General features: G+C 38.1%; 4 protein-coding genes across 4 annotated transcripts; 3 read left to right on the top strand and 1 right to left on the bottom strand.

Annotated features, from left to right (window-relative positions):
• Positions 1–1,090: 1,090 nt before the first annotated feature.
• LOC594544 (sodium-dependent alanine transporter 1) lies at positions 1,091–29,845 on the top strand. The gene is made up of 13 exons (XM_793980.5): positions 1,091–1,290; positions 7,343–7,499; positions 9,677–9,808; positions 16,825–17,024; positions 18,549–18,706; positions 19,910–20,042; positions 20,403–20,537; positions 21,451–21,554; positions 22,122–22,246; positions 24,152–24,396; positions 25,067–25,282; positions 25,925–26,089; positions 27,386–29,845. Exons 1-13 carry the CDS (start codon positions 1,270–1,272, stop codon positions 27,572–27,574), a joined length of 1,980 nt encoding a protein of 659 aa, XP_799073.3. The 5' UTR covers positions 1,091–1,269; the 3' UTR covers positions 27,575–29,845.
• Positions 29,846–30,494: 649 nt separating this feature from the next.
• LOC115929231 lies at positions 30,495–50,913 on the bottom strand. The gene is made up of 12 exons (XM_030997814.1): positions 50,752–50,913; positions 42,200–42,302; positions 40,901–41,050; positions 40,048–40,179; positions 39,518–39,589; positions 37,721–37,838; positions 36,813–37,095; positions 35,448–35,550; positions 34,502–34,767; positions 33,836–33,982; positions 32,999–33,112; positions 30,495–32,618 (listed from the first exon to the last, which is right to left on the bottom strand). Exons 1-12 carry the CDS (start codon positions 50,830–50,832, stop codon positions 31,413–31,415), a joined length of 2,775 nt encoding a protein of 924 aa, XP_030853674.1. The 5' UTR covers positions 50,833–50,913; the 3' UTR covers positions 30,495–31,412.
• Positions 50,914–56,559: 5,646 nt separating this feature from the next.
• On the top strand, positions 56,560–120,743 carry LOC591276 (multidrug resistance-associated protein 4). Its single transcript, XM_030998242.1, has 34 exons — positions 56,560–56,928; positions 62,883–63,257; positions 67,674–67,787; positions 69,997–70,117; positions 71,578–71,805; positions 72,757–72,846; positions 74,781–74,950; positions 75,974–76,099; positions 76,679–76,928; positions 78,021–78,131; positions 79,585–79,674; positions 80,710–80,901; positions 82,134–82,315; positions 83,273–83,372; positions 84,257–84,460; positions 88,611–88,769; positions 89,299–89,367; positions 89,971–90,190; positions 90,434–90,513; positions 91,628–91,778; positions 92,371–92,601; positions 93,051–93,157; positions 102,404–102,598; positions 103,661–103,816; positions 104,445–104,534; positions 106,015–106,187; positions 106,828–106,933; positions 108,140–108,288; positions 109,283–109,316; positions 110,330–110,482; positions 112,451–112,654; positions 114,003–114,078; positions 119,152–119,329; positions 120,644–120,743. Exons 2-34 carry the CDS (start codon positions 63,175–63,177, stop codon positions 120,648–120,650), a joined length of 4,599 nt encoding a protein of 1,532 aa, XP_030854102.1. The 5' UTR covers positions 56,560–56,928; positions 62,883–63,174; the 3' UTR covers positions 120,651–120,743.
• On the top strand, positions 94,263–100,207 carry LOC115929368. Its single transcript, XM_030998241.1, has 2 exons — positions 94,263–94,748; positions 95,486–100,207. The coding sequence occupies exon 2, from the start codon at positions 95,499–95,501 to the stop codon at positions 99,945–99,947; it is 4,449 nt and encodes a 1,482-aa protein (XP_030854101.1). The 5' UTR covers positions 94,263–94,748; positions 95,486–95,498; the 3' UTR covers positions 99,948–100,207.
• Positions 120,744–128,163: the final 7,420 nt, after the last annotated feature.

The raw sequence follows: 128,163 nt of genomic DNA on the forward strand, positions 1-128,163 counted from the left end.
TGGTGGCATCGAAGATAGTACAAAGGGAATGAGCTAGATATGACTCCAGCTCTTAAAACTCCTAGATAGAACAAATATTAAGGCTTGTCCTACCTAAAACCATGAAATGCAATTTGTATGTTGAGTATTGAGATCAATTATTCGTAACAGGTGAATGAAATATTTAAAAACAAGGCAATTGACAAAGACATGTGCATTCAATTTTGTTACATTACGAAAATGGTCTATACAATAGACCGTTTTACAAACATATACAATTGTTATGCATACTTTTTAAACAAAGTTTGTTCTTGACAACCTGAAAGTTTGCCCAAGGCTTGCCCACATAGCAACAATTAATGTTAGCAGACTGGATTCCAAGTATTGTACTTCATTAATTGGTAAGAGGTTTATTGAATAACTTGTCACTAGGTCCCCAGGAAAGAAACATCCATATATTTGAATATGTTTAAGTAAACCGGTATATTACAGGTGAAAAAGTGAAAAGTGTTAATACACAACCGAGGTTAAACAATTATAATCTAGATGAAAACAATTGCAGGACCATCTAACACAATTACATTCAGTCGAGGAAAGTAAAATATGTCTACATATTACTGTGCCTATACAAGCATGAGAAGAATTATTTGATTTTTGGAACAGCATCATTAAAATAAACTTTTTGATAGAAACAGACAGGTAACATAATACTAATTACACCATTACTCATCTAAATCAGCATCATATTGATGAATAAGATCTTTTTGTTAACCTGCCAATTCGCAAACAACGAATATTCCTCCCCCTAAAGTCTTTCGCGAATAACAGACAATTTTGCCCGACGTTCAAGTTGAGTAGTCATAATTGGGAGAAAATTTGCATATTTTCTGACACGCCAATACAATTCTTAACAATACACCTGCTTGTTAAAGCATGGTATATCAATCGTCGAAGAATATCTTGGCGTTAACGACCATGAAAAGCTCGCGGACAATGCAAATACCAAACGCATTAATAGTCCGCCATATATCGCTGTGTGTGGCGTAAGGGTGTGTTGCGCTGTATAACCGTGTGTGAGTGTGTGTGTGTAGACGGCCGCGCCCAATCCCAAAAGAAAGAAGAAGAAACAAAACTTCCACGAACTTATTCGTCGTGGTGTGTATGTGTGTGTGCGGATAGTGGTAGAGCGCACAGTTGCAGTTGGTATTTTAAGTCGACTGCTTGTATTGTTTTTGAAGAAACTTCTTCCATCTTTTATCTGAAATTCTGCTGGTGGAACATTGACTGAATATGGGGAAAGCAATCGAAGATGTAAGTTGATATTTCTTTTTTCAAATATTGAAGTGATATTTTGTTGTGTTGTGGAATTCGGATGGAATTCGGATACACCAAAAATGGTCAGGTCGCATCGACCATCGTTGTACGTTTACTTTAAACCGTCCGTCTATACTTCAGGGGAAGTTAGGCACATGAAATTAATCGCTTACAACCCTACGAATAGGATTTCGGAAAAGTCATCTCATGTGCCAAAAATGCAATTCTTGCGAAAGCAACGGGTGAACTTTACGATAAAAGGGCAACATTTTACTTGTGTCTGTCGCAAAGGGTTTGTTACTTTCAATTTCGAGAACGGTTTAAAGCATTTGTGAAATGAATGAAATGTTAGCCATCTAAATGTTCGGCTTCTGAACTTTCAGTTCCATATTTGGAAAGTAAATGTGTAGAAATTAGGGGTCCTGTATTCATGTTACTTGCACTTTTTGTATAATTTTACAACACGGCGTTCACCGAGTATCAACAATTAATGCGAAAAAGAGGCTGGGAGGTGTGTTTCGTTGGTAATTACAATGTTGTACCATGATGATTATTTTCAATAAACCGTTTTGTTCACTTGTATTTGTAATGTATTATTGAACATGATTTAAAGTTTTTTGTTTTATGAAATCATTTTGGATGGCAAACAATCCACCTTTAAGTCGTAAAGGTAGACTCTAGTGAAAAAAGGGGGATCCGTGTAAAGAATATAGCAGTCGGCAATGTATGTGACCAGCCTTTCATAAATCAAATTCGTGTATGTTTTGTCATTTAAAATTTGTTAATACTTTGAAAGAGTAGGAGATTAACGGAGTAATTATATTCAACTTTATCGTGCTCTCCATTACAAAATGTCCACAACAAATTATATCTCTAGTTGGCCTCATTCATAGGAACTCTTTTTTGTGCTTTAAATCGAAGAAACATTGTGCCCTCTTCGAGTTTGCGACCCACATTACACCTTTCATTGTCAAATATTTCTTCTCAGAGTTTTTTTTTTTGGTGTTGCGCCCCTCCCCTTTCACAAAATTTTGGGTCCGGCCCTACTTAACAATGATTTTAGTGAATCACAAGGATGGGTATTGTTGAATTCCGATATAAATCGCAGACTAGCAGGTACCGGTTTCTTTTCTTTAAATATTCTTTTCATAGAATGAAAAGAAGCGGAATGGGTCAATTTAAAAGCACAATAACCAAAGAACAAGCTGCACTTCTCCACTTATACAGGTCGTGGAAGCTTATTTGAAATAATCATTCGCCACGCTGCTGTAACTTCATATTTCTACACCAGACTAAACGATATGTTTCGACGTTTCACAGTGGTTTTATGATATTGCGCTTTATAGGTTTATGTCTATATTCTTAACACGGTCACGTGACTCCTAAACAAAATTGACGAATAGTTCATGGATGAGGACAATAGTGTTGACGAATGCATTCTGGCAGCTTTCCAATGAAGACATTCGGTTCTTTTTTCTCGTTTTCTGTTTTTGCATCTATAAAATGTTTTTAGCAGACCGTAGGCGAGAACAAAAGACAGCTATATTCAATTGCATTTCATGTCACTTGGACCATGAAACGGATATCGAATGAGCAGTATGATTGATCAGTATGATTGATCTTTCGTGATCTGAAGTTTTTCAACTATCAAAATGTGCATCAATGCACTGCATTTAGTGAACATATAAATTACAATGTACAGTTTTAGGGATAATGTTTATCAACAATAATGCATAGCTTATGAAGAAAGAATTCGAAGTAAATATTGCTGAAGTTCAAACTTCAAGGACCTAAACGTCAAGGAACTGCAAACCATATTTGTCTTAGAATGGAGTCATCGAAATCCGGCAAAGTATGTATTTTAGAGAAGAAGAAAAAGAAAACCCATGCCCAATTCATTAACCCCTTGTCTTGTTTAAGATATCCATTTCCGTTTCATGAAGTATTCGAAGAACCTCATAATTTATTCAGTTTATTATCGCCCTGACTGCGGGTATCTACCGCACTTATTTATCCCAATGTGTTAAGATCCAATATCTTTTATGTTTTGGTTCTTTATCTTTGTGTATATATTTGCAGTGCAAATAATACTTCCGTGTTGGCCAATATTTGCACCTTACACAGTCCGGGGGTGGCGAAATAAAATCTCTTTTCAATAAACTTTCTTGGTATTTTTCCATACAGTGTAAATCCATAGATCGCGTTTCGTGGTAACCGCATCAACATTACTACTCTGAAAATGTCGGAAGCCATCAACCAACAACAAGGCGACACTTGTGTTGTATAATCTTTCTTATCTGTCTAGCACAATCTTTCTTATCTGTCTAGCACAATCGAATACTTGACATAAGTATCGCAAAACAATGACCCTAAATTACATAGACATAGCGGTTTGTATCTAGTATGTACAGAGCTACGACACCTTATTAATCATTGCTTTCGGAGAAACGTTAGAATAACCCTTACAACAGTTAAATCCACACATCTTGAATTCGTGGGACAACGTACGTGGCTGATATTTCATCATCACTTCTATCACTTCAACACTTTCATTTATATTTGCTTTCGTTGAAAACAGTTCTACTGAATAGTACTAGTGAATAACATAACATTTTGTATTAGTTTCATTGAAAATCTTCTTTAAAAATTTCGCGCCAGATTAGAGGAATTCTATTAAATTGGTGGACGGTAAGCGTCAAAAGTCTATTAAAGTCGTTTAATAGTCACACGCACAAAAAAGATCAAATTCTAGAAAACTGCTTTATAGAGCAAAGTATTGTTGCTCTCCCCACCCCTCTTTTTAGGGGGGGGGAGGTTGAGTAAGGGGTTGAACTATTCAACGGAAATTCTTTATACTAGTTCATCATCCTAATAAAAGCGCTACGTAACCATTAAACAAGAAGCAAACAAGATGGACTTTATGAGAGGTAATAAAAGAGGGTATGTCTATAAACAAAATGAAGATCAGGACTTGAAAAGAAGAAAACGACAAAACAGGTTGCTATATATTTCAAAGGCATTCATCGCCCTCTCTACCAGAACAAACAATTATTTTTTTGCGATCTCACGACATTATTTACCGAGCTCCTTTTAACTTAAATGAGTTAGATTTCTTAGAGTATAGTAAGGTAAAGAGATCTATTGTGGAAATTATCAACTTTTTGGTCCGAATTCAGTTAAACCCGACACTGGTTCTAAAACCACTTTAACCTCCAGACTTACTTTACCATTTTTGGACAATAATCATATTAAACCAAGTGTTGAAATTGTAGTAGAATACGGCCATTGGGGTTAACATTTTAGAAGAATTCCTGCTCGATTGGATCTGGGTCTCCTAACTCAGCATGAGAAGCAAGTTTTCAAGACTTTCGCCAAAGAGACGTCCCCTTTGTGTCATTATGGAGATTGTATTTGCCCAAGGCTATGCCATTATGTACTCTATCCTAGCCGTTACGCAATCGTCTTTGTGTCTCCCCCTTTGTTCTGTCAAAATCCCATGGATGTTAATAAGAGCATGACAGAGGGGTAATATAAGGGGAACTAGGGCGAATCATAAAGACGTAGCATCTGAAAGGATTCTCGTAGAATAGCATGACCTAGCAAACAATTCCCAAGTCTTGTTTTGTTTCCACGATGGAACAAATGGGCACCTATTAAATAGCAAATATAGTGTGCATAATAATCAGACTTCCCGGTCTTTTCCCCTAGTTTATCCCAATCCCACTTGGGAATCTCGAGTGGAATTCGGAACATTGGTCCCGGGGGTGTGGGGGAAGCGATGACTGTCCCTCTTTCTTCGACCTCGCCTAGTTTCTTTTGTCATGCAGGCTGGATAATCCATTTGCACTCCGTGGTCATATTGTATTGTATTATTGTATATAACCTTCGTAAAGTTCTTTGAAATTATAATAACTTAACATGGGGATCGCTTGAAGGCGAGAGGGGAAGGGGTCATCCGTGTGGGGGTAACAACATCCGTAGAGATTATTGCATAATAATCATAGGCGGAAAATAGTCACTGTGTTTAAATTAAGTCACGGCAATCCCCCTCCCCATACTGCATCTCTTCTGTCGGCTAATATAATCTTTTGCAGGCAAATTAAATAAAGAAGGAACACGTTATTAGAATATTTTCTTCTCGCTTATTGGTTAAAATTCGCCACGCTAGTCCACAAATTGGGTCGGACAACCCCCAACCCTTGACATAGATCACATGTCCTAAGCACGTCCGTTAACATCAGCTGAAGATAAGAAATTTATATAAAATAGAAAATACAACAAATAAAAAATGAAACAAAACAAAATGGAATCCCATTTCGAAATTACGGATGCAGTTTATTAAATAATTTCTCACATTGGTGGGATAAAAAGCCAAGCCAACTGCCAAGTCACTTCCAGGATGTATTTAAAGCGTATAATCACTTAAAGTGATCAACATGTACTCGACACACATCTTGTGACTCGCCAGTGTTATAAAAAAGACACTTTTCTTACTCGCAAATATTTACCCACAAAATGTGCGATTTTATTTTGGACAAAGTGTAATTTTGTATAAATTTACATTAAATTTATGTGTATGGAACAAAGAGGAATGGCCTATAGTATGTTTGCACGAATTACACCCACATAACATTTAAGAATGTGGTCGGATATGATATGTAAAACCAGAATGAATGTAGAGCCACTGTGCTGTCTTTGTCTAATCTAATCTATGGAAGAAAAAAAAATCCACCCAAAATAAGGAATATCTTAATCGCCACATGAAATTCACAATCGACCAACCATAGTTGAAGCTTGATGCATACAACCAGATAGGTGAGACATCCCTGATACATTCGTGCTAGTTCTTGCTGTACAATTTCCAAGCCTTTTTTCTTCCTCTATGAACGAGAATAACTAATGCTTAGGAGCAAATAACAATACTCCCTTGTAATCATCCTAGAGTTGTTACTCATCCCGTCTAAGGGTCTTTAAAAGCCGCTTAAGTTTCCCATTTGTAGGTGATTGTTCGGAACAGTGGGTAGTATTGTCGGGAGAAAAGGAAACTTTAGAACTCCCCCAATCCTCACCATCCTATAAGCTACAATGCAAGTTTGGAAGCCTTATGAAACCCAGGTCATCACAATATGGTTTAGATGTTCATGATTTTAATTTGCTGTCCTTACAAGCTAAGATATCTCAGCGAGCTAATTAACATAAGATTTATCGACGTGTAGTTGACATACAAGAAATAGGTATACCATAATAGCAAAGGCTTTTGAAAAATCAACTAAGGCAATTTCAGTAGCCTTATGAGCCCATCGAAATGTGTGAACATCACAATGACGTGTTACATTATCTGGGCACAATTTAAACGGGATATACTGTTCTAACGTATAGGCGCAAATTAGAGCCCAAACTTTAAGTCAAACAGTGAACAAAAAAGACAAAAATTCAATGATTACGGCTGGCACAAGGTATTTTTGTCACATGCTCGAATGTTCATTAAGCTCAATTTTGGTTTTATTCACGATAGAAAACATGGTAAATATCCAAATACTTTTGTCACATTTAAACAAAAAAGCGATATAGGCCTATGTAATAATGAGTAAACGAGCATTTATTTATAAGCATACAGTAATTCAATAATAAATACATTTTAAAAATACGGATCGTTGATCAAATTGGTTGGTATAGCAACGTATTCGATTAAGCATGGAATTGCATAATCTAAAGATTTATTGAATTTGATGAAGTACTGTGGATTTTTTTAAATCTGATACAATGAAACCTGTCTACAAAGACCACTCAATGGAGAAAAGAAAAGTGGTCTTTATAGGCAGGTGGTGTTTAAGTACAGGTGCATTTAGGACATGTTTCAATGTGAAACCATTTTCAAGGGAAACAACAAATTTGGTCTTTGTAGACAGGTGGTCACTAAAGCAGGTTTCACTGTACATGTAAATGCAAACTTGACGCTCATGCAGTGCAATCGAGGAATGAATCCTGCCAGGTATATTGAAAACGGCGTATTTTTATTAACCATGCCTCTCATTTTGTAATGTTTTAGGGAGCTGTTGAGGTGTTGGAGGAGAATGAAGGAGATGAGAATGTTGAGAGGGGTAACTGGGGTAGCAAGTTGGACTTCATCCTCTCCTGCGTGGGGTACGCTGTAGGTCTCGGGAATGTCTGGAGGTTCCCCTACCTGGCCTACGAGAACGGAGGAGGTGAGTTTATATCCGGGTTTCTTCCACCCCCTTCTCTCTTTCTCTCTCCCTCTGTCTCTCTGTCTCTCCCCTCTCTGTCTATCTCTGTCTGTATCTGTCTGTATCTGTTTCCCTATCCCCCTCTGTCTCTCTCTCTCTCTCTGTGTGTCTGTCTCTCTGTCTATTTATGTCTTTGTTTAGATGTCTATCTCTTTGTGTCTATCTCGCTATCTGCATCTATATCTGTCTCTCTCTGTCCGTCCGTCTCTCTCTCTCTCTCTCTCCGTCCGTCTCTCTCTCTCCGTCCGTCTCTCTCTGTCTCTCTGTCTCTCTCTCTCTCTCTCTTTCTGTATGTCCGTCTATCTATGTCCCTTTCACCATTTCAGATCGTGATGTTTAAGTCATATATACATTTATATAAATATTCTGTTATACATTGACAAAGGAATCAACCTTGAAATTGCAATAATTGCACATTTTCTATCGTTAAAGATACACAGAAACTTTTCCAAACCATTTATCCTGACACAAGCTCATGCTTTTATATATAGATATATATATATCATATCATATATTTAAATTTGTCGATCAAGGGTGAGGTTCTACTTGTGTCGACCTTAATATAATTATGTAGACTAAATACACTACAGAACTCTGTTTACCAACGGCCTTTGAACAGATTTCATATATATATATATATATAAAATGCCCATATCACTCAATCGTAAAGCTCGTAAATGTTTTGTATTTAGGAGTATGAAGGACAGAATTAGAAGATGTAAAACACGAAATAATACAAACGTTTAATCTCTGCTAGATAGCACAAAAGCAAAGTCATAAAAATGTTCTGTTATCTTTGTAAATAAATTTTTGGAATGACATACATGCCTAATCATGTTTTTATGATTATTAGTTTGATAGACCATTTCGTTTGGAGGACGACTCTGAATAAGAAAACAATTTGCGTAATATATGTCATAGTCTATTTGTTAACATGAGACATTAAAAGGATTTTGACCTAATTTTATGTATGATATTTATTTGGGGGTGGGCAAACTGTGTTTGTATTGTCAACTTTCTACTTCACTGTAGTCATTTTCATATAGACATTGTAAGGTGGGTGTAATATGCCTGCCTCCCAAAACCTATTAGTTATCAGACTATGACAGAAATATATCTAGAAGGCAACCATAAAGCTGGTATTTGAAACAGTGTGGATTTAAGTGCCAATAAAATGAGAGAGACAGGGAGAGATAGAAACAGAGAATGAGAGACAGAGACAGAAAAAGAGAAAGGGGAAAGGGGGGGGGGTTGGCAATTATAAATACACATGTTTTTTAAAGTTTAAAGTTGGTTTATCATCAGAAAAACACTCCAGTAACCTCTCGATAACTCGTGTGTAAAACTTAATTGCTTTCATTCACTTTTTTGTATTCACTTTTGTTTAAATTCAATATGAATAACATGAGTGAAATTACAGAAAATGTCTTAATACTTTAATCCGTCATAATTAAGTAAGCATCAGATATACAATATTACAAAGTACAATACTGTAGGGAATCGAAATTAAAGACGATATATCATTTCTCAACACAGTGTGAATAGAACAAACGGGGATTCGTCACATCTAAGAATAGACCTATTACGAATACATGATCTAAGAAAGGGAAATGGCGGTATCTTTCTTTTCATTAAAAACAAATTCTAGAAGAAATATGGATATGGATAAAATGAGCAAAAGAAAAACCGCTTTTGCACCCCTGTTGATTTTCATCATCTCGTACCTGTTCGGTTCGGTAAAATTATGATTGTTCTTTTTAATGTTAGTATGTTCTTTCTTATACTCATGTTGTTATTTTGTTTATAAGGTAGATGTGATTTGATTTTTGCATAAGTGGGCATTTGATTTCAAGTTGATTTGGCGCCTTACAAATCACATATATTATTATTAGTAATAGCATTATAATTACTATTATTGTTATCATTATCATTATCATTGTTAGTATTATCATTATTATTCTTATCATTATTGTTCTTGTTCTTCGTCATATCAATCGTATTATTATTATCATTATTGTTATTATTATCATTAATGTTCTTGTTCTTCGTCATACTATTATCATTATTATCATTATTGTTCTTGTTCTTCGTCATACTATTATTTGTAATATAATTATCGCCATTTTTTTATGTTCAAGGTGCTTTCCTGGTCCCGTACATCGTGATGTTGGTGTTTGCTGGATTACCCCTCTTCTTCATGGAGGTGTCGTTCGGACAGTACTGCAGTCAGGGACCCATCACGTGCTGGAGGGCCATCCCCATGTTCAGAGGTAAGATATGCTAATAAGAAGAAGGTATTGGGCCGAGAAGGGGAAGGGGCGAGTTCTGGAAAAGATTAAAAAAAATAGTGGACTTTTCCATTCTTGGTATATGCCAGTTTGAAAGTGTCCGTACAATGCCTTACTGAACTAGGGCAGTTTAAACGCACCAACTTTTAATCGATCCTCTATTCATTTTCTATGTCATTACAAAAATACAACATCGCTCTATCACCCGAGTCATGTAACGCCATTTCAGAGACATTCATGCAGCATAATCTACAGATGTAATACATAACCACATTCTCAATAAAACCATTATCAATTCAATTAGATTCAATTCAATTCAGCAAACGAACGCTGTGGTTAAGGACAAAAATAGTTTAATGATAGATATAAACTCGAAAGTAAAAGTAAACTGAGCACGGTAACAATAAAAATAGATATGATGGTCTCATTTCAAATTAATACCAGCACCATCTTTCATAAAAGCTAGACATTGGTTTAATTGTTTCGTGAGGTCTATATGCAGTTAAACACACTAACAGATAGTCATACAGATGGGCTGGCAAAATTAATAAACATTTCGTGCAGTACCTTTTTATTTAATTACTTGACCCTCCGCCCTAAAAAACAACAACTTTGGGGTAGGTAAAAGAAGAGGAGGGTAAACGGTTCACAGCACATTTTGTAAGGCGCCAAAGATGCTGTACAATAAGACAAAAATGTCATAACCACATCTCTTTTTGAATAAATCCATAGATCATATTGAAAAAGAGCCACAAACTTAATCAAAAGAGCGACAAACGTGATAAAAAAGAATCCTATTATGTGGTAGAACCGTAGAAGATTGGTCTGCAAATGGTGTTTACTCATTTCTTTTCTATTGTGACGCGCTCGGTTGGAGGTCACAGCGCTTTGTTCAGCCATGGACCTATAGCTAGTAGGTCCGTGGTTCAGCTATTATATTCACGTACTTTGCATCTGTAGAACTCTCTGTATTGTCTCCAAACAATGCGTGGATTGCATCGCATGACTGGCTTTCACTGCTTCTGTACCTTCCTGTACCTCCAAACGAAAAAAACAAAAACGGAAGGACGAATACATTGAGGACAAGCAAATCCGAAACCATCCTGCTGCTAAAAAGCAAAGATAGGAAAAAACCCATGAGATATCCTTGGAAAAAAACACACCCAACGCCAACGTATGACTTATGATTACATACAGTCATGTACAATCATCATTGCCCTTTGAGATGTAAATGTAAAACTATTGAAGAAAGGAATGAGAGAGAGGGGGCAAGCGAGAATGAAGTTGAGCATTTGTAACAAGGGGAAAATAGGGGATGGCTTTTACAAAGCACAAATGGGCTTTATTAATCATAAAGTTCTTTTAAAATAACTCATTATTGCCCTCATATTCCTCTTGAGTTTAATAAGGAGCGAGTGGGAGGGGCAAAGCGTGACTTAAAAGTCAAAGCCGTGTATTGGTAGAATGGAGGGGGAAAAAGGAAACGTACAATACACTAATCAAAGTATTGTTACAATAGATTCACAATAGGTACAACAGTTCAAGCATCAGTCAAAATAGTTGACAATAAAAAGTTCACTTGTCGCACACTGTCGTTTTCATAATTTCTTGACATCAGCTGATGTTGGAATACTGTGCATACCTAAACTCACAAATGAAACATGTCCCCCGTGAAGTTATCAGTCCCAGGATTGATGGACCTTCATGATTAACGAAGGAACGCATTTGCATATTAACAGTACGATTATTCAAGGAGTTGGTGACGTGACCGCGTTTTGTGTGAACTACTTGGCGGGCTATTACGTGATCAAAATTGGTTTCTAAAGATATTGATCCCACAAAGGCCACAACACAAATCGTCCATTGTACACATTCGCATATTGGCAGACAGTGCGACGCCTGTCAAAACATAGGATAGTTTCTTCAAGATTGTTGTATATACTGCAGTACGCTATCACTTAACATGGGCTTTCAAATAGTTTGTGGTATAGTTTTCAAACCATGTTTGTTGATGACATCTCACGCATTAGTGAGTCGTTTAGGACTACGCCTACTTAATAATATCCCGAGAGTACAATACACTTCATACATGTGTTATCGCATATTTTGTATCATTTAAATCGGGAATTTATTTTGGAACGTATAGCGTCAGAGCACTGCATGATAAACAGAGAGAGGGAAAGAGGGGTTGGTTCCTTAGCTAATTTTTTGTTACCAGACAAGTAAATCAATGTAGAATGAGCTCAACAAACAATTTGCATTCGTACTGTAAAGACAGAATGACATATTTTTAACTGTCAAATTTAATTGAATCATGATATAATTATGATTTAATGAATAGTTCATGAGCCCTTTGTGGGAAGATATTTAGTGCAGCGTATGGATGGGATCAATCATGCTTTCTTTGTAGTTTATCGGACTTGCCTCTAGCAAACTTCCGGTTGCCATCACAACGTTTTTTGCAGGGATGATGCATACACTTTGATTTATTAGTAAACTCTTATTAGAAAAAAAAACATCGTTCAACCGCGTTCATTAGATGGTGCTGTGTCGGGTTCGCCTCTGGAAACTTTCAATTTGCAACAACAAATTTTGTCCCTAGAGTTATGTACAACATTTGAATAGATTAGTAATTAACGAGGATTCAACAATTCATCAAGGACCCCCCCCCCCCCCCCCGTGTTTGTTGTTACGCAGGGTCGCATTCTGTTCGACTTTTATTTCATTTTTTCTGAGAGCTTTTGTGCGGTTTTGGGCGTGTATGCAGACCCTATTCATTCTCTATAGTGAGTTATCTTTTGTCATACATAGCTGCTAACAAGTAATGCGATCAATGCAGTATTCGTTGTTTCGATACCGAGTGGGTGGATGTAGATGCAACAGTCATGGGTTCGAGCCCTGACACCGAACTTTTGCAACAAGGCACGACATTAACAATTAATTTGACATGTTCTCTTGACCCTCGTGTATGAAAATGGATATAAACCGTAGAACCTGATTGAACATTATAAACTATCGAACTGACTCCTAGATCCTCATCATTTAGGAACAGAGTTGAAAATACGTATTGTTAACATTAATTTCGATGAATGACGGAGTCTTTTCATATTTTCACATTGGTTTAAAGGAGAGCACGATCTGCATTATTCATGCTGAAAAGGTTTTTTTTTGTTAAAAACACTTTCAACTAGGTTCCTATCCTCCCCAATCATACGATGTTGGTATAACTATAATGCGATATTGATCAACTTCGCACATCATTATAAACAAGACATTTTATAAACTGAATTATACCAACTTGTTGGAACAGTACTAAATAATATATCCACATCCCTGTGGATTTTGGTGATGCTAACATACAAGAAAGTTATCATTTCGTAATTTAGATATGACCTTATCTTCATCTATGGCAAATATCTTATAATAACACTAACAGGGATTGCAAGCACTTTGATTCACCTCTATTTTCATATTCAACTAGATTTCAACACACTATGTGTTATCTCACGTCATCAATGAAATATTATTCTGTATGTACAGTGTTTTTCCAGTGTCTTAATGAACGTACAGAAGACAACTTTTAACTACATTCGCTTTACGTTGGTTTCATATTCATTTTATGTTCTTGTACATGGATTATGATGTTCCAAAGTCCAAATCGATCCAAGAATTTACAACCAGAGGTCGTAATAGTAGACCCTATATTTTTTACGGAAGAATAGCAGAAATTTGAATAACCTAATATAGTAGGCGTCCTTTCTTCTCGCATTTGGTATTCATGACTTACCATGATACTTTAACAAATATAGATCAAGTTAATCTTATACAACAAACAAAACATGGCCTGTTTAACTCTTATCGTGCCACAGTTTTGTAGTATATAACAGACTTAATAACGAGCGTAGTAAAAAAAAGTTTAGCAAACTATTTGAAAATTCATTACATCAATAGCTCTTGGCTAGTTTTTTTAATGTACATGTAGAGTGGATTGTATAGTGCTCTACTAAACATATTTAAACGTATTGGTGCAATAGTCCATGTAACCTATTTTAATGTTCTTTTATACTGTTGAATCAGATAAATCTATCCGTCTGTTTCTACACCATGAAATTTAAGCCCCGATCCCAATTACCAATTAGCTTCAACTCTACTTGTAATTAAACTCACTGCTCGTGTTTTAGGCTTTTTAAGACATACCCATCCAAAATGTTTTCGGAAGAGGTTGACCAATGAAAAAGAAAATGTCGGGTCGTATTATTAATCAAGATGTCACTTATGGGTAATTTTCCAATTTTCTGCAGGTGTGTTACAAAACGCACTACTTGTGCTCAGAAAAAGAAACTAGGAAGTTTTCCATTTTTAGGCAGTTTCGCATTTAAGGCAGTAAGCAACAGTCACTTGTGATAAATCCTTGCAGGATGTCTATTTAAGATGTTTAAAAACACCACATACCGATTATACCGCAGAACAAATATAGTGTAGTAGGGCATATCCTTCATTAAAAAAATAATCCACAGTTTCTTTTTTTGTAGAATCGTGGGACCGTTTTTTTCGTTATAGCCATCCCGATATTAACCGATTGCCTCCTACGCATGAAGAGGCTTATTCACTTGATTTCATATTCACTTGATATCATATTCACTTGATTTCATATTTGTTTGCAACAAAACAAACATAGTCAGTCAAAGGAACGTCAATTCTATGGATGAAAATATAATAAGTATTTATTTGCAGAGGAACGGCCCACTTTTAGGAACGGGGGCAATGGGAATAGAATTGGCACAAAGTTAAGCGCATTTCGTAAACATTCATCTACTCCTCTCAACATCTTCTGTCAGATAAGACAACTGCATATATATACATTCTCTTTGCTACGAGCGCCGTTTCCCAGCTTGTATGAGAACAATTACGACAAGGCTTCTATTCCCCAAGTAAAACAAAGTACAAAATAATTACCAGTATAAGTCATGAAATGATCATTGGTTCGAACCATTCACTCCACATTGGCGTTCAACCTAACTCGTTCTAATTTATTTGTCTCTAACAAAAAACTTTGTTGAGAAATACTCACTTCATCATATAAAAACATTTGGCTTTTATAGCATTCTGCCAGTTACTAATCGGTGATTGGAGCTTGTACATTGCTTGTGTACATCGCCAGTTTAATACAGGATTATGCATCCATTTTTTTTTTACATACACATTCCACGCCAGTAATCTTTTGTCAAAGGTTTGATGTTTTTGTGAAAAATGCACCGGAACGGTATTGTAAACTTATTTTTTTCGGGTGATTGGTAGACTGTGACTTGAAAAGGAAGGGAGACATGACGGAAAAAGAGTAAAAGAGAGCTAAGAGAGCTAAGAGAGTCAGAAGAAAGAGAGAAAGCCGGAGAGAGAGAGAGAGAGAGAGAGATGGTAAATTTTGAGAGAAAAAAGCGAGAGAGAAAAAAGGGAAAGAATGAGGATGGGAAAGAAAGAGAGAGAGAGAGAGAGAGAGAGAGAGAGTGTGTGTAAAAGAGAGCTAAGAGAGACAGAAGAAAGAGAGAAAGCCGGAGAGAGAGAGAGAGAGATGGTAAATTTTGAGAAAAAAGCGAGAGAGAAAAGAAGGAAAGAATGAGGATGGGAAAGAAAGAGAGAGAGAGAGAGAGAGAGAGAGAGAGAGAGAGTGTGTGTGTGTGTGTAAAAGAGAGATATGAGAGACAGAAGAAAGAGAAGAAGTCGGAGAGTGAGAGAGAGAGGGAGAGATGGTAAATTTTGAGAAAAAAAGCGAGAGAGAAAAAAAGGAAAGAATGAGGATGGGAAAGAAAGAGAGAGAGAGAGTAAAAGAGAGATAAGAGAGACAGAAGAAAGAGAAGAAGTCGGAGAGTGAGAGAGAGAGAGAGATGGTAAATTTTGAGAAAAAGAGCGAGAGAGAGAGAGAGAGAGTAAAAGAGAGATAAGAGAGACAAAAGAAAGAGGGGAAATCGGAGAGAGAGAGAGAGAGAGAGAGATGGTAAATTTTGAGAAAAAGAGCGAGAGAGGAAGGAAGGAAGGACAGAACGATGAAGGGAAAGAAAAGATAGAGAAAGAGAGATATATACTGGCTAAACCATACAGTTCTAACGCGTCTCTACATGTATCGTACATGACTAGTGTGAACTTTAGTGGCGATAACTCTCTGACGAGTTATGAATATAATTTTCCATACAAAATCGAGACACTGAACCTATCCAGAAGTTTGTTACAAGGAAAGTATTTATAACACATACATGCACCTCCCAATAATTTTACCTCCAATCTTTGCATCCATTTTAACCTGTATCTACGTATACGCTGCACAGAAAACAATTTCACACGGTTTTCTCACAAAGCTGCGTTTTTATAATGCTTTCATGGCTATCTTGACAATCAATTTCGTTGCGAAGCGGTCAGCTGCAACGACTTATACAGAAATTGAATAAAAACTAATCTGGTAAACCACCATCTGATGAATAGTTCAGAACCAGAGTACATTTCTTTCAAAATCGACCAACCAAATCTTTGTACCCGTGCAGGTTATGCACAAATATTGTACCTGTGAATAGGCAAAGTTCAGAACATGGAATAATATCTTCGCCCTGTCACGCCCACTTATTCAATAATGATACATTCCAAAGTATTGTGATGACATAATGGGATAATGCAACGTTTTTGTATTCGGCGCTATTAATGAGAAAGACATATTTTACATAACATTTTTGCTTGTGAGAATTGAATTCTATTATCAACTTCAGATGTAAAAGAATCGTGGATATTAGTGCAAAATAGCTTGCCTTTTCTAAAACAAAATTGGTAATGCTCAACTTTTTCTAATTATAACCTCTCTCTCTCTCTCTCTCTCTTTCTCTCTCTCTTTCTCTCACTCTCCCTCTCTCTCTCTCTCTCTCTCTCTCTCTCTCTCTCTCTCTATATATATATATATATATATATATATCTCCCTCTCTCTCTCTCTCTCTTCCTCGCTTTGGTCTTTACTACAGGTGTTGGATATGGCATGGTGATCGCCTCCGCCTACGTGGGTATCTACTACAATGTTATCATCATGTACACTATCTACTACTTGTTCGCCTCCTTCACGAGCGATCTCCCTTGGACCCACTGTGACAGGTCGTGGAATACGATCTACTGTAGTAGCCTTTACGAGGCCTGTGTCGGAGAAAATACTACATTATCTGACATGGTTAGTTATGGTCAATTCTATGCGTTACGAAATGAAATTTCATAGGATTAATTTTCAAAAAGGGCATATTGATGAAAGTGTACCCATTTTGGTAGCTCCTAATTAAGAATTCATAATGAGTATGACTTTAAAATCTATTTCATAATGAAGAGTAACTTATTTCCTGTCCAATGATATCATATTCAATATTTTTCTCACAGGTGACCGAGCACCAGGGTCCTTGAAAAGTGTTGTCGAAATAGCTTTGTACCAAGTTTGGGCTGATTAACGAATGTGGGTCAGGCCATATGCATCCAAGGCATGTGCTTCTGTGGTCTAAAATCCTTTTAAAAGTTAATTTTCGCTTCGTGCTTCAATGCTTTATTGTTTAAAATGATGCAATGTATCTAGGGTTTCACAGAACCGTGTTTCAATCAGAAGGATAACTTTTAATTATTTCGAAAAGCCTCCGTTCTTCTTGACTCATGATATCTCTCCGCTCATTGTCCACTGCACCAGTTAACTCGTGTATTGAGCATAATTTAATTATCTCGAATAGCGAGTTTATCTCGTAAATGCAAGAAAGAACACATATGGGTATTTTTTAAAGTGACAGTAGACTTTCATTATAAAAACATAACATCCCAAATACACTTAATCCATTTTGTATCACTCAAAATGAAGGGTTACCCTAAACAAGGGATTCGAATAAAGTCAAGATTGTAATCATAACAGAGAGAGAAAGAAAAGGAAAAATTGCTTGCGATAAAAATTTCCTCGAGTTTGAGTGATATTAACACCTTTTCTTTTCGACTGCCTAATATTAAACGTGAACAATCATTTTTGGAATGAGATACCACAAATATAATGGCGTGTAACCCACATTCATTGCTCAAGCCCAAACTTGGTATACAAGAGGATTTTGTCAATACTTTTGAAAAGCATGCTGCTCAGTCATCCATGGCAGCACAATGATGGATACGATATTATTAGACAGGCTATTAGATACCATTTACCATGATATATAATTCAAGGTCACATAGGTTATAATATTTTAATTAGAAGCTACCAAAGCTGGGTACACTTTCTTTCAATACGCACTGTATAAACTGATAAGTTATGAGGTATTTTCTTGACAGTTGTAAAAGTTTAACAAGTCAAGTCAACCATTCATCAAATTTATGAAATATTTAGCTTTGCTCCAAATTGACCAAAAATTTACCTTTCCGTAACATACCTACAGCTGTCCCAGAGAATAATTACCTGTAAAATACTCACCCAACCCTCTCCCAGAGGGGTTAGTATTAACTTTAATTTCTAATTTTGCTGAAGAGTGATTGTCTGGGTCAATCTTGGGAAACTTGGAGTGACTGTGCAGTATATTTTTTTTGTTTCAGGAGGTCAAATTTGTGTTGGGGTATATAGAGTTAGGCTGGGTCGTCTTGGAGATACGGTATTTTAACATTTTTCTACCATGAAGTTCCATGGAAACATAAAATGATTAAAAACATGTAAATATATTTCTCTTCTCACCTTTACCTTCAGATCATCATCAGCAACGGCTCATGCGCCAATATCAGCGATCTGTCTTCTAGTGAGAAAACGGATTACGGTATCTCAGGATCTGGTCCCATGTATGATATCTCTGGATACACCGATCCTCTCTTGGCAGATCGAACCCGACCCAGTGAAGAGTATTGGGAGTAAGTAGCACAATCTGTGATGCCCGGCCGTTGCACAGGAGGCGTCATTCGCCTGACGTAAGATTGCGTCAATAGCTTGATGTAATACTGCGTCATTCGCCTGACGTAACACTGCGTCATTCGTCTGACGTAAGACTACGTCAAAGACTGACGCCGCTTTTCACCTCACTGCGTGGTCAGAGTGAAAGGACAATGAACAGTGCAACCAATGTTTTGAAACAACGGAATATGTACTAAGTACTGCTTTCACAGGCTTGTTAAATGTATGTAATGACGCAATCGGAATGACGTATCATGTATGCATCGGGCCGACAATCATTAGTTAATTGGTTGGAGGAGAGACAAATAATTGGGCATTAATCAAATATATAGTTGTAATCAAATGTAACATTCGGAGGTAGCGTCGACCTTTGCAAAGGGCTTCTCGTTTCAAATACCCCCTTCAAAATAATGGTTTGTTATCTCGATTAATCAGTAATCTTTTCTGTATTTCCAGGAACCCGTCTTACAAAGAGTTGATATCAATCGTAACTTATTTGCGACGCAATTAATCGCAACTATATGCATACGTGATAGGAGACTGCAAACTTGCAATTGATTGGAGGATTTGCGATTGATTTAGATCAATCATAACTCTTTGTAAGACAGGGCCATGTCCTAAATAACCAATTTGCATGTATGTATTGTACTTGGATCATGCATGATCCCAGACAGGCAAGTTACCTTACTTTGCAAGGGGGGGGGGGGGATCACCTTGTAACCACTCATTGGTCCAAACCTATGGTGGACTGCATGTGTCGGAACACTTACTGCTCAACTAGTGTAAAAGAAACACCAATCAACGTAATCAGGATTTAATTTACATCTGCTAGATAACCTGATCCAGGCACTCTTTCTACTACACTCTGCAATAAATTTTTAGTTTCCAAGATGAAAATTAAGAATTTAAGCTACGGTCACAAAGGTTCGTACGAACGATGTGTTCTGGTTCGTACGAATCTCCCAGTTTTTCCATGGTCTTCCGGAATTTCCATGGTCTGAAAATCGTTCGTACTGCGTTCGTAGCAGTTCGTAATGGCATTTGTGACCGAGGGTTTAGATAACTGTACCCCTACCCACGTTTATTGTTACCCTTACCCACGTTTATTGTTTGTTCATTGTACACAATAATAAGGATTTCTCTTCTTTTGATGTGACTTTTAGGGAGAATGTGCTTCGTCAATCTCAGTCCATGAATGACACTGGAACAGTGAGCTGGCAGCTTGCTCTCTGTCTCCTCCTCGCCTGGATCATCGTCTATTTCTGCCTCGTCAAGGGAATTAAGTCATCTGGAAAGGTATGATCAATGTTCGAACCACCTCCTCTGGAGAGTGAACATGTAGTAAAAATAGAGTGAACATTCACTCTTTCCTTCTTAGAGAGCACTCGAAAATCAATCGATATTCACTCCTAACAAGTGATCCCTGACGTCACTCCCAAGATAGTGAAAATAGAGTGAAAATTCCCTTTTTTTTTTAGAGAGAGAGAGATCCTAAAGAGTTGATCAGGCTTGGAGAAGAGACAATAGAGAAACGAAACGTCCAAGTTTACAGCGTAGGAAAAACGGACCGAAACGATGCTTGATGATAAGACGACGATGATGATGTATTCCATTAACGAATTATCAACAGAAGTTTATTCGCTCCTTTTTTTTCAGGTGGTGTACTTCACAGCTACCTTCCCTTACGTTGTCCTGGTCATCCTGTTGGTTCGTGGAGTTACTTTACCGGGGTCCTATGATGGTATTTTGTTCTTCATCGTTCCTGACTTTACTACACTCAGCAACCCTCAGGTATGCCCCATCCCCCTTTATCTTAAAAATAGTATCAATTAATCTTTGTTTCCTATGCTGATTATAACTCATAAGCATACGAATGGCATTACGGTAATATTTTAAAAGTTCATAGAAGACACAGATCACGGTCTACATTATTTTGTACTTAATTCGTCTTCCTGTCGGCAAGCCAGGTCGCGTGTTTAAGAAATGCATCTTGACTTCTACGAAATTAGAATATAAATCAAATCAGAAGCTTAGTGGTACAGCAGTGGTCTCTAACCCGGAAGGTTCCGGGTTCGAAACAAGTCATCCTGCTTGTGCCCTTATGTAAGGCATTAATACTCGTTCCCAAGTCTCTTGGGGAGTACCTAAAACCGTGGGTCCCCTGGTCGCTTACTTACAAACATACACATGCTTTCTCTGTAGTCGGGTAAAAAAAAAAATCAAAAAAAAAATCATCAAACCATATTAAATTCGTGACTCAGCTCACGTTGCTCACACAAAATGGCATTCGATCACACCCTCCTTTGCCAGAAGACGCTATATATATTGACACATGGGTTCACATTATACTTATTCAGTTGCAACACGCCCTGGGCGTAAGATCACGTTTAAGAAAGTAAAGCTTAGACGACGGACTTATATGTACTTCCTTTGTTAAACCCACATTTGAAAAGAAGCAAGTTCAAGTTCAAGTTTTATTTATCTTTCTTTCATAACACACATTACAAATATGACATAAATATAATAAGGCTTGTGGAATTAAAGTTCATCATGAGTAGCTTACGAGTATGTCCTAAATGAACAAACTCGTCAGATAAGAACACTGCATACATTAAACTGAAGTTTAGGTCTGCTTAGAAGAATACGAGCCATAATTGTGATCATTATCTAATAATGCTTTGTCTATTGGCATTTGTTCCTGTAGGTATGGCTTGATGCCGCTGTGCAGATCTTCTTCTCCCTCAGTGCCGCCTGGGGAGGTCTCATCACCCTCTCATCCTACAACAAGTTCCACAACAACTGCTACTTGTAAGTACCCCCTCAAAGGTACCCCAACATTTGTTCCGTCATATTATGACGCGTTTCGATGCGTTTCAGACCAAGGTTCAGACAAACCTTGGTCTGAAACGCGTCAAAACGCGTCATGTGACGCACATACACCTATGTTTGTCGACAAACCTCCTTTGTGAATTCGGGCCATAATGTCAGGTTTAGAGTTACCGTTTGGTCTTAGTTTAGGATAATAGTTAGGTTATTGCTTGATGGAGGGTTGAAGTAGAAGTAGAATCCGGCTAGTGTACAAAATTGTCTACGGAGTAATCGTCACCGGAACATGTATTCTACGAACCCCTCAAAACCTTTCTCCGTTCCCCTTAAAAATGATGTATTTCTCTTTGGACGATACATGAATTCACATCGAGCTTAATACTTTTTCCAACTTTAAAGATTTCACCCCAGAACCTCTGATGACAAAAAAAAAATTCACATAGAGAACATTATTGAAGCTGATGAGGCTTCCCTGGACCGTAATCAACATTATCATCATTAAAATCATCATCATTAAATGAAATGTGTTTGTATGTATCTATCTTTCAGTGATGCTGTGCTTGTAGCAACCCTGAACTGCTTGACTAGTGTCTTCGCTGGTTTTGTGATCTTCTCTATCGTGGGTTTTATGGCCCAAGCTCAGGGCAAAGAAGTCGCTGACGTCATCGACTCAGGTAATTAATAACCCCGGGGCATGTTTCACGAGACCGTCAGAAGTACACGTTCGCCAACAACCCATAAATGAGTGCATAAAACCGTATACATGTTTCAATGGGATGTCGGGTAACTTGTATTTATGACCGTTTTGTGAAACCATGCCCTGAGATCCTGAGATGAATTTCGGTAGGAAATATGGATTTGCATGTTCATTTAGTGGCTCTACTGAACTTTCATAAGTGATCTTTTAGTATCCCAGATTCTTGTTCAACATATTGTGAAGTGCTTTGCAACTTTAAGGAATAGGTGCCATTCAAATTGAAAGCTCGCTATATGGTCATCATAAAACCATTGTTTTTACTCGCCACATTAAAGCCCCTCTGTACTACTTATAGCTACTTGCGCCCTCTATATAGCAATTAATGCCTAATCGGTGACCATTGGTCCCCCATGGTCCTCTTTTTCTTATGTTAATTGAGAACTGATTTGATGAGATAAGTCAGATAACCACCTGTCAGTGACCAGTGCAGGGAGGTTTAATCCCTCATGGCCAAACTAGTGCAGAGGGGCTTTAAAAGATGGGAGGAAAATCCAAAATCTGATCATCACACCATAAATATTGAAATTAAAATTCTCAGATACAGTCAAATATAACTTTGAAATTGATTTGAGAACTTGGCCAATTCATTGCACCCTTCGCAGCTCTTTTTAAGGCGGGGCTCATCTTTATACACTTTAGCATTATTGAATCTGATTTTGATAATTGCTTCTCGGCACTTTTTAATGGTAGAGGAACTCGAGGAAGGAACAAAGACCCCGTTTTTCAAAATATTACTATGTCCATTATGCCTACCCATCTTGGACCTCAACTACCGCGTAAAAGTCACTCCATTGTGACAAGGGTAGCACAACTCTGCTCAAGAATTGACTATTTCGTGTATCCACTGACCTTAGAAACAGAGTACCCTGCCTCCAAAACTAAATGCTCTGTGAGGCATTTATCATAAACAAATCCCTCCAATATATGGGACTTAAAGGCCATCTGTACTAGTGTATAGGAGGGATTAGACCACCCTACAAGATCACTGGACACTCATCAACTCAGCTCTCAATTAACATAAGAAAAAGAGGATCATGGGGGACCAATGGTCACCGATTAGGCATTGTTTTCTATATAGAGGGAGGAAGTAGCTACAAGTAGTACAATGGGCCTTTAAGAGGAGCAGTTTTTTTTTAATTTTTTGCCTACATAAAGACATTCATGTATTGTTTTATAACAAATCGATAATACTACCATTAGTTTGGTTAGTTCCGAAACGATTAAGTATTCTGTAGGCCAGATTAATTTGTAGAAGCATTGAATCATTTTAAGTATAGAAATGCATGCGGATTAAAGGGGGATAGAGGGTCGCACAACCGGTCTGTGTCCTTATTTCAAATCCAATCTGGTCTACAAAAAATAGGCTCTTTTCCCAAGTTGTTATCGTTGGTTGTTGTATTTTTGGCGTTGAGTCAAATTTGACTATTTGCGCCTACTCTAGTTCTTGCGTCGACGTAGTCGAGTCGTAATGATTCCTAGCTTGGAAACTGTGTTCGCCTGTGCGTCACTAGTCCACTGCTGGGTATGTATTTTTAGTTGTGCTCTCATGCCCCTATTTTAAATTGTACATCCCCAAAACCATCTGAAAAATGTGGAAAAAGGGGGGTTATTGCACGCAGTACATCGTTACTACTTGCAAGATAGTAAGACTAAGAGTAGGTCCTGTACTGTAGAAGCTGTCAACTTATTTTGTCAAAATATCGGAGCTCACTTTGTCGAGGTTCCTAGGAATGGTATACACCTTATGGAATCCTAGGCCGGCCCGCCCCTGCATTTTAGATTTCCATATCTTAATGTGTTCTCCTTATTTGACTCTCCTCAGGATTTGGTCTTGCTTTCATCGCTTACCCCGAGGCCGTCTCCCTCATGCCCGTATCACCGCTCTGGGCCATCCTCTTCTTCTTCATGTTGCTCACCCTCGGTCTCGACTCCCAGTTCACCATCATGGAGACGGTGGTCACAGCCCTCGTCGACGAGTTCCCCGACACCCTCCGCAAGAAGAAGACCTTCGTCATGTTGGTCGGCTGCTGCATCATGTACCTTCTCGGTATCACGTGCATCACAGAGGTAACTAGACCTTAGAAAAAATCATTCGGTCTATATTCTATTAATGCAGATAAACCAGGCCCTGTATATTTTGTAAGAATGCTTTTAACAAAGGAATTTTTTTTACCCGGTCAACAAAAGCATAATTAGTAGAATACGGCCATCATTTTCAGAATAAATCAGTTCACAAATTTAAGTCTTATTAATTACATTTAATTCATTTTGGTTTTATTCTTGACATTATCCGATTGTGCCGTCGCAACGGCTTGAAATGGAAGGGCACTCAGATCTACAAGATTCCTTATCAAAATACAAGAGAGATGTATTACATAATGTACAGTTTCTCAGCACGACATGTGCATTGCCATTTTCTTGATATCGTAAGGTGTACTAAGCGAAGTCCTGTATCAAGTAAACTTATTCAAATTTATGGATTTTCCCACGTGTGTGTGTTGATCAAATATATTATATTTTGAAGTATAATAATATAACGCACATTGCTTTAACAAGTTGGTGCTCTCCTTGGGTGAACGTTTACAATTTACGTTTAGAATACAACAAACCTCTCAGAATAACTAGTTCTTTTCTTGGGGTTAGGTTTCCTTTGATGAAGAGAAAACTCTACCCGTCTTACTGAGTGATTATTGATGCATAATACTTATTCTCATTTACTCCCTTCACTTATCATTAGGCTGGACCATACTGGGTCAGTTTGATGGACTCTTATGGAGCTGGTTTCTCCCTCATTATGTTCGGCCTTTGCGAGACCATTGGCCTCTCCTGGTTCTATGGAACCAGGCGTTTCACCAATGACATCCGTACTATGATCGGCAACGGCACCGTCGACTTTTTCATGTTCTACTGGTGGCCTCTTATGTGGAGCGCTGTTACCCCTGGACTGTTGCTGGTAAGTTCATCATCATCTAGAGGTTTGATACCCGGAATTGGGATTTGAGGGTCGTGGGTTCGAACCGTGGACGGTATTAAGTCCTCGCGTGCAGGTCATAAATCTATTTTCGTCACTCCTTAGCCGGGATATAAAAAGGGCGGGAACTGGTACGATGACAAAAACCATTACCTTAATTGCCGCCTCCATGGTGCTTTCACGTTGACAACATTGTAGCGAGTGGAGTGCACATTTTTTGTGTGAATGAACATTATGACGGGTAAAATTAATAATAAAAACGGTACTTTTTGAGCGCTTTCCACCGAAGTCTCTTTTAGCGTTTACTGTTTTCTTTCTGAAAATTTACCATGTAAAGCTTTTTCCTTAGATTAATAATATTCTGTATACATATCTTTCTCTTAGTCAGTAAGACTTTTCTTGATCTAAATGTTTACCCCCCCCCCCCCCAAAAAAAAAAAAAAAAAAAAAAAAAATGGGTTTGTCCTCCGAAATGATTACTAAAAATACATTTGCTCGCTTTCTTTTCTCCATAAATTATGAGTGACATGTTTTTGTTTAGATTAACACCTGTCGCCTTATTTCAATGAAAATTCCCCTTTGTTTTTAGTATAATACCGTTTCCTGTTTTGTGTTCTCTTCCAGTTTGTGTTGATCTTCAACTGGATGAACTGGTCTGAGCCTGAGTACAATGGTCCTTACCCAACCTGGGGTCGTATCATCGGATGGTTAATGATCACATCCTCCATCATCTGGATCCCCTTCGTTATGATCTTTGAGTTCCTCCGTGCTGAAGGAAACCTTGCTGACGTAAGTAATACAGGGGCGTCGAAAGAAAACTTAATGTGGGGGGGGGGGCCTTGATTGTTTGTCTAGAAGGGCTTGAGGGGTCTTGGAAGTTCTTCAGAAGTCCACATGGTCTTCCAAAATTAATTTAACATGCTCTTTGGGTTCCTCCGTGCTGAAGGAAACCTGGCTGACGTAAGTATTGCAGGGGCGTCAAAAGAAAACTTCAATGGGGGGGGGGGAAGGGGCTTATTTGTCTGTCCTGGGGAGTGTTTCACAAAGCCTGAGATCGACTGTAAGTTGGACTTAACTATGGCAGGGCCATTCATACCACTGTTTGCTCTCACCATTGGCTGACAATGGTCCCTCAAGGGACATACAAATCACGGTCACACATCTACAGAATTCAGCTTTATTGATAGTTCATTATTGAAGGAACAAATATCTAAAGATCATAATTGAACGACCAATGGTGAGAGCAACCAGTGGCATGAATGGCCTGCCATATTTAAATCCAACCTAAAGTCGATCTTAGTCTTTGTGAAACACTCCCAGAAGGGCTTGAAGGTTCTTGCAAGTGTTGACAAGGTTTTCAGAAGTCCACAAGGTCTTCCTAAAATTAATTAAACGTTATCTATGAGTACTTCTGTGCTTTAGGAAACCTTGCTGGCTTAAATCTATAAATCAGTACTGTGTGGGCGTCACTGAAACATTTTTCAATTGAGGGGGCAAGACATGTATCTTAAAAACTGTTTCTGGTCTTTTAATTTGTTGGTAAGCAACAACAAAAGTCTTTATGATTTTCAGTTATATCTTCCTCCTTGTTAAAAGGGGCATCGGTGGCAGATTTTAACAGGGGGCTTATGTATTGGTCCACATTGTTTACAAGGACTTTCAAAAAAGTGAATTTATCATGATCTTTGAGTACTTCTGTGCTGAGGGAAACTTTGTTGACGAAAATCTCTTACTCAGTTTATGGGATTGGGCATCACTAAAATATTTAGGAATAACTTTAGACGATGATAATAATAATATCTTTAAAGCAAGACAGTATTTTGTATCCACATTGACCTTTCCAGAGTTATTGTATTTTCAATCATTCTGAAATAAGAATTCAAGTACATGTATAATGCGTTGTATGGTCAGATGAGCCAGACTATTTGTCTGACCTAGCAAAAAAACTATTAATGCATTCAATGTGCATTCATAATATATTGAAATACAATTTCTCTGTATTATCTCTGTATTATAGTATGGGTGATTTTGTCTTCCTTCCCATGGTACCTAGTTAAACCCTTTTATATATCTTTTATTTGACAGCGTTGGAGGGCCATGTCTAACCCACGTGAGACCTGGGGACCCGCTCTCAAGAAACACCGAATCGAGGCCGCTGCAGCCCATCAGAGTCACGGAACCAGTTTCGGAGGAATTCTCAATTTTGGCACGGGACCCGAACCCTCCGTGGCCTACACAGCTCCCGATAACAACGGCTACGACCACCCTTTGTAAGGTCCCAAAGCAACGTTACCTCGGCTGTTTAGGAGTACCCTCACATACAATAATATAAATCTTTGCCCTACCGTAGTTTCGCATTTTGTGGCTTAGAAGTTGATTTCATCAGTAAAGAGTTGTATCTGTGTTTACAATTAATTCAATGCCTCTAATGTCAAACAAGCGTACTTATTGCTGAAATGTATTAGTCTTTATTGAGGGCTGTATCCGAGGATGCTTGTGTGATATCATGGGGTTTAATACCACATTATGAAGTGTAAAGCAATAGGATCTTTGCTTTGAATATATATATATATATTTGAGGTAATTTCAAAACTTGGGTCTCTTTGCACAGTCCAAGCCCGATTAAAAAATGTATTCTATAATACACTAACACATATCCGATGCTTTCCTTTATCATGAAATCATTTTTTAAAGCATAATTTATGCGATGCATTTTTAATGAACTTTTTTAATTGTTGTACATTTAATTACATTTTGATCGTAGAATTAAGATGGCAATGTATATAAGCACATTTGCATACAAGATTCGATAAAACATAAGAGGATCGCTATTTTAGCACCAATTAATGTTTCTTAAGACTGACACTTTTATATACATTATTACCCTCTTTCCCTTCAACTCTTTCCAATAATTCTCTTGTCAGAGACTGCGTATTCTTTATCCTTAAATATAAACCATTTTCAACTCTGTTATCTGTAATGTAGTGACAGTGCCAATAAAGTGTGTATGAATTTATAGAAGTTGTAGAAGTTACTTATGTTTATTTTTTTTATTTTGTCCCAACAAAGTTTTTAATCCTTTTTTAGCAAGTAAGATTGAAGTAGGTACAGACAGCATGCTAAGTGCCAAGTCACCAAGATATTCTCACATCACTTATTCTTAATTTTGTGGGACGAGTAGTGGAATCTGTCAAATTTCAAATGTTTCTTCGATTTCTCGTAAGGGGAGGATTACTGCGTGCAGTACATCGTAACTGCTTACAAGATAGTAAGACTAATTAAGAGTAGGTCCTGTAGAGGCTGTCAACTTATTTTATCAAAATATCGGAGCTCACTTTGTCGAGATTTGCTACTTTACTTTTGTTTCTGTATATATTATAAATATCATAGACATGCTTTATCACATGTTCACGTTTGTCAGATGACTCTAAAGGTGTTTATTTGAGTTCTATATAAGTAATTTTCACTACATTCAAGACATTTTGATTTTAAAATACCTTTAAGCTGTCTCATTGTTTATTTTTGCTCATCTTGTTGATCTTGCAACCGCAGATGTTTTGTGGCATTGTCTTTTAGATAGCAAGTGAAAACCTATTAACATACACTGTACCCCTGAAAATGAATGATCTTGTATATTTTGATGTTTTGCAGTAATTAGTGATGTCTTCCAGGTGATGTATTCCATCGATTTATCTGTTTTTGTTCTTCTGCTAATGATTCCTGCAATTCACTGGATGGTTTATTGTATGTTATGATAAGCACAATGAATGAAGCGAGAAAAGACCAACAATTAACTGATCTTATATATTCATGTTTGCAAGAGTTCTTAAAAGATGCAATTAAAACAATATATATATATATTTTCAAAATTTGTCTTTCAAACAAAATGTATGCAGAGAATTATCAGATTTTTTAAAAACCAAATTATATGAACCGAAAGAATCAAACTATCTTTTATAAATGAATCTAAAAGAATAAAATAAGAGCAAAATTGTTAAGGTATGCAGGAATTGTATTGTGTATATATAGCTATGTGAATTTTATCTTTTTTACCGATTTGTTTACACTGTATAAAAATCTATTGCAATTTCTACTTACAAAAACATAAGCCTAATCCCCCAAACAAAAAATATACAGTCCTTTGAAAAAATCTCACTTATAAATCGCTTTATGTAATTTCACCAAAAAAACATACAAATCGGCAATTTCTTACTGTAACAATAGATGCAAGATTGTCATGTCAAAGATCAGTACTCGGGATGTTGTGTGTGTGAATATTTTGTGAGAAAAGCAAACAAATGTTTGGATGGGTCACTCGAAAATTTCAAAACTATTGTACGTTTTCACAGTAAATCTTCAAAATCTATCTATATATACCTAATTCTCACTAAGCAAGAAACAATGTCATCTAGAATAAGTTTAGTTAAATGTTTAAGTGTTGTATTTTTTTTATGATTGAAGGTGTGTAGAAGTGATTTTTAAATCTTAATGTAATGTCAATTTTTTTGTTTTTACTATTTTACAATAAATGAGGTTGATTGGGTATAAAATATGTATTTTGTTTATTTTATTGTCTTTGTCCCTCTAAAACATGGATGGCATCTCGAAGCTCTTTGTTTCCAGTTGAGAAGGCGCTGCATAAATTTCCTGTAGATCGTATCTGCACGTGTTGTGGCATGGTTGTCATTGGGTGTATCCTCAGCCTTTCCAAATTGCAATCATAGTGAAAATGTTATAGGAGTTTGCCGGGAGGTATTGAAAGAACGAAAGTGAATAGTTATCTACTGGAAGCAAACTAGATAATAATAATACTACTCGCATTTGTATAATAATGATATTCATTTCTTGTACAGCGCAAATCAAAATAAATCATCTTGTATCTCTCTCCCCATCGCTCTTTCTCTCTCTTCTCTCCCCTTCCCCTTCACTTTCTCTTCTCTCTCTCATTCCCTCCCCTTTTCCTTTCCCTCTATCTCTCTACCCCCTCCCCTTCTCTCCCTATCCCCCTCTCTCTCCCCCTCTCTCTCTCTCCCTCTCCCCCTCCCTCTGCCCCCTCTCTCTCATCCAGTTTCCTTTTCTTTCCTACCTCTCCCTTTCTGTTTATCTCTCCCTGTCTCCTAAGCTATTCCTTCAAATTGCACTCTATGGAAACTGATCATAACTGAAACAAACTTAGTAGAGGTCATCACACAAATGCAGCTTATAAACTTTTATTAAGCATTCTTACTTGCCTGCCACACAAAAATGACAAGTGATAAGGCCATATTATCACTGACAAGTTCAAACAATCTTATATAATTTAGAACATCCCTTCTCTTTGATGCTTATCGTTTCATATCATTATTGATCTTATTTTAAAAAAATCTAATGGTAATAAATAAACACAGTATATATCATGAAAACATGATAGCAGCCTCAATCATTCACAATATATGTTGAACAATCAATAATCTTAAAACTGTCCATAAAACTGAGAAGTTTCCCTAGCACTAAAAAATCAGCAAATATTGGAGTCTTTACCCTGTAGTTGTAATGTTTATACATTTATTATATAATGTATGTTTCATTTTACTTGTTTTGTAAATAGTCTATATGTATTTTGTAATGGAATAATAAAGTCCCTCTGAAGAAGAAAAACATAATGTAGGAAACTAGACTGGGCAACTGAAAAACAAAATGACTTGCATTGGATGTATTGGGGCGAAAGCTCTCAACACAGCAAAATAAATTTGTCAGGTTCATATTCAATCAAAAGCAATGCCTGGCCATGAAGGACAGAATTGAAGGTCAATAACCAAAGGACAGTCTATCATCAACCTGTAGGTAGACTCTCCCAATTATGAATTCATGATTAAAGAGTTATTTTTGCATACATGGTGAGCCCTGTGACCTTTGACCTCGAGACCCCAGAACCTAATCAATTCATCGGCTCTGCAAGATACATACATGAACAAAGTTTGGCAGGAATCCATCAATGGGTTCTTCAGATAATGCGATCACGAGAACGGGACGTATGGACGTACAGACAGACAACCCGAAAACTTAATGCTTCCGGCTACTTTGTAGCTGAGGCATAAAAACAGAGGATACACATCCTACCAAACAAGTTATCTCACAAGGCACCTGCCCCTGGTGTGTTCGGCTTCACAGTCCTTGCAGAAGATAAAGAGACATTCAGTGATGCCTGCCCTGTTGAGTTCAAGAGATGGAGAGCCTCCGGAGACAAGAGCGTCTCTACGGAAACCCCTCCGACCAGAGGGATAGCGGATGGGATGCTCTCCTCGCCGCTACCTTGCATCATCCGGGTACCATCGTCCACCTCTGTCACAACGATATCCCCCATGTTGCCTGGCGATGTTTGCTGGTTGCCACACAGGCTCTCGATGCTGATGGTGGTGGTTGGCCGGGTTGTACCCGAATCTGAAGAATGGCTGGCCAGATGGCCAAGACTCGATAGGTGTTGCTGGATAGTGCCTTGCAGGATGGTGGGAAGCTGTTGCTGCCGTGGTAGGACCAGGTTGCAAGCTTCGCTATCCTGGGTGGACAGAGGCATGACCACTTCTTGGAGTTGAACATTGACCTCCTCCACATTGACCGCATCTCCTCCTGCGATGGGGCCACCAGGGTGATGGAGAGTGATAGGAACCATGACATGAGAACTATCAGCTGCTTTAAGACGAGCCATGGAACCGCTTGCTGAGGTATTGACATAATGTGGCATATTACTGCTACCAGGTATACCGTGCCCATTGCTACTCAGCAACAAATTGGGTTGCAGGCTTGGAATAGTCTGTATGATGATCTGTGTCTGTTGTGAACCATCTTTCTGTGTCTTCTGCTGTTGCTGTGGTTGTTGTGGTGGTGGTTGTTGCGGTGGTGATGTCTGCAGCACCTGGGAGTTATTTGTTGCTGCAACTGCCGTGCTGTAGCTCGGGGGTTGACTGCTACCACCACTCGGGCCCGGCTGCATCCCAAAGTTTATCAGCTGCTGCTGAATCTGCTGCGTCACCATCTGATTCTGCAGTTCTACAAGGATCTGCTGCAAGTTCTGCTGCAACAGCTTGGCATCGATGCCCTCTAGTCCTGCCACTGTAGCTGTCAGGGGATGTTGCTGTTGGAGTTGCTGTTGTTGTTGCTCTATAGTCATGCCTACAATAGTAGGCACATGCTGATTGGATGGCTGAGACTGTGTTGCTGTAGATTGAGCTGGCTGGTTGGTAGATACAGGGGATTGTACATAGATACGGCCTTGCTGATCGGCTGTTAGAGGCTGCATCGTTAGAGTAGACGGATTCGTCCCTCTGTTTGTTGACATGTTCTGTAAATCAAACAAAAAGATTTAAAACCCATTACATACTGTGAATGATTGCAATATGTGTAATATCTTGTAGATTTAATCATACAAAATGCTAAATAGTAATAAAATAATAATAGTGTAAACTTATAGAGTGCACACCGTCGAGGGACGCTCATAGCGCTAGCTCAGCAACAGTTCTCCTTAATACAAGTACAAGTAAAAAAAAAATGTTTATTTGATAATAGAGTTAAATGATCCTTCTTATTTTTTTCTTCTGTCCCAACCTCCATATGTGCAAAATCGTGTATATTTCTCATACAATTATAATTTAAATCTAAAAAAATTACTAACATTTCTGAAAAGGATTCAAAGTTACAAAAAATATGAGGGTCGTTTCTCACCTGTGCTGTAGGATGGGCGGTAGCAGTATTGCTTGTACTTGACTTTGAGCTACCAGGCAAGTTTCCAGCTCGTATCTGACGTGTGACCTTCCTCTGCGCTTCAGCCAAGGCAGCCTAGGGAGACAAAAACAAGGCATTAATCTTCATTTGCCACACTTGACCCAGGTGAGGTAAATGGGTACCTGGTAGGAATTAATTCCTTAAAATGCTAGAGCGCTGTAATGGCAGCTAGGCTTAAGCCGGAGTAACAATAAATGCGCCTTGGAATAGAATTTCTAGATAGACGGCGCTATAGAAATGCCTATTATTATTATTGTTACTCACTTTTCAAGAAAATCAACCAAACACAAACAAACGAACAAGCGAAACAGCCTTCAGGTACATATGGTCATAAATCATAAAATTCCCTTCAATACAGACTTCATGAACCATATATGTTCGAGATTTCACGACACGATTATGGTGTTGTGAATCCTATACTATACATTTCTGTGAAAGCAACTTAAAAAAGTTATCTTCATCAATCTTAATTTACATGCTTCACTGCTTCTGCATCATAAATTTCAAATCTTCCTTTTAAAATGCTTTCTCTTTATATTTTCAATAAATAAAGTATGTGATTTTTGTTTAAAGGCTGTCTGGACTAGTTTGGCCAAAAGGGATTAGACCACACAGCGTGGACACTGACAGGTGGCTTTCTCATCAACTCAGCTCTCAATTAACATAAGAAAAAGAGGATCATGGGGGACCAACAGGCATGGATTGGGGAAGTTTTCTATATAGAGGGAGCAAGTAGCTACAAGTAGTACAGTGGGGCTTTATGTCATTGCAACCAACCTGTTGTTTCAGTTGCCTATTTTGCCTCAGCTGATGTTGTATTAATTGTTGCTCTACAAGTCTCTGCTGTTGTCTGACTTGTTGCTGCTGTTCCTCCAGTTGTTGCTGCAACCTTTTCAACTGATCCTGTTGCTCTATCAGTTGTGCCTGCAAATTGAGGTATAATCATCGCAATGTATTGAAGGATTAAATACTACAAAGTCATAATGAAATAAATAGATTGAAAATCTTTCAGACACAATCTTAAGTAGTCATTCAGCATATAATAGTCATTATCACAACAGATACTTGCGTATGTTTAACTAAATACACATTCATCTTTTAACTCACCAATATAATTATTAAATGTTATCCATTGCGATATACTTTCAATTTCTAACTCTAATTTTACGGTTTCGTGAGTATTATGATAAATAGTGACCATAGGGTTTACCACAGCGCAATATTCAGAGTCACTACCTTGAACTAATCCTAACTACTCCTGAAAGGACTAACAAGGGAGACATATATATTTTGTACAAAAAAACAGATTCTTTATATAATTCACTGTCTTTTTCTACAAGATACAAATCCTCAGTCATGAGAGAGACCTTAAATGGAATGACTTTACGTACAACTAACAGATTCTCTGTCATTTTCCTTTTCTGCTCTTGAGAGATACCTTACCACGGTCATGAGAGATCCTTGCGCTCCGGCCTGCCCGGCTCCAGCTTCTGCTGACCCCGCCCTGGAGCCCTGGAGCACCTCACCATCCTCCCCAAGCAGACCCAAGGTCTTGCTCCTGGGGTGGTTCTTCCAGTACTTTTTGAGGCCGTGCTGGGGCGGCTCCCGGTCCCCGCCCGTCTTGCACATCTGGTCCTTGACCCTGGCGATGGTGGTGATGCTGCTGCCTGTTACCATGGCGATGAAACGGGCGCAGTTGGATCCCTGACCTACAGTATAGAGTTTAAATGAAGTGGGTCATCAGTTTTCATGCGCACAAGGCCACAATTCGCTGACACCAGACTTTTACACACACACCTGTAGATGACTTCGCCAACTTGTTAAAGTACATGTATGTTATGAAGAAAAAAATAGAACATGAGCACTTACGTAGCTGGAGCTAAAGCTGGGGTGCTAAATTCCAAAATCTTTTGAAGTGCATCTTAATGTGTAGTCATGAGAGAAAATTCCCCATTGATCATCAAATGCATTTTTATACAGGAAACACAATTTCTAAATCATTCTACAAGTGATAAATTTTAACAAGTTTCTCAAGCAATCTTGAAAACAATGGATACATCAACAATCTGTAAATTCCAGAGTCTGTTTGGGAAAAAGATGCAAGAATTTGGTACAAAATGATCTGTTTCTGCTCATGTACAGATATACATCTAATGCCTCAGTCACACCTTTGCGTATTTGGCTTGCGTATTGCTGCATATTTATGGAAAGCCGTTTTAACATTTATTTTTATTTCTTGATATCAAGAAATAATTTTCTGGTGTAAAGTGATGGTAATTCTTGATATCAAGAAATAGAATAAATGTTAAAATGGCTTGCCATAAATACGCAGCAATACGCAAGCCAAATACGCAAAGGTGTGACCGAGACATTAGACCTACTGCCATACCTGAAGGTGTAAGCATCTCAGCAAGAACTTTCCTAGCCTCCGTCTGCCCAGAGATTGCTCTGTCCCTCCACTGATTCAGAAGCAGACTGTGTGTACGTGCCAACTAGGGAGAATGATTGAATTCAACAACAATGGTTACAACGGCAGTGTTATATAATGGCTGGAGATCAAATCATATTCCTCTTATGATTTCATGACATGTTTGACTTTAATACACCATGGGGGTGTTTCACAAAGACTAAGATCAACTTGAAGTTGGACTTAACTATGGCAGGCCGTTCATGCCACTGTTTGCTCTCACCATTTATAATTATTGGTCTCTCAAATGACGTACAAATCATGGTCACAAATCTACATTTGTTGATAATTCATTATTGAAGAAAAAAATATCATCTAAAGATCATGATGGTGAGAGCAGTGGCATGAACAGCTTGCCATATTTGAGTCCAACTTAAAGTTGATCTTAGTCTTTGTGAAACACCTCCCAAGTATCTTAACTTGACAAGCATTTGCCAATTAACTGAGTATTCAAAGATCATGGGTTCACCAAAAGGGCACCAACATCACAGTATCTAAAACTGAACATGGTACAAACAGGGGCTGTGTAGGTTGCGGATCCTAGCCATGTCATGCCACTTATGTCCTTTTACGAAGGCCTCTATCCAATTTGCCAATTAACTGAGTATTCAAAGATCGTGGGTTCACCAAAAGGGCACCAACATCACAGTATCTAAACTGAACATGGTACAAACAGGGGCTGTGTAGGCTGTGGATCCTAGCCATGTCATGCCACTAATGTCCTTTGTAGGAAGGCCTCTATCCTGTCTATAAGGCCACCAGAGGGAACCAGAGAAAGTGGCCACTGTAGACAGGTGGCCTTTCAAGACAGGTTCTACAACACACATTTCCTTTTAGAGGGAGGCAATATGTGTGACCACTATAGAGAGGTGGCCTTTATAGAAAGGTGGCCACTACTAAGTAAGACACATTTGACTGCAGTTGAAAAACACATATTTTACTTCTGCTTCTATCCACAAGGATACAAATCAAAATATATGTTTGTTTGTATGTCCACACTATGATTCTTTGAGCTTTAAAGATGCAAGTCTATGATTTACTTTTTAAAACCCGTCTGCACTAGTTTGGCCAGGGGCGATTAGACCTCCCTGCAAGGTCACTGACAGATGGTTATCTCATCAAATCAACTCTCAATTAACATTAAAAAAAAGAGGATCATGGGGGACCAACCGGCACCGATCAGGCATTGTTTGCTATATAGAGGGCGCAAGTAGCTATAAGTAGTGCAGTGGGGCTTTAAAGATATATGTCTATGATTTACTTTTTTAAAGAAATTAGATCACCTACCAGCACACACTTCTCCAAGCAGCACGTTTGCTCAGATAGCTTCTCCACGTCCACAAGTTTGCCCAGTGCAGCCTGCCCCTTGGTTCGCTGCAGCCTCTGGGTGCGATTCTGGGGGTCCGTTTTCAAGCGCTTGTGCAGGAAGTTGTTGGAGTAGAGAAGGATACGCTGCGTTGCACGCTCGCACATCCGTAAGTCACCACGAAGGATCTTCCTGTTTGCGAGCACAAAGTCCTCGTACTCCTTGGCTTTGCGATGACCGTTACCTAGACCAACCTTCCTTTGCCTGATTTTTTAAAAAGTCAATGATTTAAAAAAAAAAATGATTTGGAAATTTAATGTAAGAAAGGAATTGGAATGTTTTCTCTTGGTAGTAGTATGTAAATCCAAACAAAGCAAATGAGAAAAAAGAAAAGATTGTTAGTTTGTTTTACCCGACTGCTAAGAAAGCATTGCATACTTGTAAGTAACCAACCAGGGGACAGAGGGACTTGGTAACGAGGATTAATGCTATACCAAAGGGCACTAGCACATCCACTTGGTTTTAAACCCTGGACATCCTGGTTACAAGATTACTGCACTACTACTGAGCCATCACAGTTTTCTTTAAGAATTCTTTAACAAGGAGGAATTTACATGCAAACCATCATTGTGGATGTTTCATGGTATAGTGGTTTAGTCACTCGACTCTCAAACCAAAGGTTAAGGATTCAAATCCGAGCTCAGCACTACCATCCTTCGGCAAGATGTAAATCCACATTTGCCAATCTCCACACAGGTGTTACTGGGTACCTGGCAATAAGATGGGGTAATAATAATTGCAGGGTCCATAGGTAAAACAGCATTGATGCTGATGAGGCTTCCCTGGCTACAAAAAAAAATCATAATCATCATTATAGGAATGAACATACCCTTTGCCTTTGCTCAGAACCTCTTCTCGGTTGTAGAACTTCTTCTCCCTGAGACGTTTGGCATCTTTAAGAATGCTCAGCAGCTGAATGGCTCGCTTCTTGGATTCTTCTCTGTCACCTGATTAATGAGAGTGTCGGGTTCTGGTTATAGGTGAAAAATCATTTTAGAGCGTTCCCATTTTTGTGTACCTATGAGATCTATGGGGAAGAAAATCTCACCATGCTATTGATAGGATATTGTTATTGATCCTCAGAAAGGTGGTGGTTGTTATTTTTATTTTACCTGGCTGCTAAGAAAGCACAAATGCTTGTAAGTAAGCAACCAGACGGCCGACAGCTTTAGGTCCTCTCTGAGGGACCTGGTAATGAGGATTAATGCCTTACCAAAGGGCACTACCGCATTCCCTTGGTTTCGAATCCGGGTCACCGGATTACGAGACCACTGCTCTACCGACAGCTATCGTGCCTCCTCAGTTAGGTATAAAGATCTACTAAGTCATATATTTGAGCAAAAATATATTTTAGTCATTTTGTGTTTAGGAACATCCAAACAAATGGATGAGTTGTCCGACACTACATCAGGGTGACATCAACGATTTGCAAATTTGAAAACTCTCACATGATCACTTATTGCACCTTTTTACAATTCACAACTTTATTATACACTTTTGTTAGTTATTACATACAGTAAATATTGTTGCTTTGAAAGACATCAACTGCATGATGAATAGTTTTAAGTCACGGTGAGCCAGTTTAATAATAATTGTAAATTTAATAATAATAATTGTAAATTTATAATGCGCAGTTTCTATATGTATATACTCAACTGCGCATGACATAATGATAGTAAAAGGAACAATACAAATAAACATTTAAAAGTTTATCTCAAAATGCAATTCAAGGATTCAAGTTCTATTGCCCATACAACATACAAAAATCCAACTCCCATTGGTATTCAAAACAACAGTGAATAATTGCCATAGCTAGCAGTGGAAAGATTAATGTAGCTAGATATAATCCCCTCTTCCCCCAATAGACATTGTATGGGGGAGGGAACAATTTTGAGCTCCACGGACTGACCTTGAACACACAAACACATGTGCGAGTCACAACCATCTCTAGTCTACGAGCTACATGTATGATCGCTATCATAGCATATTGATAGAGATACATGTAGTTGCGACACACGGTCAAAGGTGAATTCATGGAGCTCAAAGTACTTCCTTCTCACATACAACCTCTAAGGTAGGGAACTATTTTTAATGCCCCATGACTTTGACCTGCGGAAGAGCGGGACTTGATATTGATATATTAAAATCTTTCTCTACTCTATGAGGTACAATCTCTACTGTGCAGCACCCTCATTGTAATCAGAATTCAAGATTGGCGTTAAAGATAAAGTTGAGTTCTGGTCATGCGATTGCATTGTGAATGAAAAGGTGTGGAATGGATCAGAAACAGTTGATCATGTAGCATGTAAGTATTGAGTCATTAAAATCATAGTAAATTTGGCCAAGTCTTGGTAAAGTAACAAGCACTGTACACAGAAAGATGTATATGGGACTACACAATGGTGTAGGGTCTACTTACCTTTATTTCCTTATCTTTCTATGCTCATTACTCAGCCAGCATACATTTCCTACCAAAACTGTTTGGTAAATGACATCTATTTGTAATCTTGAAGATTCAGTGTAAGTTTTGTTTGATTCTGTGAGAATTCATTTTCTTTTTTTACCAGAACTCAAGTTTATCTTTAATGTTCATCCTGCAAGTGGTTTCTTTCTACTAGGTACGTACCTTCCCCAATGATGAACTTTTGAATGCAACCACAGGGTTTGGTGTTGTAAACTGGACACGTCAACTTTTCGGCTGCAATCAAATGAAAAAAATCATAGTAACAACGACAATAATAAATGGCATCTATAAGACAAACAAGGAGAAAAAATAGAGGTGAAAATAAGAGTGTCATATTCTCAAGTCAGGCATTGCTAAAGAAGATTAAATGTAGTTCAAAAAGGGCAACATGAATAGGGGTAAATGAATAACAAATAATGGCATTCAAATGATGAAACTACTTTTCTTATAGAAAAGCAGGTATACATGTACAATACATGCATATTCCTAAATGCATACATGATTTCATAGCAAAAAACAGACTGAATATATTCTTTTACTTTCACAATGTGTCGCATAGATTAAGATGAAATTTCAGCTTGGATGTAAAGGTCTCTAAGGAAGTTATGATTCTCAAATTAAATGGTAAATTATTCTAAAGAGAAGGTGCCGCAGCTGAAAATGCCCTTTCACCACAGGGTTAAGGAACATACCATCGGGCTCCCCAAGCCCTTCAACCAACGAAGCGGCAAAGTGTTGTGCACTCTCGTAGTAACGCTGCTTATCCTCCACTGACGGCGGCGGGTCACGAGGGGGCGCCCTGCTCTTTCTCTCCATTTTAATGCCTAGACAGACAAAAGGGAAAATGTGAGAAGAAAAATAGAGAATAGTTATAAAAAATTATAAGATGAAGACGTGGATCCTAATAAAATGATTGGTTGAAAGCTTACACGTAACCAGGCATTTATTTTTCCCAGCACCTAATTTGGATAATGACCGGTCATTATCAAAAGCATGTTATTAAACATCATTTTATAAAACAAATAAAACATAATCTTATATAACAAATAATACACATCATTTTGTTCGGGCATTAGTAAAATTACTTATGCCCTCCCTGATGTGTATTATTTGTATACTGCAAATGGTTCCACAAATTCTAAACATACTGCATGACTTGTTTATATTTACATGTATTGAACTAGGAATGTTGTACCACTGCTGCTGCTGCTGCTACTACCACTGCCACCAATACTACTACCATCACCAGTACTACTACTACTACTACAGTACATATAATAATAATAATTTTCTATTCATGTATATTACATTATCATATCACATTATGATGCACTTTTATTACCCCAGCAACACAAGTGCTCATGTTCTATTTTTTTCTTCAGAACATACACGTACTTGAACAAGGTGGTGTAGTCCTCTAAATTTCATCATTTACCCTCAAGGTACATTTAGTATTAAAGTTAAAACCGACATTACTGTAAATGAAGAAGATGAGGAAGAGAAGGCTGACAAGCAAACAAACTTGAGAGTAATTGATTTTCTTACCACATGCATTGCAGAGAGTCAGGAGTTTCTGGCTCTCTTGATCTACCACATAACGAGGCGTTGCCTTGCCCTTGGAACTCTGACCGGGTTTACGTCGAAGTGGATTCACAACAAATCGAGAACCGCAGCTGTCACAACAAAAGGGTTTACCTAGATGGTATGAAGAACAGAAAACTTTACTTTACAAAGATTATTAGTCTCACACTAGAATTGCAGCTAAATCAATTCATACTGCAACAATCATTTTGAAGACAAAAAAAGAAGATTCTTCACTAGACGATTGAACCTACTGCAATACGATGTTCAACAATAGATGGCAACCTTCCTCCCGCACTGCGCAAGTAAGCACATGTGCAGATACTGGGCAAGAAGATAAGACAAGCTTTCTTCCGGCTTCCAATCCCTTCCATAGAGAATGCACAGCAGTGTCATTTTCAACTAATTCCTTTTTTTACTAAATTATTATTGGAACTCCCCCAATGATTTGATGAGATCTATGTAGGCACCATCATAATCTTTTACTTATAGTTTGTCCGTTCTGAAACTATTTGTAATTTCTATCGGACTTTCCAGTTCTTGACCCAATATATTTGTATGGAAACCAAAAGTGCCTTTGCCAAATATACACATGGTCAATGTTGCCCTCTACGGCCAAATACCATAGTTGCGGTACATGTAACAAGAACTATTACCTTGGTCATGAAACTTCTAAAGTAAGTGCTTGTAATCTCTCTGTGTAAGTCTGCTTCATTTTCTAAAGCCTGAATTATTTTCCTTTAAATCCAGAACTCTGGATTATAACTCAAGTCTTATTCTTAATGTCTCTCATCCCAATGTTTTTTAAAGCAGGATGAAGGGGGAGAAGACTCTGTGTAATTTTACATTTTCAAGCTTCAGATCTCTACATGTGTGTGTAGTCTTATGTACCCTTTTCTATATGCAGTTCTTCAGGGGAGTGTTTCACAAAGACTAAGATCGACTTTAAGATGGACTTAAATATGATAGGCCATTCATGTCACTTGTTGCTCTCATCATTGGTCTCTCAATTATGATCTTTAGATGAAATTTTTTCCTTCAATAAGGAACTATCAAAAAAGCTAAATTCTGTAGATGTGTGACCATGATTTGTACGTCCCTTGAGAGACCATTGCCAGTAAATGGTGAGAGCAAACAGTGACATGAACGTCCTGCCATAGTTAAACCCAACTTAAAGTCAATCTTAGTCTTTGTGAAACACCCCCCGGGAGTTTCCTCTATCTCTCACTCTCTCTCTCTTTTTCTCCTCTTTACTGAATTTACCTGTTGCGTTTTTCACCTTCTTTGGTTTTGGCTGTGGAGAGGTGTCTGTTTCTCTATCTGCACGAGTGATTTTCTTTCTCTTCCTGGTACCCTTTCTCCCAACCTACGATAAAATTAAAAACGAGAAATTATGAAACATAACCTTGTACATGTGTGAGTGCTTTTACACATTCATACACAGCTAGACCGAAAGCTTCAGCCTCTGATATTGACGGTTGTTCCACTGAGACTACTGTACGTCTGGCTCCACTGAACGCCTCTACATAGGTACAGTACATCGTATGGGGAGGAGGGAATGGGTCGGTTCGGCTGAACAGAGATGAATGAGATGCTACGAGGTTTTTTACTTTTTGCGTCTTCATCATATCTACTTTAGCTTATACATGTATATATTACATTAATTGAAAAAATTAACGATATAAAATTATGTGTATTGGGAAGGTTGACAAAGTTCAGTTTTATTCAAGAATCCCCCATACCAGACGGTTACAAACATGTACATGTATATCCTCCTACTCCTTAAGCCTATTCCACTTTCTGTTCAGACTGGCTTTTACCAAAGTGGGCTAAAGTTGGCTAACCCTGCAATTGCAGTGCCAAGCAAATGAATGAGAACTGAAACAACAAATAGTCCGGTACTACGCAATGGAGCATATCGCAGCTGGCCAGATGCGAAGTATGTCCAATCATAACAGCGCTCAAAATACACGGGGGCGGTGGGCGATTCGCCCCCGTGAGCTACAAAATCGCCCCCGTCAGGTTGCTCACGGGGGCGATTGCAAAATTAAAAATCACCCCGGTGGAATTATAAAATAAAGATAATCTTTTCTGTTATAACTTTAACACAATATTGAGTTTCAATTTTCAAACCTTAAACCAATGAAATGGAACTAAGATTAGCGTGCAAGATTTCTCGTTTTATGAGTAGGCCTATTATTACCGATTCAGCTCGCAGTGCAGTGCCGCCATCAGCAGTGGTTATAGGCCTACTGCACCGTTAGTAGCGGTGCGTGTGCACGCTGCCGCGCCATGTCTGCTGGAGCTGGAGGCGATCGGGCAAGGGCAGAAACATGGTCATGGCCTGGAGAAGTTTTTCGTTGGCAGCAAATAATGAACCTCGACCAGTAAATCAATATTAGGGACTTTTAGATTTGCACGATGAGAACGTGGACTGCAACGTGTGACCTCCTTTTAAGGCACTGCCAGTGCTTAAAAGGACGTCACATGTGATTGCCAGTGCCTTAAAAGGACGTAACACGTCCACGTCCACGTCCACGCAAATCTAAAAGTCCCTTTTGAGGAGAAGAGGAAGACCAAAATGTCGTGGAATCAGGGGCGGCGATTTCTGTTAATGACCGGGGGGGGACGAAATGCGATTTTTTTTTTTTTTTTTTTTACGAGGATGTTTTGCAATTTTATTAGTGTAAACGCTGCACTGTTGGGCCTTCCAGAGCCTAAAAGTGTGTTGCAGTCATTATTCAGTATATGCTATACAATTTGTTTTGCACTTTTTCAAATTTCCAGGGGGGGATAATCCCCCCCTAAAAAAATTGAGGGGGGACGTGTCCCCCCCGTCCCCCCCGGGATCGCCGCCCCTGCATGGAATGATATGATAACATGGGCAGATCTACGGGGGGGGGGGGGGGGGGGGTAGGGGGTTTAACCCCCTCCTCCCACCCCCGGCCCCCTTGGACTGCCAAGTGAAAATGTGATATTAAAGCGGGGGGGGGGGGGAGGGGGATTCTGGAGAGCAGGACTACTAATCTATTTTGTTTTTTTCAGGGGGCGGGGGGAAGTGAAGCGCCGTTTTAGCATGACTTTCTTTTTAACTCTTACTTTCACCTATCTCAGATAACCCTTAGTTTTTGGTTGCTGCTTTATATGTAGTTGATAATGCATGATTAAAATAAAGAGAGAGAGAGAGAGAACCACCATCATTTTGCAATGGTTCAGGGTTCGTGTAATGTACATTTGAAACCATTTCTTAGCGTCTCAATCCTAAAAAAATAGCAAAACTATTTTTGAGGAAAAGCATTATACTGAATTAAATAAAGAATAATAGCTTTATATTGGATCATACTAATACTAATACGGGCTAAAGACAATGTGGTATTTGTATAGAGGTATTCCAAAATGACATTCTGATAATCAACATTTGTTCTGGTATCATATCTATATACGCATTATACAACTGATCTTTACGATTTCTTTACGTGACATAGCTTTTTCTCCCTCTGCAAACAAAACAGAAAACAAGGTTATTTAATAAAAGGACCATGCGACTAATAATCATTGTGATTCAAATTGATGCAAGGATTTTTTTGAATATGCAATGCTTTTCACCAGAATCTTCTTTGTAAAAACGACCTTTACAAATCTCAGCCATGCAATTCTGCCACTGTGCTGTAAGATCACTTTGAGATTAGGAGAAGTGTATTATGTAATGGGTATTTTAAATTGAATGGAACGTCTCAACTCAGTAAGCATGGCTGATATTTGTAAAAGTTGTTTTTACAAAAATGATTCGGGTGAATAATAGTGCTTATTCAAACAAATATTCGCATCAATTTGAATCACAATCATTATTTGTCGCTTAATCCCTTTTAATGACCATGTTTTCTTTTTCGTTTGCAAGGGGAGAAGAAGATATGTCACGTTAAAGACATCATAAAGATCAGTGTTGTATGCGTATATATTATATACACAGGCCAGTAACAGCTATGTAGCTTGTAAATTTGTAAGAGGGAAAATGCTGATTAAAATGATAATGATGAAATAGCAAATAATTGAGGAGTATCATAGGTACCAATTCAATAGATATTTGTATAAAAAAGAGCCCCCGTCAGTAATAAAAGAGCCCCCGTGAGAAGGCTCACGGGGGCTCTTTTTCCGGGGGAAGAGCCCCTGTGGACAAAAAATTAATTTGAGCCCTGAATCATAACATTCACGATATCCGGGGTTAACGAATTACAATGAGAACAGCGTGACTTTTCTTATTCCGGAATAGGCGCTAGTACGGGACTAAAAACAGCGTGTGTGAAAAGCCAAACAAAATAGTCTGGGGTTAAGAATAGTACGGGGCTAAGCAAAGTACGGGGTTAAGCAAAACCAGTGTGAAAAGAGTATAAGTGGGGCTAGCCCACTTTGATAAATACAAGTCTGAACAGAAAGTGGAATAGGCTTAACCCCAGACGATAGGTGGGGCTAAGACCCCCCTTTAACCCCACCTATAGTACGGGGTTAAGCAACATTTTGCCAGAGTGAAAAGAAAGTGGAATAAGCTTAACCCCGGACTATAGGTGGGGCTAAGATACCCTTTAACCCCACCTATAGTACAGGGTTAAGCAAAATATTGCCAGTGTGAAAAGAGTATAACAGTGAGTAACAGTAAATTCCAACCAATTATTGAATTTTCCCAACCAAAAAAAGACATAAAACAGGCCATAAAAAAAGACATAAAACAGGCCATAAAAAATCTGTCAACACTTAAATGTTTGGAATGGAATGTAGAGCCATTTTATTGCTTTGTGACGATTTCCATTCACCTACATGTAAAATGTAATTAAATTGTAATAATATAGTTGGGAGAATTCAGGAATCGATCGGATCAGTTTTCCCAATTTGTACCATGAATAATGGTCTGTTTTCACTCAAATTTTCAGATTATCTTTTATTGTACATGTACATCTAGCATTGAAGTCACTACCTTAGCACCACTATCTCTCATCTGATCAATGTTACCAAGTCCCTTTAAGTGAAAACGCTCCGTCACTCTGATAGGACGTTAAACTTAATTGAAAAAATCATAACAAATAGAGGGTTTGACTGATATATCATAATTTTGATATCGAAAAAATGGATTATTGGCCGGCGCGATTTGTCTCGGAATACTATACTATGCACTTCGGAAAAATATAATGTCCCTAGCCCTCGACCAAAATATAACTTCCTCGAGGATATCAAATGTTATTTTGCCCCTCTAGGCAGTCAATATCTGTATATAATATTATTGACTGCCTAATTTCAGGGCAATACGACTTGTCATATCAGTCACCTTCACCTTGGCCCCCCCCCCCCCACCTTCCAGTAGAGTACAGACCGCCGTTGGGGTATTCGTACCGTGTGCTTGTCAAGTGCCGAGTGTACAGTGCAAGTAAAAAGCCTCTAAAAGAATTCTATGTGCAGCTAAAAACAGTCTGAAGCTCAACGGAGCTTAATGTGTTGCACCTTCTGCTTGAAAAGTTCCAAAGAGGTGCAATCGACGACAGCAGATGGTAAGGAGTTCCACAGTCGGATAGTATCTGGGTAGAATGTGGTTTGGAATAGCAGAGTTCGGGCAAAGGGAACATGGAACTTCTGTGGATTTCCACGGGTGCCGGGACCAACAACTGGTATGAAGTAGGTGACTGGAAGATCAACCAGGCCATGGAGTATGCTTGTAAACCATGCCTACTTCCTACTTTCGGGCGATATAATGTTGTATTGCCCTGAAGGCAGTCAATATCACTTAATTATCACCTACATGTAGCCCTTAGCTTTTTCTTAACGTTAGAAATATTACATGTACATGTAGGATCTACTGAACCTTCTGAACCTTCTAAAATTGGAGTCAGCAGGGCGGTATTCCGCATGTCGCTAACTTGTATGGCAGGTGATGCATGCTAGAGTGTGTTTCTGAAATTATCAACTGATGTAGCTATTACAGACTGCTGGTCGAGGGTATTCCATGCTCGTCCAGTTCTGACAACAGTGAGTGACTAAGCTAGTTAGTTTCCTGGGGCTCGTTCCTAGAAACCGTCATACATTTGTAAGTCTAACTTCTTGACTAAATCAGCGTTAGTGAGCAACTTGTCCGCTACATGTTTCATGAAGCCCTCTTTGCCAAGATCAACAACAACATCCTGATTAAGTAGTTATGACGCCTCTGACACCATCATATCTCCGTCGTAACTTTTTAGTCGATGGGTAGCGCCATCACATGTCATTTATTGGGTAGACTATGGCTGGCAAAAAAGGACAAGAAATCCTCTGGCTATGATCTTAATACTACATATTCACTTAAACAGGGAGTTATTGTTTTTTTATATTTGAAATTTTTTTTAAATATGCCATGGTTATTTCACCTTTTTCACCTGTCTTTCGGGCTCCTTAGTAAGACAATGTCTTGCAATGCCCTCCCATAGTTCATCAGTACACCACTGCAAATAGTTTGTTCCGTAATACAATAGGTCCATTGCTGGATCTGTGGGAAGACTCAACAGGATTATCACCTGCTGGGCCTATAATGTAACTAAACGTGTCGAGCTGCGTTGAAAGATAGGCATCCACCTCTGATTTAAATCTGTTTATGGTTGGTGCATTCACTGCTGACATCGGTAGTTTGTTCCAGGTGTTGACTACATGGTGTGTGAAACTATACTTGCCGATGTTGAGATGTGCACGCTCCTTGTGGATCCTCATGTTGTGGCCTCGTAGATTGGTTTCCAGCTCCTTCATTGTAAACAGATTGTTTATCTTGATATCGTTGAGGCCATGCATGATCTTGTAGACTTGAATCATGTCACATTGGGTGTTTACCCAATAACAGGTGTTGTCAATCACCAGGGTTAGCCTTGAGTTTTATGACCATTAGACCTTATGTAATGCTTTGTTTTTCCTTCGCACTAGAATCTCCGAGCATGCTCCGAGAGACTAGGGGGTAATTCTTGACGGGCCAACCGGAATGCTGTGTGCAGATTTGTACTCCCATTAATGGTATTTCCACCAAGTCTGGTGTCAGCGAATTACGGCTTTCTGCACATGGAAACTGACTACATGTACCCACTCCCTTTAACTGAACTGATTATATGTGTTTATTTCCACATTGTAAAATCCTCGATAGGATGGGTAATCTGCCACGACAGGCAATTTGCCCATAGTTAGAAGTGTATTCTCTAGTTTTCAGACCCATATTGCTTTCCAGATAAATTCTATCTTCAAATGTGTAAAATAAAAACTTTAAAACATGAGTTTTAACGTTTGGAATGTCAAAGTTTTGTCATTTGAATATTGTACTGACGCCTAAAACAACAGACAAAACTTTCAAAACATTGTATTTTTATTAAGAAGAATATAAGGGTGCATTTTTATAAACTATCAAATGAAAATATCCGGGGGGTACCCATCTCAAGAACAAAACTGATTCACCGGTCATGTAATGAAATACTCACATTTATATTTTACAAGTACATTGTACTTCTGTTGTATAATCTACACAAATTTGGAAGTATATTGCATCTCTTATTTCTTGGTATCACTTTCAATCTTTTTTTTATTACTAATTCATTTAAAGGCAGGCTTTACTACTTCAGCTAGAACTTGGGATTAGACCACCCAGCGAGGTCACTGTGACAGGTGGCTATCTCATTAACTCAGCTCTCATTTTTAAGAAAAAGAGGATCATGGGGGACCAACAGGCGCTGATTGTGGAAGTTTTCTATATAGAGGGAGCAAGTAGCTACAAGTAGGACAGTGACCAGTGTGCCTTTAGATAATTGCATTTTCCCTAATAATAATATTACTTTTGTAATATTAATAATCCGGTGGTATTGCGACTAAGGCTAATATAGTGACGGGGCGGTTATTAATATTACTGGGCCTAGACCTACTGTTTAACTACGAAATACTTCTTAGGATTAACTACTAATACTATAAAAAGGTCTAGATCCTACCAGGCTACTAGGCTGTAGAACTAACTGGTACTCGAAGTCTCGATGTAGCATCGACGTGTGGAGCTCCACTTGAAGCTGCGTTGATTTGAGATTCAATGAGAAGGGCAGACGGCTCGTGTTGCTCGCTTGCTGTCTCAGGTCAAATCTGACATTCCCAGTATTGGGTATGCCCACGGAGACAACCGCGGGTGTCGCCAAATGCGGGACTTGCTCGCATATGCATTTATAAACGCCAGAGCCGTATTGGCTCGGGCTGAATCACTACACTAGTAAGTAAGTCATGCTAGGCAAATTCATGCAAAAAAATATATTCAAAAAATTGACTTGAAAACACATCAGACAATTAGTCTGAACCGAGTCAGGAGCAGATTTGAAGAAATTATATTTTTAAATGTTGTAAAACCAAAGATATAAGAAGAAAACTGACAAAGTATCTGTACTAAAAATCGTACATGTAAAATTGGTCGTACACATTCGACAGCTCTAAATGACGTGCACGGTAGCGTTACGTGCGTTCTCGAATCCAAAATCATACCTCACACACACACACTCTCACCATACCGCGATTGGTCCGTCGTGGGGAGCTAGCCGGCTGAGAGTTTGCAGCGATACCAACGCAGCTTCGGAGCTCCGCAGCGCGCCATTTTAGCGGGACTCGGAAAGGTTTGCGGTGGGAAGGCAGCGGCCTAGCTTTTTGCCCAAACAACGCTAGATCGGCTGCTGGCAAAATGAAAATAACTACGATCAAGAACATCGTCGGTTTCTTAACTTTTCATTGAGATAATTCTGCATTCTAATTGAGACTATATAATAAATTAAATCGACAAAGAAACCTCGGTAGAACTCTTATAACTATACAAAAGCTTGTTTATTTCTTCATTTGACATTTTGTTTTTGACCATTTTTTCGTGCGCGAGTCAATGCAAACTATGTATTACCAAACTTTCAACACGCAAGGAACGGGGAACACTCGCGGACCTCGTATCAAATTCGTTGCAAAAAAAAAAATCAAGGGTGATTTTGAAGCAGTGAAGAATATTGGCGCTGCAATGCGCAGAAATATACTTGAAAGAAACTTAAAAAATCATACCTGAATTTTCAGAAAATCGTATTTGTATTAGTGTACCTAGATGTGAATTGTTTATAACTCAGATTTTATGAAGATTTGTTGGGAAAAAATGTCAATTTTTTCCGTTTGGTGGTCATTTCTAGGCTAATATTTAAAAAGTTACTTCAGTAATGGTCCCGATGTTTCTCTTATCATACTCGCATGTTATTCCTACATAGATTAAACATAGGATGGTTAAGGGTAAGACCGGATAACATTATAAAAAAGATATATATCCTTCCAACCTCCCATATCCAAGTTTTGGTCTGATTATTGCCGACCCACCGCAGCAAGGCCATTCAGATTTTCGTACGCGACCGAAGCGCCCTCTAGTGCCCCATGAATGTGCCTAGTCATGCATGGCACCTCTTCTCGCCGATATACTATAGTATCGATCTCACGAGATATCTATCTAGTAAGCTCTTCGCAAAACGGTTTAGAAAGATCAGGGACATCTCCGTAGTTGGCGGATAAAGTTATGACTGTCTTGTCCTTTGGTTTCTAGGAACGAGCCCCAGACTAGGCCTACTACTACCATCCCATATCTGATCACCTCGTACTGCACTGCGCACAATCACACGACCGTGCCGCACCAAACACGTACCGCCGCAACTCAGGCGTTGTGGAGGAGCGACGCGCGGTGGACCAAGCCCTAAACAATATCGAGTGGAAGTAGACGAAATGCAATGACAAATAATAAACATAACGCACGTTAAGATTTGTTTAGTATTTACCATAGATTCTATAGAAGTTGATGAACATCCTCCTGCTTCTTGTAGGGTTTCCATTCCAATAGTTTCCAATAGTTTCTCCATGACCCGAGACTCCGATGGCGATGCCCCGACAGTAGTCGGAGAAGTATACAGTCGACAATATAATATCCGAAGTAAACAATTTGTATATAGACCCTATACGGTACCTGATCAAGTCCTGATATATCGGATCTAATATCTCCCCTGAAAATCTCTTCTTTTTTTCTCTTCAGTGGTGCTGATGACAACGTCATTTCGTGCACATTAGCGGATGAAGGGGGAGGCTTAGGGATTGCAGGGGTACCCCCTCCCCCCTCCACATCAAACATATAATAGGCCTAAATTCTTTTTGGCATACGAATGGGAGAATGTGTGAAGCCGTGTGACGCGGATAAGTTTTTACTTTGTAAACGTAGTAATTAAGCCTCTCCATTTGTACTAAAAGTAGTTCTAGGATACATATTTCCCTTCCTACTTGTTTAAGTTGTATGCAAAGAAATCATTACAAACAATGAGGTCTTGACTACGGGGAAAATGGGCCACCCGCCAATGAAACAATGCTATATAGGCGGGACATAAGGGAGAAGTAGGACAAACAGTGCTATACATTTATTATTACTGCTCTTGCTATAGCAAGAGCATATATATATATATATATATATATGTATATATAATTATATATATATATATATATATCTATATATATGTTCAGGTCTTCCCTGATCATCACGATGTCGATGCATGTGCTTATACGTCAGCTACCCCGTTTTTTCAACACGGTCCAGTGACACCATTACTGCCTTCCCCGACCCCCCCCCCCCCCCCCACAGACGCCATTATTATGACCCAATTTTTTTTCTCCATTCTGTTGAATCTCCCAAAACTGATTCCCACAAAATCACTGACAGTAGTAGCAATATAATGAAACGCCCCAACACCACCACACCCACTTCCTGCACACTCCCCTCAACTTCATGTTCTCAAGTAGGAGCTTAATTTGCTTGAGACTATATACATAGAAAGAAAAAGAGAGAAAGAGGTGGTGGAGAGAGACAGAGAGAGAGAGAGAGAGAGAGAGGAGAGAGAGACAGAGAGAGAGGGGAGAGAGAGAGACAAATATATATAAGAGAGAGGGGGAGAGAGAGAGAGAAACAAAAGTGGTCTAACAGCAGCCAATCATTTTGTATAAAATGTGTTATTATTTTAATTAACAAATTGAACTCGGACGAAGAAACTCCACCCACATTGTCTAACGTTTTGCTCGACATTATATTTTCGTTCTTCATTTACCATTTATAATATGCGACGTAGCAAGTTGATATAGATCAAACAGCGCCCCCTATATAATAATTATAACAACCACCAAGATAAATAAATAAATGAATGAGTGAATAAGGAACTATACAGAGAGAAAAAAGTATTTGATGCGACCGCCGAATTTCTTGGTTCATCATTCCTGTGCTATTTCTGTTTTATGATTTCGAGCTCCCAGCATGATTGTATCACCAACCAGAACGTGAGCAATATTAAAGTGATAATGCGGTCATGGACGTTTCGTCAATTTGTAATTGCATACAAATATAGGCCTATCTCGCAAAATATTTCGAATTAGAGGTAATATTTTTGTAATCCTCTAGCAAATAAAAAAATCGTTTGAGTTCTAAGTTCACCATGCAACCAAATCCGCGACGTGACTGAGCAATATTTGACAAGTGATAATGGCGCGTTCATGGATGTTTAGTCAATTAGTAATTGCATTATAGGCCTATCTCGCAAAATATTTCGAGTTAGGGGTATATTTTCGAAGCGCCGAGTAAATAAGACAATCGTTTGAGTTCTAAGTTCACCATGCAAATGCAACCATGCAACCAGGACCGCGATGTGAACAATTTAGAGCTTTTAATACAGCTGTCTTGAGCGATAGAAACACACACTATGCAGGCGCGGATCCAGGGGGGGGGGGGCCAAGCGGGCCTTGGCGCCCCCCCCCCCCCCCCCCCGCAAAAAAAAAAAAAAAAAAGGAGAGAGAGAGAAGGAAAGAAGGGACAGGGAAAGAGGAGAGAAAGGGAAAAAAAGAAGAGGAAGAAGAAAAGAAATGAGGGAAGAAGTAGATCGGGAGGAGGGCAAAAGGACTTGCCTCCCAGACTGTTGCCCCCCCCCCCCCCAATCAAAAAATAAAAGAGAAGGAAGGAGGGCGGGGGGTGGGCAAAAGGAAGGAAGAGAACGTAGGAAAACAACTGAATTTAGACAAAGATTAAGAGTCGATAACGACACAACAAATCGTCTTCTTTCTCTAATGAGTTAATGAAACGTAAGCTTCCGCTTAGCGCGGGAGGGGGAAAACTAAATTCAGACGAGGATTATTTTTGGGGAACGACACAACAAATCGTCTTCTTTCTCTAATGATTTAATGAAACGTAAGCTTCCGCTTAGCGCGGGAAGGGGAAAACTAAATTCAGACGAGGAATATTTTTTTGGAACGGTACAACAAATCGTCTTCTTTCTCTAATAATTTATTGAAATGTCAAAGCTTCCGCGTTTCGCGGAGGAGGGAGGGGAAACTCGCCCCTCCCTGCACCCAACCACCCACAATATTACGTCACTGCTGGTCACCATTACGAATCAATATTTGGCTCGCATAATTTCAAATTTTGCCCCCCCCCCCCCTAAGAAATCCTGGATCCGCGCCTGATGTATATACAACGGCAACAGTTTCAATATAAAATGTAAGTTCTTCTTACTTAAATCATTGGTCTGGAAACAATTATTTGTCCATTGTTCTGTATTGTATTACATTGACAATGAATTCACATTGTAATGCAATTTTCAAGTTTCCCAGGCTTATTTAGGAGAACAGAAGATTAATATTGTTAAGTTGTACGATAACATCACTCAGTTTGATTTGATTGGAGATATATTAAAAATAGAGTAAAGGCTATACAGTATCAAACAAGCATACACCATTAAACTTCAAGCTCACTCACACATGATTTATTGCGACACTTTCAAGGCTACTTATTATTTCAAGTTCATGTACATACAAAGGGCAACAGCTTCAATATTAACATAATTTAATCATTGGTCTGGAAAATGTTAATGCCCATTGTATTATTATACAACATTTTCCATAACGATGAATATACATTGTATAATGCAATTTTCTGGGAAAACCATACTTGTCATTACTGTTATATTTGTTATGATACTAAAGCAAATCGTTTCGCTTATCGATAAGATAAATCAATGTGAAGTATGTGTCAATAATGAAATCATTACGTGCTATTTTTAACCGGACTAGACATTTGAAATGTATAAAAAAAATGTATACACTATTGACAGCAAACAAGTTTTTTAAAAAAAGAATTCAGAAATTGAACAACATTGCACATTTTAGTCTACACGGCATGCTCTACACCCTTAGTTGGACTGTAAACAGATGTCTTCTTAAGTCTTCCATATAAATATAAATTTAAAGGAGGTCAATAATCATTATGAAAACACCACTCTCGTTAGGTTGACACATCAATATATATTGTGCACACATGTAACAATGTGATAATATTTTTTCTTGGGGGGGGGCGGGAGGAGGGCAATTAAAAAAGGGACTGATATGTGAACATTAATATTGATAGGTCGCTTCACAAAAGGGGCATGCATGGTCCTTTTTTGTGGATAGTTTTTTGAGCAAAACACAAAATAGGTGGAGCCAACGTCCACACAGGTCACATCGCACCCATGGAGGTTTTGGCCCGAATTTACAAAGGAGGTTTGTCGACAAATCTAGGTTTATGTGCTTCATAATTTTTATGACGCGTTTCGATGCGTTTGTCTGAAACGCTTCATATAATTATGACGCACATAAACATAGGTTTGTCTACAAACCTCCTTTGTGAATTCGGGCCTTTGTGAATTCGGGCCTTTGTGTCTGTGTCCTTCCCTGGCTTTTCACACGACACATTTTTCCCCCATGTCTTTTGCGAGATGCCCCACATTCCGAGAATTTATTCTCTTGGACACAACTAGAGCGTTCTGCAATTGAAAGCGAAATGTGCGAGTCAGGGGCGGCGATCCCGGGGGAAGGACGGGGTACACGTCTTCCCTCAATTTTCTGAGGGGGATCGTCCCCCATGGATAATTTGAAAAAAAGTGCACACCAACAAAATGTATTGCAAATACTGACTAAAGACTGTAACACGCTTTAAAGGTACTATGTCCCTTTTGCAGCCAACCTCAAATGCTGTAGAACTTTGCAGGAATTATGAATATGTCATGTACTATGTCCTATTTGTGAAATTTAAACGTTAGCAGTGTCCTCATATTCAAATTATGCAAGGAAAACCGTTTATTTGCTATATAGACTTCACTGTCAGACACTATTAAGTGACTGACTGGCTTTTTTTCTTCTTTGGTAATAACATAAAATGAGCTGTAGAGGGCACCTGAGCATTTGTCTAAATCAATAACCTACTTCTTGTAATGGCCAAAATTAAACTGATTGAATCTTTACGCAACAAAAAACGTTCGACCATTCGGTACAATGGTCTGAAAATCAGACTATTATTTATACTGGCTCTATAGCTCTTAAGTCGATTCGATAACTAATTGTCGTTATTTTCCCACTTAAAGACATTTTCAAGCCCCCCCCCCCCTTTTTTTAGGGAAGTTCTAAATTAGTGTTATATTTCAAATGCCGTTGGAATTTAACCTTTTCATTTTTTTGGCTTTCAAAGAGGTATAGTACTAAGATTTTCCGAAATTCCGTATTTTCCTTAGAGGTAATACAAAGTTTTGGTATGGGGTCATGAATTTTGATGATACGCGATCCTACAATGTTCAATGATCGTTGTCACGGTTGAAATCGAGTCTACGGTGATGAAATTGTTGAATAATAAACTCTTTATGTTGTAAATTAGCTACCTCTCAAGATTGATATTACTTTAGCTTTAAAATAGTGTCTCTTGACTACAATCGACGATTTTCTATTCCCATTTGGAAATTATATATCAGAACTGCATATTCCGAGATTTTCATCGTCGCAGCTACCATTGTATGGCTGTATAGGCGCTATTTGAAAATTACCGGGAGCACTATAAAATTGACATTTTAATTTCTCGAAATCCTTAGCGTTTGAGAGCCCAATTTTGTCAAAGTTGCTTATTCTAACACTAGGTTTCACAATGGTAATGCAACTAAATATCATAATCCAATCCTTTTGAGATATCACCAGAACTTTATATTACATTGGCTTAATGGCTTTACAATAATGAAACTGGGAGAATTCTATCTCTCGGGCCATCCGGATTGGCATGCCCTGCGGTCTGGACTGGCTTATAGAAAGATATACAAATAAATATTGATGAACATTACATTTCCAGGAATAACGGATTCGATGCGTTTCGTTTCAAGTATGCTAGTCTACATTTGTTTGTGTGTGTGGATATTTAAACAGGTGACTCATTGATACCACTTATGGTAGTCTTCCATGAGGCCCTGTTAAACATAATAAGAAACAATAGTTTAAAAAAAAAAAATTCATGAACATAAATGAGTAAGAACATTAGGACGTTAGGGATACCAACATTGTTATAAACATATTCACAACAAAAAATATTACAGGATAGTAAATTACTGAAATTTCCCTCCCTTAACATCATCGAGTTACTATGCTTTACAATACATGTATAGTCTAGACTCCTTACATAAAGGAGTATTCGTGCAATGTGAGCCACGCCCCCTGTCACTCGTCTTGTTGACTTGTATCATTACGCAACATATAGACTATAGACTATTGAACTGATTCACACGCGGCTGTTTGTTTGGTAATTTCGGCGAATTCGATGACTCGGGATTAATTGCACGGAGTCTCGTCTCGTCGGAGAAAGTTTTCAAAGCAACGGCAACTTTAGTACCAACTGTTTTCTTGTGAATCACGAACCGCAGATCAAATAAGAGATTTGTTCGACAAACTTGTTTAGTCTAATTTGTTTATCAATTTAGAAGTCGGTTGCAAAAGTCCATGCATGGCTGGCATGAGCACAATCATCGCCTAGCTAGGCTAGCCGCTGAGCCGAGGAGTTGAGCGCATCGTGCATGTCGGGTGAGGAGGAGGAGGAGCTAGGAGCAGCTAGCACAGTGCACAGCTCAGTAGCAGTCCTGAGAGTGAGTTCAGTATACATGTAGGGGGCCGGCCGGGGCCATGGTCGTTCGTATTTGTAACTGCACTTTTACAGTTTTAATAATGTCTCAAACTGGATGCAAAGTTATTCTTATAGTCTTACATAGTGTTAGTAATCAGTAATTCAGCCTGTACCAAGGTGTCTTGACTCTTGTGTTACCGAGGATTGGATTCTAAATTCTTCTAAGTTCTAGATCGATCTAGTTCCATTCGTGATTCAGCAAGCTGGTATGACAAATGCAAAATTAATCATGATGTAATAAAATTAAGTAATAATTAAGACGGAAGAAGAATGATGTGAGACCGAGAAAAATCAGTCTACATGTGTATGTCGTTCAGGGATATGTTTCGCTCATACTACGTCTGGCTTCACAGATCTCTCTGCATGAGCTGCAGCTGAGAGCGTCGTAAGACAAAAATATGTTTAATAACTTTTCCAGTTACTTGAATTAGTGAACAGATATTTCTGTCAAGTACTATGAGTAAGAATGGTGTGAGTGTGCTAGAAAAAAGGAATTGTTTAACAAAGGTAAGGTCATTAGGTCAATCCACTTAAGCCAAGGTTGCTTTGGTGTATCCCAGACTATACCAAAACCCTTTGATACCGGCCTGTAACTTTAAAGGCAGACATTCTAGACTTGAATACCAAAGCTTCTGGAAGAAAGCCGACCTTCCAGATCTAACTTCAAGGGGGGGGGGGGGGGAAAGCACCAGCTTCCGGGTATTTTACATAGGTCTGTATCTTGCTTGCTGGGTCATATCAGGATTGTCATACAGACTGTAGTTGGTTTCATTTTGTTTTCCGTCTGTGGGATTTTCATCTCAGTGATCTCACTCGTATCATAAACGACTCTTGGATAACCCTGTAAGGCACTTACCCGGTACATGTACTACACAAAGGTACACATGGGTGACTTCTTGTAAAAGGCTTTCTTTTCTTCTTCTTTTTTGGTCGACTTTTGCGAAGTCATCTGGCGATTGTAAATAAGTGTTTATCATCCCGTTTTTCTATTTCCTGACTAGAGTGTATAGGATTATTAAATGAACAATTCACTCATTTATTTTCATTCTGTCCAATTTTGTTTGTGTTGCTGAACTTGCTGCTGTAAGTGGGGGAGGGGGGGGGTAGGGGTAGGGGGGGTCTGTGTCTGTAAAGGGTATTTAGTGTTTATAATTGTTTTGTATCTCCATTGTTATACCTTGAATACCAAAGCTTCTGGAAGAAAGCCATTTCCAGCTGCCAAGCTTCCAGGTCTAAGTTCAAGGGGGGGGGGGGGGTTGTCCCAGCTTCCGGGTCTTGCCATATAGTCCTTTTACATCTGTATCTTGCTTGCTGGGTTGTATCAGGAATGTCATAATTGGAGTATCTACCGGGAGAAGGGTGAATTATATTGCTCCTTCTTCCAGTGTTTGTCAAGTCTGGCTTTAAAGCTTTTTACCGAGGTTGCAGATACCACCAACTCAGGCAGGGAGTTCCAGTCGTTGAGGACCCTGTGGCTATAAAAATGAGTGTTGCCTGAGTTTGGTGTTGAACCTATGATATGTTCAGGTGCCTCCTGTTTTACAAGCCTTGTGCTTTTTTTTTCAAGGTATCCTTTTATCTACTTATGACCTTTTGGTGTATTTATGACTGTTATGTTTTTACATTGTTGGATGATAACTAAATTGACTTGAATTGAAAATTGAATTCAGTCTGGTAGGCCTGCCCTTAAAAATACAGACCAGTTCTGGTCATGCGATTGCATTGTGAAAGAAACGTTGTGGAATCGATTAGAAAAAGTTCTGATCATGTAGCATGTAAGTATTGGTGTGTACTGCAAGGTTCTGGAGTTATCTAAATCATAAGAAATCTGGCCCAGTCTTGGTAAAGTAACAACTAACAAGTGCTGTACACAGAGAGATGCACATAGGACTACACAAATGGTGTCGGGCTACTAACCTTGATTTCCTTATCGTTCTATGCTCATTACTCAGCCAGTGTACATTTCCTACCAAAATTGTTTGGCAAATTACACTTTTTTGTAATCTTGATTATTCAGTGTAAGTTTCGTTTGATTCTGTGAGAAATCACTTTTTCTTTAAAACCAGAAATCAAGTTTATCTTTAATCTGAATCTGCAAAGCGATATTGCTTCCTGGGTTCGTATCCTACATCCTGTTTGTGGTTTGTGCAAAGTTACGAACATTGTTATTAGCTGAACATGTGATGTGAACTGCATGCACTTCCTGGGCGACTCCGTACCAGGGCACTGAGGGAAATTCCCTAGTGGGCAGTTCCATCATTTAACTTTTAGTTTTTAGGTTCACGTCCATTAACACTTTGATTTAACTTGACTAGAAGTCACCCTGCTTTTCAAAGTATTCTAACTAGTACATTGCATATAATTGTAAATTGGTCAGTGGAAATTGTGAGAGATATAAACATGAAGGTAATGACAACAAAAAAGATGTTAAGATGACAAAATGTTTGTAAATTGTAACCTATACAAAAAGACCCAAATGCAGAGAAAGTATTTTGAGTGACATATTGGTATCTTTTTCTTTAAAAAAAAATGTAACTGGTGTGGAAAAGAACCATTCATATAAACATAATTACTTCTTGACAAAATAAAGAAAATCACTGATAGCCAGATTGTCAAACATTAGACATTTCACTCTGATACTCGCTGATACTTTACACTGGGATGCACCGCTCTAATGGGCAAAAGAAAATATTAACAAAATATACAAGGAATATGATTTTTTTTATGAATATTAAAGGTAATACAAAGTTTTGAGAAATTTTGAAAATTGGGTGGATAGTGAATCTTACCATTTTGATATATTTAGATATCCCTGTGGATGTATTATAAGCACTAAAAAAATTAGCCCCTAAAACACTTCTGTTTTAGAGAAAAATTGAATATAAAAATTTACCGGTGCTCCCGGTAAATTTGGATAAATTTCAAATAGCGCCTATGGCCGTACAATGGTAGCTGCGACCATGAAAATCTCAGAATATGTAGTTGTGATATATAATTTACAAACGGGAATAGCTAATCGGTCGATTTTAGTCAAGAAACATTGTTTCAAAGCTAAATTAATAGCTTGACCTTGAGAGGGAGCTATACAACATAAAGAGTTTATTATTTATAATTTCGTAACTTCAGACTCGATTTCAACCGCGACAACGATCAATGAATATTGTAGGAACGTATATGCTCCCAATATTTTAATTTGAACCGAATTCATAACCCCATACCAAAACTTGTAATACCTTTAAAATGGATTAGAAAAAGACGATATTAATGAAAGAATGCTGGAAAGAGAAGCAGGGAAAGGGCAATGTCACATTTTATTTGCAAAGCCTGAACAAACGAGCAACCACAAATGAATCCGCAATACTGACTTTATAAGAGTAGCGGATAATAGACAGAAATGGATTGGAGGGCTATGACTGTGGATGTCTGTATAAACAGACGTGACACTACATGTAGATTATGATAAAGGTATGTTTGGATTCAACAATTAAAGTCAAAGTCTAAAAGACATGATTCCCTGCATTTTTCCCTGCTGAGTGATTTCAAAGAAATGAACAGATAGTCCCGACCAACCCCTTTTTCTCTGGGGCTAACTGTGTATAATGAATGGATTGCGGATTTACACCGATTATGGTTACTTTTTGTTTTCTTAACGTTGTTCCTATTTACATGCGGCCTCTGCAGGAGAAGTGAGTGACTGTGACATTTTTATCAGGCTGTTCCTTTGTGTTTATTGCTGCAGTTTGATCACCTTTTCCCAGACAATTGTTGAGTGTTGACTGAACAAGATAATGCATTGTCTCATGTAGCATAGCATTTAACTGTATGGCTGTGGAAAAAATGTACAGTAGTAGAGATTAGAGGGCAAAAAATAATCATTTGAATGTATGATAAATACATTAAAAAATCACTCCTGTGAAACAAACATTTTAATTTCATGTTCATAGCACTTGATGTACATGTATGTAGATCATGTAAGGCTGACATGTATGTAAATTCTTCCCTGTGAAAACATGATCAGATTAAGGAAATTACCGCTGTATCCAAAAGAAATGATAATTCCTCAGATGAAAAAAAATAGCTACATGTAGTTTGGGGATTCAAACTTATTCTAACGTACCGGTATTGTATAATTTGTTCTCCTACTTCTTTCGTAACGCTTCACACGTAACTTCACTGAAAAGCTTGACATGTTTGTTGTTTTGCACTGGTCAATACCCATACCATAGCCCTTAGATGCACTGGGATTGAAAAGGATCATTTAATAGGCCGATATAAAATGATCTCGTCCAAATTTAAAAAAACATCCTTTAATTTTGAGCATAACGGTGATGGTTTTGCATATCATGGATTGTGAATGATCACAACTTTAAAAATTCATTACCTCATTATTTTTTTATTGGATTTTGGTCAAATTTTACTTGTCTGTTTCTCTTGTTTTATCTGCTTCTAATTAAATCAGGGTGGATTTCCCCTTTTATAAATAAATACAGTGTGTACAGTAAAAATGATAAAGTATCTAATAAGTCATATGCAAAATTTATTTCAGAAATCATGTTATTTAGCAGGAGAATATTCAACTGAAGCGAAGGCAAAGGGTATTTGGGGAGAAAATGGCTCAACCAGGCGATCCCCCCCCCCCAAAAAAAAAAAAAAAAATTTGGCAAAGAAACATTAACAAGAGATCTGGAGTTTCTAGTAAAGAGTACAAATCACCTCCAAAATAAATCGTTTGTATTGTTTTAAATTTTTTTTAAAAAACACCCTCAAAATAATCCTCTCAAAATACTTTAATATTTATATTGAATGGTTAAAGAGAAGGTTGAGTTCTGGGAAGAGGTGAAAAATAATTTGTGAGCATTATTCATTCTTATTATGCAAGTGTGGAAGAACATCAGTTAAGACATGTTCCCTGAAAAGCATGGCTCTTCAAATGCCTTCATATTCTAAATATGCATGTAACATCGTAAAAATCGAGGGGGGGGGGGGCGGCTTTTTACGCCACGTGTTGGTGTAGTCCCATATACATCTTTCTGTGCAAGTGTTTGTAACTTTACCAAGACTTGGCCAAATTTCTTATCATTTTGATGATTCCAGAACCTTGCAATACACACACATTCTTATATGCTAGATGATCAACCTTTTCTGGTCGGTTCCACACCGTTTTTTTCACAATGCAATCGCATGTCCAGAACTCAACTTCATCTTTAAAGAGCTTACAGGGAATATAATTTTGTTATAAAAACCTTCACCATTCACATGTGGTTTTAAATTAGATATCAGGTTTAACTGAATTAGTAGAATACAAACCATGAATTTTGGATCAATAGTTTTGTGGTCTTGTGCAACAAGCGAACAAATCCTTTCATAACTTTCATCAGCTGTTATCCTAAGGTTGGGGAATCCCCTTGTGAAAGGCCACATGACTCTTGTTTCACCATTGTTTCACTTTTCTAATGACTAACGACTTGGCAAGATTTTCGATGGAACTTTCCCATTTCCTGTCCAATAATCGAACAACACATCAAACTACTGTACCACGTCACTTCAGTGCATGAAAAACACTTGTATTGTATAGAACTTGATCAAATCTTGGAAGCGTCATTACCTTTCTTTTTGTCTATTGTTCTGGCGAGTCTGATCACTATTCTGCATGAAGACAAACCATGAATTGTACATGTTTGTACATGTTTATGTCCAGTTCTCTCTTATTATGATAACATGTAGGGGCTGAATTAGTCCATGATTTGTCACTCTTCTTCCAGTGTAAGTGCTGCTTCAAGGTGATGAAGATAAACGCACTCTTTAAGGGTTTAATTCTAGAATTGGGAGATTATAGATTAAAGAAGGTATCGAGATGCATTCATGCGCTAAGAAGTGTATCTAAGTATATTCTTTGTTTCTCTCTTTTCTTTTCAGATTCCTCATGCTCTGCCGTGCAGTGACTATATACAAAATGAACTGAATTAGGTTCCTTTGCACTTAAATCTATTACCCAGATTCATCACGGAGGTTGGATACTCTGAAGGTGGCCATCTTGATTCTTGACTAGCAGAGAGTGGCTGTTCTGCAGTGACTACAGTATATATTTACACAACGTGAACTGAAGGATTTTTGGCACTTTGATCTGTGATCCCGATTCATCAAGGAGGGTTGGATACTCCAAAGGCAGCCATCTTGATTCTCGACCAGCGGTCAGAAGGTATCCAAGATGGAGGACGAGGCCGTCCTACGACCCCGGGCGAAACCCAATCGCCTTGCAAAAGCCAACCCTATCTCAAAACTCTTCTTCCAGTAAGTATGCACTTTCATTCTACAGGACTTTCAGGAAATAATAAAATAGTGTACCATAAAATGGTGACTCGATCCATGCAATTTGTCCTTTCAACATGTAATATCTTTGTGTTTCATTCCTAAATGAAAAATCTCTTGACATGACTACCCAAAAGCACCATTATTCAATGGTCACATCAAAAGACTCTTCATGTTTGGATAAAGTATGAGGAAAGGATATATGTCTTATAGGGCACGTATTGGCATTGCCCCAAACCAAAAAGTAAATGCATATCCAAGAAGCATTGATCTAGATCCTCATGATCAAGATTCATGCTGATATACAATGACACTAAAACCTTTACAATTTGAGAAGACATTGTTAACCCTTTGTGAAAGTTTTTGCGTTTTTTTAGGAAAGCCTTTATTTTTAAAACCATCGGGGCATTCGATCAAGTCAAACAAATTGAACCCGTTTCCCGCTGATCTATAGCACTAGCGGGCGGAGGAGGTGTCCCATGCCGGAGCTATCAGATTTTCCAATTCAAAAGAAGTGAATTGTTTCTTCAATAACATTCTTGCTACTGTGATGATCTCAGGACTCCTTGTAGCCGTTCTTTGAACCACTGAATGGCTTGCAAGTGGGCGGGTCCTTTTGTAATGCTCTGGTAGTGGGAAACATAAAGACTTAGCTTGTGTAAGTTTTGAAGTACCAACCCCTCCCCATTATTTGCCCTAGTTTCCCTTTGCTTTATGTGTGAGCTTCCTCTATGATAAAGTCCCATCTGGTTAGAGGTCCATTGAAAGGACTACATGTACATGTATTTATCAGTATCAATTGAATGAGATTAAAGGGATCCGGTAACTTTGTCTCACATTCTAAAACTCAATCCTGGATTTAGCTCATGCTGCAATGATAAGTAAAAACCTTAGGTCAGTCAGGAACCCCATGAATTTTACAAGCCGAGCGCCTGTCTGATTATCAAGATATTTATGATTGGAAATCGAAACCAAATTTTTTGTTTGCCTAACGGTTTTCATAACATTACAGTCTATTGGGGGAAACGAGTATGGTAAAACCGGTCACTCAAAGATTTTTACTTTTTTGAGGCACTTCTTGATCATTTTGAAGCTCAATTTTTTTAGGGCTTCAATATTACACCATATCACAGACAATGACAACACATAGGCCGTGTATCTCAGATAACATTTTTAAACGATCCCTTTAAAGGCTTTTGACTTGTTGTGAGGGTAAAAATATACGTCATCTTGGCGACTTGGCCTACTTCGAAGTTCGAGCCAGTGGACCGTTTCTCAGAGTCTAACTTTTCAGACCTCCCATTATTATTATAATAATATTACATTCATAAAGTGCCTTTTTTTAGATTTGATTTGATTTGATTTGATTTATTTTCAACTCAAATATGCACAAATTAAATGACATATATAAACCATGTAAAGTGCATAAACAAGAAATACTTGTAAACATTATCATACAAAGCTTACGTTAATTACAGAGAGGAATATTACAACAAATAAGAAAAGATGTGTTTTCTGATATCTCTTGAAAAATGTGTCCTAGAAATAATATACTCTTTGTATTTTGCAAGATTATGACGTTGTCAAGTTGTCTTTTTTTGTTGTTGTTGGGGGTGGGGGGGGGAGGGGGGGTTGGTGAGGGAGATGCAATATTTTCTCTGGGCTTTACATGTATTTACACAAACAATCATACTATACCAGCAAAATGTAATGCTCATATAAAATTGTAATAGAAGTAACAGTGATTTTTACCATAAGCACACTTTGAAAAGATGCTGGTAATTAGATTGTATCACTATACATGTACATGTATATTGTACATAGGAGGTTTCCATACACACGCGTGACAGCATGTGTGTGTTTTCTTTTGATTCACATGTTGTCCAGATTGATTTTAAAGGGGAAGTCCAAACAAATAAGTAAAAGTTTGAGCAATATCTGATTAAAAGTAGGAAATGTTTAAAGTTTGTCATCAGTGTAACACAAATTGGCAACACTGTGACGTATCTTGCAAGGTCCTCTCCAATTTGCTGTACAGAGAATTTTGTAAAGTTGCATTTTCTTAGGTTTTGATGACGGAATACAATGTAGATTGTTTCCATATAGGGGTTGTATAAAAATATTTGCAATTATTGTATTAGGGGTGCATGAGCGGTAGATAATTAAATTTAATAGGGAAAATTAGAAATTTCAGATTTTTTTTTTTAGTATCTAGAGCAAACGGATGGGAACCTCACAAATACATTTATACCTTTGAAATACCTTGGAAGTAGGCATTTAAAGTTAAAAACTTATTCGCCTCTCGTTGACATTCGGATGAAGAATCCATATTTTGACACATGTTTAGTGGCGCTATACAGCAATTGACGAACATGGACAAGCGAAGGACTCCTCTTGGTCAAATTGATCTTTTCTTGACGACCAAAATTTCAACAAATTGGATTTAAAGCTGTTTAGTGACTTGCTCTCCCCAACTACAGAGGAGAGGTTGTTCCATTCATTGATACATCTCTGTGAAAATGGATCCATGTCTAAGCTTCGAGTAGACTTTCTTCCTAACGATCTTGTATCGATGGCCACGGGTTCTATTATCAGTTGGATGGTCAAAGAAGTGTGCTACATGTAGATCCAGTTCATCTAGGCCATGCATTATTTTGTATATCTGTATCATTTGTACATCAATGAGTTGCCAATTTGTGTTTTATTGATAGGAACTTCAACCATTCATAACTTTCTTATGTTTAATCAGAGTTTGCTCAAACTTTCATCACTGACCAGTTCCTCTCATTTTTCTGCTTCTATTAAAAACAACTTAATATCTTTTATTAGGTTGGACTTCCCCTTCCATAGAATCATACAGATTGAGTGTTTTCCTAAATGTGGAGAATATTTGCAGATTGAGCAAAAATATTCCACTTCCTTTACATGTAGATATTCTAAGAGGCCATCTTTATATAGTGTAACATACAGTGTTGTATACCAGATAAAATGGTGGAAATTAAACCTTTACTATTTTATAATGTCATGCCATAAAGCTGGGTTTATACAAGTATATGGCAGTATAACATGAATTAAAAATACCTACTCTTTCACGAGATCTCGTGCATTGACAGTTTTTGTTCCATTTTTACCTACAATGTACAAACATGCAAATGGAAAGTGGAACCATATATCTGTATCCTGTCCGTGAAAGGAAGGATATTGTATTATTATGAAAGTTTTTCAAAGTTCAAGTATTTTTGTTTAGGTTACCGACTGTATTATAACCCTTTGAGGACGTGATTTAACTTAATGGGCTAATAAAAATTGATCACATGCTCTTCTTTAAATTAGCAACAATAACATTTTTCTTTTATTGCTACACTGTACATAGGTCAAATAAAATGTATTGTCCCAAGGCGTAAAATCTAGGTGTAGAAACTTAGTTAAAAAGTTTTTTAATAAGTTGCCAATTCTGATTGTTGCCGATTTAAGGAATTTAAAGCTTATTTTCCTTTTTAAAATTCCTGGCATCAAACATAACATGGTCATGCTAGAAAAAGGGATGCGGTGTGTTCAGATTTTTTAATCTTTCTACTGATGCATTAGGGGGGTGTTTCACAAAGAGCCTAAGTTGAACTTATGGACTTAACAATTATGGAAAGCAGTTAAGGCCCTTTTACACTTTCACGGATCGCATCACGGATCATCTCGGATCGTCGCTCCGGGATCATCCGTGTTATCTCCGGCATTACCGTGTATACACCGGGGAGGCATCCGGCGTGATCCTTGGCGTACCGGCATATCCGGGGAAAAAATTAAGCTTGCTTAATTTTTCATCCCGGAGTTCACGGATGAAACAATCCGTCCTCTTCCCTTTAGGCACCGTGTACCTCCGTGTAGCCGCCGAATACATCCGGGACAGTCCGTGTAGACACCGGGAGGTCCGTATTAACACCGGTTTTATCTGGGTTTGAAATTCTGTATAAATATCAAATGAGCGCCTACAAGCTCAAGTCACCCGTCAACATTCCGGAGATATCTCAATAGACAACGTACTCCTCCGTGTAAGGACCGTAAAAGTACCCAGTAGCCTCTGTGCTCTTCCTTGAAATCCGTGTTAGCTCCGTATGCGTTTCCGGCGTGGTCCGCGTTGCTACCTTGTCTGTCCGTGGAGACACAGTACTTGCCCGTGTATACACCCTGTTCGGAACGTATCCACACTGGCATCGAGAAGAAATCGTGGTGCCGCACGCCGGAACACCCCGGATTAAGATCCAGGATGATCCGTGATGCGATCCGTGAAAGTGTAAAAGGGTCTTTAGCATCTTTGAAAATATTCTGTAAAAGTTATTTTAAAAGGCATAAAATATTGATTCTAATCAAGTAATCATTCATATTTTCTTCTTATTCATACAGCTGGGTCAGTCCTGTGTTCTACTCTGCCTTCAAGGACAAGACGGTACAGACCAACGACCTGTATGAGATCATGGAAGAGGATTCCTCCGACTTCCTTGGCAAGAACTTAGAAAAGTATGTGTATCTTCAAATCAGGGCACATCCAAGCTCTTTATGACTCGGTCACACCTTTGCGTATTTGGCTTGCGTATTGCTGCGTATTTATGGCAAGCGGTTTCAACATTTATTCCTATTTCTTGATATCAAGAAATGATTTTCTGTTGTAAGCAATGGTAATTCTTGATATCAAGAAATAGGAATAAATGTTAAAACGGCTTGCCAATTTGCCATAAATACGCATCAATACGCAAGCCAAATACGCAAAGGTGTGACTGAGGCATTAGTCCCAGACGATACCAATGACATCCAGGATATTTATATAATATGGACTGGCCTTGAGGGAGATACCACATAATATTTCCCAAACTAGACTCATATTGCCCCGAGTCAAAGACGAGGGCAATATGGTTCTTGTGGGGGAAATATATGTGGTATCTCCCGAAAGTTAAGCCATTCAATATTGTTATTATTATCTAAATCAGACATCTAGAGCAAATACATACATGACAATCTCATAGAACTGGAAAAACTTTGTCAAACCAGCACTGTGCATCCCAGCTGCTTGACAAAATTGTTGATACACTGCAAACAGTGTACCCAATTTGGTGTGATTATTATGTCACAATAGAGTACGCGCAAAGTGCGCAGGTTCTCGTATGCATAATAGATGCGCAATGAAAATGACAAAATACGGCGCGGTGAATATGGTCTTATATTTCATGCTTTTTTAACACGTAAAGTCCTTAGGCTTTTTCATGAAAGGTAAATATGGTCTCATATTCCCCGATCAGCTCTTTTAGGATTACAAACAAGTGTAATAATATGATTTTGTAAAACCACTGCTCAGATGTCTGATACGGGTAATAATATCATATATCTCATCATTCAGTAGTCTGCGGTCACAGACTCTGATTTGACAAGGTTACCACAGCTCCCAAAGCCTTGATCAGATCGAGCCTAGAGCTCTGTCAGTCTGTAGCTAGCTGTGTCCAGAGCACCTATAGTAGGCTACAGAGCCTGTTATACTGCCAGTCTAGTACAGGGCCTGTTGCACAAAACTTACCATTGATGGTAACTTTGCCATCAATGGTGATTACCATGGAAACCTTGATTCTGATTGACTGTTGAGCCCTGTTACCATGGTAGTTGCCATGGATGGCAAAGTTACCATCGATGGTAAGTTTTATGCAACGGGCCCTGGTCCTGATTTAGATTTTAGGCAACCATGTGTCCCAGGCACCTGTTAGTGCCAAGCCCTGCATATTTCTTAAAGCCCCACTGTACTACTTGTAGCTAATTGCTCCCTCTATATAGAAAACTTCCCTAATCAATGCCTGTTGGTCCCCCATGATCCTCTTTTTGTTATGTTGATTGAGAGCTGATTTGATGAGATAATCACTTGTCAGTGACCTTGCAGGGAGGTCTAATCCCCCCTGGTGAAACTAGTGCAGATTGGCTTTAAAGGGTTATTGTGTACCAGTGGATTCTAGTTTATTTCTTAGTTCTTCTTCCTCTAGACTGTCACACCTCTGGGTCTATATTTTTTTTTCTTTCTCCCCTTTTTGTTTCGCCTTTCCCCTTTCTGTTTCGCCTCTCTCTTTCTCAGTCTGTTTCGGTCCTTCATATTATTGAATGACTATGAAATATGTATAGATTTGGAAGATATTTTTTTTGTTGGTGATTTTACTTTGTAAACTCCATACATCTGATCTTTGATTAGAATGAGAAGAGTCGTAACTCCCCGACTCATTCTCAACTGATGTATTTGTCCTAAATTGTGAACTACAGGGGGGTGTTTCACAAAGATCCTAAGTTGAACTTAAATATTATGGAAAGCCATTAGCATCTTTGAAAATATTTTGTAAAAGTTATTTTTGAAAGGCATAAAATGTTGATTCAAATCATTCATATTTTCTATCATCAAGGAGACTTCATGTTCTGGATGTGGAATTCATAAAAAGTCTAAAATACTTGAATTTCTGCTTTTGAATATATTTTATTTTAAGGCTCCAATGGCTGTCCATAATTTTTAAGTCCAACTTAGTGTTAAGTTCTACTTAGGATCTTTGTGAAACACCCCCATGGAGTGATTTTGAATAATCCCAAGCACTGGCTCCATCTAAATTATCCTGCTGCCAGTAACCATGCATTCAAAATCATTTTTAAACATGTATTTTGAAAAGGCTAGACACACCATGAATTCTTGTTTTGATATCCTTGACAGGAACTGGGACAAAGAGGTCACAAATTTGAAAGAAAAGGGGAAAAGGCCAAGTCTTGTCCGGGCAGTTATAAAGACCTATGGATGGATCTATGCCCTTTACGGTATTCTCTTTATTTGTGAGGTAAGACAGGTTTTGCTATGGTTTGAAGTTTATTAACAACAACAAAAAGTATGTACATCATAAAACAAAGTATGCAAGTCAAAACAATAAAAGACAAGCTGTGCATAATGTACAAAACAATGAATTAATGCAAAAGTTTAATTAATGCTTACTGTACATAAAACACATATATACAAAAGGTTAAGTTGTTGCTAAAAGAAAAACAAAGGTTAGCACAAGTGCTAGTCGAGATCAGTTTTCTCTGTTCACTATAATTATATCGACAGTGTATCTTTTCATTACTATTTTATAGCATTATACTAGTTCTTACAATTATATTGTATACATTCAAAATACAAAACATTACTAACTGCTAACATAACAGATAATTTATTTGTTCATCAAATAAATTGTGAGGGTATTACAAAATGAATATCTTGTTTGTAGATGATACTTTTGCAGCTAATACAACGCAAAGATGTCCAAACCATTGCTTTGTCTAGCCAGATGTGTTGTAAAATTCTGTTAATACATGTACATGTATGTTACTACAGTCAAACCTGTCTATAGCGACCGCCCAAGGGAAACACAAAAAGTGGCCTTTGTAGACAGGTGGTCTTTGTAGACAGGTTCCTTTAGTACACGATTCAATGAGAAACCATTTTCAAGGGAAACAACAAATGTGGCCTTTGTAGACAGGTGGTCTTTGTAGACAGGTGGTCACTAAAGCAGGTTTGACTGTACTTGTAAAATACAGTCAAACCTGTAATAGTGGCCACCTCTCTGTAAAGGTCACCTGTCTGTAGTGGTCACTGGTCATCCATATTCTCTCCGTCTAGAAGGAAATGTGTGTTGAAAACCTGTCTACAAAGGACACCTTTTTACACCGGCCACTTTTTATGTTTCCCGTTGGTTGCCCCACTAGCCTGGGCCCCGTCTGACATAGAGTTCAGATTGATCCAAATCAATCGCAAGTCCTCGAATCAATCGCAAGTTTGCAGTCTCCTATCTCTTATGTATATAGTTGCGATCGCTATCACAAATATGTTGCGATTGATATCAACTCTAATAATAATGACGATGAAGTTAATAATAATGATAATATGAAATAATAATATAAAATAATAACAATAATATATTTCTGAATTCTACGCAATCATACATTTTCAATTGTTGTAAATCCATTTACTTTCTTATATTATTCCACGATGTAAAAACGATATATATCCGTGTTTCCCTCTGACTATGCCATTGTAAATTTACTAATGTGTATTATCTATTTGTGTATTATATTTTCTATTGTATTTTGTTCATGTGCTCTATGTAATGCCGACAAACTGAATTTCCAAATGGACCAATAAAATTAATCTGAAACTAAATCTGAATGAATTGTAAAACAGGCCCAGGTTTGACTAGATACAACGTGTACTCTCACTCCTCCTTTGCCTATCTATCCATCCATCTCTCCATGCTTATTGTAGGAAGCCCTGCGTCTTGTCCAACCCATCTTCCTTATGAATCTCACCTCCTACTTCTCGCCAAAGAATGACAATGGCGGTCTCATGTCAAAAGAGGAGGCATACTTGTGGGCCATGGCTCTGGCACTGTCCCAGTTTCTTCTGGCCCTGGTCCACGGACCAAACTTCTTTGGGATCCAGCGGCTCGGGATGCAGGTCCGAGTTGCACTCTGTACCATGGTCTACAAGAAGGTAGGAAACATGATTTATCGTAAGAATCTACATTTACTTGAAGTAGTATTTTCCCTTTACATAATCTATATGTATACATGTATATGAGTGTATGTTTGTACGTACATGTACATAGAGTGAAGTGTTGACGTCATCAAAAATCTATTTTTAGAATTTCTCAATTTTTTCTTCATATTCCGAAAGAACATCAAAAATAATGTCCAAATGTCGAAAAACCAATTGAATATGTTAAGTATTGGCTGAGATATGACCATCTGAATGAATATATGTCCTATGGGAACTCAGTGTTATATGCTCTAACTCCTAACCACTAGGAGCCAGAGCATATAACACTGAGTTCCTATGGGGAGTATATATATTCAGATGGTCATATCTCAGCCAATACTTAACATATTCAATTGGTTTTCGACATTTGGACATTATTTTTGATGTTCTTTCGGAATATGAAGGAAAAATTGAGAAATTCTAAAAATAGATTTTTATGACGTCACAGCTTCGGTACTCTATACAGAGTAGTTGTAGTAGATGTGGTAGTTGTAGTGGTAGACTGGTAGTGGTATGGTAGTGGTAATACTAGTAGTAGCAATAGTTGTACTGGTAGGGAAAGAGGTAGTGGTAGTATTACTTAGTACTCCCTAAATTTGAATTGACAACTAATGGTCATTAATTTCCCACAAAAAGGCATTTTCAAGCCCTATAGCTGTTGTTTTTGAGGGAAAATCCAAATTAGTATTATCTTTCAAATGCCGTAGGAATTTAACGTGTTCATTTTTTCTGGCTGCAAATGGGACATTGAACCTTTGAGTAATTCAATGTCTCAGTGTGGGTCAATTTTACTGATAATCTGATCCTGAAACTAGTCTGTACTTCCTAGCCTTTTCCTGTTCATACATGTACCACCTCCTGCTAATCACCTGCTAATCACCAGCTATTTTTATCTTTCCATGGCAGACGTTGAAGCTGAATAACAATTCCCTTCGAGTGACCACTGCTGGACAGGTCAATAATCTGATGACCAACGATGTGAACAGATTTGATCAGGTAAAATCTTCAACCCTTGGATCTATTCTGTCCTTGATATCTCTCTCAGTTTTTACTTTGCCTTTCTATATATATCTCTCTAAAGTTTCATCTCTCTTCTATTCTTATCCCTTTTTTGCTTTTCATGTTCACTTTTTGGAGCCAGAATGGCATTAAGTCAATGCAAAAAATGATTTTAGTTAAAGATAAACTCCAGTACTGGTAAAAAAAAAAAAATAATTCTCACAGAATCAAACGAAACTTACACTGAATGTTCAACATTACAAATAAATGACGTGTGCCAAACAATTTTGGAAGAAAATGTATACTGGCTGAGTAATGAGCATAGAAAGACAAGGAAATCAAGGTAGTACTAGCCCCGACACCATGTGTGTTGTCCCATATGTAGCTTTCTATGTGAGTGCTTGTTACTTTACCAAGACTCGGTCAAATTTATTATGATTTTGACGACTCCAGAACCTTGCAGTGCACACCAATACTTACATGCTACATGATCAACTGTTTCTGATCCTTTCCACACCTTTTCTTTCACAATGCAATCGCATTAGTTACCAGTACTAAAGTTTATCTTTAATTCCCTTATGGCCTCGTTTCATAAAACTTGCTATCAATATAAACATTTCTATGACCTAATTTGCGCTCAAGCAATCAATTGATACGATTTCAGTAGCTTATAACAGTTACTGTAACTTGTTACTGATAACAAGTTTTATGAAACAGGGCCAAACAGTCGATAACCTCTAAATGTACCTCTTTTCATGCACTGCATACATGCCACCTGTTCAGATTAAAGAGGAACATTCCTCTTTTTGGGAGAAGATAATTATCATTTTAATGCAGGTGTTCCTCTTCCTGTACAAATTTGTCTGTAGTATTGAATAGGAGAGTTAGGATTGTTCCTCTTTTTTTTTTAAATAGCATAATTTGTACAGATTTCTGATTTTCAAATGTTGACATGTATGGCACTGTATACACGTGCATTACAGCTTACAAATCATGTGATAAATGAAAATGAAGCAAAACTCTCACATTTAAGTATACATACATTTGCCAAATAGGATGAATAGGTTGTCTGAAATGGACAACCATTTCTCATTCTTTATGAATAATTGGTTGCCTGACGATGTAGTTTAGTGACCCTGGGCCACTCATAGTATTAAGTCCTGGTTTCAGGTTGCTAGGCTCTGAACCAGGATGGTGATCCATTATTTCAAAAACAAAAGGAAAAAAATGATGGTATAAATAACACCTTTTTTTCAATACAAAGGACTTCTCATGAATGTCAAAATCAAGGTTTCAAGTTGGTTGATGTTCAGTGATTTTGAGGCATGAAACTTTCACAAATCCAAATCAATTGTAAAGATCGTGAACATTTTGAGTTGTTGTTCCATTCATGAAATTCATCAATGCTTGATGCATGCAATAGTTTCCTGGTTTGAACAGCATTTAAAGGTATAGACCAGTTTTGGAAATGCCCCCCTCTCAAAAAATGAAATGGAAGCTCTTATTACCAAACATGTGAAAGAATATGTTTTGACTAATATGTGATGATACAAATTTTGCCAGGAAACCGCCTACTAATTGATATATTTGGTAAATTATCATATCTATACAATAGCTATCGTGTAGTCCCATGTACATCTTTCTGTGTACAGTGAAATCAAGGTAGTACTAGCCCCCGACACCATTTGTGTTGTCCCATATACATCTTTCTTTGATTGTTAGTTTGACAGTGATTGTTACTTTACCAAGACCGGGCCAAATTTCTTATTATTTTGATAATACCAGAACCTTGCAGTACACACCAATACTTATATGCTAGATGATCAACCTTTTCTGAACAATTCCACAACGTTTCTTTCACAATGCAAATGCATGACCAGAACTGGTCTATACCTTTAACCTTTCCTTGTTTCTGTCCATACAATGCACAGCTGTTTGTCTTCCTGCATTACATCTGGCTCGGTCCTCTTCAAGGAATCGCCGTCTTCCTGCTCTTGGTCTTCTACCTTGACCTTGGCTATGCGGCCGCTCCTGGATTCGGCATCATGATCTTTCTCATCCCAATCAATATGTGTTTGGGAAGACTGTTCTCCGTTCTGAGGTATGTCGGTGGCCATTCCTTCTTTCCTAAACCCTTAAAGATAAACTTGAGTACTGGTAATGCGATTGCATTGTGAAAGAAAAGGTGTGGAATGGATCAGAAAAGTTGATCATATAGCATGAAAGTAATGGTGTGTAATGCAAGGTTCTGGAGTCATCAAAATCATCATAAATTTGGCAGAGTCTTGGTAAAGTAACAATCACTTACACAGAAAGATGTATATGGGACAACACGCATGGTGTCGGGGCTAGTACTACCCTGATTTCCTTATCTTTCTATGCTCATTACTCAGCCAGTATGCATTTTCTTCCAAAATTGTTTGGCACATGACATTTATATGTAATCTTGAACATTCAGTGTAAGTTTCGTTAGATTCTGTGAGAATTAATTTTCTTTTTTTACCAGAACTCAAGTTTATCTTTAACCCATAGTCTACTAAACTCTTGAATTCTCACCCTGATATAAAGTTCAGTGAAACCTTCTACAAGTAAATAAATTGCAATGGGAGGAGGTGAAAAGAAGTAGCTGCGTGCATCGATGGCCCCAAAGCGTACTTATATAATATTGGATGGCTTTGAGTGTGATACAAGAATATATTGCTCGAGCTATGACAATATATTCTTATTTTTGTATGACACGAAAACAGAGCAATACAATATAATTATTATAATCTACATCAGGCTGACTAGCGAAATAACAAAATTCGATAATCAAGCAATATTGTATCGACAGTTGAAGTTCATGAATGACAGAGCAATACAAAGATAGAAATGATCTGTCATCCGGTTACTGCGCTAAAGATAATAAATACATTGATTTATTGTCCCATTTGGAAGCCGTATTTAGATAATAATCACTTATATTCATGTTTTAATATGCAGAAATGGGAAGTGCAGGAGACGTAAATCATTTTAATTTGCCTCAGTGGTTATTTGAGATGGTTCCCCACGTCCATGAACAAAGTTTTAGTTCTAAGGGATTGTGTATGCATAGTTTTTTGACACTCCTCTCTTTCCTCGGCAGGAGAAAGACGGCACAGTTCACCGACCAGCGGGTCGCCGTCATGACGGAGGTCATCACTGCTATGAGGGTCATTAAGATGTACGCCTGGGAGAACCCGTTCGCTATGGTGGTCAAGAAACTCAGATCGTAAGTTAATGTCAGAAATCACAAAAACACAATCTGGGCTATGTCTCACGAAGCCGTCATAAGTAAAAGTTTGGCGACATCCCATTGAAACCTGTGTTAAACTTAATACACGCATTTCAATGGGATGTCGGTGAACTTGTACTATTGACGGTTTCGTGAGACGCAGCCCAGATAAACAAAGAAATCATTATATGAAGTATTCTTTACAGGGTAGCATAGGTTTAGAAGTATCCTGATATTAAAAGATTTCATATGTTTTAAAGGATATCCCAGTATCCTTGTTTCTCTACATTTCTTTGTAATGAACATTGATTTAAATATACTCATGAACCCATAGCAAATTCTTTGCCAACTTGTTTTCAACATATTATTTCAAATGTTTGTTTTAACATTAAGTTATTGCAAAAATTTGGTTTACCAATCTCATTTAGCAACATGGGCAGCCTCTCACAAGACCGTCATAAGTACAATGGGATATCGGTGAACTTGTACTTATGACGGTTTCATGAAAGGCTGCCCAGGGGTTTATACTGTTTGTTGATCTCCGTCATTTTCATTCTCTCTGTGCCCCAAAATCAGACTCGAAATCAGGAAGATTGTGACCGCTTCATATCCTCTGGCCGTCAACGTGACCCTTGCGCTGTTTGGTAATCGTCTTCTGGATGTCGGGATGATCATCGTCTACACCCTGACGACGGACACTATAGAGACAGCCACCATCTTTGCCATAATCGCCTTTTGTAACGCACTACGCACTTCGTTTCTCCGTATGTTCCCACGTGCTATACAGTTTCGCTCCGAGTGCACTGTTTCTCTCAATCGTATCGAGGTATGGATGCATATTAGAAGCTTTAATCTACCGGTATAAGTTTTTTCCCCCATGTTTTGTTTCTAAACAGAATTCAATGAGAAGGGTTCTTCAACATTTTTATTAGTCTTTTGGACAATCACTGTAACTAGTTCAATGATTCAATTGATCAATTTTCTTTATCATCAAATAACACAATGACAATGATATATATATATATATATATATATATATATAAAGTGTAAGATATACAGAGTCTGTACAAATATGTGATTAAGAAAAATGGAAACTAAAAAGTTTGCTAAAATCTTGTAAGGCATAGTTCCCAAAGTATACTCAATACAAATTATTAATTAATTTTTATTGCAATTTGTATGTTTTGTTCAAACAGGTTTCTATTGCATAATATTTGTTTTATAGGACTTAGATATTTGTTCAAAATTTCTCATGTCTGCACCATGGATCAGAAATGGCCTTCCCGGCCCCATTTCACAAAACCTGTCATCAGTGACAAATGACATTTTTTGTTATAAGCTAGTGAAATCCTTGCTTCTGATTGGTTATCAGCCGATCTGTTACTGATTTTTTTTCTTCATTTGTCATTGAAAACAGGCTTTGTGAAACGGGCCCCTATTCTAATCATTGCCCAGATAGCAGTAGATGTTTCACGAACATACTTCTCCTCGTTGGAATAATTTTTCCTGACTATTCTGTTATGCAGATCTTGCAGTGAACACTTGGAGTTCCAGAATAGTTCTTTTCTTTAAAAAAAGAAGCAATTCATGCTAATTTTCTGATGCAGACTTATAGGGATATTTGGAAGATTATGGTTTGCTATGGGTCAACATCAATTCGAGGGGTCAGTGACACAAAGACGTAACTCCATTTTGGCCATTTTGAGAAAAAGTTGTTTATGTGTCATTGACTTCAATGGGATGTTGGGTGGAGTTAAGTCTTTGTGTTTCTTGGAAAGCCCACATTTTTCTGAACATTTTGATATTAAATACTCATTTTGGCAAAATATGGAGTTACGTCTTTGTGTCACTGAACCCTCGATTTGGAAAGTTATGGTTTGCTATGGGATAACATTATGGTTCTTATTTGTATCAACAGAAATACCTACTGCTTGAGGAGAAGGAGAGAGTCGAGGGAGGAAACGATACTCAAGGGATGGAGAGAGATGATGGGATAGTCGCAGATAATCTTACTTGTTCGTGGGAAGAGGTAAGTGTAATTTAGCAAGTTAAATAATAATAATAATAATAGTCTAATAGTCCACTCCAAATTTTATTAAACCGAAACGGAAATTCTTTTGCCCAATTGATCGTGAGCCCGGCAGCCACTGAGCAGCGCCAGATCGAAGTTGCTCTATCCCTTATTGTTGAACGCCAAACAAGGTAGCAACAACTCCCATCTTTTAACGTCTTTTGGTATGACGAGGCCGGGGTTCGAACCCACGACCTCCCGGTTGTGAGGCAGATGCTCTACTGACTGAGCCAACACTCCGGTATATGTCCTAATGGCTCTAATGGCTCTAATGGATACAGTTTAAGTGATGAACTATTCTATCAAAGAGTCAATACAACATCACTTGTTCTTTTAAAGCCCCACTGCACTACTTGCTCCCTCGATATAACAAACAATGCGTAATCGGTGACCATTGGTCCCCCATGATCCTCTTTTTCTCATGTTAATTGATTTGATGAGATAACCACCTTTCCAGTGACCTTGCATGCAGGGTGGTCTAATCTCTCCTGTACACTAGTACAGATGGGCTTTAATTGAAGATGTCATCCTTTTGCTTGTGGAGAGCCAGAGGGACATTATCTCTGTGTTAAAGTATGTGAGTTACGGGATGGAGAGAGATGATGGGATAGTCGCAGAGATTCTCACTTGTTCCTGGGAAGAGGTCATCCGAAGCATGTTAATGCCTTTATGGCTTTCCGAGGGCAATTTCATAATGGATCCAGTTTGAGTGATGAACTAAACTATCAAAGAGTCAATACAACATCTCACTTGTTCTTTAGAAGAAGTAGAGCTACTTTCTTGACCAGAAATGTGTTTCAAAGTTTGTCAACACACTTCTGGTCATGAAAGGTGAAATAATCCATCTGGATAAAAAGGATTAATCTCTTGCTGAATAGACACTCTGGCTATTCATTGTCACCTATCTTTGCTCCAGTGATCTTGAGGCGGCAGACAGCAATAAACTGTGAATAATCACTTTGCTGGAGAAAGACCAATGCGCCCTAAAAACGATTTTCAACGTTAATTTAAACGCTGTTATTTTTGTGTGTTTAATTTTTCGCGCTGAGCGACCCCAAAACATATTGGCTGGTTCTTAAATACGCGTCGCACCAAATTCAGCTCATTCAGAACACGCATAAGAAGTCATGTTTATATTTTTGCAGGTTCTAAAATTTGCGGACACTGACTTTAGTGCGAAATCCGTGAAAATTAATGTACCACAAATATTTCTGCGTTTACAGTAACTGATGACTTAAGGAAGTATGCTGAGCATATCTCACTCTTCTTATTATTCTTCTACTTTTTCTTTCCTTCTCTCCATCACAGTGCATAGGGACGTGTTTGTAATGTGCTATTATAACTATGGTAAATTATTGTTATTATTACTATATTTACATTTTCTTGTGCTTGTGTTTTTGTTTTTGTGTAGGAAGAGGACACAAGTCAGCTGAAAGACATCACTTTCAGAGTCAAGAAAGGGAAGTTATTGGCCGTCATTGGTCCAGTTGGCGCTGGAAAGGTATGAAACACTAAATAATTGAAATAAAATACTATTTTCAGTCAAGAAAAGAGTATTTCAGGGTCATGAAAGGGAAGTTATTGGCTGTTATCGGTCCAGTTGGAGCTGGAAAGGTAGGAAAAAATAGATACTTGAAATAAGATGCTTTTTTTTGTGGTTTAATCGTGAAGTCAGTAGACTTGACTTCTGAATGTATTATCAATGACAGGTACATGTAACCTGGGCATCGTCTTCTAAAGAGTTGTGATCGATCCGAATCAATCGCAAGTCCTTTAATCCTCTAGTCCTCTCTTCAATCACAAGTCTGCAGTCTCCTATCTCTTATGTACATAGTTGTGATTGATATCAATTGCAAATAAGTTGTTGCTAATAATAACTCTTTATAAGATTGGGCCCTGTTTGTAAGTATACTTTGGCAATATTGCAAGGATTGTAATAATTGAAATTATCAAACTGCTTTAGACTGTTTTTTATTATTATTAGTGTTTGATTCATCACAGCACAAGGCACACACTCTCCACTTTACTGGGGGCATTCTTGCCAGTCACCGTTTTACTGTCAAACACATGCTTATCAAACCACAATGATGTTTGCAGCCTCCCGGGTTGCAACCTAGGTATTGAGATGCAATGTAGATAAAATGCCTTGCTCATGGACATGATGTCAATGCCATGCCTGGGCTCAAATCCAGGACATCCTTTATGTGTCACCATCATCATCATCATCATCATCATCTTCGTCATCGTTATTATCCTCATCAATCTCATCATCATTATCATCATCCTCCTCATCTTCATCGTCATCACCATTATCCTAATCGTCATTCTCATCATTACCATTATCATCGTCATCATTCTCATCAGCACCATGCATCATCATTCTCCTCATCATCATTCTCATCATCATTGTCATCATCTTCTTCTTTATCCTCATTATTCTCATTCTCATTATTGTTAGTATTCATTATTATACCAATGACCTCAGTACATTTCACCATCCCCCTCCCTCTCTATCTCTCTCTTTTTGATCCTGTAGTCCTCTTTGCTGATGGCTGTCTTGAAGGAGCTTCCGTCTCTCAGAGGATCGATACAGACCAAGGGGCGCATTGCCTATGCTTCTCAGCAGCCCTGGGTGTTCGGTGGGACGATACGAGAGAACATCACGTTTGGAAAACGCTTCTCCGATACCAAGTACCGTAGCATCGTTAGAGTCTGCGCACTCACCAAGGTATGCGTATATAATTTTGAATGCATGTGTGTGTGTGTGTGTTCGGTTTTTACAGATGTGTATTAATTAGATATGATTATTTACGCCTGGGGACCGACGTTTAAACGTCACCATCCGAAAGGCGTGACTGAGTTTCGAACCTGCGTCCTCGGCTGAATCAGTTTGTAACTTCCATTGTTAGCTGGATTACAGGCGCGTGCCACAACGCTTAGTTATTTAAATGTTAGCATTTAAATGTTAGCTATTTATACTATTCATGACTCGACAGTTCAAAACCACCTATATATTGCAAACCTGACAACCAGAGTAAATGGGGATAAAAATGTGATTCCTTAATTTGAATAAATGTTGTTGATTATTCTTAGTACAATATGTTAAGTTGTTTTGAATGGTCTTGACAAGTATTATACTTGAACATCATCAAAATATGTGACATCTCTAATCTTGGAAAATATACAAAATAAGATATTGATTCTACCATTTTCTTGTGGATTTAGAGCTGGTGTGATTGTAAAAGTGGGAAGCTCTGCACACTGAAAAAGTGAAATCAAGTAGGCTTGTGATTTCTTTTTTCAAGATTGTTAAATCCTCTGCTGTTATAGTAATCTAAGATGAATATAGAGCCTGAGCTGATATGATGTATTCACTCAACCCCCTCTCCCTCACCTAAAAAAAAAAAAGCGATAATAAAAGGATGATTTGAAATATGCAAATAGAGCAAATTGATAATCAAAACTCTTTAATGTTTCATGAAGAAAGAAATAAGATAGCTAGGAAGGTACCTCTTTTGAATTCTCCATCAATATTCGCATAATGTGTATGTATGCATACGTATGGGTGTGTTATTTTTTTTAGTTAATGGTAATGGATAGTATTCTCGAAAGCAGACTAACTTAAGTCCAAGGTTTTATCCACCGACTAAGTATGGAATGCCAAGTGTCCATATGAATATATTTTTGAATAATTTAATTTGTCACTAAATTAAAATAAAATGTAATAAAATAATTATTAAACAACAATATAAATATGATATAATTATGTTATCTTTTTAATTTGGGGACATATCAAATTATTCAAAAATATATTCTTATGGACACTTGGCATTTCACACTTAGTGGATTAAAACATGGACTAAAGTTAGTCTGCTTTCGAGAATACCACCCAATGATAATTTTCTAAGGATGTTTGTGGATGATAAAACATATCAATATTATATATGCCTCCCTCTTCAGGACATAGAGCAGCTTCCTGACGGAGACATGACGATGGTAGGAGAGAGGGGCGTGACCCTGAGCGGAGGGCAGAAGGCAAGGATCAACCTGGCGAGGGCGCTATATGATGACGCAGACATTTATCTTCTGGATGACCCTCTCAGTGCCGTGGACAGCGAGGTCAGCAGACACATCTTCAACAAGTGAGTGGTCAAGTGGAAATTTCTATTAAAAGATTTTTTTTTTAAAAGATGTTTATACATGTCATTTTATATATGGGTTATCTTGTCTGTCTGTCTCCCTCTGTAGCTGTTGTTATATTGAAAAAACATTATTACTTTTATAATATACTTAATGTAATTTATGTAAATTATAGCATTGATTTTTCCCCCTTTTTCATTAGTCCACCTCTCCCTCTCCTTTCTCTTCTCTGCTCTCTGTATGTCTGTCTCTCTCTGTGTATCTCTTTCCCTTCTCTCCCTTCTCTCTCTCTTCCTTTTCTCTCTCTCTCTCTCTCTCTCTCTCTCCCTGCTTTCTCTCTTTAGCCCCCCTTCTTCCTCCCTCCCCCTCTCTCTCTCCCGCTCTTCAATTTCTCTTTGCTTTGTCCTCATCTTGTTAATTGCTCCTTTTTTCACCCTTCCTTTCTGCATTATTTTCTGTATTTTTCTATCCATGCTCTCTCTGCATGTACTTCAATTTATGGATATGTCCTGAAAATTCTGGAATTCGTCAGAGCATTGGCAATATTTTAAGTCTTTGTAGTCTGCTATTTCTATGATACCACTTATTCTTTGATGCTAATATAGAGTACCGAAGCTGTGACATCATCAAAATCTATTTTTTAGAATTTCTCAATTTTTTCTTCATTTTCCAAAACATAACATTAGGAACCAGAGCACTATAACACTCAATCCCATAGGACATATATTTATTCAGATGGTCATATCTCAGCCAATACTTAATATATTCAATTGGTTTTCGACATTCTGACATTATTTTTGATGCTCTTTCGGAAAATGAAGAAATTTTTTGAGAAATTCTAAAAATAGATTTTTGATAACGTCACACGTCACACCACTTTATAAATGTTCATGATAAAGATTAAATCGTTGATCAACGTTTTGATACAGTGTATGAATTTTTTTTCCCTTCTCAATCAGGTGTGTTATGGAATACTTGGCTGATAAACCACGCATCCTGGTAACCCACCAACTTCAGTTCCTGGGCCAAGCTGATCAGATCTTGGTCCTTAAGAAAGGGGTAGGTTTTAGCGAACCTCATTTTACATACCGTAATTAACGTTGTATTAACCGCACCCCTCTTTTTCGCTTTAAAAAAAAAAAAAAAAAAAACACTTTCATTTAACTGCGAAGTGCAGTTGAATGTGTAAGATCATTAATGTAAATTAAAAAACAGGACCTAGGATAGAACCTTGTGGTACGCCGTGTGTAGGAATTATTATTATAGACTACATATTGAGATCTATCAGAAAGATTACTTTCAAACCAAGATGACAGACAAATTTGAGTGTTGTTCTAGTTTCTGAATGGTGAGTCAACACACTGATTACTTTTTTTTTTTTTGTTTTTTTTTGTTGTACCTGTTTATAAATTGAATTTGAATTTTTTTGGCGGCAAAAAAGTGTGGTTAATACACCATTAATTATGGTAATAATAATAATAATACATTGAAACCTGTATATAAAGACCGCTCAAGGGAAACATGAAATGGGTATAGGCAGGTGGTCTTTATGAAGGAACTTCAGTACAGATTTCAATGAAAAACCATGTTCAAAGGAAATCACACAAAAAAGTTCTCTTAATAGACAGGTGGTCTTTCTATACAGGTGGTCGCCAAAACATATATTTGGAGTGTAAGAAGAACACAAGCTATATTTACGATCTTGTTTTAAAGCCTGTCCGCACTAGTTTGGCCAGGGGGATTTATAGACCTCCCTGCAAGGTCACTGACAAGTAGTTATCTCATCAAATCAGCTCTCAATTAACATGAGAAAAAGAGGATCATGAGGGATCAACAGGCACCGATTAGGCATTATTTGCTATTTAGAGGGCGCAAGTAGCTAAAGTAGTGCAGTTGGGCTTTAAAAGTAGATATGACCATTACTCTTTTGTTCTTTGGATCAGGGTCAAATGGAGGCTGTGGGAACCTTGTCTGAGCTTCACGAGAAAGGCATCGAGTTCTCCAAGTTGATGGAGAAACCTGAGGAGGAGGAGGAGGAGGAGGAGAGCATCGATGATGTCGATACAGATGCAGTTTCTCTTGTCAGACTGGCGTCAGGGTCATTCAAGAGGAGTGGATCAGGACGAAAGAGTTCTACCAAAGTAACGGTTGGTACTGCACTTTTTTTTCCCCTCACGAGGATGAGTTTAAAGTAGATATGGCACTGGTTTTTTTAACTATGACCAAATACCTAAATGGCCCTTTGAGAGCCTGTAACTTTCCAAAGATAAAGAACTAGAAATCAGTAACAACTTATTCTAGTAGCATGGACCTAGGTTAACCTCCCATAGCTTAACGAAAAATTTTCATCGTTGCTTTATGCGCATGAGGTATCCCTGAACAGCAAATTGTTTACGGAATTTTGTAACAAAATTGACATGCCATTTTGGTCAGAGCTGAAAAAAATATATAGCCACAAACAATATGTTTTTTTTTCTATTGATGATTAATGAGCATGAGTGGATCTTAAAGAAACTTAACAGTAATCTGAATCAACTCCCCTATTTTAATGGAAAAGTGCAATTGAAAATGGCGTTTCGGACGTTACATTTTCCGTAAACAATGTAGACCCTCATTTAACCCACTAGAACAACAAATTAATGAGATTGTATATGGTTTGAGTGAGTTTATTAGTTGCTCCAAATGATTATATTAAAAGAAAATGTAATTTAATTATAGTAGCGCTTACATTAGAAATATACTCAAAATTTGAAAAAGTCGTCTCATTTTCCGTAAACAGTTTTGTAACATCCGAAACAATTTTCAAGTTGAAGTAGCAGAAAATATATGAACAGCAGGATATATCTATCATAACATTTTGTTAACATCTCATGGCAGCTACCCACCAAAACAAAGAAATTTGCAATACATTACTACAATACTATTTTATAGTTAAAACCACTTTTCCGTTAACAGTTGTAACGTCCGAAACAAATGTAACGTCCGAAACAAAAAATACCAATAAAATGATAATAATCCATATTTTAAGGTATCTAGAGTGAATAAATCATTATGAAATAAATTATTATGAGTCTTAACACAAGTCAAAACACAAATCAGGTCTTTCAAATCCATTATTTTTTTGTAATCACAAGAATGGTGTTTCGGACGTTACACAATTTTATTGTTAACACAAAGTCGACAAATTTCACCTAATTTTCGATCATATCTGCAAGTTACCATTTCACAATGGACACTCCTGTTAAAAGCACTATTTTGATGATTTTATTCAGATTTAAATATAAAAATGTGTAGAAATATGATGCCAAAAATCAAATAATCCGTAAAATATCTAAATTTTCTGCAAAATTGACTTATAAAACATAAAATATTGAAGCCACACTTTGTGATGCAAGGCATGGCTGACTGCTTCAGTATATCCTTAATTGTAATTTATCAGAAAAAATCTCAACAAAAGTGACTCATAACAAATATTCAGACACTTTAACAGCACTTTCTGGTATGCTGTTAGCACGTTTCGGACGTTACATTAAACTGTTAACAGACATTTTCATACTTTAACTAGTTCAAATGAGGGGCAATGATAGATGTGAGAATAGCAAATTTCATTTGTTCAACCTCTCCTTTTGCTATAAACATTGGTGTGTGTTTGCAAATCATGAGGTTTTCATTTTTATAGAGGTTGTTCCAAATGATGTTATATAACCCAAGATTGTATGGTCAATTTACACCATCTGGTAGGTTACAAAAATAAAAATCACCCACTTAAGCAATACCCAGTGTGCATGGTCATGACATGGATATGATACAGGTATATGAAGTTGATAAAAATCAAGCAAATTAAAATGTTTTTCTAACAAATTTATGAAAAATATGTATTTTCATCTGAAAATACATTTTAAAAAGGGCACTCAGTACATGTAACTAATCTATGTAGAAAGGATTAATACTGCCATTATCCAAAACTGGAATTGGCATTTACACTTAATAATGATAACAATTTATCAAGCAATTTTATGAAATTGGCTTGCAAACTACATTACACATTTATTGGTTGCATACATGTACAATTGATGAGCACAAAGGCTTCCATTATAAAACAATAATCAGTAATCGGTATCCGATACCTATTATAGAAACTTGTACAACATAATGTTGACATAGCTGTAGATCTGCCAAATTTCCAAATGACAAGACAATGGATTACCAATTTGTGGGGGTAATTAAAGCGTGAACATGAAAATAAGGTGTAGCCTCTTCAAAATTAATTAATTTATAATTTTATCCTTTCATTGGATGAACTACCCTCAAATGTACTAGCCTTACGTACAAATACTTTTCAAATGCTTGACCCTCATAACAAAATGTACATGTTAATGATCATTTCATGATCCTAAAGATATAGTAACTTCCTCAAATTTATGCAAGAATATCGGGATGTACAATGAATTAGGATTCCCATATTTCTTATTACTTAAATGGCTGGGGATACTTTTATATACTTTTATTTGTTAAAAGTATTTTTGTAATGTTTTGCTTACACTGTACACACTGTACATGTATGTGATAGTGATATTATTAAATGACACACTACATGAATCTAGTTTTAGGCAAAGTACAAAGCAAGCCGATTAAACATCTATGTTGTAAAGTTTGAAGAAATTGATGATCTGATTGAAATGTTCACATCTTGTAACATCCGAAACAAACTATAGCATATATTGTACACTGTTGTTCATAACCTGCAAAAGAGAGTATGTTTGTAACTGAATTTTCTAGGAGTTGTGATGACTACAATTGCTATTAGCTCCATATTTCACTTTGTTAGATCACATAAGCATTTTTAACTACACGTTCCTGAAATGAACAGTATACCTTACATAAATTGAGTAGTCGATGAAGACAAACTAGGTGTATGTGCAAAACTAATTAAAACTACACAAGTTTTTCAATAAATGTTAAAGAAATATTTTTCTGCAAACAATTAATGTAACTTAGGTCAATAATACCTAAAGAAAAGCAATTAACTTGAATAAAGTTATGATGTTAACAGTGTGTAACGTCCGAAACACCAGTGGTGTGACATATGAAAATTATTAGGCAATGCACTGGTTCCCCAATTTTTTTGGATGTATTTAACTTAGATCATCAGTTGTTATAATAAAATAAGTTTGACCTAAGAAAAAAGCATTTTACCTAATGAAATAAAAACTTTTTATTGTCAAAACCCTAATTTGGAGCTATTTTTCACTTTCAAAGGACACAAAATCTGTATTTTTCAAGATAGAAACTCAAAAATTTGCATGAATAATCTCTGAAACATATTCTTAAAGACCCAACATATTTAAAGGTGTAGTTAATAGCAAATGAGTTTAATATCACAGTTATAAGTTATGCTATAGTTCACAATAAAATTGTAAAAACTCAAAGTATACATATCTGGTAAATAAATAAGGAGATAGATTAAGGTCCAGAATTTGCATTTCTCAAAAATATGATTAGTCCTGATCCTAAAAATAGAAGTTTGAAGTGAGTAAACATAATTTCATTTTGGACCCATTTGTGGACACATTTGGTATAAGTTAAAAAAACCAGTACCATATATCATTAATATAGTTTTAAAAAATATGAGATTTGAATATTACAGGCCTGATAATTACCTGATATAAATCGTTTTCCTGATTTATTTATTTTCCAGATTCCTGATTTTTTTTTTCTTCCCAATTTTACCCCTTTTTTCCATATTTTTCCCTATTTTTCCCTATTTTTTCCGAATTTGTCCCAATTTTCTACTCGAAAGGGGGGGGGGGGGGGAGGGAATGTTGTACAGTGCCATTTTTCTTCCCTGAATCCTTTTTTTTTTTTTTTTTTTTTACTCAAGGGGGGGGGGGGAGGGAGTGGGGTGGTTAAGGTGCTCACTATCACTCCTGATATAAGTAGAAGATTAGAACACCCAGAAAATAATATGAATGTTATTAAACTGAAAATATGACAAGAGAAAGAGAAGGAGAAAAACATGTAAGCTAGAATATTTCTTGTCCTAGACTATGTCAAGCTACATGTACATGAATTTGTGATTGATTGATGTTTTTTTTAAAGATGTGTAGAAATCGATTTGTGGAGGCAAGATAGCTCAGTTGGTTGAGCAGTGGTCTCATAATCCGGTGACCCGGGTTCAAAACCAAGTCGATGCGCTAGTGCCCTTTGGTATGGCATTAATCCTCATTACCAGGTCTCTCGGAGAGGACCTAAAGTCGTCAGGTTGCTTACTAACAAGCATTTATTCTTTCTTAACAGTCGGGTAAAATAACCACCACAACTAAAACTGGTAAGCTTTTCAAGAAGGAGACCACTCAAACAGGAAGCATCACCTATAATACATACATCAGGTATTTCCGAGCCGGTGGAAATCCTTTCGTTCTATTCTGGATGATCCTGTTTCTTCTAGGAGCACAGGTCTGTGGAAATATTAACAAATTACCAGTTTAACGTTGTATTAACTTATTGACTACTGAATTATCGTATTTTGATGGCAAAACTTCAACATAAATTCGCAAAAAAGCAGAAATATTTGCCAAAATGTTCAAAGTTGAAGTGCATTCCCGATATCTATCCAGGCCGGATCGATATGATAATTTACCAAATATATCAATTAGTAGGCGGTTACCCAGCAAATTTGTTATCATCACATATTAGTCAAAACATATTCTTTCACATAATTGGTAATCAGAGCTTCCATTTAATTTTTTGAGGGGCGTTTCCAAGTCTATACCAGAGCATGCTGAATTAATTGTTTTAATATGTAAGTCAATTTTATTCAATATATCTTCTCCACAAATCAATACAAATGATGATAAGAACATAACAACCTATAACGTAGCAATGCAGTAAATTTAAAAAAAATGGAACATCAATAAAAGGTGTAGTACAAAACTACAATAGTTATTGTTAACCACGATACCCTTTTGTTTATTTTCCTTTGAAGGTTATGTATCTGTTGGCAGACTTCTGGGTCGGTTATTGGGCAGACTTCGAAGAAGCTAATCATGAGCCGGTGAGTTGAGATCTTTCATTCATTCCAACACTTCTGTTTCAAGCGATAAAATGGTATTTATTTAAAATCAAATCTTCAGTCCACGGCACCTGTATGACTGTTTCAAAGCTTATTACTATTTTACTCATTTCACTTTAATTTATTACCCTTTTTTTTCTTTTTCTTTTTCTTTTGCTTTGTATTAATCACATAGCTTTGGTTTGTCTTTTCGTTTCATTGTAAAGTTTTCATTATCTTTACCTTGTATTTTTTTCTGTTTTCTAATTAATTTTGTAATATTTTTTTCATAGCAGGGAGCCCTTTTGAATCAGGCCCTCTGTGGCATTGAATGGTTCTACTCTGCTTTTTAAAGAAAACATAAATAAATATATCTTAACAACATAGGATGTATATGAAAAAGCAATAGAATCGTAGAATATAAATTAAAGTTATTTCTGCAATCTGTCATTTCTGTATTTCTTTTTATAGCTAAAACAACAGTCCTAATAGTACATAATATATAATTACTATGTATGAGATATATGTACTTCTCCAAAAAGTACTCTCATTGCAGAAATATTTGAAGTTAATTCTATGCCTTGTTTTTCCTTTTTTGTTTTGAAGCTGGACAACTTCTACTACGCCATCTTCTCCAATTTGAACCTGACTGTAGAGCAATCTGCCGGTGTCTACGGTGGTTTGGTGGGCGGCACCATGCTGTTTGGAATCATTCGAGCTTTCGTCACATTCCAGGTCATGATCAACGCGGCAAGGACCCTCCACAATCGCATGTTCGGTTGTGTGACAAGAGCCCCCATTCTCTTCTTCGACACCACCCCTACAGGTATGTTAATCAGACTATTACTTAGGTGATTACAATTACTTAAGGTCGATTCAAAAACTAATGGTCGTTATTTTCCCACTTGAAGCCATTTTCAAGCCCTTTCGTTCTGAGGGAAGTTCTTAATTAGTATTGTCTTTCAAATGCTGTTGGAATTTAACCTTAAAAAAAATGTTGGCCTGCAAATGGGATGTAGTACCTTTAAGTTTATCTTTACGTATCCCTCATTTTCTTTGTGTTCTATAGGAAGAATCCAGAATCGCTTCACCAAAGACATAGGTATCATGGATGACCAGCTGCCGCTTACATTCTTTGACTTCATACAGGTAAAATAGTCGTTAATGGAATGAAACTAATTTCCTCTTCATGGCTTCAGGCTTTTGATATATCCTCGTGTCAGCAGAATTTTCTTCCATAAGCAGGTATCATTGGCGAAAGAATATATCAACAGCCTTTTCAGTAAGGCTACTACATGCTTTTACCAAAAGCCTTCAATCATGAATAGTCGCTCACCGTGGGAAAATACCCAGAGAATATCTTCTTTCCAGTTGTTCTTTTATTTCTTCCATTATTCTTTCAGATTCTTTCCTAGAATTCTGTCAAAGTTATAGGTTTATTCAATTCAATTAAATTCAAGGTTTATCAAAAACATGTGTCGTAGCCCAATGGCTGAATCGGTCATGTGTACAATTAAAAGGCTCATTGCATATTCCAAACATAAAACACAGTTACAATTGATTTATCAATATTGGAATACCGGTATATATAGTTAATATGGTATGGTTTAGGGTTAGAGTTAGGGTTGTACGTTGACTTCATTTTAGATTCAGGGTTAGGTATAGTGTCTATTCCAGGGTTGAAGTTAGGACTTTGGTTTGATAGTGCAGGATATTGAACTCGGAGAAATTGTCCCTTGAGCACATGTACATGCAGTACAACTGTACATGGAGTACCTGCATGGATGTGGAATATTTGTGAATGTTTATGAAATATAGCCAGTAGGTATGTATTCACAATGTGTTGAAAAAAATCAATATGTAGGCCTATGCCATGTAGGAGTGTCTTGACCAAGTGGTATAAAGTGCTTGACTGGAGACACAAAGGTTGAGGGTTTGAATCCTGACACGGCACTAATATCCTTTGGTAAGATATTAACCTGCGTTTGCTACTCTCCACTCAGGTGTTAAATGGGTACCCGGAAGGATGCGACCGTCATTGTTGGTCAAACAGTTTTTGAGCATCAAGTAATGCCTGGCTGTAGGATTGTGCACACAGTGTGTGTGGGCAAGTATTGAATCCAATGACCAGGGTAATAATCTATTTGTAAAGCATTCGGAGACATCATAGAAGTATTAAGCGCTATATAAAAGCAGAAAATTATTATTATGCACGATGAAAATCATATTATTATCTGTGGCATCCTCTTTTTTCCCCTTGCAGATATCTCTCCAGATTCTGGGTACTGTGCTGATCACCTTGGTGATGGCCTGGTTCACCGTCTTTGCAGCGCTCCCTCTCTTCATCATCCTCATGCTACTCACCAAATATTCCCTACGAGCTACGACTGCTGTCAAGAGACTCGATGGAACAAGTGAGAATTCTTTCTCTCTGTCTTTTGATCTATCTATCAATCTGCCTGTGCCAATAGCCATTATAGTCGCAAGGGGGGGGGGGGGCTTGGTGGTCACCCCACCCTCTATTATTCTTGATTATAAGTGAATTTAAGCAAGGCACATTTAAAAAAAAAAAAGTTTTTCTTCTTGAGCTGAGCCTGATATGTTGATTGATCCATTTATCTTTTTGTTCCTTTATCAAAATTTGTGGATATGTTTGTGTTTTAAATCATATATTACTACAAGTAATATCTTTATTACTTGATCAATCTATTGATTTATTTATTGATATATCTATCTATATATCTATCTCTCCATTCGCAGATCTATTTGACTATCTATCAACTTTCTGTATATTTAGCTGTCAATTAATCTATTTATTGATCTATCTATCAATCTTTTTTTGTGAGTGATCTATCTATTTATCCATTATCTACTTGGTTTCGTCACCTCTTCTTTATATACCTCTATCTGTATATCTAGCTTTCAATTGATCTATTTATTGCTCCATCTATTGATCTATCTTATCTATCTATTTATTTACTTGGTTTGGTCTCCTCTTCTTTTCAGCTCGGAGTCCAGTCTTCTCCCACACGACTGGCTCCCTCCAGGGTCTCTGGACCATCAGGGCCTACAAGAAAGAGGGGGAGTTTGTGCATCAGTTCCACACATATCAGGACCATCATTCCGAGGCCTGGTTCATGTACATCGCCACCAATAGATGGTTCGGTCTTCGTTTGGATCTCCTCGTTGCGGTCTTTATTTCATCCGTCGCTTTCATCTGCGTTGGTTTGCAGGAATGTAAGTTACTGCCCAGAAATCATTTGCAGACATAAAATTACCAGCCCCCCTTGGCTCAGTCGATAAAGCGTCTGCCTGTCGAACCAAAGATCTTGGGTTCGAATCCCAACCAGGCAGATGACTGAAGCCTGCGTTGTGTGTAAACGTGCCCCTCCCCTTGTTTCATAGTTGCAGGCTATATTAAGTGGAAAACGCTCTGTCCCTCAGATAGGACGTTAAATGGAGGCCCCTTGTAGAGAAGAGTCACTACCTTTGCAAGTTAAGAACCCACTGCACTATTCGTATATGAGTAGGGGAAACCCCAGTGTAGTGGTCCACCTGCACACCCCAGTTATAGTACGACAATACTATGTAAAGAGGGATGTACTCAAATGGACGAAGAAGACTCAAAAGGAAGATGAACGGGTTTAACAACGTTCACACACACACTTTTGATATGCTCTTTTCAGATCTGAATTTGGACGGTGGTCAAGTGGGTCTCATCCTGACCAACTGTGTTGCCCTAGGAGGTGTCTTCCAGTTCTGTGTTAGACAGAGTGCTCTTGTAGAGAATCAGGTAATTCAACAAGAATAATCCAGAGAGAGAGTCGATGCAAGACTACTTGTTTGTTGTTCTAAGAGGCTATATTTGAGACTTTTGTTAAAAAATAAGTGAAATTTCTTTAGTACAGTTCTTATGTCTTTTCATATCTTTATCCATGCTCCTTATAGTCAGGTGGCTTAGCGTCAAAATTATCGATTATCGTTACACGGCGGACAAAAGCGCCATTTTTGGTACAGGGCTTCCTTAGGACCTACTGAACGATAATAGCCTAGGAGCCCTCGGTAAAAATTTGATATAAAGGTGTGGGGGCGGGGGCGTCATCCCCGAGCCCCTAAATAATATATAAGGTAAAATAACATTGAATTGTTGTTGTACGAATGTAATTTTTGGTACAGGGCTTTTTAGGACCTTCTGAACGATGTTAAGGTTGAAGCCCCCCCCCAAAAAAATGTTTATAGGGGTGATTTGGGGGCGGGGGCGTCTTACCGGAGCCCCCATATTATATATCATGTAAGATCACATTGGTTTGTGGTTATACGACAGCCTGCTTTTGTACAGGGCTTCCTTAGGACCTACTGAAAGGTAGTAGGGTAGGACCCCCTGGCAATAATTTCATATAAGGGTGTAGGGGCGGGGGCATCATCCCGGAGCCCCCCAAAAACTATAAAGGAAAAAAAAAAAAAAAAAAAAAAAAAAAACTTTTTTCTTGCACGAATGCAATTTCTGGTAAACGCTGTTAGGGTTGGAGCCCCCAACAAAACATTTATATAGGTGTGTTTTGGGGGCGGGGGCGTCGTACCAGAGCCCCCGTGTTAGATATCATGAAATATCACATTGGTTTGTGGTTATATGACAGCCTGTATTAGTACAGAGCTCTCCTAGGACCTACTGAATGATATTAAGGAAGGAGCCCCCGGCAAAACAATCACATACGTGTGAAGAGGGTCGGGGCGTTGTTTCGGAGCCCCCGCATTGATTTTTTTTTAAACCTTAATACTTTGCATACTCTGGGGTAAAATGTTGCCAGTTGCCAGTAATTAGTCTTAACAACAGAACACGCTCATTTCAGGTGGCTAAGCGTTACTATCAACTAATCATAGCCTAGGACCCTTTCGAAAGTTTTGAAAAAATCATGTAAAACACAGAATTTTCAAGTTAGCCGACATTTGTGAATGATAAAAAGGTTAAAATGGTTACGAAATATTTGTGTAGAGGCCACTGATCAAATTGAATCCAACTTTGGATAAATTGCAATACTACAAATGGACCTACAAGCAGTTTTACCAAAGTAATTATTGAACCATAAACCTATATATAATGGGTACTTAATGTGATGAGCCGTTAGTTCCTTGAGAAGTGTTGTTTTATAAAATGTTCACAAATTTTATTTTTTCCCTTCAATTTATCCACTACTCTGATAATTGCCTGTTTTTGTTGTTTGAGTTTAGATATTTCCAGTCTCTATAAAGAGTATTAACATGTAAGACGTATTCTGAAGCAGACACTAAGCACATATTGATGAGTGATGGCGTTCTTTGTTCTTGTCCATTCATTTGTGACCTACTTAATCTGAAGTTCACTAATCCAGCACATTATGTATCAGGTAAGAAAAAACCTTATTTTTATCAGATTTCTATCCATAAACATCTTTATTCAAATAGAGAGATAAGGTATCATTCTTTACTTGTTACATTCTTTGATAGTTACAGACTATATGACAACTTTGTGGTTTAGTGTCCTCCTATACAAAACTGATTTTAGAGTTGGAAAGGTCAAGAAAGTTTAAATGATGTGCTGTGTGTGCATAGTAAGTGTGTTGGATACACATTGCATAATAGTTGAGTAGTTGGCAGTGCATGCGCCCAAATTGGGACTGTGCAGTGTGTTGAATTGCATAGGGGTAGATTGGTATGAATATGAATGATTGTATGTGTGTGTATGTAAATTTAACAGGCGTGCTTATGAATGCTTGTGAGTTCATGTCTTTTTGTGTTATGTTGCCAGGGAACTCATTGATTGTTAATAGGGTGAAAAGTCTATAATTAAATAAACAGTTGTGAAAGAAAATCAAAGCATTGATGAGTATAGATGAAGCAGGGCAATGGGCTAGACAGATTGATTATAGTTCATCATCATTTTGATGGAGAACATTAGGCTTAACTTGTCGAGTGTTACTTTGATACACACATAATATGTAGCTCTGCTCAGAAAAAAGAAGGTAACATATGAGACATGAATTAATGAGCCAACAGCCTGAATTCATTGAACCTACATCCTACTAAATATTGTAGTGGCCTCGGACACCTTTCATAGTATTCCAATACATTTGTTTCTTTTTAGGGTGTGACTAAACATGGAGCTAAATTGGGATCGCTGTGTGATTTGCCAGCACGACACTGCTGAACCCTTGAAGTGTCCCTTAAAGAGTCCTAGGACAAGTGTTGACAAGGCATGTGCCTACACATCATTCCTGACCAACGTAGAACAGTTCAGGAATATTGGTGCTCTTCCTGTGAAACTCTATTTTGGGAGTGATGAAACTGTTGACAATTTTGTTTCTCATTCTGCCTCCTGGCACAAATCTTGCCATTTAAAGTTTAACAATTCCAAGTTGGCAAAGACAAATAAGAAGAGAGAGCCTAACCCTGATGGTGAAGAGAAAAGGCCCAGTAAGCGCAAATCACTAGATGTTCAAAGGTGTATATTCTGTGAGAAAGGTGAAGAAGAAAATGTTCTCCATGAAGTTTCAACCTTGGATACCGACAAAAATATCAGGGACATGATCACAGAGCTAAATGATACCCTGCTTATGGCTAGAATAGTTGGGGGAGATCTAATTGCAATGGAGGCAAAATACCATCTGACATGTCTGACCAAGCTAAGAAATCGCTACCGTAGTCATACCCGCAAGGCAGGCCAAGCAGCTGAAAACACAGATGAAAAAATGAACGAGTCTCGGGCATTTGTGGAACTGACCAGCTACATTGAGAAGTCTGTGGATTCTGGAACTCTCCTCTTCAAGTTGAATGAGGTTCACGATCTGTATGTGACTCGTCTTAAAGAACTGGGTATCAAGAAACAAGTCAACAAGACCAGACTGAAGGTTCGTTTGCTAGGACGCTTCTCAGAGGCACAAGAACAGTATGCTGGGAAAAACACTGTACTCATTTTCAAGGAAGGCATGCACAATATGTTGAAAGAAGCTCTGACGAGTCGAGACTTCTCAGCAGACGCTGTTATCTTGGCCAATGCTGCTACAATAATAAGAAAAGACATCTTTAACCATCAAGGCTTCAAATTCACTGGTTGCTTCCCGGAAGAATGTCAGGAAGACTCACTGCCCTCAAGCATCAAGTCTCTTGTCTCCATGATCTTGAATGGTCCCAACTTAAAACATCAAGACAAGCGTGACTCCCAGGCTTGCCTCACAATCAGCCAGTGCATCACTTACAATACAAAGAAACGGTCATCTGATACCACTGTGAAGACCAGACACACTCTGGAGCGTGAACCACCCCTCCCAATCTATATTGGCATCAGTATGCATGCACTGACTAGAAGCAAGAAGCTCATCACGCAGTTGTATCACTTTGGCATCAGCATTTCTTATGACAGGATTATGGAGATTGAGGAATGGATCGCAACTTCTACCTGTGAACGCTTTGTAGAAGATGGAGTGGTGTCTCCGGCTAGCCTCCGGAAAGGTGTGTTCACTGTTGGCGCCCTCGACAACCTAGACCACAACCCGAGCTCAACCACTTCCAAAACATCATTCCATGGGACTGGAATCAGCCTTTTACAGTTGCCTACCAAGGCCAAACCTGGCGAGAGCAGAGCACCTGTTGTGATACCACCTTCTGGAAATGAAAAGCATGCTCTTCCTGATAGCTACGCCTATGTACCAGCCACAGCTTTGAAGACAACTGCTGTTGCGGTGCCAGAAAGTGAAGTGTTTCCACTCGAGAGGTGCTTAGATGCGGCCAAAGCAGGGGAACACAGTTGGGTAGAGCATTCACTGCCACTTCTAGAGACAAAAGAACTCATCAGTGGAGATACTATTTCATGGGCTGCCTATCATGCCTCTAATCAACCTCCGGTAGAAGACCCTCCAGCACAATGTGCACTCCTTCCTCTCTTTTATGAGAAGTCTGCAACTCCTGCTATGATTAAGCATGGCATGGATGTCGAGAGCCAAGCTGTCGAATTTCTGAACCCAGGACAAATCCCAGTCACGACATTTGACCAGCCTCTGTTTGCCTTGGCAAAGTTTGTACAGTGGAAATGGCCAGACACTCATGGTGAGAAAGTGCATGTGGTTATGCTAGGAGGTCTGCACACAGAAATGGCACTATGGAACACACTTGGGGATGTCTTAGAAGGTTCTGGCTGGACCACAGCCCTCACAGAGGCAGAGGTAGCGTCATCTGGCACGGCCGATTCGTATCTGAAGGCAGCACACTTAACTAGAACTAGGCGCGCCCACCAAATCACTGTCTTGACTCTGCACAATCTTCAGAGTGAGGCTTTCATGCACAGCGACGGCCCCAAAGATGAAGAATCTTTCACGGCTTGGAAAAACAACATGCAGAAGAGAAGTCCTACTTTCATGTACTGGGACCTGATCATGAGATATGAAACCCTCATTCTTATCTTCATCAGGGCTCACAGAGAGAAGAATTTCCCTTTGTATGTTGAAGTCTTGGAGGAACTCACACCACTGTTCTTTGCCTTGGATCATGTGAACTACTCACGGTGGATGCCAGTTCACATCAGAGATATGAAGTCTCTGCCCGACACTATCAAGGATGAGTTTGAGAATTTTTCTCACTGGGTCCTTTCCAAGACAAGAAACAAATTCTCTGCAATCCCATTTGATCAAGCTCATGAGCAGGAAAACAAGATCGTGAAAGGTTCTGGTGGAGCTGTTGGACTCACAGAAAACCCTGTGGCTTTTCGACGATGGATGCTTTCGGGACCAGAGATGTCCAGGCTGCTAAAGCAATTCGAAGAAGAATACCTTCCTGATGATGACACAGAGATCCCGGAGAACTTCCAGCATCATGAGCAGGGTCTCTCAACACAGAAGACCTTCCAGCGACAGGTTGTCAGCCTCTCCGATACCATCAGACGAATGGGCAATCCCTTCTTGGATGATTTCTCCGAACTAGTAACTCTTGACAGTCGCAACTGTGCGGATGAATCAGTGGTAGCCGCATTGCACACATTGGAGGATACAGGCAGGAAACAGTACAAGAACTTTGTCAAGAATGTGCTTGATGTTCGCAGCCACTCCATCCATGACCCAATCAAGAGGAATTCTCTAGCACTATTCAGTAAACCTAAACGGAAGGTAACATCTAAGCAGGGGAAGAAGATCAAAGTGCTTCAAAACAACGTGGCACTCTTCGGCCAGTTGTACATATCTATGCAGAACCGGGAAGGTGACTTGGCAGAGTTCTTTGCACATGAGATACAGTCCTTCCCTCCTTCCCTCTCAGACTTTAACAAGCTTCATTTGCCCAGCACGAAGTCGGACCTGCTGAAATGTCTTGAGCAACCTGGTCAATCAGAGCCACCTTCAACCTATGACTGCAAAGTCCTGGATGGTGCCGTCATCGTACACTGTCTGCCCACTACCAGCGTCAGCACATTCCATGAGTATGCAGACAGGGTATTCATCCCATACCTGGAGAAGCAGCTTCAGGACGCCATGAGGTTGGATGTCGTGTGGGACACATACATTCCAGATAGCTTGAAAGAATCTACCCGGGAAAAGAGAGGCAAGGGTGTGCGCAGGAAAGTATCGGGTGAGACCAAACTACCAGGCAATTGGATGGACTTTCTCCGTGACCCACTCAACAAGAAAGAGCTGTTTGCCTTTTTGACTTCCAAGATTGAGGATTTCAACTTGCCGCCAGCCAAAGCTGTATATGTCACATCCGGGAAATCTGTGGCATCCATTGGTACTGGCATCCCCATGCAAAACTGTAATCACGAGGAGGCGGACACTAGAGTTGTGGTTCATGTGCTACATTCTCTGAAACACGGGGGAAAGACTATCCTTGTGCGAACTGTGGACACAGATGTTGTAGTAATCCTTGCTGGCACATTCCATAATCTGATTTCAACTCAACCTTTGGCTGACATCTGGGTGGCCTTTGGCATGGGCAAGAATTACAGGTTTTACCACATCAACGCCATCTACTCGAGCCTAGGGCAGCAAAAATCACGTGCATTACCCATGTTCCACGCATTTTCAGGTTGTGACACAACCTCTGCTTTCAATGGCAAGGGCAAGAAGTCAGTTTGGCAGGCCTGGCAGATCTATAAAGACGTCACACAGACATTTGTGTCTCTAGCCGACCATCCTTTCCAGATGCTGGAACTCAACGACGACTCGTTCCTAAAGCTCGAGAGACTGACTGTTATCCTGTATGACAAAACCAGTCCTTTGAACTCTGTCAACAAGACAAGACAGGAACTCTTCTGCCATAAGAATCGAGCAATGGACAAACTGCCACCCACCAAGGATGCACTACTCCAGCATGTCCGCCGTGCAGTGTATCAAGCGGGAATCTGGACGACCTGCACTCAAACACAGCCAGTGGTTCCTTCTCCAAAGGACTTTGCCTGGACCAAAATATCAGAGTCATGGGTACCAGTTTGGATGACAATTCCAGAGATTTCCAGATCATGTCGTGAACTTATCAGATGTTCATGCAAAGGTGACTGCTCCAACTGCAAATGCGGCAAAGCAAATTTGGACTGCTCACCACTTTGCAAGTGCAGTTGTACTACATAGAACATTGTAAACTGTAAGCGATTTTATTATTAAACATCACTTAACAATCCCACATACTTAGAAAATTGAGAAAACTATGAAAGTTTCTTTTACACTGCAATCCATTTCAACCACATGCAATGCTCTAATCTCCGTGATGTGAGATATAGTCATGAAAATTAAGAATTGTTTTTTTTTGCTGAAACGCAAGTTTTATCTAGTTATTGAGAACGAATGAATGTTTACTAAAATGGGTGATCAACTTTAACTTCAAATCAGAAAAGCAGACACTGATCCGGGGAGGTGGTGGTCAACGCACCCCCCCCCCCCCATGGATTATACATGGTATGTGGTAAACGCTTGGAATAAGTGCTAGAAAGCATACTGCGCATATGAGTTTATTTATTTCATTTCTTTTGTGAACAAAAATCTATTGGGCCTGAACCCTCTCCTCCCGCCTTCTTAAAACATTCCGGGATCCGCCCCTGAAGAGGGTGGATTGTTATTGAAAGTTGAATAAAAACGGTATATATAATAATTAAAAATGTTTTGTTATTTTTATAATGTCCAATTATCCAAGAGTCACACATTTCAATGATTACTTTGGTGAAACTGCTTGTAGCTAGGTCCACTTGTAGTATTGCAATTTATCCAAACTTGAATTGAATTTGATCAGTGGCCTCTATACATATATTTCGTAACCATTTAAAACTTTTTATGATTCTCAGGAATGAGTGGAATTATGTCACAAATGTCAGCTAACTTGGAATTCTGTGTTTTACATGATTTTTTTCAAAAATTCTGAAAGGCTCCTAGGCTATGATTAGTTGATAGTAACGCTTAGCCACCTGACATGAGCGTGTTCTGTTGTTAAGACTTATTACTGGCGACTGGCAACATTCTACCCCCAGAGTATGCAAATTATTAAGGTTTAACAAAATCAACACGGGGGCTCCGAAACAACGCCCCGACCTTCTTCACACTTATGCGATTGTTTTGCCGGGGGCTCCTTCCTTAATATCATTCAGTAGGTCATAAGAGAGCCCTGTACCATAAAAGGCTGTCATATAACCACAAACCAATGTGATCTTTCATGATATCTAACACGGGGGCTCTGGTACGGCGCCCCCGCCCCCAAAATACACCTATATAAATGTTTTGTTGGCGGCTCCAACCCTAACATCGTTTAGTAGGTCAAAAAAAAGCCCTGTACCAGAAATTGCATTTGTGCAAGATTTTTTTTTTTTTTTTAACCTTTATAGTATTTGGGGGGCTCCGGGATGGCGCCCCCGCCCCTACACCCTTATATGAAATTGTTGCCAGGGGGTCCTACCCTACTATCTTTCAGTAAGTCCTTGGGAAGCCCTGTACAAAAACAGGCTGTCGTATAATCACAAACCAATGTGATCTTACAGAATATATAATATGGGGGCTCCGGTACGACGCCCCGGCCCCCAAAAATACACCTATATATTTTTTTTTTTGAAGGGGCTGCAACCCTAACATCGTTCAGATGGTTCTAAAAAGCCCTGTACCAAAAATTACATTCGTACAACAACAGATCAATGTTATTTTAACTTATATTTTATTAAGGGGCTCCGGAATGCCGCCCCCGCCCCCCACACCTTTAAATTAATTTTTTGCCGAGGGCTCCTAGGCTAATATCGTTCAGTAGGTCGAAAGGAAGCCCTGTACCAAAAATGGCGCTTTTGTCCGCCGTGTAACGATAATTTCGCTAAGCCACCTGACTATTAGTATTTAGGAGGAATGAACAGAAGAGGCTGTGCAAAAAAGGGAATTTTCTTGTTGTTCACAGAAGCTTTTTTTAAAGGGTTGTGTAAACAAGAAGGGGGGGGGATTAATTCTTCACTTAATTTTTCTTTTAAAGGGAGATAGAGAGCTCCTTTGCAACTTTCCAAAGTCTTTGCTATGTTTATAGTTGAATAACCTGTCGTAGTATCTTCAGCAATATAATGGTTAAATAAGAAATAAATACACTTTTTAAGGTAGCTCACCGATTGAAATGGCACGAAAAGACATATTGGTAGACAAATACATGTAATGCATAATCATAGAATCAAATTCAAATTTCATGGCATAGAGATAAAAACATATCACTGTGATATAGACCGAATGAAATCCATCTGCAACCTTGATTATCGTAATACTATCAAAGCTGTCATTCTGATGTGTCATGTTAATACAACTTATTATAATTCACTGCTATCGCCAGCAATTACCGGTATGCCTTTTGCTGACCAGATGCATCTTTTGTGCCACTATATTTTGTAATTACCTGGGACCCGTTTCGCAATGCCTTTTTTCAATGACAAATAACAAAAATCAGTGACAAATCTGCTGATAACCAATCAGAAGCAAGCATTTCAGTAGCTTATAACCCAAATTGTCATTTGTCACTGATGACAAGTTTTGTGAAATACACCCCTGATGATTCAATGTGTATGATTATCATTCAGATGACGTCTGTGGAGCGCGTGGTCGAGTACACCCAGCTGGATCCTGAGGGACCGCTGGAGAAGCCTGACGCTAAGCCTCCTCTCGGCTGGCCATCCAAGGGAGCGATCTCGTTCGATGATATGTCTCTGGCCTACTCCAAAGAAACCCCCAAGGTGCTCAAGGGGTTCTCGTGTGAAGTCCATCCGAAAGAGAAGGTTAGTAGACATTTCGATTCATATGATGGTTACAATGATGATGATGATGATGATGATGATGATGATGATGATGATGATGATGATGATGATGATGATGATGATGATGATGATGATGATGATGATGATGATGATGATGATGATGATGATGATGATGATGATGATGATGATGATGATACAGTCAAACCTGTCTATAGCGACCGCCCAAGGGAAACACAAAAAGTGGTCTTTGTAGACAGTTGGTCTTTGTAAACAGGTTCCTTTAGTACATGTTTCAATGAGAAACCACTTTCAATGGAAACAAAAAATGTGGTTTTTGTAGACTGGTGGTCACTAAAGCAGGATTGACTGCACTACTACTACTAATAATAATAATTAATAATAATAATGATGATAATGATAATACAACAACAACAATATTAATAATAATAATGAAGAAGAAAGAAAAGAAGGAGAAGAAGGAGATGAAGAAGAATTTGGTTTACCCATGGAAGCCTCTTAGCATATATTCGAACTACAGTTGGAGCCTTGGTCATTAAAATAACTACAAATGATATTTGCTCGCCGCTACTGAAATTGATTAATTTCCAAAGCTTAAATCATTTTTTGATTGATTGTATTTTATTTTAAATTGTATTTTAAAAGGCCCTCTTTCTCGCATACAGCTTTCTATTTATCCATTAAGTGATCCAGAATTTTGTATTGTGCGAGTTACAGCTGTAATGTACCATTTTACATAAAATTCACACTAAATACCTTCGCTCTCTAAGTTTGGATATAAATTTGTTTCTTACGATACTGATGCTACACTGTATTTAAAGCTAGTTTGACCAGGGGGATTAGACCTCCCTGCATGGTCACTGACAGGTGGTTATCTCATCAAATCAGCTCAATTAAGATAATAAAAAGGGGATTATGGGAGACCAATTACACGCACCGATTAGGCACTGTTTGCTATAAAGAGGGTGCAAGTAGCTATAAGTAGTGCAGTGGGGCTTTAAACCATCAACATGTCTTAATGAATATACTTTCTTTTGTTTTCTCCTCTTTTATTTTAATCTTTAGATTGGAATAGTAGGCAGGACTGGTGCAGGTAAAAGTTCTCTGATCACAGCGCTGTTTAGGCTCGCAGAGCCCATGGGTAGTCTCCGAATCGACGACATAAGAGTCACTGATCTAGGCCTGCATGAGGTCAGGAAGAACATCTCAATTATTCCTCAGGTATCTATAAACTTTGACCTTCCTTTACTCTGCCAATGTTTAATTCTCTCTTTCTATGACTTTTCTTCTCCTTCTTAAAAGCCCTTTACTATAAAGAGTTGTGATTGATTATAAACCAACTGCAACTTTAAATCAATCACAACTGTGTACTTAAGGGATAGAAGTTGCAATTTATTTCAAGTCCTGATTGATTTGAATCAATCACAACTCTTTATAAGAAGGGGCCCAGTTTTTAAAACAAAATTTTTTTTTTCCCTTTTTTTTCAAGGAAATCTCACACTTACTACCGTGAATCCAAAAAGAGTTTGTCTATATCCTGTGAAGATTATTACAACGAGAAGTCTCTACATTATTTAATATTCAACCTCCGGCACCTCACAACACACAACCATCAAACAGCAAAAGTCTTTGATATTAAAAAACACACAAAGCTTTACCCATGACTGTGTTGGTTTATTGAACCTCCCATTCACCAACTGATGGATACGCATACATTTACATAATCATGAATATGTATGTAATTAACAATAGCTAAGGGTTGTAAAACAAGATATAAAGGAGTGTGTCCTTTCTTCATTTCTTGACACAATTACCTGGATCACATATTTATTTATTCATTCTTCACCAGGATCCTATCATCTTCACTGGATCTCTCAGAAGAAACCTGGATCCTTTTGGAGACCAGTCAGATGCCATGCTATGGAGTGTCCTGGAAGAGGTAAGCCTTAAAGGTACTATGTCCCTTTTGCAGCCAACCTCAAATTCTGTAGAACTTTGCAGGAATTATGAAAATGTCATGTATGTCCTATCTGTGAAATTTAAACGTTAGCAGTGTCCTCATATTCAAATTATGCAAGGAAACCCGTTTACTTATTAGACTTCACTGTCAGACACTATTGAGTGACTGACTGGCTTTTTTTCTTCTTTGGTAATAACATACATGAAAAGAGTTGTAAAGGGTACATGAGCATTTGTCTACATCAATAACCCACTTCTTGTGATGGCCAAGATCAAACCGACTGAATCTTTGTGCAGCATAAAACGTATGACCATTCGGTACAATTGTCTGAAAATCAAGTCTATTACTTTTGGGCTCTATAGCCCTAAAGTCGATTCGACAACTAATAGTCATTATTTTCCCACTTGAAGACATTTTCAAGCCCCACCTTTTTTAGGGAAGTTCTAAATTAGTATTATCTTTCAAATGCAGTTGGAATTTAACTTTTTCATTTTTTTGGCCTGCAAATGGGACATAGTACCTTTAACACTTTCGCGGCAATCATTCTACATTTTGTGATTTGGTTCAATAACTTTTGATTCAGACCCCTAGAAAATATATCACATGGGGGGTGTTTCACAAAGATCCTAAGTAGAACTTAACACTAAGTTTGACTTAAAAATTATGGACAGCCATTGGAGCCTTAAAATGAAATATACTCAAAAGCAGAAATTCAAGTATTTTAGACATTTTATAAATTCCACAACAAGAATATGAAATCTCCTTAATGATAGAAAATATGAATGATTTGAATAAACATTTTATGCCTTTCAAAAATATTTTTACCAAATATTTTCAAAGATGCTAATGGCTTTCCATAATTTTTAAGTCCAACTTAGAGTTAAGTTCTACTTAGGATCTTTGTGAAACACCCCCCTGGTAAAGGAGACAGGAAATAAAGGTTCTGCACACACAGCGTCTATCTTTGTTGAATGAACATATTGCATTTGATGCTCGGAATTTTGTTAATGAAAATAAGCATTAAAATCCTTATATTGGCACCATGTTAAGAGGTTCAAAATTCATTATCAAAAATTGCCATTTTCAACTTTTCAAATAATTTCCTTCTCATGCATTTGTTTTTAAGTGAAGAACAACATGTGATCAATTTAGCTCTTAAAGCAGGACTGCACTACTTGCGCCCTCTATATAGCAAACAATGCCTAAGTGTTACCCGTTGGTCCTCCTTGTTCCCCCTTTTCTTTAATATGTTAATTTAGAGCTGAATTGATGAAATAACCATCTGTCAATTACTACGCAGGGAGGTCTAATCCCTCCTGGCCAAACTAGTGCAGATAGGCTTTAAAATGAACCCTGTTTTGAAAGGGTTAAACATCGAACTCATAATGTCCATCATTATATAACATAGTTTCGCTGGTACCAAGATATTGATTCTTTATTCAACTCCTCTGCAATCAAGGTTCAGTTAGAGCGTGCGGTGAAGGAGAACCCCGCCAAGCTAGAGATGGAAGTAGGAGAGGGTGGGTCAAACTTCAGCGTGGGGCAACGTCAGCTGATCTGTCTGGCCAGAGCCATTCTCAAGAAGAACCGTATTCTCATACTGGATGAAGCCACTGCCAATGTAGACCCAAGGTCAGTTTTCAAGTTTACCACAGCAGTGTTTGTTTGTTGCTGTTTTTTTTTTGGGGGGGGGGGGGGGGGGGGGGGGGGGGGAGAGGGATTTATATCGTCACAGCTAGTATTCTGAATATAAAGGGATTGTGTAACTTTGTCTCAGATTCTGAAACAAAATCCTGGATTTAGCCCATGTTGCAATCATAATTATAAACCTTTAGATCAGTCAGGAACCCCATGACTTTTACAAGCCTGTCGCCTGTCTGATTATCAAGATATTTATGATTGGAAATCGAAATCAAATTTTGCGTTTTCCTGACCGTTTTCATAACACTACAGTCTTTTGGGGAAAACGGGTATGGTAAAACCGGTCACTCAAAGAATTTTACTTTTTTGAAGCACTTCTTGATCATTTTAAAACGCATTTTTTTAGGGCTTCAATATTACACCATATCACAGGCACTGATAACACGTAGGGCCGTGCATCTCAGATTTACCAAGTTGTCAAACGATGCCTTTAAGTTTACCACAGCATTTTATTTGTTGGTAGGGGGGGGGGGGGGGGGTTACCTCATCACAGCTAGTATTCTGAATATCACTTCAGCATTAAATGTTAATGTATTTCTTCCTTTATTTCATCTTTATCATTGTAAACTAGAACCGATGCTTTGATTCAAGAGACCATTAGGACAAAGTTCAAGAACTGCACCGTCCTAACCATCGCTCATCGTCTCCATACCATCATGGATTCAGATAAAATCATGGTAAGTCTTCACCCTAATACCTTTGCCTTGAGCACCAAAGAAATTAAATAATGGGCTGTTAATTCTTTGAGTGATTAATAGGCTTATATCTGGAATTGGGAAATACAATAGGCGGTGTCACACACAGGCCAAAAATCCGGATTTTTGTTATCCTCTTAATTGCTGTCTGTCATCAGTTATCTCTTCAAAAATCCTCTAACGAAGCTAGAAAATTCTGCCTTGAAAGGATTTTTCAAGGGATTTTTCAAGGGATTTTTTTGTGTGACACTGCCTGTTGTGAAATTTATTCATTCGAAATACATTGAATGCTGATTGTAGTGATGAAAGAATTGGCTGAGACTAAGAAGAATATGACATTCCAAATCATCATCAATGTTTGTAAATTGAGTTGGAGAGAAGGGAGAAAGATGGAGGGGTGGATCAAAATAAGTTTAACAGAGGGCTTGAGAGATAGAGAGAATACAAAAGAGGGAGACAGAAGTAAAGAGAGATGGGGGGAGAAACAAAGAGAGAGGGAGAGAGAGAGAAATAAAGATTAATAACGTAATGTACAAAATGTGTAATGGAGGGACCTGTCTGGAAGATGGCAGTGAAAAAAGTCTACATATTTAAAGCATTTTGTTTTCCAGGCCTATGTAATGTGCTTTTGTCAGTTTCAGCGAAATGAACTTTGATTTAACAGATTGATAACTCAAAAGCTCAAAATTCTTGTGAAGAAATACTGAACTTTTGAATACATGAGGAGAGAGTATGTTGGCAAACATTTGTGTTCAGTTTTGTTTAAAATTAAAGGTAAAGACCAGTTCTGGTCATGCGAATGCATTGTGAAAGAAATGTTGTGGAATCGATCAGAAAAGGTTGATCATCTAGCTTATAAGTATTGGTGTGTACTGCAAGGTTCCGGCATCATAAAAATGATAACAAATTTGGCACAGTCTTGGTAAAGTTACAAGCACTGTACATGGAAAGATGTATATGGGACTACACGATATCTATCCAGTCCGGATAGATATGATAATTTAATACCAAATATATCAATTAGTATGTGGTTTCCCGGCAAAATTTGTATCACCACATATTAGTCAAAACATATTCTATCACATGATTGGTAATAAGAGTTTCCATTTCATTTTTTGAGAGGGGGGCGTTTCCAAAACTGGTCTTTACCTTTAATGATGATTTTTCTTTTTTCTTCTTCGAGCACAGGTCCTTGATGCTGGTGAACTGGTAGAGTTTGATCAACCGTATGTGCTACTTCAGAATCCCAACAGTACTTTCAGTAAGCTTGTAGATCAGACAGGGAAGGCGGAAGCTGCAAAGCTAGCCAGGATCGCTCTGGAGCACTACAACGCAATGTAAGACCACAATAATGATAATAAACCTTTCTGATACAGCGCATATCACAGAAAAAAGGAAAAAAAGATAATAGCAGACATGAGGGAAGAGAAGAGAAAGAATAACTGCTTTTACCACACAGCTGTTACACTTGATACCCAATTCAGTTGAGCTTTTGAGGGCATGATTTCTTAGTGATGGGTGCGGGTTGGGTGGGGTGGGGTGAGGGGGGCAGTATGTTTCAGTAATTTTGTGGATTAGACAGGGAAGACCAAAGCTGCAAAGCTAGCCAGGATTGCTCTTGAGGACTACAACACAGTGTAAACCTATACACATGTTGCCTTTAAATTCTGATCAGAATGGTCCATTTGAGAGCACGCTTTCATCAGGTTTCCAGCTATCCTGGAAATCTGGGAAAACAGTGAATAAATCTCTTTTTCCAGTCATGGAAAAGTCAGGGAATTCAAGAAATATCACCTAAATGAGGAAAATATACAGGAATTTCATTGGCTCAAAGAAATAAATCGGTCTTAAAAAAGGTGATCGTGTCCAAACAGCGTATCCAATGGTAGCTACGGTGGCTTATTACAAGTCATTGAGCACATTCAAACTAGAAATAACAAGAGAAAAAAAAGGAGGAGAGGGGGGAAAAGGAAGCATGAAACCTGGTAATATGGTCCTCTTCCACACCCTTCCTGGCAGGAATTAATTCCTTGAAATGCTAGAGCACCGTAATGGCAGCACAGCTCAAGCCAAGTAATAATCTCCAAGTTTGGAAGTGCTTAGTGATTAATAAGGGCTATATAAAAACTTATTATTATTATTATTATTATTCCTTGAATTAGTCAGCTTAAATATTGGTATTTCATCCAGCAAGTAAGTCCACTGTCCCCTCATTTTCTGGACCCAATTTTGGTGTCATGTGAATCGTGTAATCCTTGATTGTTGCCTGGTATAATGTGTATGTTTTGAGATGTAATTCTAGTTTTTGTTTTACTATTTTCCTCTTCACAGTGTAGCTGAGAACACCTCAAAAGTTGAACCCAAGGTAAGATATATTGTCTGGTGATATGCTTCTTATCTTTTTCATAATTTGCACTTCAAGTGCAAACAGGACAATTTTGGTTGAAAGAAGCAGCTTCAGTACAAGAGTTGTAAATAGGCTAATAGGCTATTTAGGCTTGTACATGTATACTGAAAATGTGAAAAAAAGTACAGTGTGGCAAACCACAGCTTTGTTCAATGAGTTAACCAAAGCAAAGAAAGAGTTAAATTTAAAACCAGACAAATTATTGGGAGATGTTGTCAAAGCAAATGTCTGGAAGGACCAGGCAAATCTTCAGAGATGCCAACCAGTACGTTTAAATCGTATTTAGTACGATAATAATTTTTAAAACCCATAAAAACAGCGGAATCACATAGAAACATGTACAAGTAAACCACTGCAACCCCAACAACAACTTTGCTTTATAATTTTCTCATTAAATTTTATTAAAAGAGCAAACATTTTTCTATAATTTTACTGGCCCGGGGCCGACGGGCCAGTAGTAGGTGTCGAGTTTTCGTGAAAGTCTGATTTTTTAGGATACTCAGTCTGGTTTTTTTGTGTCGAGAGGTTGGAATATCTGAATCTTAAGTACTAGTGAGGCCCCGCAAAAAAGATCATTAACGTCATATACCAGTATATCATGTGGGAAATTTGTATTGGTTTCAGAAAGGATATTTTATTTTATAGGATCTGATAACTATCCAGACATATTATCAAAAGCTTCCAGAATGCTGAAAACATATATTGATAATAACTTTACTATCATTATCGTAATTAATTATTATTGTTTTGATGTTTTGGGTTTTTCTTTTTTTGGTTGTTGTTATTGTCATTTTCTTGATTGTTGTTATTGTCATTTTCTTGTTATTAATAGTAGAATTAGTAGTTGCTGTTGTAGAGGTAGATATATAATTGTTACATAATGACTTGCTGTTTAATATAGCAGACGCAAAGACAGCAAGCTGTAAATAGTTGAGCTTCCTAAATATTTTCTTGTTTTTGTTTGTTTTCAGGATGCTGTATGTGACTATCTGGTTATCGTGCTGAAGAAATCAGAGGAGGGTTTTGGTTTCTCACTGAAAGGAGAGTACGGCCCTGTCCAAACACCTATCACCGTGTCGGAGGTCATGGAAGGAGCACCTGCTGGGCAAGATGGAGGACTTAAGGTAAGAGAGAGGGTGTGGGGAGGGGGAGAGAGGGAGGTGGGAGGGTTCTCAATAAAAGTGGAATATGGTCAAGACACTTATCACTGTGTCAGAGTTCATGGAAGGGGCACCTGCTGGACAAGATGGAGGACTCAAGGTGAGAGAGAGGATGGGAGGGGGAAGGGCTCTCAATAAAAGTGGAGTATGGTCAAGACACTTTTCACTGTGTCAGAGTTCATGGAAGGGGCACCTGCTGGACAAGATGGAGGACTCAAGGTGAGAGAGAGGATGGGAGGGGGAAGGAGAAAGAGGGAGGGGGAAGGGCTCTCAATAAAAGTGGAGTATGGTCAAGACACTTATTACAGTGTCAGAGTTCATGGAATGGGCACATGCTGGGCAAGATGGAGGACTCGAGGTGAGAGAGAGAGGATGGGAGGGGGAAGGAGAAGGAGGGAGGGGGAAGGGCTCTCAATAAAAGTGGAGTATGGTCAAGACACTTATCACTGTGTCAGAGTTCATGGAAGGGGCACCTGCTGGGCAAGATGGAGGACTTAAGGTAAGAGAGAGGGTGGGAGGGAAGGGGGAGAGAGGGAGGTGGTAGGGCTCTCAATAAAAGTGGAATATGGTCAAGACACTTATCACCGTGTCAGAGTTCATGGAAGGGGCACCTGCTGGGCAAGATGGAGGACTCAAGGTGAGAGAGAGGATGGGAGGGGGAAGGAGAAGGAGGGAGGGGGAAGGGCTCTCAATAAAAGTGGAGTATGGTCATGACACTTATCACTGTGTCAGAGTTCATGGAAGGGGCACCTGTTAGGCAAGATGGAGGACTCAAGGTGAGAGAGAGAGAGAGTGGGAGGGGGGGGGGAGAGAGGGAGGGGGGGAGGGTTCTCAATAAAAGTGGAATATGGTCAAGACACTTATCACTGTGTCAGTGTTCATGGAAGGGGCACCTGCTGGGCAAGATGGAGGACTCAAGGTGAGAGAGAGGATGGGAGAGGGAGTTAGGGAGAGAGGGGGAGGGGGGAGGGAGGGGGAAGGGTTCTCAATGAAAGTGGAGTATTGTCCAAACACCTATCACCGTGTCAGAGGTCATGGAAGGGGCACCTGCTGGGCAAGATGGAGGACTCAAGGTAAGAGAGAGGGTGGGAAGGGGAGGGAGGGAGGGGGAAGGGTTCTCAATGAAAGTGTTCTCAATGAAAGTGGATTATGGTCCAGGCACCTTTCACTGTGTCAGGGGTCATGGAAGGGGCACCTGCTGGGCAAGATGGAGGACTCAAGGTGAGAGAGAGGATGGGAGGGGGGAGGAGAAGGAGGGAGGGGGAAGGGCTCTCAATAAAAATGGAGTATGGTCAAGACACTTATTACAGTGTCAGAGTTCATAAAATGGGCACCTGCTGGGCAAGATGGAGGACTCAAGGTGAGAGAGAGGATGGGAGGGGGAAGGAGAAGGAGGGAGGGGGAACGGCTCTCAATAAAAGTGGAGTATGGTCAAGACACTTATTACAGTGTCAGAGTTCATAGAATGGGCACCTGCTGGGCAAGATGGAGGACTCAAGGTGAGAGAGAGGGTGGGAAGGGAAAGGAGGGAGGATGGGTGGGGGGATGAGATGGAGGGAGGGAGTGAGGGAGGATGAGACGGAGAGAGAGAGGGAGGGTGAGACACAGAGAGGGAGAGAGGGAGGGAGGGTGAGACGGAGAAAGGGAGGGAGGGAGAAAAGAGAAGAAGGGAGATAGAGGGGGTTCTCATTGTAAGTGGAGTATGGTCCAGACACCTACCACTATCGGAGTTCATGGAAGGTGCACCTGCTTCACAAGATGGAGGACTAAAGGTGAGAGACAGAGAGAGGGAAGGGAGAGAAGAAGAAGAATATATTCACGTTGAATGCCGTGGGAAAGCAATACCCCCAAAATAAGCTGTCATCACGAGTCCAATGATGACTCTGGCCTCGGAAAATAATCTTCCACTCCTTCCTTCTTGATACGTTCCAGATTGGTGACGAGGTGCTGTCTCTGAACGGGACGAGCAGACGAGACTTGACACCAGAAAACATCACGGATGCCTTCGGAGCAGACACCGCCCAAATGGTGCTCATTGTTAGAAGGATGCCCTCGCAGCCTCCAGTCTCTCCCAATGCTATAACGTTGAGCGACGATGATGGTGACTCCAAAAGGCCCTCCAATGGTGCACCTGGGGTGAGTTTCTCTTTTTGCCTTCCTCTCTCTTTACTTGTTTATCCTCATTCACACTAAACAGCCCCTTTTCACAAAGATCCTAAGTTGAACTTATCTCTAAGTTGGACTTAAAAATTATGGAGAGCCATTTGTAGCCTTATAATGAAATACATTCAAATGCAAAAATTCAAGTATTTTAGACTTTTCATAAATTCCACATCAAGAACATGAAATCTCCTCTGATAATAGAAAATATGAATGATTTGAATCAACATTTTATGCCTTCCAAAATAACTTTTACAAAATATTTCCATAGATGCTAACAGCTTCAAGTCCAACTTAGAGATAAAATCTTTGTGAAACACCCCCCAGGGCTCCCCTCCTTCCGCCCATAAACTTCATGAATTTTTTATACATCACAATGGAGACCTTGACTTTCAAGGATCACCCCTGTTTCAGATCACTTGTGATGGCTGTTCGTATGCTAATTGCCACAGTGAGAATTATCCTTCAGGCCTGAAAATTACCTGATTTAAATCTGATTTAAATTATTTTGGATTTTTTTTTAATTTTTTTTTTTTTTCCTGATTTTTTTGGATTTTTTTTAATAAATATTTTTTCTTCCCGATTTTTCCATATTTTTCCCTAGGGGGAGGTGGTTGAGGAAACATTTTTTTTTTTTTTTTAGTACTCACTATCACCCTTGATCCTTGTCTTTGCAATGTATTTGATTCTACCTCATGAGCAGCCTTTCCTTCCCTTCAAAGGAAAAACTGTGGGCCAGATTACATGTTAATACCTTGCCATTTGATCCAAGGCTTTGACGAATAAAGATATAACTACTTACTGAATATTTGACCGTATTATGAACCCATGTTTCACCTCATTGTGCAAAGAACATGAAAACAAACCATAACTCTCCATATCTGTACCTCTCTTTGTATTTATGTCTAATTCATAATAATAATAATAATAATGATAAAGATAGATTTATTGAGCACATAATAAACCAAAGTTTCTGGGCCCCGTCTTACAAAGAGTTGGGATTGATCCAAATCAATCGCAAGTTTGCTGTCTCCTATCTCTTATGTACATAGTTGTGATTGATATCAACTTTTTGTAAGACGGGGCCCTGCTGTTTCAACTTGTAGATTGCCTTTCATGTCGGTTTGCTGGGTACAGACATGTTTTTTTAGGGCTTCAATATTACACCATATCACAGACACTGATAACACATAGGGCCATGCATCTCAGATTTGTAAAACTTGAAACATTGTTAAACGATGCCTTTAAGGTAGGTTTGACTATACCTGTTTTATCGTTATATATGTTGAGTGTTTTGTTTCTCGTGATCTTTCCATTTTCCTAGACTTCATATGACATGAGATCAGACTTCTTTCATGATGATGAAGATTATAATGATTATGATGATGATGATGATCCAGGTAAAAGATTCTTCAAAAAATCTGCTGACAAGTCCACCGCTACATTCTCCTTGAAAAAAAATGCATGCCACTTTCATGATGATGATGATGATTCACAGTATTTGTGTTGAGCCACAAGTCTGTTTAACACATTTAAAGGAATAAAGCATGGCACAGAATAGCATTCTGACACATTTATCAAGCGTGACAATAATGTCACCGTTCGTTAAAACTCGACAAAAATATGAGACTGTTGTCTGCTCTAAGGTGGAAGGGCATTAACAGATTATTAATATTATATAATAAGTTAATCCCTTCTGGCTCCCAAGCAAGATGATTAATTTGTCTGCTGTCCGCAAGAAGGCTGTTTAATTCTGCCATTGCAAATACACCCGGGGGGGGGGGGGGGGGGGAGGGTACTCACATATTAAGACATACAGGGGTGTGCCGCTCTAATGGGTCACTTTTTCACATAAAATCCCTAAACATGGGTCCCATTTTTAACAAATATATCCCCAAACATGGCTCTGGTTTTTTCAAAATTTCTATTAAAAAATGGAAATTTACCCGAAAACTGTGAAAAATGGGCTTTACTTCAAGAAAAGTCGTTAAAAATGGGTAGGGATTTTAAGGCTTGAGCAGCACATCCTCGTCCAAACCATATCCGAGTATCCCGGCCCCGGAGACAATACAATAGGCCTTCATGCAAACAGCTGACGATTTATCCTTCTACTCCTAACTTGGTTTTTGGTAGACCGTTTGGTATCTTACCAAGTGTTTTGAACATCACATTCAGTGTTTTCATTTACTAATTTTGCATATTAAATATGAACTTTAAAGTTTGAAAAACTAAAAAAAATATAATAATAGTATGGATGTGTCAGTGATATTATGCTTGTTGCTATCGCTAAAAGAATGCTGAAAAGAACAAAAAATTTATGGCATGGAGGTAGCAGATTGGACTTGTCGGTCGATTCTTGACAGGCACTTGCATGTTTGCTGGCAAAGCACTTCATTATGCAGACACTACGCGATATGTGTACTATGGATCCAAGGCTCTCACACTGAAACATGTATTAATCCATTGACTCCTGGATTCTCTCATTCCCATAGTCTTATTACAGGGACCGCCCAGTGTCAGTAGGCAAGGGGTTAAGAGCATGATGCCTAAAGAGTACCGAAGCTGTGACGTCATAAAAATCTATTTTTAGAATTTCTCAATTTTTTTCTTCATTTTCAACTTCCAAAAGAGCATCAAAAATAATGTCCGAATGTCGAAAACCAATTGAATAAGTTAAGTATTGGCTGCGATATGACCATCTGAATAAACAGATGTCCTATAGGAACTCAGTGTTATATTCCTCTGGCTCGTAATGTTATGAACCAGAGCAATATAACACTGAGTTCCTATAGGACATTTTTTTTATTCAATTGGTCATATCTCAGCCAATACTTCATATTCAATTGGTTTTCGACATTTGGACACTATTTTTGATGCTCTTTCGGAAAATGGAGAAAAAATTGAGAAATTCCTGAAATACATTTTTGATGATGTCGCACTTCACCACTCTATTATACTATATCCATGATATCATCTGCTGAGAGCCAGAAGGGCATTAGTAAACTCTGTGTTAAAGAATATGAACTAATGCCCTTCAGGCTCCAACCGGTCGATATCATATGTTGAAATGTTTCATTGTTCCATTTTGCTGTCACACGAGCTTGCTTTGACCATCCTTTCATTTCGCTTCCAGATTTAAAAGTTTTAAACATACAATATTATTCCAAATGATGTTGAGCTTGGATTCGTATTGGTAACTTTGTTATTTTACATGTAAGTCATTATTTCAGGGTTAGCTAATGCCCATCAAGCTCCAAATGGATGATGTCATACGTTGAAATGTTTCATTTTTTATTTTGCTGTCACACGAACTTGCTTTGATCATCCTTTTATTTTGCTTCCAGATTTAAACATACAATACAATACTTTTGTTTAATGCTGTTGATCTTGGCTTCGTATTTGTAACTTTGTTATTTTACATGTAAGTCTTTCTTTCAGGGTATCATATAGTTAAAAACAGACCTGTATTATTAAAAACATGTTGATTGATATCCTGCTGATGAATTTGTTGACTAGAATTTATTGAAAAATAAAAGTCAAGTCAGTTTCATAAATATTCAAGTTTCAACAAAACACCCATGTTTCAAGTTTTGCCTTCATTGAGGGTGCAACTAGATTGAGGTTTGCCAGATTGGCAGCTGCAGTTTGTATATAACTTGTCCTTTGAATGCCATTTTTATTTGCTTTTACTTGCCTTACGAAACACATGCAATTTTTATTATTTCATTCATTATTAAGATTTTAGGTTGCTCTTGATTGCTTACATTACACCCAGCCTATTTTGTTATTATACATGTACATGTGGTATTTTCTGATTACATTTGCATAAAATATTAAGTGTATAGATATGTTTTTTAAATTGTATTTTTTAATTGAGTGAAGCTATGGTCACAAATCAGAGCAGCGACCGACCGATCAGTAGCCTGCTCGGTCGCTGCTGGAATTAGGCATCGCCCAGCGATTAGGTCGGTGCCCGGGCGGCGACCGCCCAGGCACCGAGCGTATTTTGGGCGGCGAGTGAAAAGTGAGCAGGCGCCGCCCAAATTTTAACTCCGCGCTAAAACTTCAGCGCCGACTGAGCGATGCCCTAAAAACGAGCAGTGCCTAGGCAGCCGCCGCTCGGTGCCCGGGCAGCCCCCGAGCAGAATTGGTTAAAAACTCGCCGCTCGGCCGCCGAGCAGGCTACTTTTGGGTATGTGACCATAGCATAAATGTAATTTCTGCTTATCTGAAAAAATAATAGTTGTCACACTGCTGTTATGATTTAATGCAATTTCACAAGTTTTGTTTTTATTTATGTTTGATTTCATTAGTTTTGTTTACAAATCTGACTCTCGTATTATCAACAGGTTGAAAGTTAACGTTAAATTTCAGTCCATGACACCAGATCCGCTCTAGATTTAGCACGCAACAAAATAAAGAAAAGGAATACTTGAGTGATATTATAGCATTCAAGCACCTTGTAACAGATTTGGTCGCCATTTAGACTTTTTATTATTTTCACTTGAAAATGTTGAATACAGTTAACAGTGCCTCATTCTATGCATGTACACTATTAATGTCAACTTTGCTTTCATCATTTGAGTTTATGAGTTATTTTGTTTTGCTTTGATTTGATTTTTGTTTTGCTTTGATTTTTTTGTTCATATATGATGTGCAATCTTACCTGTTACGAACACCATCGCTTCAGCACTCGAGAGTCAACTAATTTTGGCAATTTATTCCGTCAGATCTTGCTGACTTGCTGTTGTATATTATTAATTTATCATTCATCTGCCTTTTTCATGTAATATGTATTTTACCTAAAGAAGCAGCAGCAGCAGTCCTCCCATGGATGAGATATGATTTTGGAATACTCTTATTTTAAATGTAGCATCATAATCATATTGATTAAGATTTTGCTATATTTTATTGAAAAGTAGAGCTGGTATGTATCATTCATTTTAGAACATGGTATTGTTAAAGGAATAAAAAAAATTAAAAAAACTGTTTACTGTTTGCTTTTTTACAACCTCTTTTTTTCTCAGATTTCCATTATTTGTTTTACCGGTATCTCACATCTATTTCATTTTTATCTTTATTTCTCTCTATTTTCTCTCTTCTGTTCTTTTTCTCTTTCTCTCTCGATTCTCACTTTTCTCTCCCCATCCATCTCTCTCTCTCTCTCTCTCTCCCTCTCCCTCCCTCTCTCCATCTCTCTCTCTCTCTCTCTCTCTTTCTTTTTATTTAAGACACTTTATGCTAGTATGCTTGGAAATGCTTATTTATTCTCAATACATGCATTATGCAATTTATTAAAAAGAATATTGTGTATGTTTCTGTAATATAATTTACGTTACTTCATGTGTTGTACGAGGACAGATCTTAAGCTCACACTGTACATATTACTTTGCAATTTTAAAAACTATATATCAGAATGCTAGCCAGCCCAGCTACAGAACACTGTTAAATGCCTTTGATTTGGAAACCCATTAGCTTGAGAAGAACGTGCTTGAATTATATAAATTACAAGGCTTCAAAAATTGCAAATAGCTAGATATATTTTTTCATTCATTTTCTTGATATTTGTCAAAACATTTGTATATATGTTATGAATATTGATTTGTAAAGGTTTCGTTCCATCAAATTTATACCAGACAATGCCTGTACCTCCTGTAAATGTACATGAAATACCTATAGCAATTATCAACTGTGCAATATATTTAATTGATGACAAGTGATATTGATAATGAGCTTCTTTTCATATAAATATCTGTATGCCTTATAAAAGACATTTATATTTTCAATGTACGATGAAAGAAACATAAGTTTCCTTTATAAAAAGAAAAATGTACTTTATGTAAAGTTTAGGAAGCTTTAAAATACATGATTAACAATCTTGCTTAAAGGTAATGCAAAGTTTTGGGAAAATTTCAAAAATTGGATGGATAGTAATTCTTTAAAATGTTGATATATTTGGATGCCCCTTTGGATGTATTACAAGCACTAGAAAATTTAGCCCCTAGAATACTTCTGCTTTTGTGAAATTGAATAATCAGAATTTACCGGTGCTCCTGGTAAATTTTAAATATTTCAAATAGCGCCTAAGGCCATTCCATGGGAGCTGCGACCATAAAAATCTCAGAATATGCAGTTCTGATATATAATTTCTAAACGGGAATACCAAATCGGTCGATTGTATTAAAAAAAAGATTGTTTCAAAGCTAAAGTAACATCAGTCTCAAGAGGGAGCTATACAACATGAAGAGTTTATTATTTACAATTTTATCACTTTAGACTCGATTCCAACCGCCACAACGATCATAGAATAATGTAAGATTGCATATGCTTCCAACATGTTCATTTGAACCAAATTCATGACCCTATACTGAAACTGTGTATTACCTTTCATTTGATTTTAATTTATTGATGACTTGTAAAACAAGATATGATGTTTAGTCTCCTTTTCCTTTCAACTGTTATTGTGATAACAGCACGGAGCCTACTGGGTACTGCTGTGTCCACAGCCATCCGTCTGTCGTCATCTCCAAACAACACTACCGCCAGTAGAGGGCCGAGAGATTTCTTGAAACGGGCGTTGCATCGTCCTTCTAAACGCCACCGTTCGGCTGGTGGCCTTTCGAAGGAGGAAACTGATTCGTTACTATCCGGGTGATGATTGCTGGACTCCTCCTTTTTAAGGAAAAACAGAGTTTTCAATATTAATGTTACAAAAGCAAGATTAAAATAAAGTTTACGGTATGATAGTATTTGTATGTTTGTATTTTTGTAGATGGGGATATATATCATTCAATAATTGTATTGTAAGTGTACATGTAATTGTTTGATGTTGTTTGTATCACAGCAATACTGGAATAGTATAATTTGTAGATTTATACACAATCCTGTAATAAGGTACATGTGGTCACAATAGTATCACAAGTCTCAAACAATACCAGCTGATATATCAAAAACTATCATGGTATTTGTTTGGTTTTTTTTTTTTTTTTTTTTTTTTTTTTTTTAAAGCTGCGGAGAGCAGATCTACTAAAAAGTGTCATATGTAAAAATACAATTATGTGCTACTTAGAAAGAAAGTCGGTGAGATGATGTTTCAAGGATATTTGATGCTATTGTAAGCATGTGCACCTATTTTACAGGAAGGTTTCTAAATTTCCTAATTCTCAGGTAACTTACCAATGAACTATGCCTATGACTGTTTATTCGTAAATGTATTGTGTGCCTGGCAGTAGGTGGCAGTAGGATCCACAAAGCTTGGTCGGTTTCCAATTCTAAATTCTTAATAAAAGAAGAGAGAGAAGCTCCAACAGATTGGGCCTATCGTGGTTAATGATAGAGATGGATACACCAAAGGAAGTTAGTTTTGAAGATTAGTAAAAAAAAAAAAAAAATTAAAAGAAAGGTCCAAACTTTTTATCTGTAAAGGCTTTGGTTTAACTAAACGTTGGACAGCCACGGTCGACTTTTGGTACACCTACAATTATGTATGCATCATGTTCTGTGGCCATCCAGGGTTCTGCCTCATGGCTAGTAAAAAGTTAAAGGGAATATTTCTGGGAAGGGTACATCTAGCCTAGGGCCATGCATCCATTCACAAACTTTTGTTAGGCACACAGTGATCTGGATACTACAGTTTAGAAGGTAATGTTGTAGTTCATTGATGTATAAGTCACACCACTTTCATAATGCTAATACCTAAGTCACACCAAAGGACTGATACCAATCCGACGATAGACTGAACACAATAACACACAACCTCGTCAGGCCAAGTTTGTGTAGGTTTGGTTTGGTGGTGTGACTGAGAATGAGCCACCACTATTGTTAAGCTGATAATCATTCCTTTCATATTTGATGCGGTTATTGGAAATTTTGGCTATGGCCTTTGTCTGGGCCTTTGCATAAAGTGTTCATGTGCTTCCAAGAGCTCTCTCCTAATGTTCAAGTTTGTCTCGTTTCTTATGACAGCAATTGACATCTCAGAGTCAGCCAGACTCCTCGAATAACAACCAAGAGATCTTCACGATATCAGATGAAGGAATAGGACTTACAGCAAGCCTGAAAGTAGGAGATACAGACACCGATGGCATTGAATTACGCCCCCTAGGACAGTAAGACGACAGATCTGCCTGCAGGACAGACTGCATGACTACCTTAAGGACAGATGACAGAGCTACCACTATGCGAAGCATGCAAAACCCTCCATTTGCAACTCTCCCCAAAAAGTGGAGAAGGTGCACATGTTGCTCAGTGACAAAGGTAACAAGCACTTGGAGGTATTTTTTTGTTTACACATAAATGAATGGCAACTGCATTCACTGAGGGCTGTTTAATAAGATACAGAAATGCGAATCGTAGTACATTTTACATCATCACAGATAAAACGCCACGGTTTTGCTACATCATATCTGAACGATCCTTTATATAAAGTGTTATATATATATCCAGAATATTTTTGTGATCATCAAGTGTGTTTTTATTTTTTATATTGTGGTTCATATTGTTGATGTGAATATTATTCATACGCACGTGCATGTAAATTTTATTTAAAATGTTTATATTGTACATAAAACATACTCTGTTAAATGTATTGCATAGGCTTTTTGTCTTGTTGCTTCAAAGCAATGTCCTTAAGCAATGCATTTTATCTACATTGCTCCCTTCCACTCGGTAAGATGCGAATCTCTTTGTGGTTGGATTAGCATGTGCGCGCCTTTAAGAAGGTGACCATCAGGGAATGCTCCCTGGGGAGTGGAGAGTGTGCACTGTAATGTGCAGAATAGCAATTTAATCCAGTGACCGGGGTAATAATAATCATGCAAGTGTGTTGGTCAATAAATGATAAAGTACTATATAAGAAACCGGTATTATTATTACAGTTATTAACTAAGCAATAATGAAGGCTACTGATATTACTCAATTTATTGAAAAGTATTTAAAAATTGTTTCGTACTTACTTTCAGAATTCAATGTTTTCCACCTTAAAGTGGTATTGTTATGTTAATTAATCACTTTAACCAAAGAATTACACTATTGGATTGTTTTTGTATTAAAATGTTTTGATCACATATTTGTCATTTTGAAGACACATATTTAAAATTTTTATTGCAGAAATGATAATGGTACTTTGTTGTTCATGTAAACGGCCCTTCAATTTTAAGGTACATCACATGTTCATATAAATGTTCAGAATCTTATGAGAAAGTTTCTTCTAAGGGCAATCCGTCTTGAAAACAAATTGTTTTGACCTAAAGCAGAAGGTCAGATTGGTGACAATTTGAAGAAGAAGAAAAAAAAAAAAAAATTTATGTGTTAATGTTGAGATCACTATTTTGTATGAAAATCTCAAATTTTTTAATCGGTCTTTTAATTCAGACAGCTCTCCCATTTGTTTATACTTGTACTCCTAATAACATGTTTGTATATTAACATAAATCTCCGGTTATCTCTTGACTGATATATCCCTTGAATGCTACTCACAATAGCATGTTCCTATACATACTCCGAGAAGAAGGAAACCCTGCTCAGTCCGTCACAAATAAAAATGCACTTTTTGTTTGCAGTGGCCCATTTTTTTCTTCAAACTTCCACCAATCTACTTCTCCTATCTCTCTGCTCTTGTTCATTTGAAGCAAGTTGTTAATAGAGATGGATTGCCCTTTTACATTGTAAATAAATGAATGTGAACTTTATATGAACAAAAAACCTCACGAGCAAATAGCAAATTTCCTTTTCAATGTAAAAAAAAATGTATAATTTACACTGCACGATATTTGTGTGCTTAAAGGTACTATCTCCCATTTGCAGACCCAAAAAATGAAAAAGTTAAATTACAACTGCATTTGAAAGATGATACTTATTGAGAACTTCCCTAAAAAAGGTGGGGCTTGAAAATGTCTTCAAGTGGGAAAATAATGACTATTAGTTGTCAAATCGACTTTAGGGCTATAGAGCCCAAAAGTAATAGTCTTGATTTTCAGACAATTGTACCGAAAGGTCATACGTTTTATGCTGCGCAAAGATTCAATCAGTTTAATCTTGGCCATCACAAGAAGTGGGTTATTGATGTAGACAAATGCTCATGTACCCTTTACAACTCTTTTCATGTATGTTATTACCAAAGAGGAAAAAAGCCAGTGAGTCACTCAATAGTGTCTGACATTGAAGTCTAGCAAGTAAACGGGTTTCCTTGCATAATTTGAATGTGAGGACACTGCTAACGTTTAAATTTCACAGATAGGACATACATGACATATTCATAATTCCTGCAAAGTTCTACAGAATTTGAGGTTGGCTGCAAAAGGGACATAGTACCTTTAAGAATGATAGAGGCGTTAAATAATGTCTGCTGATAATTATTTTGATTTTTTTTTTTAAAATAATGGTGCTAAAATTACTTGGATATATTTCTTAAGAGTCGCAATGAATATTTTTACATTCCTCGCCTTTGTGTACAATTCAAATGTAGTGCTCATTCTTCATTTTTGACAGGAACAATACAGACATTTTTCACATTATACATTTTTACTTTTTGCATCGTTCCAAAGACTTAAAAAATGGTGCTTGATAAAAGGTACATCATTGCTATGCTTAATGGAGAGAGAGAGAGAGAGAAACAGTTATTATACATATTACTTAATTTTGTAAATGGTAAATGTTATTGAGCTTCCCAGGTCACAGATTTGAATTTTAAAAGCTGATGGGCGATGCTTTTTTTCTTTCAAGATATGGAGTAGAGAAAGTGTAAATAGAAAAAAAGAAGACTTTGAATGTGACGCTTCCTGGGGGAAATTGATTTGTTGTAGAGAATTCTTTGGCTGGTACCTAGTAGATAAGGACTGCATGCTCGCTCTTGCAATTGAAAACAAGTCAGACAAAAATCAGTAGATGCCAGGTTTAAATCCAGCCGGTTCCAAGATTTTTTCCAATTTCTTCTGGTTGTTAATTACAAGGTTGAGCACGCGATCTTTATCTTCTTAGTGCATGCCAAAAATTTCTGTAAAAAAAGAAAAAAAGAATTGTAAATTATTATCAAATGAAAGATTTATCATAAGGAATGTAAAGTTATCAAGAAATGGTGAGTTGTAGTACTTAACTGTGTTAACCTAATGAAACGTACCTACCTAATCATATAAATAACAAGCTGTCTACCATTACATGGCATCAGGCATGTAGCCAGAATTTGATGTTTGCGGGGGGGGGGGGGGGGGGGGGGGGGGGGGGGGCACATACATGTAATCGATTGAAGTAAAAAAAAAAAAGGGGTCTAAAAAAGTTCAACCGATCTTGAAAATTTAGGGGGGGGCATGTGCCTGAATGGCATAGATGTAAAATTCCATCAAAACTAGATGAAATATATGAGATTGAAGGGTTAAAGAGCATAAAGGGAAAAGAGTTATATCAACAGCCACTCAACTGTTGTGCAAAGGCTAGTTATTCTGTTTTCTCTCACCATTTACTGGCATTGGTCTCTCAAGGGACGTACAAATCATGGTCACAAATCTACAGAATTTACATTTGTTTGATAGTTCATTATTGAAGGGGAAAATATTATCGAAAGATCATAATGGTGAGAGCAACCAGTGGCATGATTGGCCCGCCATAGTTAAGTCCAACTTAAAGTTGATCTTAGTCTTTGTGAAACACTCCCCAGGACTTGAATCAGCTTACGGACCCAATGTGCATGACCTTGCCTTAATGATGTGTGTGCTTTTGTATAACTTAGTAGAGGTCTTTCAGTTCAAAGGATTTCATTACTACAAAACTGTTTGGAATATATTGCTAACCACAAGAAGAACATTTTTGTCAACAATCAATTTTTTGCAAGTTCTTTGAATGCTTTTGCTGTTTTATTTCCTTGATGTTATTAGTCTTGAAGAAAATGTATGCAAGATATTTCTACCTAAGACGAGGTCACACACTACTATACAGATATTTATATATTTCATATATTCAATAACAGTGTATGGGAAAGTATGCCTTGGAATTTGATGTGTGTATTAATTATATATAGCTTCAATGGAAAACTGTTGACTACTTGATTCTTACATTCCCATAGGCTTAATACGGGAACCACCAGGTTCCAGAATGGAATGGGTTAAGTAGAAATGTAATCAAGAATATAATTGAAGAGGAAGGAAATGACTGGTGAACTAACTGGGTATGTTTTGTAAATTTCAAGCATAAATCCTATACTTTGCTGATTTATATACATGTATTACATATACTGCAATATAAGAAGACTTTACTAGGCAAAACGTCTTAAAACTTGTCAAGATATACCAAATAGACCCTATTTATAAGCGATAGAATTGAATTATTCTACGTCATGTGAAAACATCAAATATTTGGATTCTCTCCATGAAGATGGCATAGTTAGCAAAAGGCAGAAAGTACTTAATTAAACTATGAAAATTAAAGAGTTGATCTATGCAAATAATAGCCACATAGTGTTTTTAATCTTTAATTATTGCAATAATTCCATTATATTTTACCATGTAAATGTAAATGTAATGGTAATTTACCATGTGCCTATAATGTATTGTGATAATTGACCATGTAAATGGTATTTTTTATATTTTTTAAAAACATTGGACAATATACATGTAGTACATAAAAGCTATGTATTAAACAATAATTATCTATGAAGATGTAATATACATTACATGCAGTTCATTTTGTTTTGTCCTTTATTTGAGTTGATATACATGTTAAGCAGTATAATGGTCAGATTTTATTTAAATGGTTCATTGTTTCTTATTCCGAATGCCAAATTAGTCAATGAGAGAGAAAGACAGTAATATGTTATACCTACAGATGAATTTTACCTGCAAAAGAGAACAATTAAGGTACGGTTTTACATTGTGATAAGAAAAGCAAACAGTTGCTACTGTCGGTTTTACTTCTGTTTTTTTAACAAGCATGTTAAATGGCCTACTGGTGTGAATTTGGCATTTGAAAAAAATAGGCACGGTAATTGATAGAGATGACAAAGGGAGAGAAAGGGAAGAAAGTGAGAGAAAAGATAAGAAAGGGAGAGGGAAGGGAGACAGGTATGAGCAGAGAGAGAGAGAGAGAGAGAGAGAGAAATGCGGCAATGAGATTTGGCGCTTCAAGCTTTGGAATTCAGACACGAGATGGCGCTCTTTACTATGCCAACTCTAAAGCAGATGACATTATTTATCCAATCAGCGTCAACTAAACCTTCAATTACATGAGTCATCACGTGACCCGCTCTAAACTTGGGACCAATCACAAATGTTGGATATTTCGAAAAGGGGTGTGGCAATGGAATTATGCGTTTAGCTCATCTATGGTCTGAAGGAAGTGGGCTATTTTCGCCGAAAGTTGTATCACATAGAGAATATGACACTCCCAGGAAATGTGATTTGAACTTGGCACTCCTTGGCACTGATTCTTGAATAGCGTATGCGTACCCTAAATAATACTGAGTGGGGGGGGGGGGGGGGGGCAGGGGCGGATCCAGCCGGCGGCAAGAGGGGGGGGGGGGGGGCCCACATCTTGAGAAAATATTAATGGGCGAATCAGCCAGCCGGCGAACGGCGAATGAGCGAAGGGGGGGGGGGTGGATAAGAGCACATATTTTTTTTTTTTTTTGGGGGGGGGGTCCAGTTTTTGGGGAACATTTTTGCGCCTACTCAGCCGGCCGGTGAATATTAAAGCGGGAGGGGGGGGGGGGGGGATGCTGGAGAGGAGGACCACTCATTTTTTTTCGGGGGGGGGGGTGAAGCTCCGTTTTAGCACGACTTTCTTTTTAACTCTCACTTTCACCTACCCCAGATAACCCTAAGTTTTTTGTTGCTGCTTAATATGTAGTTGATAATGCATGATTAAAATAAATAGAGAGAGAGAGAGAGAGAGAGAACCACCATCATTATGCAATGGTTCAGGGTTTGTGTAATGTACATTTGAAACCATTTCTTAGCGTCTCAACCCTAAAAAAAGTAGCGAAACTATTTTTGAGGAAGAGCTGAATAAAGAATAATAACTTTATATTGGCTCATACAACTACTGAAACGGGCTAAAGATAATGTGGTATCGGCACAGTTAGATCGGGTATTTGTTTAGAGGTATTCCAAAATTACATTCTGATAATCAACATTTTGTTCTGTTATCATATGTAATATACGCATAATACAACTAATCTTTATGATTTCTTAACGTGACATAGCTTCTTCTCCCCCTGCAAACAAAAAAAGAAAACAAGGTTATTTAATAAAAGGATCATGCGACAAAATGATCATTGTGATTCAAATTGATGCAAGGATTTTTTTTGAATAAGCAATGCTTTTCACCAGAATCTTCTTTGTAAAAACGATTTTTACAAATCTCAGCCATGCAATTCTGCCACTGTGTTGTAAGATCACTTTCAGATTAGGTATTCTTTAAAGAGTATTTTAAATTGAATGGAACGTCTCGACTCAGTAAGCATGGCTGAGATTTGTAAAAGTTGTTTTTACAAAGAAGATTCTGGTGAATAGCAGTGCTTATTCAAACAAATATACGCATCAATTTGAATCACAATCATTATTTGTCGCTTAATCCCTTTTAGTGACCTTGTTTTCTTTCTCGTTTGCAAGGGGAGAAGAAGATATGTCACGTTAAAGACATCAAAGATCAGTGTTGTATGCGTATATATACACAGGCCCCGCGGAACGTTTATCAAAGTGGGGGGCTAAAGTATTTACGATCAGGCAGAGGGTAGCGAGCGTAATTATTGGTGTGGGGGGTTCAGGGGGCTGTAACCCCGGAAGCTCAGGAGTTTTAGGCATTTAATTACGGTCAGAGAAGCACAAATATTTTGATGCCGCATTTATGTCACTGGCAAGTCAGGGGGGAGGGGGCGTTTTTTGTGGGTTTTTTAAAGGTAAAATTTACGTTACTATCCTATTTTTTTACCGGTTTGGGAAGCTAGGGGAGGGGGGCCAGGCCGGTAGAATCGGCCCGTGGATCCGCGCCTGGGGGGGGGGGGGGGGGGGGGGGGGCGGGAGCGGCCTATATGGGCCACATGCGGTCCGCTAAAAGCGTCAAGTAAAAGACAGACAAAAGCACCTTCTCTGCATCTTACCTGACATTTATTCCATCAGCAAAATTCATAATTTTCTTTTATCAATTCAAAACTGTATAGCGTATTAAAGACATCAACACAATCGCAACTATTTTCGAAAACTCAACTCAAGGGCAAGTTTTAATACCCTTTTGTAAGTCGTAGCCGTGTTCTGGTTACGTAATACCTCATTGCCATGTTTACACGTTGCAATAAGTGGCTATTGAAATTGCTTTTGATTATTTTTTGCTATCGTGTTCATTGGGCATTGATTCCTTACTAAAGACTGAGCGATAAAAACAAACAACCAAACAAACACAACCGCCAACAACAGAATTAGAATGCAAATACTACTAATTTGTTTTAGTGTAAAACTAATGTCCATTTTATTCTGACACATAGAAACATTCCACAAGATTCC

Source organism: Strongylocentrotus purpuratus, unplaced genomic scaffold (genome assembly GCF_000002235.5).
Source record: "Strongylocentrotus purpuratus isolate Spur 01 unplaced genomic scaffold, Spur_5.0 spur5_scaffold_4, whole genome shotgun sequence".
Classification (NCBI taxonomy): domain Eukaryota; kingdom Metazoa; phylum Echinodermata; class Echinoidea; order Camarodonta; family Strongylocentrotidae; genus Strongylocentrotus; species Strongylocentrotus purpuratus.

Excerpts from the sequence above, each read along its gene's own strand:
- LOC594544 (XM_793980.5), top strand. The coding sequence starts at position 1,270 with ATGGGGAAAGCAATCGAAGAT. Across the intron at positions 7,500-9,676 it reads GGCCTACGAGAACGGAGGAG|GTGCTTTCCTGGTCCCGTAC; the intron begins GTGAGTTTATAT and ends TTTATGTTCAAG. Across the intron at positions 17,025-18,548 it reads ATACTACATTATCTGACATG|ATCATCATCAGCAACGGCTC; the intron begins GTTAGTTATGGT and ends CTTTACCTTCAG.
- LOC115929231 (XM_030997814.1), bottom strand. The coding sequence starts at position 50,832 with ATGGAGAAACTATTGGAAACTATTGGAATGGAAACCCTACAAGAAGCA. Across the intron at positions 42,303-50,751 it reads CAACTTCTATAGAATCTATG|GTTGGGAGAAAGGGTACCAG; the intron begins GTAAATACTAAA and ends ATTTTATCGTAG. Across the intron at positions 32,619-32,998 it reads CCGCCCATCCTACAGCACAG|AACATGTCAACAAACAGAGG; the intron begins GTGAGAAACGAC and ends TTTGATTTACAG.
- LOC591276 (XM_030998242.1), top strand. The coding sequence starts at position 63,175 with ATGGAGGACGAGGCCGTCCTACGACCCCGGGCGAAACCCAATCGCCTT. Across the intron at positions 83,373-84,256 it reads TCTTGGTCCTTAAGAAAGGG|GGTCAAATGGAGGCTGTGGG; the intron begins GTAGGTTTTAGC and ends TCTTTGGATCAG. Across the intron at positions 88,770-89,298 it reads TGTTTCTTCTAGGAGCACAG|GTTATGTATCTGTTGGCAGA; the intron begins GTCTGTGGAAAT and ends TTTCCTTTGAAG.
- LOC115929368 (XM_030998241.1), top strand. The coding sequence starts at position 95,499 with ATGGAGCTAAATTGGGATCGCTGTGTGATTTGCCAGCACGACACTGCT.